Below are 141,752 nucleotides of genomic sequence, written 5' to 3'. Positions count from 1 at the left end.
CGGAGAGAGTGAGAGAAAGAAAGAGAGACAGAGAGAGAAAGTTACATTTATAAAGACAGGTAAGTCTAACACATGAGGACTGAGACCTCTACAACAGGGTTTTTACGCCTGAAAGCGGGTGCATGATTTAACAAGCAGGTTGTCAGTCTAGATTTTACATGCAGAATTTTTGTAATGAGATGAAAAGCAGAAATAATAAGGAGAGAGAGAGGGAGATAGATAGATAGAGATAGATAGAGAGAGAGAAAGAGAGAAAGAGAGAAAGAGAGAGAGAGAGAGAGAGAGAGAGAGAGAGAGAGAGAGAGAGAGAGAGAGAGAGAGAGAGAGAGAGAGAGAGAGACAGAGAGACAGAGAGAGAGACAGAGAGAGAGCAACAAGGTGAGTTAGCACAGCACATCAGCAAGTTCGCCACAATCAAAGCAGTCAAGCCAATCTGAAAATTGTCCAAGTTCGCACGCCCCAGCTACCGAGTTTCTCACGTTTAATAGCCATGCAAAAATACGATAATATTGCAATTAATTATGCAAGCACAGCACAGCATAGCACAGCCTGGCACATCACAGCACAGTACAGCATTATAAAAACGTACGTGGGCGTTCTTCGAACACCTCCGACGTATACGGTATCTGCTCGCCGAACACTGATGGGCAGTCATCGCTAACGTTCATTCCATTGCTAGCCAAAAGCACAAACTGGGTGTGCATGGCTGAATACAGTGTCTGTTGGGTCAGCGGTTGATTGTGCTCGCTGGAATCGGACAGGCATAATTATACAGATATGTGTCGTCATACAGTCAACCTTGCGAATAACAACCCTCGATCGTGCATGAGAAAAAATGTCCTTATTCGCGAGTTGTTGGTATTCACTATTTCGTGTTGTTGGTATTCTCGAGGTAGAAAATATGCAGTCAAGTGGTCACTACTAGGTCTCAAGATCGTGTCGTTATTCGCGAGTTGTTATACCAGAGTTCGTTTTCACGAGGTTGACTACTCAAAAGCCCAAATCCTTTACAACACTTTACGCTGAAAATATAGGTGATATTACACCACACCTAAAATTTGTTTCACAATTCTTAATTTTCATTGTGCGCTTTCTTAGATACACACAAAAGTGACACAACGCGTACCCTATAAGTCATGAGGTGGTATCTATCACACTGTAGCATGAGGCAAGATCATGTGACAATAGCAATAGTACTGTATATTCAAGGATCATGTTGGGAGTCAAACCGCTCCTCTGGCCATGACGGAATGTTCCCCTGGCAAATCTGGCTGGATACGGCCTGGGAAATATTCTGATAGAGGTTATCCGAATGACATCATCATACCCTGTACTTCACTTCGCATCAACAGTAGACTAGGGTTAGGATCTCTTTAGCAACGCACACAACTAGACACATTGCGCGCACATTGCCAATATCAATGCCAATGAGTCTCACTGTGCTCCTCAGCCGCAGAAAATAAAATATCTGGATAGGCGAGGGAACCGGAAACGGATAACCGAAAACGTTGCACGGTACACTGTACGTCAAGGGTTTGTCGCAAATCCGCTCTAACCAATGTTGAATCGGTTGGAGAAGGAACAGAGTAAAAGGGCCAGATGAGCAAGGTCTAATTGCACAGTGATCATGCGCACCAAAGAACATACATGTACGGTTAGTGTAGATTTTATAAATCCATGAATATGTTTACTGAAAATGTAATACTGGATAACGCCCGATAACCCGAATTCTGGACATATCAGCCTTTGCCTCTAAAGTTGTAAAGCATTTCTCACGAAACTCATGACCCAGTATCAGTACTTCCACTTGCAAAGCAGCACTACCCTTCAAGTTAGTTGAAGGCATCAAAACACTAAGTGACGTCAGTCTGATGTTGCTGTCAACAAAAAGCCAACCATACTTTTGCATGGGAAATTAACCATTGCTGCTAATTTAAATAGAACTTTACCTTGCCCTTCCTGGTTGCGTCTTCCTTGAAGTAGATCCTAGTACTTAGTAGATAAATAATGTCTGGTCACCTCCACTCACATATCACCGACAAATTTCTTCCGCCATGACCATGATGACCCGAGCTTAGAGTACAAATTTCAAGACAACCATGACTTATTGTGTTTCAAACAATGTTATTATGGGTGCCAGGAAACATGATAACAAAAACTATTCGCCTCAAAGCCGCTTCGCAACATAGAAATGTTCGAAACAAGTCAAACTAGCAGGCCAGCAAGCAGCAGCATCCCATAGCCTAGCCTACATCATGTAGTCTGACAACCAGGACCTAAACTTGACGGACGTCGAAGCAGCTGCTCAGCTGCACCACAGTCTACAGTACACTACTGCGGTGCTGGGGAAGGGGAGCCATCTGCCAGCTAGCCTCCTTCGAAAAGAGCACACACCACGCGCGCCTGCATGGACCCATGCCATGGACATGTCACATGCCACATGGTGCAGGTGGAAGTCACGTCAGGCAACAGCACCTTGTTTATATATTCATATCTGAGCCAGAAGATTTCGTTGTCGCTGTGATGGCCGAGTGGTTAAGGCGTTGGACTTGAAATCCAATGGGGTCTCCCCGCGCAGGTTCGAACCCTGCTCGCAGCGTATGGGTTTTCTTTTTTCTCCTTTTTCCGAACACACAAACAAGAATTTCCATCATTCAGTGCACTTATGGTATCAAGAGTACAATAAGTCAATAACCCCATGCCCAGGGGGAGCTGGAGGGGTGGGTTATTTGTGTAGGTACTCTTGGTGGTACAGTAGCAAGTAGGGAGTAAAATTGCATTTTACTACGTTCCAAGTTCTTGAGAGTACATAGACAGTATCAGGGAGTTGTACCCAAACCATTTCTTTTATTTTCACCTACATTGTATGAACATCATCATCATGAGTACACGGGTCAAACAGAAGATCACCAGAGGTGTTCAGGTTTATCATGCAGGCAGGCAAACTGGTGCGGCCTTTTTTTAAATACCGTGAGTGGATGACGCAATTCAGCAACTTGAAACCGCGGTCCGACTGACACATTCCATACTGCCGGAGCCTGAGGCCAGTGAGGGACAAAGACAAAAAAATCGGCTACTGTGATGCACGTAACTGTACACATGGACAGCACAGCGCACTGCTGCTGTGCTGTTCGGGTCATACGGCACCCACAAAAGTTCCATTCGGCCACAGACGCTCACCAACTCAAACCGATGACACTAATGCATGTGCCAGGGCCATTTCCGTGACGGAGGGCATTAGCGGCGAGCACCAATCACAAACTTACAATGGTGGCAGCGACAACCGTGACTGTGGTTGCGAAAAACTGTGACAACATAAAAAATATATAATACAGAGTATGAAGCGGCTAAAACTTTAAGACTGAAATGATTGGAAGCCAGGGAGTGTACATGTACTCGAATGAAGTACAAAAAAAAGAGGATAAACTGCGCACTCATATTCTATACACACATCAAGGCCGGCAAAGTAGTTGGGTAGTGATCCAAGAACGTCACAGTTTTCTCGTGATGGTTATCAGTTACAAAAACTTGAAAACGCGGTAGCAGCACACCCCGATTGGACTGTATAATAGAAAGATTCTAGGCACTGTGGCGTGTTATTAATAATGCCTGTGGTTCAAGGTGTTGCTCAAGTTGAAGTACACACGCTGCAGTCGAGTGTAAGCTGGTCAAGCATCAGACAAAGGGCCATGACAGCAAGCCTCCATTAGTCACGGTGTTACTCAGAGTCATGCCGCCATTTCAATGGTCGTAATGCAGCACAAACTCATAGCCACTGCGGCAAGTGAAAACAGAAAAGAAATGAATCGAACTACATGTAGACACAACTGTCAGTCACGGTTGGGTGACTGGTTGGGAACTAGGCTAACACTAGAGCAGCAGGCCAACCTGCCCCGGGTCAGTACCTGAGCTGCAGGCTTCAAGTGTGCCACATCATAGCACAGCACAGCCGCTTTGAAAGCTAGGGGAGCTGGCAGCAACTTGTGTACATGTCAACCGAAAAAAGTGGAATGGTGTGCAACCAACCAACGCAGCCGGCAGTGTTTAGAATTGTTCCAAGTGTCCGGCGGACACCATACTCATGCACAGGATGCGTGAGCACTAGCCGCATGGTGCAGCTCGTCTCAGATTGTACGTGTTGACTCAAGTACTGTCAGTCAAAAAGCACTCTGACATAGCACTCTGAGCAGCAAAGGAAGCATGCTGAACATCCGGGCAACCACATCTAGCGTCTTGAAACTTCAAAAACGATACCCGTGAAATCAACAAATGCCCGGTGGAACCGTCTCGATGTCCCCGAGGCCAGACACAGCACTGACACACGCGCGCAGTATTAAAGTATAAATAGTAAATAGTACTCAGCCAGTACGGGCATAAGTACTGGCATCGAGGGTGCGAATGACTCACAGTCACCGCATTGAGCTAGACTGCCGTACCAGTGAAGCTATCGCACCACCCTACTCTACACTGCCACTTCCTGATGGCTGCACTGCAGGTGTCACACGGAATGATATTTCCAGAATCACAGAAGTTACCAGGAGCTGAAGCAGGAAGCTTACTGCAGTCTCTCAGAGACAGAGGCCAGACTCGTTCACGATCAGCTTGTTGAGCCCACACCATCACACTGAGTTACCAAAACGACGATGGGACAATTTGCCGGCATGGACGACGTCGTGTTAGAGACTGGTTTCTGCTGAGGTCACGGAGCCAGTCCACCAAGTACACACGCTGGCCAATGACCCTACTCAGCCCCGCTGCAGACAGGGAGAACGCAGAGTGACTGGCTACCAGAAGACGGCAACGCTGCATTAGCGCATGATCCAGCATAACACGTCGTTCACCGTCCGCTATGGCCTGTGGCTCGCTGCCACGATACTTGCTCAGCTTGTCGATGTGCAGCACCGGGCCTACACCCTGAGTGTGCACTATGCGGTTAGGCTTCGGTAGGTTCAGATGAGCCTCACTGAGGACTTCATCATCGTCCGATATCAGCAACCACGATCTCACATGAGAATCACACCTAGGCACTGTAACCGTAACCTGCTGTTTTCCACCATTGACGACATTTAGAGACACTTCGTCCTGCAAGTCTGTCTTGACACGGGCAGCACACTTCCAGAACGAGTTCAAGTCAAAATGACGAACAGGATCAATCGAGGCTTTGCCTGTGACACCCATGTTTCCACCATGCCGGACGTGCATACATATTCCAGTGGCAAAGTTCCACTTGTTCTTCGTGACGTATTCTTTCAGTGAGCGAATCAGGTCAGTGGATTCTGTGAAAAGCCAGTGGAAGGCCAGGCCCATCGTATCCGCTGGGACGTGTGCAAATTCGAGCTCCTGTTCAAGCATTCTCACAACGCAGGACTTGGCATGGTTGGTGGTGATGCGGACGATTGCGGGGCTACGCGGGTCCATTATCATCGACACGAGCTTGGTGCATCGCAGCGCATCCTTCTGACGGTGCAAGGTTAATCGGTCCACAGCTTCCATGCGCTGGTGCATGGCATCATTTTGCAGAGTACTCAGTCGCCAGTCCAAGCTGTCCCCACCGTGTCGCGGCACATAAAAATTTTCCAAGTCAGTCGGCTTGGTCCAATTGATGAAAAAGGCACGGTTAGAAATAACTGCAGCGAAGTAGAGGACAAGGACACCTTCAAAACGATCTGCTAGGCCGCCACAGAAACCCCCAAAGCCGCACACATACACAACAGCTCTCAAGTTTTCACCATTGCCATTCCGATAGCCGCGCTGAAGCTGACCGTGGGCACGAATCACCTTTATCAGCTTGGCACGTGCTGCAAAGTTTCTACCGTCTGTACCGGACGATTCCTTCTTGCCACCATCGACTCGAGACACAGAAGCTCTGGGCGCTGAGAACCAGCTCTGTGTTTCTCCATCCGGTAACCATTCTGTCGTGCCATCAGCGGCGGGACAGTCAGATCTAACCGTAGTGGCCGGAGTATGCCAAGCGGTGTCAGGAAATTCGCCAAGGATCACGACTGCAGATAGGAACAACCAAACGGCTAGGGTCTTGCGCCGTTCCCGACAGCAAACAACCGCTCGGCCAGCAGACTGGAAAAGGCCGCGTATGAACATTGATGGGTGCGGGTCAGGTCAGAAAGCATGGTCGCTAGCTTCGCAGTGAGACATTCTAGGCGGAGATCTAAATCCTATGATTGATGAAAATTATGGGTATTTAATAGTTCAAACCAGTGGATGTTTCATACCAGCGATCTCCCGCACTGCAAGGAGCTTTATTTCACATGGCGCATCCATCGTCATCGTATCGACTGTCGGTAGGACTACGAGTCGCCCTGCTACCGGCGCTTATCTGACTTCTGAGTCGTATTGTTGGCTAATGAATGAGCTAGCTAGAGCTGCATGCTGATGGCCCAGACTGCACTGGCCAGAGCCAAGGGGGAGCCAGTAAAAACGACGGCACGTGGCCGTGGATCTACCTGGCCTGGAAGGAGGGGAAGGAAACATTCAAACATTAACAGCAGACTGCTACAGTAGTTCAGTAGTTGGAAAGGCGAATAAACGACGTGTCGCACATGCACATGTACGTGGTGATCAGGCCGGGCTAGCTCACCAGTGCAGTAGACCTACTACCAAGAGTACATAACCCCCCAGAGTGTGCAACGCCGATCCAGCTCTGTGTAGGGTCTTGGTCGAGCGGAATCGGATCTTCTGATGTCATGCGTACACTTCACACCAGCGCAAGGCCGGTCTCGAGGCAGGGCACCATTGTTTTTGATCCAAGAGTACCCGCGACTCCCCGGGTTCCCCTCAGATATGACGCAAAGATCCGATTCCGCTCGACCAAGACCCTGCCTATGCAGAGCTGGATCAGGCGTTGCACACTCTGGGGGGTTATCATGGTTATGTACTCTTGCTACTACTACTACTACTATATATTGTAGTACTACAGTACAGATACTGCCGACTGGCAGTAGATTCTACGCGGCACCGGTGCCGTGGGATACCGCATACCGGTGCACCACGAGTCACGTGACTCACGTCGCGTCGGATCGGACGACCAAAAAAATTATTTATTTCAAAAAGCGTCGATCATCTGTACATTGAAAAAATGGTGACGGCCGGCCGCGGACTGGCGCGGCGCGGAGGCCAGAGACTAGTTTGTGCAGCACAGTCATACTATATTGGAAAGGCTTCCTGTCTGAAGCCTTTCCATACTGGTACTCGATGTTCCAGTTTTGTGACACGAGAATGGCACGAGAATTAGTGTACCGCTGAGTGTACCGCTATACACGTGGTCGACACTTAGTCGACACGTTGTTGATACTTTTTTGACACGTGACCCCGTCAGCGGTCTGCTTTGTACTTTTGTGCCAATGCCACTCGGTAAACGCCGATGTCGCGTACGACAAAGACGACTATCCCGTACGCGAAATAGTTGAGAATTGCATGACGCGACGTGGACCTGATGGCAAGGACAACTGCGAGGAGGCCCCTTTCGGTACCCCTGACGGGAAGGAGAACTGCAGAAGTCGACGAAGTCGAACGAGGAGGCCCCTTTTCCGTACCCCATACTGCAAAGTGCCATTGATGGATACCTGCACCTGGAACGACCCCTTAAGGTGGCAGTCTGGGTTCGCGGCCCGACCGCATGAACACAGCCGTAACTTCCATAATAATTGATGAATTTTGCTCAAATCTTGACCACATACCCAGTGTATTTCACTAAGTCCAATGAAGTATAAATCAAGCTCACACATGGGAATCCGCAGACACAATAGTCAAATCTGCGATTATGCCGTACCACCAATACCTTAGACGCAATATGCAAACGCAGAAAGAAGCTGGGTAGAAACTGAGTGCTCCACAGGATTTCCTTCACATATACCTAGGTGCTAAGTGGAGCGGAATTTTGAAATCATATTCAGAACAAAGTACTCAAGCTGTCAAACAAAAATCATGCAATCGCGCAAAATTTAGGTCCTCGATCAGTAGCACTTTACTCAAAGCTACTAGACAAATATAAAAATCCATGACACTTAGCACCTTGATAAATGCTCACAGTTTCCAAAAATGTATGGTTTATGGGGTCTGTGACTTACAGGTTCTTTGCTACGCTGTCTAAGAGGTACGGGACTCAGTGGAAAATGGAGAAAAAAAGTGCTCTGTGCAAGTACAGATGGAGGTATGTCTGTCCAACTAGAACTTACTAGAACTTAGTCGAAGCCACCAGCTTCATATGTCAAACCTTCTTCCTCTTGCTGCTCATCCTGGATGCCCTTCCTGATCCTCCTTCGCTTCTTTCGTGACCTCTTCCCTTCTTCTGACTTCTTTCTGGCAGCATGTGCCTGTCTCTCACGGTCTAGCAGCTTGATGAGACGTGTCGTATGGTGTCCAGTAGGGAGGCCCATCTCGTCCAGAACGCGTTTCACTGCCACACCTCCATCATTGAACCAGGCCACGGCCAGGTAGACGCACATCTGGACAGTGGGAGCGGATGCAAAGCCTGTCTTTGGACACAACTGCCACACGAGTCCATTGAACGCTTCGTTGCGATTCTGCGTAGCACCCTTCTGGCAGCGCTCGAGCAAACTCCGGTCGGACAACCGAATGTAGACCGGCTTCAGTTCCTTCCATACTGCCTCTGGCAGGATATTGTGGTGGGCGTAGACATCACCACCTGCCTGTTGCTGCTGCCATCTACACCAGCTGTTAATTCCAGGCGGACAATACTGGTGCTGAGGTTTACTGTCGCTGGATGCACGATGCATGAGGGATGCCCATATGGCCCTGGCCATGGCTTGCAAGTCTCCGCTGTTGTTCCGCACAGCCATGCCATAGTAGGCTTGCAGCTTGTCGATCATGGCATCCGTGAGGCGACCACGTCCGCCTATAGTGCGCCCCATCAGCAAGCTTCTTGCCCGCAAGGTTTTTCTTCAGCTTTCTTAGGCTGGTACCGATGCGTTTTTGAAAGTGGCCGACACATTCCTCCTTGACTACAGGCACCTCGGGCCCATACGGACAAGCGTCACGCACAGCCTTAAAACTCTTGGTATCTCCATCACCAATGTAGGTGGTGTACCTCAGCTTGCGGCTCTCAAAGGACCTGGCCCACAGAGTCTTGGCGGCTGCACTCTCCATGGCAGGAGCTGATACAGTGGTGTTGACTGAGCAATCGTGTTCGGCAATCTGTCGATCATAGTCATCTTTGGTTAGCTCTCCCTTCTCTTTTCTAGACGCCAAGTGCGTGCACTTGTGGCAAAACTTTGAAAGCACTTCGCAGTCCACCACTTTGCCGACATCATATGCAATTATAGTGAAGGCTCCGAAGAGCGATGCGAATCCTCGGCGCATCCAGGTACCGTCATAGGAAGCAGCGATATCGCTACCCCCATCTGCTGCGGACACTGCTTTCTCAGCTGCCTCAGTCATGCTACGCTCAGCGACGCTCTTGGACGCGGAATGCAGGCCTTTAGCATGGCTGTAAAATGTTGACCGACTCATAGGTGATGGCATATTCAGTGCACCCGCCAGCTTTACCATTGATTGACGTCCACGGCCAATCAGTCGCATTCCGAATACTGCTCGTCTGTTCACCTCCCAGACCCGATTGAACTTCTTGGACATAAATTCGCTTGCTATGTCGCCGCAGTTAACACAGGAAAGCTCCAGGCATGATGCAAGGCCTCCCCGTTGCGATTCGCTGATCGTGACTGCGCCATTACAGCCACTGCAACAAACTGCAGCTGACAAAAGCTGCTGAAGGCACTCGAGATCAATCAGGCGAAATCCATGCGCCCCTTCCTCACACTCTTCATCCAAGTCACTGTCGGAGGAACTGCTGTCGACTTCACCGCCACTTCCATCACTATCGCTGCTTGAAGACGTGGCTTCAGCTGACACTTCAAGGTCGTCATCAGACAGTGGCAAATCAGGAATTTGTTCTGCAGGCGAAATTTTACCAGAGGGAGCCTTCGGCGCCTGAGACACTCCATAGAACGTTCTTTTCCTTTTCTTAGATCGTCCGGGCTTTCCCTTGGCTCTAGACTTCCCCATAGTAGCCAACGAAGGGGTTAGCTCCAAGAAACAATTACTCCAAAACAATTACTCCAAAAGTTTCAACAGCAGAGCGATCAGCTGAGATCATGAGAGTCGAAATTTTAGGGCTCACAGTTGCGTACATTCAACATCAGCGCCATTTTGTTCCACGAGGTGCTGGCGTGATCAGTGAAAACCGTGTTTCAGCCAATCACCGGGCTTGGAATTTTGAATATTTTTTGAATCTTCTATCGATTCGTTCTAAAGATCGACTGGCCGGAGAGCCATGAAATTTTCAGGGAGGATTCCTTGGCTGAAGGACTACAGGATTACCGAACGATTTTTTCAAATCCGTGCTCTGAGACCCACGAACGGGATTTTGTGGATTTTCGTCCCCCGATGGGACAAACATCTGTGGGAATCGATGACACAAGCTCGGTGAAAACCAAAAATATGGCTCGGTAATCCTCTGGCCAGGTCCCTCAAGAAAATTTTGAGCCATAGATCGTCAAAATCGGAGCAACCATTGTGCAGTTCTTACATTTTGAAGCGCGCAAGGTCAAGAAGAAGACCGTGCGCAAGCTGACATGACAGAAAACGGCAACTCAAGAAAAAAATAATGATGATGCGCAACCTTGTCAAGCATACCACCACAGATTTCCTGTACCCTGCGTGCGGAAAACATCGCTTTGCATTCCAGAAAAGCTCACTTACCTAAAATACGTGTTGGTCACCTCGCAAGGCGATCAGCGCCGTGTTCGAGTGATTTGTTTTGTGCGCTCATTTTGTTCTTCATGGACTCAGCTCTGCAAACGTTCCCGGAAACGACCTTGCAACTACTTTCTGATCGTGGATGGACGGCTTGTTCGTGGCCTGTTTGCCTAGGGTCGTGAGAAGCGCCGCAGATCTTTGCTCAAACTACAAAAATTACGCGACGGCGTGCACAACTCTTGTTCACCTGCCGTTTCGTTCACTGCGCAGTGGAACGAACTCCTTTCCTTAGGGCCTTCCAAATCCATGGTCAGGTGTGGGTAGAGCCGAGTGTGAGCTGGTCATTGTGGAGTATCGTCGTGGCAGACTAGTACTCTTCATCAGTTTCTTCCCGGGCATTAGTCACGGACCCGAAGCGCTTGTAGGCTTGCGATATTTTTGGGTAGTTCGTCCCTCACTTCACCTTAGCCACAGCTCAGTACCAAGGGTAAGTCACGGAGAACTACCATTGTAATGTTCGATGTCCATCTCCCGAACTACAGAAAAGATCAAGGCCTCCCAAGCTTCTCCATATGCCATCTTCTAGCTACTTGTCGGAAATTTTGTTTGCCGACAGAGCAAGAAAACAGCAGCTCCATCATCATGATCATGCTGCAGCCTGCACGTAGATCAGAGACTACACGCCAGCACAGAACTGCATACAGCTCCGCACGCGAAAGGATCACGTGAACTTGAGTGCCCCAAATCAAAATGGCGCTGATGTCCACTGGCTATCAGCATACGTACTGTGAGCCCTAAATTTGAATTTTTTTGAATTTGCGCATGCGCAAAAGTTATCTTGGTTGCCATGGTGACAAACATCGTGCGCGGCTGTCAGTCTGCAGCGCAGAGGAGTACCAGGAGTCTTTAGGGTTTTACGTCGGGCCCTAGACGACGGCTACTTTGGCCAACCGGACAACGAAGAAGTTGTGACCAAAGAGAATGATTTTATTTCTTGCGCATGCGTATGTAGAATGACGTAATACTCAGGGAGTGAGGTCGCTACAGTACTCCCCCGCCAGTGGTGAGGTCGGGAGGAGCGAAGCACGATAAACAAGAAACAAGAAAGAGAAGAGAAAGGAAAGCGCAGCATGTACAAGGCGGAAAGGCAAAAATATAATAATATGATACATATGTACAGGCGAGAGCGCTGCGTGCGTGAAATTTGTTAATCAACGTGGCACAAATGCCGAAACAAAAATCAGAAAAGCAGGAAAGAGAGAGATGCATGACAGAGGCGGGTTAACATGTCAGAGGTGTGTTAACGTGACAGAGGTGGAGAGCATGTCAGAGGCAGAAAGAAAGAAAGAAAAGAGGAAATGTACGCATGACAGAGGAGTGTTATCGTGTCAGAGGCGGCTGCATGTTGCAGGCTTGGCGGGATACCAGCAGGAGCGCTGCACTGGGGCGAGGCGTGCCGACTGAGGCGGGGACAGATGGAGGCGAGCGCAGCTCCATGGGGTCCGGTGCCGGGCGTGGGCCTGCGTGCGTGCACAGTGAGTGAGCTGGTACGACGGGTGGAGGTGGCCAATTTCCAGCTTGAGGCCAGGACGAATACGGACGACTGGACAATGCCGTGGCAGGATAGCGGGGTATCCAGGTGGGCCGGGGAGGGTGGCAGGGGCCACAGCAGCTCCGAGGCGGATCCAGTGACGAGTGGTGGTGAGGCTCAAGTTTTACGTCAACAGCCGGCGATTGACGGGATCCCGAGAGTTGAGGCCAGCAGGAAACTGCGGCGGGCCGAGCTCAGGGATGGCATGCTCAAAACTCCGAAGAGCGCAGCGTCGGGGGTCACCAATTTAGGGTTTTACGTCGGGCCCTAGACGACGGCTACTTTGGCCAACCGGACAACGAAGAAGTTGTGACCAAAGAGAATGATTTTATTTCTTGCGCATGCGTATGTAGAATGACGTAATACTCAGGGAGTGAGGTCGCTACAAGTCGCTCCAGAAAATTTTAATGAAATCGCTCAAAGATTGACGGTAAAAATCGGAATAGTGTGCAAACCTAAATTTTGTAGAAATTTGCTGATATTTCAGTATTTCAAAAACAATTGTGCAGACTTTGCGCGGCTATATCTCCGGAAGGAAGCACCCGATTACGCTCAAATTTTCAGGATAAACCCTTTGGACCATACACAAGACGCTGCCAGTGAAAAAATACAGAAAATCGAAACTTTGTTTTTTGACCCTCTGAACCCAGAATGCCACCTTAAACGCTGTCGCGGTGACTATCCCGTACGCGAAATAGTTGAGAACTGCTGACGTGGACCTTTTGCACCTGGAACGGCCCCGTAAACGCTGTCGTGTCGGCGGAGTGAATGTGCAGGGTACTACAAGTGGGTGAAAAGAATTGCTGCAAAGACGTCCCCTCTACTAGGCTCTAGGCCTTTGCCTTTGGAGACATCGTCGGCGAACTGAATGAGCAGGGCGAAAAGATTTGCTGCAAAGACGTCCGCTCTAGGCCTTTGGAGACATCGTGGGAACTCCTTCCGGTACTATACAAACTGCTGACGTGGCCGTGGGCATGTGCATGGAGAGTCATGGTGGGACTTCATGTACATGGATACATGGTGGGAATTCCTTCCGGCACCCCCGTACCGCAAAGCCAACGGTGGGGAAGGAGAAGTGCAGACGTGCAGGAAGACGAACGAGGAGGAACCAGGACGAGCGAGCAATGGCAGGACTAGCTGGACCGTAAGTAATAGCTGAATTGTGCATGACAACTTGACATCCACGCGGCACTCGCCACTTGCCACTGCATATTTCTTGACCACTAACAATGTCTCTCCTCTGCCCCCTGTGTGTCCACGGCCCTGTTGCTGAATTGGCCCGATGAATCGAATGTCTTCCGCAACTGGAACGGCCCCGTGAACGCTGTCGCGTCGGCGACTGAATGCGCAGGAGGGAAAATATTGCTGCGAAGACGTCTCCTCTAGACGACGGTAAGGCACCCCATTGATATGTTGCCAGTGTGTGCCAGGGTATCGCGCGATGGTGAATGAGGAATGATGAAGGGTACGGTGGGACTGTAGACCTGTTACCTTCTACTAACACGTTATCAGGTGGAGAGTGTCTTGTACTCACGTTATCAGGTCGAGAGCGTATTGTAGTCACTCTCTCTATTCCTGTACTTCATTACGTTTAAGGTGTACGTATAACTTCTCAAATTTTTTTAATGGTCTACAGTCGTGTCGGAAGGGTACGGTGGGACTGTAGACATGTACTCGATGTTCCAGTTTTGTGACACGAGAATGGCACGAGAATTAGTGTACCGCTGAGTGTACCGCTATACACGTGGTCGACACTTAGTCGACACGTTGTTGATACTTTTTTGACACGTGACCCCGTCAGCGGTCTGCTTTGTACTTTTGTGCCAATGCCACTCGGTAAACGCCGATGTCGCGTACGACAAAGACGACTATCCCGTACGCGAAATAGTTGAGAATTGCATGACGCGACGTGGACCTGATGGCAAGGACAACTGCGAGGAGGCCCCTTTCGGTACCCCTGACGGGAAGGAGAACTGCAGAAGTCGACGAAGTCGAACGAGGAGGCCCCTTTTCCGTACCCCATACTGCAAAGTGCCATTGATGGATACCTGCACCTGGAACGACCCCTTAAACGCTGTCGCGGTGACTATCCCGTACGCGAAATAGTTGAGAACTGCTGACGTGGACCTTTTGCACCTGGAACGGCCCCGTAAACGCTGTCGTGTCGGCGGAGTGAATGTGCAGGGTACTACAAGTGGGTGAAAAGAATTGCTGCAAAGACGTCCCCTCTACTAGGCTCTAGGCCTTTGCCTTTGGAGACATCGTCGGCGAACTGAATGAGCAGGGCGAAAAGATTTGCTGCAAAGACGTCCGCTCTAGGCCTTTGGAGACATCGTGGGAACTCCTTCCGGTACTATACAAACTGCTGACGTGGCCGTGGGCATGTGCATGGAGAGTCATGGTGGGACTTCATGTACATGGATACATGGTGGGAATTCCTTCCGGCACCCCCGTACCGCAAAGCCAACGGTGGGGAAGGAGAAGTGCAGACGTGCAGGAAGACGAACGAGGAGGAACCAGGACGAGCGAGCAATGGCAGGACTAGCTGGACCGTAAGTAATAGCTGAATTGTGCATGACAACTTGACATCCACGCGGCACTCGCCACTTGCCACTGCATATTTCTTGACCACTAACAATGTCTCTCCTCTGCCCCCTGTGTGTCCACGGCCCTGTTGCTGAATTGGCCCGATGAATCGAATGTCTTCCGCAACTGGAACGGCCCCGTGAACGCTGTCGCGTCGGCGACTGAATGCGCAGGAGGGAAAATATTGCTGCGAAGACGTCTCCTCTAGACGACGGTAAGGCACCCCATTGATATGTTGCCAGTGTGTGCCAGGGTATCGCGCGATGGTGAATGAGGAATGATGAAGGGTACGGTGGGACTGTAGACCTGTTACCTTCTACTAACACGTTATCAGGTGGAGAGTGTCTTGTACTCACGTTATCAGGTCGAGAGCGTATTGTAGTCACTCTCTCTATTCCTGTACTTCATTACGTTTAAGGTGTACGTATAACTTCTCAAATTTTTTTAATGGTCTACAGTCGTGTCGGAAGGGTACGGTGGGACTGTAGACATGTTACCTTCTAACACGTTATCAGGTGGAGAGTGTCTTGTACTCACGTTATCACTATATCAGGTCGAGAGCGTATTGTAGTCACTCTCTCTATTCCTGTACTTCATTACGTTTCAGGTGTACGTATAACTTTTCCAAAAAATTTAATGGTTCGCGTCTTCAGATAGAGAGCGTATTGCACCCACTGTCTAGTCTCTGTAGTGCATTGAGATTTTGTTGATCGAACATGAAATGGATACACAGACAAAGCCAGGCCAAGTACATGGCGAGATGTCGCCAGAAGAACGTCTTCAGGTAGAGAGCGTATTGCACCCACTGTCTAGTCGATTTTGTGGATTGCACATGAAATGAATACACAGACAAAGCAGGCCAAGTACATGAGAGAGTGGACGATGTGCAGATCGACACGGCCTGCGGGTACTTCATTAAAGTTACCCGTGACATAACTAGGATAAAAGTTGATCACTGCAAAAACATTGCCAAGTATGTGAGCACTTTGGACTTGACAGAAGAGTGCACGGGCGACGTTGACAAAACATACCGCAGTGACTGTCACTATCATGACAGCAGGGCACATCGCACGCAGCATCACAGATCGTGTCGAATTGCGCATCATAATATTGCAAAATTGCTCCTGTGCATGCAAGTGGATTTCATTGCACTTCTCAGTTTGGGAAATGCTCGATTATGACAATTCTCCGTGTGAGTGCACTAGCCCTGAACAGACATGTAGGTGAACCGTTTGTGGTGTCTCATAGCCTACCTCACGACCTTCTGCTTTCTTTCTTCATCACTTGTATCTTGCAGGTATATCATCCCGTGACGACCACATTGAAGTCTGAATTTGAAGTGTGAAGATGCTTCAGCAACCACATCGTACTTTTCTATTGCTTTCATTGTGCTTCTACTGTGCATGTGTGTAACTTGTGGGGTAAACATGTGATGACATTGTATGCTGGCGACACGGTCAGATGTTCATGCGTCTAACGTACACCTGCATGTTATGCATTGAAAAGGGTTTGCCACTTGCGATCCTGGGACGAGTATCAGGTCCGCTTTGTCCTGTGTGGGCTGTATCAGATTGCTGTTCACTTCTCTATCTGTTGGATATGTGACTTTCTGCAAGTTTCTGGTGTATGATGGCCACGTCCTTGCTTGTCACTTTGTATGATATTACATTCTGTATTCGCTGCTTCCATGGCATGGTCTGCAAACTGCAATCCTTGGGCAAATGTCATGTTTGCTATGTTGTGCTTTGGCCGTCAGCTTGTCTACACGCTGTAGTTGAATTATTTTTGTTTCACAACTGACTTCCTCAAGTACGGTGGCCACTGCTTTGCACGGCATTATACATGAAGAATTTCCTGTTTGTGTCGTGTGCATGTGCGTATGTGTGCATGGCCACATGTGTGTGCCGTGTGCACACGCATGTTTGTGTATCTGTACTGTGTGCGGGGTAGCGAGGCGGGGAGGGCTGGTATGTATCAGTGTGTTATTGCAGTCGCATGGCTACATACAGTACATCGCGCGCGTGGTCATCATGTTTACCTTCGGGGTTGGGGTGGGGAGGGAACGGAAAAAGAGCTGAAATTATCCATATAAAAATCGCTCTGTGAGCGGTTCTGAAAAACCTTTACTGGTACTGCCCCGTCGTAAAAGTAAGAAATTAGAACTGGCCCATTGTCCCCCCAAATGCGAACTGATCCACCTAAATCGCGAATGACGGGACCCGAACGCACCAGTAGCACGAGGTTCCTACCTGTGGATGCAGATGGCCTATATGGGGACGTTGGTCCGGACCATAGGCCATGTACTGTACTAGCGGTAGGCTTCAAAATAATAAATTCTACTGCTACTACTGGTGTTACCCTATGATAATTGCCGTGATCCTGTGCCCTCCCGACCTCGTGCTACTGGTGCGTTCGGGTCCCGTCATTCGCGATTTAGGTGGATCAGTTCGCATTTGGGGGGACAATGGGCCAGTTCTAATTTCTTACTTTTACGACGGGGCAGTACCAGTAAAGGTTTTTCAGAACCGCTCACAGAATTATTGTACTATGACCATGATGACTAGCTCATACTCATAAGTCATAGCTAGCTGCTACGCAGTAGATCTACGCACCCGATCTACCCGGTACCCGATCGAGTCCATGCTGATCGATCGCGATGTACAGCTAGCTAGCTAGCGATGTACAGTCGAGTCGAGTCGTAAAATACCGGTACATGTATTTTACGACTCCCTTGCGAAGGGCCAGTGCCGAACCCGCAATCTTGTTGTTTGATGCGTTTTAAGAAACTGTTACCCCAATGCCTTGCTTTTTCACGCTAGTAATTATGACTTTCAGCTATGCAAAATGCGAACATGATCACCTATCCAATACCGGTAGTCTACTATGTTAATTATTCATATCTTTTTGCATCTTTCCCTCGAGTGGGTCTATTGTTATTAGGCAATTGTCTGTTATAGTCACCACTATAAATAAAAATCCAATCCAATCCAATCCAATGCCAGGAAAGACACGCGGAGAAGACGTCCTTTCTCCAACTAGTTACTTCCAAGACATCTTGGTCATTTAATCTGCTGGTGTGTGTAGACCAAGATAATAATGTGCATGAGGTACAGGTGAACTGGAGTCTTGGCATCTACAAGAATTTGCCGCGCCTAGCTAACCAATTATGTTGTCAGAAGAACTCAGCGTTTCCTGATCGCGACTCTGCACACTCTTTTCTGTTTGGGGACTTGCCACTTCAGCGCTACCGTTTCAGCGCGATACATTATAGCGCATGGTTTCACAGCGCCAGCTTCTTCAGCGCCACGACTATCAGCGCGGTAAAGTACATGATTGATTATTAGATTACAGTACAGTGTACACAGCACCAGCAACTCAGCGCGAAAAGTAAGGCGCGGTACTTATTTGCAGCGCGAAGTCGTTCAGCGCAGCGCGACCAAGTACAGCACGATAAAGTGCACCGCGATAAAGTACAGCGCGAAGTCGATAATAATAATCTTATTGTTAGATGGACAGCATGAAACAAGGTGGAGGACACTGTGTTCGGAAACAGTGACCTTACTACAACCTTCCGCGGTTGGCAGAGCCCCGGTCCCTGCGGACCATTTGAACCATATGGGTGTCGCACCCGGTTCTGACCCTCATTATGCTAGGGGAGGGGGGGGGGGGGTAGGAGACTACTCCTGACGTCTGTCTTGTATTCTTCGCTCTTTTCTTTGTGTCGTCCTGGTGGTCATGCGGCCACTGAAACCTCAACTAACACACTGAATACAAGACGGACGTCAGGAGTAGTCTCCTGCCCCCTAGCATAATGAGGGTCAGAACCGGGTGCGACACCCATAATTATGGTTCAAATGGTCCGCAGGGACCGGGGCTCTGCCAACCGCGGAAGGTTGTAGTAAGGTCACTGTTTCCGAACACAGTGTCCTCCACCTTGTTTCATGCTGTCAATCTAACAGTATGCGTGAACTATAAGGGAGCATCTCATCTTAAAGTTCGCATTTATTTTGCAAACGTAACGCATTTCGAATAGACTTTACCCCCCTACCTCCCCCCTCTATTCGAAAGTCTTATCGCATTTCTGTGTTTATCTACTATGGTATGCTTAGGCCGAGTAAAAAAAATTACTAGATGATCGTCCTTTTTTTTGGAAAAATCGGGGAGGGCGGGAGGATTTTATTTTTATTTTTTTACTTTTTACCCTCTCATGCACACAGTGTACACAACAACATCAAGGTTTTTTTTCTCTTTTTTCTTTTTTTTCTTTTTTTCTTTTTCTTTCTTCAGCAGATCGATACTGACGTTGTGATATACTAGTAGTATGTGGTCCATATAGTAAAACTCACGATTTAAAAAATAAAATATTTCTTGGGGCGCTGACAAAAACTGGGGCGGACGGGGACGATCATCTAGCTTTTTTTTTTACTTGGCCTTATGTACATGATTGTACAGTCATGTACATGTACATGGATATGAATGTTTTGCTAGAGCGGTCGTGAATGGCATACAGTAGTACTACATTTACTGAGTACAAGTACAATCAATGACAGGTACACGCACATAAACATAGTTCCTCCACAACAACTGTACTGCTGTAAACCTGTAAACGCTGGCCAGGTACATGGTTTGATCAGGCTGGTGTGACATTTGACACCTCTGAGTAGCCTGCATGCATGCAGTGCAAGGGTTAGCTGATCTGCAAACACAGGTAGATCTCCACCTAAACACACTCATTTGCTGCAGGGATCTAGCACGGTAGTACCGGTACTGGCGGTAGATTGTACAGTTCCAGAAAATGTGCGGACAGTCATTTTTCTATTCGAAAAGGGCGCTACCCCCCTACCCCCGTTTCGAAATGCGTTACGTTTAGAAACAAAATGCGAACTTATGAGATGCTCCCTAACAAGGTTGATCTAATACTAGTTCTGAACTAGTATTGGGTTATATTATACATACCATGTACCAGTGGGTTGGTCAAAGACCATGATTGAGATACGAGAGGTACCTGGTGCAAGTCCTGCCTGGGAGCGGTTTTTCCAGCCGTGCTGCTATCCACAGTCAACTGGGAACTTGTGGCCAGGCACAAGGGGTACATGGATGCAGCTAATGGGGTCGTTCTTGGCACTTGTGCCAGTGGTTGTGAGACTTACCCACTCACCCCCACCGTTAGGCGCTGCATCTGCCGCTAGGGTTTACCGGGTGTTAGCGGCCGTCGTGAGTTCCCTTCGGGAACGGACACGATAATTTACTTTTTTTTTTTTTTTTACCAGTTTAATATAATAATCATGTTATTATTATTATTATTATTATATATTTGAGGATTTCCCAAAGACGTAGTCTAAATCGAAGGGAGTTCCATTATAATGGGAGACTGTAGGGTTGAGATAGCAGACAGTGGAGGGCTAATAATTCGTAATGAAGAGCCTAGCAAGAGAAATACAATTATGCTGAATGTTCCAGAATGGTCCTTTAATCAATGATACCTACACTGTATAGCCTCGGGATATGCCTTGAAATACGAAATGTACCGAAACAGAAACACAAAATGTACAGTCATAGTCATTACCATGGTTACAGGCGCAGTACTGGACGCAACAGCTACCGCCATCCATGACCGACTGCCGCAGCCACACCAGCGAGCAATGATCATTATGTCTTTGGCACGCGAGAAGGGCGGCGGGTCCAGTACCCTGACCGCCGTCCCTATGGCTGAGCACGGTTTCAGCTTTGATGCGAAAGCTGACTTTCACGACCATACCCGGCTCCGGTATTGTTGGCCCCTGGACAACCTGCCAGCATCCTGTCCCTGTGGCTCAAGGTTTTCAGTCGACCACGCCCAAATTTGCAAGCTGTCGGGGTTCATCCACATGGGACACAATGACCCCACCGACTTCATTGCGTCGTGCATGAACGAGCTCCATCATGATGTGGAGGTGGAGCCACCATTGCAGCCCCTAACTGGTGAAACCTTTCATCATCGGTCAGCCAACACTAGGCTGATCCTGATGCCCGTGACGACCTGAGGGGGAAGGGATTCTGGACCGATAGCCGCAACGCATTCTTTGATACAAGGGTGTTTTATCCCCACACGTCAAGCTATCGTGCCAAGTCCCTCTACCGAAGGTCTGAAGGCGAGAAGGAGCGTGTCTACGGTGAATGTGTCCATGAAGTTGAGCATGGCTCCTTCACACCGTTAGTGTTCTCCTCCTGTGGTGGCATGGGCCTAGAAGCAGCCGTGGCAATCCAGAGGTTGGCGCACGGCTTGGCCACCAAACGCAATACTGCCTATAGCCGGGTTGTAGCTCAGTGGCTGCGGTACTCCTTGACATTTTTTCTCGCCAGGTCTGCCATCCGTTGTGTCCGCGGATCACACTCTGTTCGCCACCGTCACTTCAACCTAACGCCTGTCGACCTCGTCCAGGCTGAGGCTCGTCTGGCTCGACATTTGACTGTACAAAAAGTGTATTCACAACTAGGCATATGCGGATAATGCCGGCAGAAAAATTGGCAGAATTTGGTACTTTTTCTGGTAAGTTTCAAGCATGTTTGGTATGTGGATAAAGAAATGGAGCAGAATTCGAGGAATTGCCCGCCATAAGGTTTGTAAGGTTCTGCCAATTCCACTGCTTTTCGAGCAGAATCTGCCACCTTTTCGAGCATTATCCGCACACCCCTATTCACAGCCATTTTCATCTCTTTTCTTCCTGTTGTATACTAGTAATTACTATCCGGCGTGTATTTACCGCCATATTGCCAGGTGCGTGTTTACCACTTCTTTTTTTTCTTTTTTTGCGTGTTTGCCACCATAATTATGAATAAAATACTTTTGTGATTACAGGCGCTAGCGCTGTTCATACTATATATATAGAGGTCTTTCCATTACATCACCTTTTTGGCGCCTTCCCGGTGTCCACCCAAAGATCACCCATAAGACAAGTCCGTGTCCTACGGTAAAATGTGCTTGGGTGGCAAAAAGAGAATCAAATGTGTTGTTCGGGGTACGGTTAAAAATGATGTTGCAGGCCGTCGCAGTGGTGAAGCACTTTTGCTTTTCTTTGATGTGGTGAATAGTTTCGGTAAGTCGCGATGATTACTAGCCGTGGTTACTCTACTGTTTATTCCAGCCTTGAAGAGGCGTTGCCGCGAGAAGATTGACAGAATCCGTGGACCCAGTACATTGATCCATATTTACCTATGGACGAAGACCTTTCAGCCAATCCCCCTGCGTTAGGTATCCAGGCCTCTCTAAATATTTAGTGAATGTCCCCAGCACATATGCAAAGGACTCTCTAAAGTCTTACAATAGCCCTGCTGGATACAAATGCATGTGTCTCATTGCTGGCTGGGTTGGCACATTATCGTGTCTTGCCCAATCGAAGGAAGAAACAACAACTGTCAACAAAATACGTTTGGAAACGTCAGGCACTCGCGGAGTGCTTTTGCCGAACCTGTCCATCCTTGGGTAGCTGCTGAATTACCTGGAATTGTTCTTGGCGCACACTGCACTTGCATGGTGGGCCTGGGAGAATCATGTTCCCATGTTGCTGCAGTGCAGTGTTGTTTTGACTGAATTTACGTTGGAGACTGAAATGTGATGTGTGCTGAATGTCAACACCTACACCACTGGGTCACTCACCAGTGGCTGGCACCGTCAATGAACACTACACGAAAATAGTGTACATGGATTTTACTTCAGCTGGGCAGAAATTGGAGCACCGTGCCCATAACCTACAAGTAGTCTCACTTCTCTTTCGCTGCCTGACTCTCTCTCTCTGTCTCTCTTGCTTTGCATGCCTGTCAGTGTATCGATGTGTGCGTGTGTGTGTGCGTGTGTGTGCGTGCGTGTGTGGGTTTTTCTTCCTTATCAGTACGAGTATGACAATGTTGACATGCTGTGGCTGGTAGCACGAAAGCTGACAAAGTCAAACACGGCCATCATCATCATTGCTCCTATGTAGCCAAAAAGTTGGTGTAGTGGCGAACTTAGTTGTCCTGATCTTAAAACACGCTGATGAATGCACATCCAATACAGCAATTGTTTTTTCCTGGTCGTCCCTCGACCTGGCATTCTCCATAAGCAGTTGCTGATTACCGGTAGAGTGTCCTCCATTACTGCCTTTGCAAGAGTTACACAAGAAGTAAGATCAAGATGATCCTCACCACAAGAAGATCAAGAAGCTGAATACATGTACCTAATTGACCAGAAAGACAGAATATGAGGTATACTAGTATGTGCCGCAGCAGATGAAGAACTGCACAGCGCAGCAACCAAGTGGGAAGCAGAAGAAGATTGCGCAAGTAGGTCGATCAGAGTATTTATCCATGACAAAGGAAATGCACGTTGTGCAGAACATGAGGCATACACACTGGCATGGAAGAGATGATGAGTTGCACCCAGGGCCAGTACTAGAATAGCTAGCACCACCAGTCATGTAGAGGTACGTGCATAGAGCTGGGTACAGTAGTCATTACCATCAGCATCAGCACTATCAATCATCAAACTCTAGCTATACCTTGCACCCCAACAAACTAAGTAAGTTGATAGTGTTCGGAATCATCTTCGTGTTTCCGCCTTTACTGGTGCTGCCACAAATGAGCTGAACAAGTTGGTTAGTTAGTTCGATACGTACTGGGGTGACAGGGGATGATCATGACTTTTCTCTTCGCCAACGAAGCGATGGAACAATATTCGTGTACTTCGAAGTATTTGCACCAGGAGCGAAGTTCTCGAGTCGTGTGTCCGTCATCCACTGGTTCCGTCGTTCTCCATCGTAGGGAAAACGATAACAACTCAAAGACGATCCAGGTGTGGGATCTTGGAGAGAAAGACGGAGAGATGGAGAGAGTCAGAGAGAGAGAGAGGGAGAGAGGGAGAAGAGTTTAATTTTTTGCAGACATCAAATTCAGCTGCTACTTCTGAAGCCAGGAGTCAAACGCTCCCTGTGTAAGTTTCGTTTTGCGCTGGGCTTCAAATTTGTTCATGCAATCAATTGTACCGACTGTCCTTGTTGTGCAGACTTCTCGATTGCTTGAACGCGATCCGTCAGCATCAGGACCTTGTGGTGCTGCATGGTTTATGGATTCCTTGATGCCATCGTCGATTCGTCTGTACGACTGGGGTGACAGAGCCGCTCAGTCTTCGTTTCTCCTCCGAGTAGTAACATCGATCAGAGAGCGCGTCCGATGCGCTCTCCAAGACGTTTCCTATCATGTTTATTCTTCACAGGGCTTGAAACTTTGACAGGTGACCGTGCAGTGCAGTCCACACCGACTGCACAGTCAAAATGACCTGCGTTCATTTGTGTGTGTGTGTGTGTGTGTATGTATGTGTGTGAAGGAAGGTGTGTGTGTGTGTGTGTGTGTGTCTCTCTCTCTCTCTCTTTCTCTCTCTCTCTCTCTCTCTCTCTCTCTCTCTCTCTCTCTCTCTCTCTCTCTCTCTCTCTCTCTCTCTCTCTCTCTCACACTCACTCACTCTCTCTCTCTCTCTCTATCTCTCTATCTATCTATTTCTCTCTCTTTTATATCTCTCTCTCTCTCTCTCTCTGTTCCATGTAAACCATTCCTTCGGCATACCCACTACTACTGTAGTACAGGTATTCCTGAGGGCGCCATTGTAAGCGGTGCAGCAGTGCAGCGTCCCGGAACGCGTCGTGGTCGGATGAGATGTCGATAGCCACCTGCTGTAGTACATGTAGGTGTGGTGATGGCTTACTCTTGATAAATAACGTTACCTGACCATACAAGTGTCAGCTCGGGAGAGAGATAAAGTCTTTTCCAACTGCAAGATTGGCAAGAGATTGAACGACGTGTGTGTCATTCACCATGACTTCTGTTGCTTTCGACGTCGCGCTTGAAGTAAAAGGTCCTTTGCCGGGTTCGCACATCCGTGATACCACCACGGCATACGGTAACGTGCTGAGAAGCACAGCTTAGCCTGGCCAGCTGCTTGAGTTGAGTCCGAATAGGGTACGTACAGCTGCTGTACAGGTCAGTGATGGAAACGGTGCATTGACTGGCACGCTGCCATCACTTCAGTCCAGATAGACGCACACGGCGCACTACATGTAGTACTAGTACTCACACAATGCAATTGTCACTGTCACTGACTATGTAAGATCACACTTCCCACGCGAGGCGACATGTCCGTGTGTGTGATCATGGTGATACCCGTCGACGTCGCGTCGTTTTTGGCAGTTGTCACTCGTCAGTATGACTATGAGCTTGTACGTGTCATGTACATGTGCATGACATTGCACACAGCTGCAATCTGCACTAGCTACTTGTATCTTCTCGATTCGTAGTTCTATTCGGTGTCGACGTGGCTCGTTTGAGACTGCAGACTGCACTCATAATTTCCAATGTCCGGCATTTGTGCCCTACTCAACTGGGCAACCAGTCATGCACTTTGCGGTGAAACTGAAAGAAAAAGAAAGTTTTTTGGTTCTCATTCAGCTACACGGACAAAATGTACATCATACATGTAGCCTTGATGCATGACGAAGGTTACATAGTCAGCGTAGGTGATAATGATACTATACAATGACAGTAAATGACTAGTTTTTATACTGATACATGTACAGTGATAGTAGATACCACTGCAGTGCTGGGCAAAGAGTCAAGGATCTGTCCTCATGCATGTGTCACGGTGTATGTCAATGTCCGTGTCACTGTGGCTGGGAGTCAGTGCGCGTGTGAAACGGTGATGACACGGGACAGCTGTTTGTCAAGTAGAAAGACACTGATACTAGACTGTGCACAATGACATGTACTTGTGTAGTCTGTCTCAGTAGCCGCTTTGTAGCTGTGGAAGCAACATCGCCCCTGGCCCGGCCTGGCCTGGGAAGGCTGGGATCAAGTCATTGTGTCTTGTGGTTTCACGCCTAGGCTACAGTCGACATTGACTAGTACTAGACTGTTCTGTAGTCGGTAGTATCCGGAGGGCTAGTCACGCAGATAAGACGACTTACATGTACATACAGACTCAATGCATTACTTTTTGTCGTCGAGAAATAACAGTTGTGCTTGTGATCAGTCATGGTATGATGGCTGTCGACTGTCGTTTCGGAAGGAACACAATAATTATTACATTGTACATGTACCATGATTACAGGATCTAGATATCCGTACCTCGCGTTGCCCAATCACTGCCTCTAGGCTCTAGCTAGCTCTCTCACCCGATAGAGCTAGAGGCGGTGATGTGGATACATGTATTATTTCAGTGATAGAGCTAGAGGCGGTGATTTCATTTGGATATCAGTGATCTGGTGATGGAGCCGGGGGCGGTGATTTGGCACATCGCGTCGCGATCCAGAAATAAACAAGAGCTGCAACAGCGCTGCCCAGGTCCTGTGACTTGCGACAATGAATGACTGTAGTCGATCAGAGAGCAATGCCTGGCCCTAGGTCCTTAGGCATGCAATGCATGCAGTACTGTCTGTACATGCATTTTAAAATGCATGTACAGAAATTTGTCACCTTTATCAGCATGGTACATGGTACATGATAAGAGAGAGGATCAGGAGGTAGGTATCAAGTGTAGATCTACGAGTCGTACTTCAGTAGATCCGATGCAAGAAGGCTGAAGACTGAAGTCAGTGAAGAGGAACGCACAGGGGTCATGCGGCGCTTTCCGCAGGATACTCGAGCGCGTCGAGCCCAGGCGCTAGGCCGCAGTAGGCGATCAGGCCGGATAAGCATTCACCCCATGACTAGTCGACTGTGGCCCACGAACGCCATGACCTGATCGGATGACCATGATGACCTTCCACAGTCAGTAGATCTACGAGCACACAAGATGTACTACATCACAATGACTATGTAGTCTGTACATGTAGTACAGTGTACAGCTGTACTAGCAAGAGTCCATAATAATAACCTGGGGTTATGGACTCTTGCCTACTGAGTCTGTCGACTGTCTGTATACCATGGTATACATGTAGTAGTCATTCGGACTCATTCCCCGAATCCCCCTTCGCAGGCTTCGGGAACGACGATCTCTGTTTTTTGTAATCATGGTGTAGCAGCCGCGCCGCCCAGGGGGTCGGATTTCAGTTGCCAGCACGCTAGACTGTAGTGTAGTACTAGTAGCAGGGAGTAGTAAAATACTACTCCCTGCTAGTACTCAGTAGTAGTAGTAGTAGTTGCGGAAGGTCCAAAAATGCCGCGTGCCGACTCATCGTCTGGCCTGACTAGGCTGACCTGTACTACTGGAGTGTCAGGGAGTCTCGTGTCGCCTGTCGGTGGCGTGCAACTCCGGCTCTCCCTGACACTGTCTGTAGAGTGTAGTGTTACTGTATGTCGTGTCATGTCAAAGACTTGCCAGGTTGAACTAACTAACCATCGCATGGTACTATATTGGTAGACATCACGTCGAGTCGCATGCGCATATGCACACTCACTTCACAGCTGCGTGTGCATGCATGGCAGCACTAGCGGTCTAGCGCACGTAAAATCTACGCTGTAGCCTAGGTACAGCGCGGACGCGTGGACGTCGCACGATTTCGTCTGCCTGGTCAGCCACTCGCAAAGCCGTTATGACTATGTGCGTGCAAATCAAGTCAGCCGGCTACAAAACGACCAAGCGAGTGAGACAAGAGTTCGTCGTGGAAAAAAAAACTCGACATCGCGTCGTCGTACTGCACGACGCCTAGCTAGTGAGGTTCAGATAGCAAACGTGTTGTTCAGTTGTAGGAGTGGACGGTCTTGTGGTAGAATGTTTGCAAGTGTGACGCGCTCGCATGCTAATGGTTGCGAATCCCAGCGGTGTAGGACGGCGCTGGAAGGAGCGATCCAGGTCTGCTGTTGGGCTGTCAGCTGTAGCTCTCCTTATCCCGACCTTATTCTACTTTTGGTTTTGCGCTGACCGACGTGTAGATCTACAGCCTGCAAAGACGTTTTGGGCTCTGCGCCGTAATGCTGTCATCTGCGGCACATTACCTTCTGGGCACGAGGAGAGCGACGGAGATTGGACAAGTGCCCCGACAGCTCTTGGACTCTACCAACCGCATGGCGAAGGATATGATGATGAACAGCTTCCCGTAGTGCCCCATCAATCTCAAGAGGATGGACGAAGCCACCAGCGACGGCAACAGTGGGAGGCAGAACGGCAGCGACTGGTGAGTCTGATCAAGCGTCATGCAAAACTCCAGCAGGTGCACCGAAGTGGCCACTTTGACGCGGCCTCTTCTACTAGGCTTTTTAATTCCGTCGACGATTGGCATGATAGCGCGGCCGTCGCGCTGGGCTTGCGTTCCGTAGTGTACAGCTGTAAGCATGGCGGGTTCTGCGGCGGGCTAGCGGATAGGCTTCACGGCAGCATTGTCTTGTATTACGTGGCGCTAATGTCCAACCGATCATTCTTCATCGACTGGAAGAAGCCATCTCGTCTGGACACCTACTACACACCCCGTGCTTCTACTAGAGGCCATGGGAGGAACTTGGACTGGAGAATATCCACGTTGACCAAGCAGGAAGTCAGTGAGGAATTGACATCTTCCGAGCGTCGCTACTTCCAGCAGCGGGATGACACACCCGACTGTGACAAGCTAGTTGCAATGGCCCTGGATCCCAGTGGTCCTCAGATACTGCGTGTCACAACAAACCACGCCAAGGCCTGTGTCGCCAGGATCCTTCGGCGAGAATTGAGATTCCAGCACGCGCCACCGGACGCGATGGGCTTGGCGTTCCGTTGGCTGTTTGAGGAGTCTGCTCTTTTATCAGAAACTGTGAGTAGGGTGACCGTTGAGCAGGATTGGGATTCCAAGCACGGAATATGCCTGCACATAAGGCACGGCGGCAAGATGGGCGCCGACACACAGCCGGGTCAAGTGATCGAGGGAATCCGCCATCACGACATGGCCCCGTTCTGGTCGTGTGCCAAAGCAGTATCCAGTGGCGTAGCAAGCAAGCGAGGCGAGACGTCCATTCCTGGCTTCTCGGACAAGTGCCGGCCAGATGTACAGAAGTGGCTTCTAGTTTCCGATGATGACGCTCTCCTGGAGGAAGCAAAACTGAAGCTGCCGCAGCCAGCGTTCCTTTCACACACGCGTTCCCTGGGCCAAGTGCTGCACATCGACAAGCTGGGCCACTACCGCAAGACGCAGTCACTGGAGTCCACGCTGCACGGCGAACTGCGCGTTTTCGTCGACCATGCGCTGCTGCGTCGGTGCCGAGTCCTGTTAGCCAGTCACTCCTCATTCTCGCTGTCTGCAGCCGGCAGTAGCACGGTCCTGGAGCAGCTGTACCTGGTCAACAGGATGCGTCCACAGGCACACACGGGCGACAATGAACCCTGCTCTCAAATTCACCCGTACAAGTTTTGGTAGAACAGAGTTTACAAGGGTCAACCAGCCGCAGCATGGAGCAATCACAGGATGTGACCTGCCGTGACTATTCTAGTATTAGCCACGCTAGCATTGTGCAGCCAGTACATAACTGGTCAGGGCAAGTAGGCTCAGCAGGTGTGTCCGTCCTTATGGTGGACTCTCTTGAAAAGTTTTTTTCGTTCAGCCGCAGAGTGTACCATTTTGAGTTCTTGAGTCTCCTTATCGGCTTGACAGTGGCCTTGATCATTATGCTGTAGGCTATCAGCCACCTGTAATGTAGCAGCAGTCACAGTAACCAGCCTCTTGAACGTAGATCTTCTATTTACAGACACAATATTTTGATTGACAGATATACTTTATACTTGTTAGTTTATAGTCCATGCACCACTCCCGATCACATTCCAGATTCAATTTTTCCCTTCTTACTTGAAGAGAATGCTTCCAGTTTTCTACTCTTCAAGGCTGAAAAATCCAACTGCGTCAATTGTGATTTCCACCAAAATACAAGTGTGTGACAAGATCACTGTGGTACTTTACACCATAGTGACTTTCCTTACAGATATTACCCGAGGCCTTCAAAGCAATGCGAAGTATGTGGAGGAGCTGATAATACGGCGAGCGTTGGTTGTCCGCACTCAGGGCCACCCACACCGGTTCTGTCTCTGTCTTGCAGCCCAACACCATCACTAGTATAATGGTACTTCAACGTATCATAAATTCCATGACATGTTGCTAACTTACTACCCCTTGTAAAACACCTAAAATTAATGTAACCTCTGGCGTGTTTTTTCGCTTGCAAGTGCTTGCAATAACAAAGGAATGTCACCCGCCACGTAAAACATTCCCGGCAAACTAGCTTGAGAATCCATCAGACTGGACCATAAAGTAAGTTGACTCAAGTGACCCTAACTTACACGACTGTAGCAGGTTCTGAACAATAGAGCATGTTACTCGCACAAAACTAAATTACTAATTACCGTTGTGTCATAATCAAGTTACATAGTTGTGAAAGACCACACGTCACCTTGAAGGATATCACCTCCAGTAACCAACGTATCCACTTTCCAACAGTACTTCGTCTCGGGTTTCAGATTAGTCGGTAGGTAGTAGACATTCTCCCATGGTGGAAACGCACCACTCACCCAGAGATACTCACTCGTTGACTTGGGCTCGTGACCAATTTTGTTCTGCCTATTGTCTCCGTCCCGATCACGCTGGTGCGATGAAACATTGCACGAGGTCAGGAATGTAACCTGGCAAGATAGTGTTTGCAGAGCCATCAGCCACATCACAGAGTCGCGATCTGTTTTGACGGTAGTGCTACCGTGTGGTGGTATTGGTGTACTTGCTTTGTAGGCCTTCCGACCTGGAATCCAGTACTGTCTCCAGTGATCCAGACTGGGTGTATACGGCCCTACGCCACCATACTTGAAGAAGGATGAGTTCTTGCGAGGTCGAAAGTCTAGGTTGTCAGCGTCCATCACCTCTGTTCGGACGTCTGTCTGGATGTTGCCATACACTGTCCCGGGCAGTGGTTCCACTTTCTTGACCTTGCTGTGCCCACCACTGCCTGTACCGCCGTTGATAAAGTCGGCTGCATTATTTACAGTAAGCGTGAACTTGTTGATGGGCACTGGGTTGTCTCGGACGTAACCGTCAACGCAAAGGCTGCAGTTTTGCGCTGCAATCATCTCGGGTGTTTCTTTGTGCAGGTCGAATGCTAGATTGTGGCGCACAACGTGGTGATCTCCCTTCACCACCAAGCCACCAGAGTTCCAGGCAACGTTGCCCGACATCGAGCCATTGATGCCAATGCTGGGTGGCTGGCCATCGAAGCGCAGGCCGTACTTGACTGAGTCGTGCACCCAGTTGTTTGACAGGTGTGTGCCTGCTTGGCTTGTGGCCAGCACCTGTGCACAAGAGTGAGTAATCACAAGTTCTTGTGTTGGACACTGATTATAAGGCAGTCCGGGACTACTCTCACATCATGATATACCTGTATCATATCAATGCGCAGTTCAAACAGTGATTCCTTATAAAAATGATTATGCCCTGATCGACATATAAATCTGGCAATTTGCCAACTTCGGTAAAATCTACATTCGGAGCACTCTATTCCGGTTGCTCCGAGACCCATCACAAGCTAACCCATAGATAACCATGAACATGTTGCTGCACATACTCAGACAGGTGAAGATTTTCTGAAGAAACTCATAAATTGATTTATTGGATTTTTTTAATTGATTATTGACTTGCTTGGGTGGTGGTGTTCGTATGGATGTGGAAACTGGGTCTGACTGGGTCTTACGCAAACTGTGACATTATCATTTTAACGACTTGCTTCCAAGAAGTGGCTACTATGATGGGATGGAATGTTTACTAAGTGCGGTGGCAGGAATCCGTGGATTTAGTACCCGGGCGCAAAAGGTTCTAAAGCATTCATTCCACCCACTAGCTACTGCTGAATTTGAAGTGGCAAGTACTCTCTCCTTACCTGAATACCAGCACCATCGTGTTGAATGTCACCCCAGCACTGGCCAACGATGTGATTAAACTCCACAGTGGATTGCGGTGGTGGTCGATAGCCTGAACTTGCACCGTTCATGTAGAGAGTGTTGTGTCCAAAGTACTCGCCGTATCCACGTTGGTTATTTATAGTACCCACGCCACCGTCTGCAGTGATCTCGTCCGCCGCAGACCAATCATTGTAAGCAAAGTGGTTGTTGCTAAGGTTGCAGTGTCTACCCTGCACGGTCAGAGCAGGGCCATCCGTGTACATCCACGTACTGTTGTAAACTGCGTGGAAACCATGATCTCGATCGTCTCCGCCGGCAAACCATTTCTCGAGATCAGTGTCCACGTTTCTCACCATAATATCCGAGGAGTCTGGCTGGTAAAAGCGACTGCTGATCAATGTTGAAAGCGGTGGACTGAGATCCCGCAGCACTCGTTTGCTGGTACTAGGATAGGTGAATGTTACTGACGAGATGGTCAAATGATCAATGAACGTCGGTAGTGGATGCTCTGCAACGCTTGATGCCCATATTGTGGTGGCAAAGAACGTCAAGTTGGCAAGCTGAACGTAGCTACAATTGGTGAAGTTCAGAGCGTATGTCGACACTTTGCCTGTGATCTTGTGAATGCCAGGATAGCTGCCGTCTCCAGAAATGAGGTATGTCAAGTTTTTGACCCTATCATACAGCCACTCCGACGGCTGATCCAGAAAGTCAAAGTTTCCTTCAAGGTAGTACCGATCATCAGACGGATCGTCGTGCCGTTCTCCGGCCCGTTCAGTGATATTGTAGGTGAAAGTAGCGTATAGCTGCTCATGGCTAATAACAGTTGATGTGTATGTTTCAAAGCTGCCTGTGTTGAGCACTACCACGGCCCCAATGATGTCCATAGAATTGAATGGAACTGAGAGTTAACAGAATGCAGACAGACAGACATGCACACACATATACACGTATACACACAGAAGCAAGACACACGCACGCACACGCACACGCACACACACACACACACACACACACACACACACACAAACACGAACACAGGATGATGAGACTGGCGGCCAGGATTGTGTCTAGTCTGCTTTGCACCAGCACTCGTTCCAGCTTGGTGGCTAGCAGCTAGTGAAGACTTTCACTTCCCAGCTTCATACAGTGGTGAGTGAATGAAGTGCAGCAACAGGCACAGACCAGCCCCCCCCCCCCCTGTCTGTGCGGCCTCACATGTACATTGTAGATGATGTAGTACAACAAAACGCTGGGCTGTGCAGTGAACACGACTACCCATCCATTTCCCCATTTTACAGGACCCAAGGTGTCTGTACTGTTAGGTACCTGCGCCCGTACAGTATCCCCTTTTCCCCTAGCTGGCCTGCATGCACCCGTACTACGTCATTCTCACCTTTCGTTCCGTTGGCCTGGGTAGCTACTTGCGCACCCATGTTTGCCATAGCTACCCAGGCCCTTTATATTGCGTTGCCTCTCTCTCTGACTCTCTCTTCAGTCGAGCTCTCTCTCATAATGTAGTTGTTGCGTTGCGTTGCGTCTACCATAATAAAATGTTTCCCCCCACTCGTTCCTGTCGTCCGTTGCGTTGCGTTTGGGAGGATTGAGGCTTCAGAATGTCCAACAGTACCTTAGCATTCACTTGACCCATGTATGAGCAACAACAAGAGGACGATCAGTTTCTAATTCTAGTGCATGTAGTGTGGTTACCATACACGTATCTCCACACCCCTTAGTCAAGGCTTACCACCATAATCATGAGTGCGGTCATCGACCATTATGCCAGCAGTGGCGTTGCTGGTGTTCGTCGAGTGCGCCCAATTACTGGCGTTGAACACGCTCCGATCTCTCCATAGCGCGTCGGGCCATCTTGCCACTGTCTGCATCTCACCGTCCACGAACATTTGCCAGAAGTGAATCTGTGCAGGAGCCATATAGATCTGGCTGTGGAACGTGTACACGTCCCAATCATTATCAGCTGCCACAGAAACAGTACCGTCCAGCAGAACGTCGGCCTCCTCTCCAACGGCTGCTGCGATCACGAAAGGTTTCTCCTCCGTTCCATGCAGACCTCTAACGGGCAGCGGGTCTCCTCGGAATGGATAGCGCCCTGCATGTAGCCTACATTCATCACCTGCAACTTTCAATGAAGAAATACATTCGGAAAAACTCTTTCCTCCCACAGTGCACAGCTTTCCCTGCTTGGCTATGGCTTGTTCTTGGCACGAAGGGTCCGGATAGGCGTGATAAACCGTTGCCATCGATGGACCAATCCCGTAAAGTGCTTGCAAAGCCACTGCCAACACCAGCGGCGCGGCTGAACACCACCCCATTTTCGTCAACATGGCTGACGCTTGAATCAATGAACGGTACCTAAGTTACAGTAAGTAAGTAGTTAGTAGATAGCGTGACCTTGTAGTTGTAGATCAATAATTATTTTTGTGTCTCCGCTTGCATGTGAGGGACCACAATGATTTTTATGTAGTCCCTGCACAGTACACAATGGTAGATCTACATGTCAGCACTAGTAGACTACTGGAATGTGACAAACTGCAACTATTAAACTGCTAGAAACTATTATTTCAACTTTCAAGTGGTGGTGACGGATGATGACAATCCTAGCTTGGGCTTTGACGGCCATAGCCTCGACGGTCTACGGACGTGAACCTTGTTTTACTATACACCTGAAACCCCCTGACACCACTCTTACTTAGCCTTAGGCTTAGGTCCTATCGCTATACCAGTCCATGACCTTGAACCTTCCAAGCTGGAACTACAGATACTGAGATAGTACAGTAGTGGAAGGCCGGCTGTTGATTTCCGCCCTGGAGTTGGAGGTCAGAGCTACAAGTAGCCTCTGACTGCTTAAAAAATAATCCTGTTGCAGTAGTGTACAGCTACGACATAAGCACTGGGGTTGATCTACATCTACTCATTGAGTCATTGGTCACACTCACAGTGATCATGGAGATCGCGGTGTTCTCTACGAATAAAGACCGAAAGACAACGACAGGAATTCCCGAAGTAAATCCCCACACTGGACTCTGGAACCTAGCCGCGCTTTTCCGGTCGTCGCGATCCGGATCGACAGCATACGCAGCAGATATTGTGGACATACATGTATAAATACTAGACAACAAATCCTCAAGCTTTGATGTCCTGATTATCGTGTTTGTCTGCTGTTTTCCCACGCCATGCACCACGAACACACGTGCTACAATCAATGAATCATGCACATGTCAGCCCGTCCTCGTGACAGCGAAGATCTTCTTGCTGTCTCAGTGTCGGCCATGCCTTTTTGCTTTTGCTACAAAGTACAAAATGACATTACCGGTATATGTAGATCTACATGTAGGTTGCAGTCAGAATGAGCCGCATAACAGGTGGCGCTATTATTATGGTAAAGAACCAGAGTCGACTTATCTCGAGAGCTGACATGTCGACAGCTAACACTAACAGTCTGTCCACCCTCAATGGCTTTATGGAGGGCTTGAACCCACTGTCACGATGCAAAGACATGCAGTAGACCTACTCAGTGCATTGTGGTGGACCTACACAGTCACTGAGTCAGTGTAGATCTAGCATGCAGTAAATCAGTGAAGGAACCCGAACTATTACTTGGTCCAAGATAAATCTCCGTCAGACGGGATGGGAATGTCTGGGCCATGAAGAGGATGGCTGGGCAATCGATCGGGGCAGCATTGTCATGCTCCCTCCTTCACCAGTCTCTTCTCCTCCTTCCCTCCCTCCTCTGCGTCATCGTATCCTTGACTGCTACAGCGACGGCAACAGTTTATCACGCTTACCCGGACCCTTCGTGTGAAAAGCCAGCTTTAGTTGACCAGGGAAACCTCTGCACTGTGGGAGGAAAGAGTTTTTCCGAATGTATTTCTTCATTGAAAGTTGCAGGTGATGAATGTAGACTACATGCTGGGCGCTATCCATTCCGAGGAGACCCGCTGCCCGTTAGAGGTCTGCATGGAACGGAGGAGAAACCTTTTGTGATTGCAGCGGCACCTGGAGACGAGTCTGAAGTTCTGCTGGATGGAACAGTCCCAGTGACAGCCAGCATTGATGACTGGAATGTTTATGCACTGCACAGTATGATCTATGCGGCTAAAGCTCAGACGGATTTCTGGCAAATGTTTGTAGATGATGTGATGCAGACGAATGCCAGATGGCCCAATGCACTGTGGAGTGACTTGAGTGTATTCAACGCCAGCTACTGGGCACAATCAGCCAATACCAGTAACTCAACAGCGGGTATTATGGTGGACGATGGCAGGCATGGGGAATGTGAGTCCGGCACAGCCTCATCTAACAGTGACAGTAACAGTAGTTATTGCTTGTAGAGCGTTGAATGGGGAATGTGTGTACACGTGTATGGTCGTGTGTATGGAGAGGGGGGGGGGGGGGAACTACTTCGAAGTAGAACACATGTGCAGTTAGCCGGTGATGCAGTGAAGCATAGTCTTGAGCTATGGTAGTATGGGTGATTTGATGGGGTTTCTGACTATCTTCACGCAAGGGCCGAGGGTTGCTATGGGAATCAGAAGAATGCACACTACATGGCTAGAGATGCATTCCGACGCTGCTAGAGATACACATGTACTGCGGTGCGCTGTTTGGTTTTGCCAGGTGATGCTCTGCTGTGAGTATTTCTCATGACGTACTTCGAAGCAGCTTGACAATGGCATACCTCGAGGGGATCCGGCAGATTCAACGAAATATTTCCGTTGGTGCTTGCATGCACTCACAATACATGACGTACATGCTTACAGTAGTCTAACTGGTGATATCATGTTCTCCTTGTGTTTTTTTCAGTTCCTGTCTATGATATGGACGGCGCAGTAGCAGTGCTCAACACTGGCAGCTGGGACACCTACCCTGCTTTGGTGCTGGGCCATGAGCGTGGGTATGCCTCGTTCACCTACAATGCCACTGGCCAATACCATGACTCACCATCAAAAAACCGATACTTCCTGGAGGGAAAGATGGACTATGTCGATACCCCAGGTGAATGGTACTACAACGTCACGAGCGGCATGGCGTACATGATCCCCGAAGACGGACGCGGTCCCTATCTGCACAAGATCACGGGCAAAGTGTCGACGTACGCTCTGAATATCACCAACTGCAGCTACGTTCAGCTGGCCAACTTGACGTTCTTTGCCACCACAATATGGGCATCAAGCATCCGCGAACAACCCACACCAACTTTCATTGATCACCTGATGATACACTCTGTGAACTTTAGCTACCCTAGCTACAGTAAGCGAATGCTACGTGATGTCAGCCCACCGCAGTGGACCCTAATCAGCAGCCGTTTCTATGATCCGACATCATCGGATTTGATGGTGAGAGATGTCGATGACATGGATTCCGAAAAATGGCATGATGGCAAATGGGACGACCGAGATCATGGTTTCCACACAATATTCAACAGTACGTGGATGTACACGGACGGTCCGGCTCTGAACGTACAAGGCAAGAACTGCAACATCAACAACAACTACTTTGCTTACAATGATTGGTCCGGCGCGGACCAGGATAAGGCGACCGGCGGTACGGGGACGATAAACAATCAACGTGGATCTGGCGACTTGTTTGTACGTAATACACTCTACAAGAACGGAGCAATGACTGGGTACCAGCCACCTGTTGCCTCCACCATTGCATTCAACCGTATTTCAGGACAATGCTGGGGTGACATACAGCATGATGGCGCAGGCATACAGGTAGGAACGATGTGTGTGTGTGTGTGTCACCGCGACAAGTACATGTGCAAACTTGATAGGACGGCATATGTTTCCAGCCTCAATTTCAGGGCTGAGCCACAATAATCATAATTATAAGCAAACCCGACATGCAAGCATGGTGCATAGGTCAAGATCATCATGTCTTTGTAATGCACTACTGTAAAAGCAGAAGTTTTCGGTGGTGTTTTATTTTCGGTAACTTCGGTGCCGACAATTTTTACCGAAAATAAAACGCACCGAAAATTTCAGTACAACCGATACTGTATACAGCACACTTACCTGGAGAACTGGTTTTACCGAAAATTTCCCTCTACCGAACCGCCGATTTTGGGGAATACCGAAAATATGACACCACCGAAATTTTCTGCTTTTACAGTATATAAAGCACCCGTGTGGGCTTCATCATTGAGCAGCGGGTCCCTTGATGAGATCCCAGTCCTGCTCTTCAAGTAGTACGTGTATAGTAGGCATGTACTTGAGCAGTCGGAACATGAAGAGGTAACTGCATACTTTCCAACTTTGAACAACAATCCAGTCCAAGTGCCTGTGGACAGGACAGTATGATAGGTCGTGTAGAAGTATACCAGGTACATGTACACCATTATACATGAACATACAATTATTTTATAAGTGCATTGTACATAGGCCATTTGCAATGAGCCAACAGGTCAGGCAGGTAGTCACAGCCCATGCAGAAAGTACTGGACAGGTTGCTTACGTCATATACTGCCATGCACGTTGAATCAGAACTTCCTACCTATTTGTCTCTGTTCACACTGCAGGTTCAGACTCCATACCAGACGCACACAACCCTATCATACAACTGGGTTCATGACTCGGTGAAGTACGGCATTCGCTTTGATGGACAGCCGCCGCGTGTAGGCACGTCTGCGACCCTGTCGAATAACGTCGCGTGGCACTGCGGGGGCCTGATGGTCAAGGGAGACAATCACACAGTTGAGCATAACATGGCGTTTGATCTGTACAAGGACGTGGAGACCGCGGTGGCGGCACAGAACTGCAGCATATGTGTCCTGGGCTATGTTCGCGACAACCCGGGACCCATGAACAAATTGACCACGACCGATCACAATGTCGCGGATTTCATCAACGGCGGGACCGGTAATGGCGGCCAGAGCAAGGTGAAGAAGGTGGAGCCTCTTCCCGGCTTCGCATCTGCCAACGTTCAGACTGATATTTGGGAAGGCGTGTTGGATGCTGTCAACTACGACTTCCGCCCCCACAAGAACTCATCTTTCTTCAAGTATGGTGGTGTCGGCCCCTACATTCTTGCAGGAGATCGCTGGACACAATACCTGATTCCAGGTCGGCAGTCCTACAAAGCTAGCACCCCAATACCACCAGACGGTAGTACCACCGTCAAAACTGATCGTGACTCTATGATGTGGCTGATTGCACTGAATGCACAGGCCAGTCGGGTGACATTCTTAGCATCCTGTAATGCTTCATTGCACTCACACCCGAAGGAGGACAGACAAGAATGGAATAACATTGGTCATGAGCCCAGACCTACAGAAGATCATCTATGGTCGAGCAGTCCAATTCCATCACCAGAGAATGTCTACTATCTACCGACTAGTTTGAAACCCAGGACAAAGTATTGTTGGAAAGTTGACACATTAATGCCTGGAGGTACTATTGTTCCGGGTGATGTGTGGTCATTCACTACCATGTGACTAAACTATTTACTTACACTAAGTGAGGGCCTCGGTAACCTACAGTCCTCGCCAGAAAAAATTGAAATCCCGAATGAAAAACTAACGCTGGGCGCTACACAGCCCTATAGCACCACCGTGGCACACACTGGCCTGCACACTTGAGTACGGTGCTGCTCTATTCATGAGGTCGTACTTCTGTGGCCAGAACTGTCCATGTATAATAAAAAAAATATTTAGTACAATCACATGTGCATGTTTACCGTTGACAGCGTAACATCAGACCGTTACTAATTGTTAGGGCCAGCATCAAGCCTCCGCTTCTGCTCTGGAACAGGACCTCTCCGGCGTTATTCTATGAATTTATTAGTTGGAATTTTGCGGGCATGTAAAGTGCCAACAATCAAGCACTGCCAATTACTGGGCATGTATGGGCCAGTCCTTGATACGTGTAAGTTTTCAAAATCATCACTAATAGGGGTGCACCAGAGGCTTATCATATTAGAAGTCACCGCCGGCTCGGATATTTCCGGCCAAACTTCTCTGCGTTACACAATTCACATCATCATACCCGATGATCTACAAGCTGATGCTTTTTTCTTGTCATCCATATTAGTTATGAAACAACACTGTCGACCTGTGCCTGCATCATGCAGGAGAAGTCATTTCAAAATTAATAGTTTGTTGTCTGAGGATTGGCGGATAGCCATGAAACCGGCTTCGAGTTACAGCTTAATTCAGCCTAGTTCCATTGCCAACTTGTGTCATTTCAAACAGACATCGTGCTCAGACCCCACTCGAAATCCAAGTCCATGACCGTGTTATGTTACACCGATACTGTGTATGTAGTTTCTATTGCCAGTACCCGGCATAGTCTCGTGTTGTCCCTCTGAATGTTAGAATATCTCCCATTTGTTCAGCACTGCCCTTCACCTACAGTAAGTCCTTGCACAACTGTACCAAGAAGTCAGGAATGACGTAATTGTGCTTGATTGTCAACCACAATTGCGTCATTACTTATCGAATAATCATACTGGTGGATATGCTAGTCATCTATAGCCAGTTTCTATATAGCCTTCAGCTTGTCAGTCTGATCAACTAGCTATTTGAGCCTCATCAAGCCATGAAATAAAAACGGTTTCAAATACAACACAGGAAAAAGGTAGTGCCGGGATGTTAGTGCATACTGGGTATGGTGATACTGTACTTTGGGTATTGGGTTGGTAGTATGTCTTGCACTGAAATTCAATAAGCAGTGTAGAAACATCGTGCGCATCATGTGCATGTGGGACTGTGTTAGTTTCAGGGATAAGTTATAACGCTATTACAGTATTAGTGCAGAGTGTGTCGGTTACTGGTGGCACATTTAGGAGGCTTTCGAGTATCATGGCAAAGTTGCTAGTAGTAGTTAGGTAATCACGGCCATGATGACTGGGGAGGTACTTGGCACAGTCTAACATCGGCACATAGAGATGTCGTGCCGGACATACACAATACCGATCTCAAGGCTACAACATATACATTCGCATTGCCGTAGTAACCCCACCAGGTCATCAACCAATATAGTTGATCCAAGTATCCATTCAGCCACACACGCTCACCTTGGTCATTCGAATAAGGTTGAGAGTCACTATGATTCCAGCTCGATTCAAGAGTGAAGGTCGAAGGAAGGTTGGTACTTTTGATCAGAAGCAGCAGGGGTTATATGATAACAAAAAGGATCGAGTTAGACAAAGGAGTAGCAAAGGCGGGAAAACCCAACCAATCAGACCATAGAGAGCTTGTTGCTATGCAGAATTGACCAATGGGAGAAGACAAGGAGAAATGCGTATTAATTATGAATTAACTAAACAGCCAGCGTATACGATAAGACAGTTAGCAGATACAACATCCCGCGGCCCATGCATTGATAAAAGTGACAAGTAGATACAAAAGACAACTGCCGTACAAACGCGCGCTCATGAGGGGAACACGTTCACCCAACATGTAAACTAGTACCGGCAGAGTAGTTAGTTCGTCGTACAACCCGGGGAAGTTTGTCGTACAGCCCGGGAGAACCCGTCAGCTGCCGAGGCCGATATGACATCTCCCCGGCCTTCTGGGAGATTGCGTCCCGCAATCCTTAGCCGTACTCCAGTCGTTGGGGTGGTCTCCTTCTTCGAACTGGACGGTTGACACCAGCCGGTGCTACTGCAGCGTTAGCGGGAGGCAACGGTACTCCTTGAACTGGACGGTTGACATCAGCCGGTACTACTGCAGCATCAATGGGAAGTAGCTCTACTCCTCCAAACTGCTCGTCACGGCCACCTGCTCTTTCCGCATACAACAAGTCTGTGGTATCAGGCGTGTAGGAGCTCGGTTGTGGTGACGCAGTTCTGATCGGGTTCCTTGTCGGAGATGAATTTGACGCTTCCTCGCGTACAACCGTAGCGAGATGTGTTGGGCGTACACGACACTTCTTCAAGCGATTCACGTGCACAACTTGACATGTAGCCGAGTCTGATCCCATATCACGGACGCGATACACAACATCAGACAACCGGTTCAAAACCTTGAACGGTCCCTTCCATAATTTCGCCAACTTGGTGCTGGTTCCAACCGGAACAGCAGGTACCAAGAGCCATACCAGACTTCCTTCCGCGAATTCCACCGACACAGCCCTATGATCATAGAGATGCGCCTGATGTCGATGCACTGCACCGAGCTTGTGCCTCACAATCGTGTGCACATCCGCCAAACGGGACCGCAATTGACGCACATACGTAGGTTCATCCAACTGTTCAGCTGGCGGTAAACCATACGCAACATCTTGCGGGAGACAGAACTCTCTGCCGAAGAGGAGATACGCCGGCGTGTACCCTGTGCTGGCTTGGGTGGTAGCCCGATACGCCATTAATGCTGCGGGTAATTGGACATCCCAATCACGCTGGTCTCTCTGAACATAGTGTGAGAGCAATCGCTCTAACGTCTGGTTAAACCTCTCTACCAATCCGTCACCCGACGGATGGTAAGCCGTTGTCCGCGTTTTCTTGATACCAAGCAAGCCGCAAACGTTCTTGAACAGTTTCGAATCAAAGTTTGCACCTTGATCCGTATGCAAGCTATCCGGTGCTCCAAATCTGGACACGAATTCGCTCACAAATACCGATGCAACAGTCGCTGCATCCACCCGTTTCAACGGATACGCCTCTACCCACTTCGTGAAGTAGTCCACAACGACCAAAATGTGACGCCATTTCCACCTGAAGTCTCAGGCAGTCCTGGAATCAAATCCATAGCCACACGTTCGAAGGGATACCCCGCCCAGGACACCTGTAAGGGTGCCCCTTGTCCTCGACCAACCGGTCGGGAGCGTCGACAACATGACGTGCACGTGCCGATCCAATCTTCAACGTCACGACTCATTCCATGCCAATAGAACCGAGTGCGAAGCTGGGCAATCGTCCGCTTCATACCCACATGACCAAGGAAATCGTGATACTCCTTCAAGATTTCAGTCCGCAGATCAACTGGGATCAAAATCTGAAAACGGTTGGGCGCTGAAATCTCAGGCTCAACCCATTCCCTTCCAATCACTCCGCCCTTCACAGAAAGATGCTGGCGTCCCCGCCAGTACTTCCTCAAAGTCGGACTGATTCCGGTCAAGTCAGCCGACTCGCCGTCATCCATTAGCCACTCAAAAAGCTGCCTGAGGTCAGGATCAGCTTGCTGGTCCCATATGTCCAGTCCCTTCGCTGAACCAAGGGTCCAGGAACGGTAGGAGCCACTTCTGTAACATTCATCACAGGTTTGGTCTTCTGTCTGGACCAGCCATCTGCGTTCGAATGAGCCTTGCCCTTTCGATATTGCAGATCATACTCGAATTGACTTAGGAACTCCAACCACCTGGCGACAATCGGCGCTGGTTCTTTGAAGTTGTCCAAATGCTGCAATGCTTTGTGATCCGAGCGGACCAAGAAGCGCTTGCCGAGCAGGTAACACCTGAAGTGATTAAACGCCCAAACTACACCCAGCAATTCGCTTTTGGTAGAAGCGTACCTGCGTTCCGATGCAGATGTCAATCGACTAGCAAAGGCAATGGGTCGTTCGACCCCCTTCTCATCTTGCTGTGACAAAACAGCACCCAATCCCGTACCACTGGCGTCAACATCCAGAATGAACCTCGGGGCATCAGGTCCATATTGTGGATATGCCAGGGTTGGTGAAGAAGTCAACCGACTCTTCAACGTAGCAAATGCCTCTTCACACTCCTCGGTCCATACGAACGCATGGCCTTGTTTAGTCAACTGAGTGAGGGGTTTAGCAACATCCGAGAAGTTCGGTACGAACCTTCGATAGTAGCCACAGAACCCCAAAAATGCCCGAATTTCCGCTACATTCGTAGGCTGCTCCCACGTAGCCACGCGGTGAGTCTTTGCCTCATCAGTGCTCACACCCTCTTCCGAGACCACATGGCCCAGAAAATCCACCCTCGTACGCAGCAAGAAGCATTTGGATGGTTTTAGACGCAACCCTGCGTCCAATAGCCGTTCAAACACCGCCTCGAGCCGCTCTAAGTGTTCATCAAAAGTCTTTGCAAACACAATCACGTCATCGAGATACACGAGGCAAATCTGCCACTGTAGCCCACGCAAGACAACACTCATAAGTCTCTGGAACGAGCTTGGACCGTTACACACACCGAACGGCATGACTGTAAACTGGTAGTGCCCATCTGGAGTGGAGAAACCCGTTTTCTCCTTGTCTTCTTCTGCCATAGGCAGCTGATGATAGCCGGAACACAAATCCAAGGTGGAAAAGTACTTCGCGCCACTCAGCGCGTCCAACGTATCATCAATCCGTGGGAGAGGATATGGATCCCGCTCCGTAACGGCATTCAATTTGCGATAATCAACGCAAAATCGAGTTGAGCCATCCTTCTTCTTAACCAGCACTATTGGCGAAGACCAAGGACTAGTAGAATCCTCTACTACCCCTTGTTCCTTCATGCCCTTCACTAGTTCACGGGTGGCTTCCCTTGAATTCCAAGGCAATCGCCTAGGAGCCTGGAAGATAGGACTTCTTCCCTTGGTGTTAATGTTGTGGTGTTGCACAGTCGTGCGACCCAATTCAGCAGAGTTCATCGCGAATACCCTCCGGTAGCGACAGACGAGATCACGCAAGCGTGCCAATTCCTCATTCCCAATTGACCCTTGCCCACCAGGCTGAACACGAGACGTCTCCCGGTTCGCCTCCGCTGTGCCCTCACCAGGTTCATAACCGAGCTGCAGCTCGTCATCCCCCGACACAGACTTCCCACTCACAGGACCTTCTAGTCCAATGTTGAGCGCCGACCATAAGTCTTCGGAACTTCCCGAATCCCCCGTGGATTCCATTCCTATATGATCGCAATCATCCTCGTCTTCGCCCATGACACTCATCACGGCTGAAATAGGTAGCAGCTGTCCCACTCGGGCACCTCTTCCTAAAGATACTGACTCCTCTGAGCAGTTCAATACCCGAACGGGTACACCTTCATCTGTTGGACAAACAACCGCTCGTGCCAACAAAACATCCCCACCATCGATCAGACAGCCGTCTGGTTCGGTGATGCCACATGAAGGAACATCCTCCTAGTTCTCGATAACGGCAGCCACCGTCATCTCACAGTATGGAGGTATAACTACCCTATTCTTCAATCGAAGATTATGGCAGCGTTGTGATGTTCCCACCGTTGAAACTTCAGCCTTATCAGCCTTGAAGTTCAATTTCCCATCATTCGACGTGATCTCGCAAGGTATCTGCGATAGTACATCCCTCCCAATCAGGCAATGATACCGCAACCCTCGAATCACCTTCATCTCATGGACACAAATAGCATCCTGTATTGCCAAACATGCAGCGACCGTGCCACACACATGCAACCTCTGACCATCCGCACCGCAGAAGCCAGTCGACTTCTCTGGTGGTTCCAGGTCGCCCAACATGTAGCCCAACTGCTGCGAGAGGGTCTCAGAAATTAGACTTACTGAGGAACCCGTATCTACCAGTAACTCTACTGGCAGCCCATTAATCCTTCCCTCAATCATCATACCTCCGTGGCTTTCTGCTGCCCTGCTCAAGGCAGCGACCACTTCAGAGTCATTCTCTAGAGCATCCGAGACAATCGCCTCAGTTTCTGGACCCAGCACAGTTTCTTGATCGCAGACGCGGCCCGCCGTCTCGATCAATGCCCGTTTCCCGCCGGTCGGCGAGATTGGTACTCCCTTCCGGGTTTCATCAAGTCTGGACAGTCAGCTCTTCTGTGTCCCATTCGGCCACAGAACCAGCAAGTCAAACCCCTCGATTGTTCAGGCCTATAGTGGTCAACTCTGTCCACTTGGTCCCCTCTCCTGAATTGTTGGTTCGGCCTAGGAGGGTGGGCAATCCTGTCCACCTGATCACTAAGCTTCTCCACCAACTTTGCCAACGACTCCAACGTAGGGAGCTCTGACGGTGCAACCGCAGCCGTCACCAATTGACGTGGTACGCCATACGCATCGTCCATTCGGCCGTGCGTGCCCTCGTTCCCCCACACCCTCTCCAGATGGTTAGCCATCTCGATCGTTTCCTGCACCGTTCGTGGTGCATTTTCCTGTAAGCGCAATCGCAACCTGTCAGGAGTCATGGAATCAATGAGCTGATCCCGCACCAACTCTTCTTGTACGTCTCCACCCATGGTCGGGTAAGCCCTGTGTACAAGACTACGCAAGTCGTCAGCCAATCGACTGACGTCTTCCTCAGGCTTGCGCCTTCGCGTTCTAAATTGCGACTTATATTGGCGGGCTGTCTCTGGTGGTGCAAACCTCCTCGACAAGTCCTCTACGACCTGAGGCCACTCCATTCGGCGGGCTTCAGGTACAGTCGCAACAAATTTTTGTGCAGCCCCTCTTAGCCGTACGGCTAAGTATTGAGCCTTTTGCACGTCATTCCACTCGTTCACACGAGCACATTGGTTGAAGTACTGCAAGTACTCCACCCAATCCCCCACGCCATCATATGCTTCAGGCATCACTGCCGGCCGTACCACCATCGCCCCACCATTGGCACCCCCTACAGCAGCGTTCGCTGCTGCATCCGGAGCCTGATTGTGAGCCATGATAATCAGAAAATCGAGTGCGTTCGCTCTCAACAGGATATCTTTGTCTTTTGCAATCGCAAGACTGTGATACCTTTTCCTTGCCCAGTTGCGCCTTATATTCCCCACTTGCTACTTCGTACGGTAGTCCTCCGACCAATGAGAGCTGTTCAGGTCACAAGTACTGCACAGTACATACGTTCGTATGTACTACAGTCGTCATCGGATCACACCATTCGCGTACGGGTCAGCAAAAATCATGGTCAAACTGGTCTGTAGTACGGTATGGTGTTCAACCGATCACCAGTCCGCGCCAGTTCAACCCTCCTCATATAGCTCATCATCAAACTACAAATCTGTAGTACGGTACGGTGATCAACCGATCACCAGTCCGCGCGCCAGTTCAACCCGCATGCGCGAGAGTGTTGGCAGTTCTGTCAACACTCTCGCCTAGCCACATCCTCTCAAAATAGGCAACTCTGCCTTCAACAAAGAGCAATCGCTCTACATTACGATCATTGTTTGCTGCCCGGCCGTCAAATCATTCGATCTGTTCGGTTTAGACAACAGCCCATCTGACATCAACCAAACATTCCAGCTTGTGGAGGCCTTCCGTAAGCAATCGCCTACAGAAGAACAGAACTTGGATCCTGGTCACAGCACCAAATATGTCGTGCCGGACATACACAATACCGATCTCAAGGCTACAACATATACATTCGCATTGCCGTAGTAACCCCACCAGGTCATCAACCAATATAGTTGATCCAAGTATCCATTCAGCCACACACGCTCACCTTGGTCATTCGAATAAGGTTGAGAGTCACTATGATTCCAGCTCGATTCAAGAGTGAAGGTCGAAGGAAGGTTGGTACTTTTGATCAGAAGCAGCAGGGGTTATATGATAACAAAAAGGATCGAGTTAGACAAAGGAGTAGCAAAGGCGGGAAAACCCAACCAATCAGACCATAGAGAGCTTGTTGCTATGCAGAATTGACCAATGGGAGAAGACAAGGAGAAATGCGTATTAATTATGAATTAACTAAACAGCCAGCGTATACGATAAGACAGTTAGCAGATACAACATCCCGCGGCCCATGCATTGATAAAAGTGACAAGTAGATACAAAAGACAACTGCCGTACAAACGCGCGCTCATGAGGGGAACACGTTCACCCAACATGTAAACTAGTACCGGCAGAGTAGTTAGTTCGTCGTACAACCCGGGGAAGTTTGTCGTACAGCCCGGGAGAACCCGTCAGCTGCCGAGGCCGATATGACAGAGACGAGTTCTGGGAGCTTGTCGAGGTATAAATGTTGATCATAGTGTCTGGACCATGAGGAAGGTTTCATTGGTGTAGAGGGCGCAACGCTCCCTGATGTTGTGGTAGGCTTGGGCACGATCTTTCACTCTCCACTGAACCTCACATTAGACATTGGATTGTCTGAGCTCATGAGATTCCAGGTAAGTATGTACTTCAATGGTGACTTTTCGCGTCTAGTTGCTATGTGATGTGGCATATCGCGGCACCGACATAACAGTGCAGTATTCTTTTGTTGTTGAGCCTGCCGTTGTGGATACAGCTGCAGGGGGTTTCCGGTTCAAACTGTCTTTAAAGGTGGGTTGACTATTGCTTTGTTGTGACCGGCTCTGCAATGGTGTGCGCCATGTGTAGCATGCAGCTATAGCTCATCTTGATGGTACTTTGGTGAATATGTTTGACCTTTCAGATAGACCCCGCATCGGTCCGCCTTGCTGCTTCACCAAGTCAATTTCGTATCGCAATCCTAGATTGGCTAGGGTACCCCGTAAGGAGACCATAGGTCTGTGGGGACTGCCCTAGAGAAATATGAATAAATACTACTACTACCCTTCAAAACTCGACCAATAAAACCTCACAAGTTTGATTGATCGGAAAAACAAATACTTCGAAGTACATGTATCACCAGTGAATCATCTTGGCAAAGCAAAATTTGGGAATGAATCCTACAGAAACTTCCGTGGAATCATTCCAGCCTAACAAACTACTGTAAACACCGGAAAGTTTAACGACCAAAGAGTTCAATGTTTTTGTAATTTCGGCACGATAACGTGCAGAAGTATAACGATGGCTACCTGGCCACCCATCCGTATGCGCATCTTTACACAGACATCTCAAACCGGGTTCGAGAATAACGTTTCTTCAAATAACGAAAAAAAAATTGGTCGTTAAAACGTTAGACTTTCCAGGTTATAGTAGTCGAGGAGTCTCCAACCATTAGACTTGGAATGCTTCACCACGATGTCAAGCCGAGAGCCTCAAATGAATATTATTCCAGAGAAATAAATATCAACAAAGCTCAGTAACTATTGCAGGCTACGTTACATAGTCTGTTCTCTCATACCACCTAACCAGTGTCACTTGGTAGTGAATGACCACACATCACCGGGAACAATAGTACCTTCAGGCATTATTGTGTCAACTTTCCAGCAATACTTTGTCCTGGGTTTCAAACTTGTCGGTAGATAGTAGACATTCTCCGGTAATGGAATTGGACTGCTCGACCATAGATGATCTTCTGTAGGTCTGGGCTCATGACCAATGTTATTCCATTCTTGTCTGTCTTCCTTCGGGTGTGAGTGCAATGAAGCATTACAGGATGCTAAGAATGTCACCCGACTGGCCTGTGCATTCAGTGCAATCAGCCACATCACAGAGTCACGATCAGTTTTGACGGTAGCACTACCGTCTGGTGGTATTGGGGTGCTAGCTTTGTAGGACTGCCGACCTGGAATCCAGTACTGTGTCCAGCGATCTCCTGTAGGAACATAGGGACCGACACCGCCATACTTGAGAAAGGTTGAGTTCTTGCGAGGACGGAAATCGAGATTTTCGACATCCATTACCTCTTCTCGAACATTTGTTTGGACATTATCAGATGGAAGGCCGGGCAGAGGCTCAACCTTTGTCACTTTACTGTGTCCACCATTTCCCGTACCACCGTTGATAAAATCTGCAACATTGTGGACTGTTGTTGTGTGCGAGTTCACAGGAACGGGATTTGTTCCGACATACTCCAACACACAGATACTGCAGTTCTGTCTCTCGACTGCACTGTGGCTTTCCTTGCGCAGGTCAAATGCTAGGTTGTAGTTGACCGTATGGTAGTCTCCCTTGACCATTAGTCCGCCACTGTTCCACGCCACATTTCCAGTCATTCTGGCATGAGAGCCTGTGTGCGGTGGCTGACCATCCAAGCGCAGCCCGTACTTCAACGAGTCATGAGCCCAGTTGTTTGCCAATGTTGTGTTAGCCTGGCATTCGGGATGCAACTGGATATGCACAATAGAAGAGCAGCACATCAATATGAATAATTATTATGGTATTTACTACAGTCAAACCTCGCTTATCCGGTCCTCTTTTATCCGGATCCCTCGCCATCCGGAAGAAAATAGCTGGTTACATATTTACAGCATACTTGATGCATCCAACATAAACGGTGTTCGGCTATCCGGTTCCCTCGCCTTTCCGGATATTTTTGTGGAAAACAGATGCGTGCGGTTATGCGAAGTCTGACCGTACTCCCTGGTTAAAGTCATGAATTGTCCGGTTGCTGAATGTCAGGCAATACAGTACATGTACATGACAGTGATGTACATGACTAGAGTGTGTGGAGATCCACACACATCAGCCCAATACCCACATGTCCTGTAACGGTTCTGACACATTATTTTTTTCGGTGTAACTTTAATTTCGGTAGAGAAACCAGGCACCTAAATTTATATTACACCTGAAAGGCGCCGAAGTATGGACTGCATGTGAAAGGAATGCTGGTCACCTATGTCAGGTAAAGTAAAGTAAAAGTAAATTATCGTATCCGTTCCCGAAGGAACTCACGACGGCCGCTAACACCCGATAAACCCTAGCGGCAGATGCAGCGCCTAACAGTGGGGGTGAGTGGGCAAGTCTCACAACCACTGGCACAAGTGCCGAAAACGACCCCATTATTGTGCCTGGCCACAAGTTCCCAGTTGACTGTGGGTAGCAGCACGGCTGGAAAAACCGCTCCCAGGCAGGACTTGAACCAGGTACCTCTCGCATCTCAATCATGGTCTTTGACCAACCCACTGTGCCTGCCTGGTCCTAGACACCTACTTTGAAGTAGTATAATTACATGATCCAAAAAAGGGACAGTTTTAGCTGTGAGTTTCACATCGATAAGCATAAGCAATCAGAAAGGCTGCATACACAGGGGTGAGCTAGTTCTGCTCTACTGCCTGCTGGATATGAGTCACAATGTGACAGGCCCGGCAGAACCGGTCCGGTAGGTCAGGCCATGGCCGGATCAACGTTTTGGCCACCAGTGTGTGTTTACTGCTGAGAGGTCATGTGTATCGTGTACTCTCTAAATCATACACAAACTGTATGAAGGCTCAGTAGGGTATGGCCGGACCAATCAAAAACTGCTTCCACTGGTCCTGTCAGGGAGATAACGCTCAGTCTTACCTGCACACCTGCACCGTCGTGTTCAATATCACCCCAGCACTGGCCCGTGATCAGGTTGTACTCTACCGTCGAGCCGACCGGTGCCTGGTAGCCAGTCATGGCGCCGTTCCTGTACAGCGTGTTCCTTGCAAAGTAATCACTGTGTCCGTTCTCATTGCTGATGGTGGCAACGCCGCCATTGCGCACAACCGAGTCGGCGCCCGACCAGTCGTTGTAGGCAAAGTAGTTATTAGTAATGTTGCACTGATTGGCCTGCACTATCAGTGCTGGACCATCCGTGTACATCCAGGTGCAATTGAAGATTGAGTGTCTGCCATGGCGACCAGGGTGCTCTCCCTCCACCGTCCACTTATCAAGCTGATTCTTGTCCACATCTCTCACCATCAGATCTGAGGACGTCGGATCGTAGAAATGACTGCTGATCAGAGTGCACTGCGGCGGGCTGACATCCTGTAGCATTCTCCGGCTGTAGCTGGGATAGGAGAAGTTTACCGATGACACGGTCAAGCGATCGATGTACGTCGGTATTGGCTGCTCAGCAATACTTGACGCCCATATTGTGGTGGCGAAGAATGTCAAATTGGCGAGCACCAAGTGCTTACAGTCAGTGATGTTCAGTGCATACGCCGACACTTTACCCGTTACTGTGTGCCGGTACGGTCCATGTCTGTCTCCGGGTATGAAGTATGCCATGCCGGTGGTCTTGTTGTACAGCCACTCTGTCGGCTGGTCAATGAACTCCATCTTTCCCTCGATGAAGTATCGGTTTTGACCGGGGCCATCGTGCACTTGGTGTGAAGCATTGTAAGTGAAAGAGTGTGATCCCGGTGCATGGCTGAGTACCATTGCGGGGTACGTGTTCCAACTGCCCGTGTTCAGGATTGCAACCGCCCCCGTCAAGTCGTTCGGAACTGAGCATGGAGAGCACACGCGTACAACACGGAACTATTGAAACATCATCTTGGTATAAGGGGCATCGTACATGGAAAGGAGTGCATGCATCATTCGTGTGTGTATGGGGGGGGGGGGGAGGGGGTATACATTCCGGGTGCATTTATATTATTATCAAGAGTACAACGCCCCCGGTGCATAACCCCCCCCCCCCCCCCCCGTATGTAGTCTTGATATTATTGGTCTCCCTAGTCCATCATCTTACAATACCCTCTCCATGGATACTGGTATTGAGAAATATCACATGCGCATCCAAACATAAGACATGTTGCCACCGTTGCCGCAGCCCTGTTTTATCAAAGGTGTAACACATCATCTTCGAGTGGCAACCCTTGGGCGGGAGGGGGGGGGGGGACAGAAGAGACAGGAGGAAAAGGAAGAGGCAAGACTTCAGCTCCACTCTCCTAGGTAATATCGCATTTCGAAAACCTGCTTACATTCTCCATGACTACCATCGTCCACCATAATACCCGCTGTGGAGTTGCTGGTATTGGCTGAGTGTGCCCAGTAGCTGGCGTTGAATACACTCAAGTCACTCCACAGTGCATTGGGCCATCTGGCATTTGTCTGCATCACATCATCCACAAACATTTGCCAGAAATCCGTCTGAGCTTTAGCCGCATAGATGTTACTATGCGGTGCATAAACATTCCGGTCATCGATGCTGACTGTCACTGGGACTGTTCCATCCAACAGAACTTCAGACTCGTCTCCCGGGGCCGCTGCAATCACGAAAGGTTTCTCCTCCGTTCCATGCAGACCTCTAACGGGCAGCGGGTCTCCTCGGAATGGATAGCGACCAGCATGAAGTCTACATTCATCACCTGCAACTTTCAATGAAGAAATACATTCAGAAAAACTCTTTCCTCCCACAGTGCAGAGGTTTCCCTGGTCAGCTAAAGCTGGCTCTTGACACGAAGGGTCCGGGTAAGCGTGATAAACTGTTGCCGTCGCTGAACCAGTCAAGGACACAATAACGCAGAGGAGGGAGGGAATGAGGAGGAAGGTGGGTGTTTGAAGCCAAGAGTAAGACCACATTTCTGCCATCGCCACGGACATGGTGTTGAAGGCCGCGAAGTGTTTCAATGGATGTGAAACACTGGATGCGGCGTATTGCCGGCGGAAAGATGACGTGAACAGTGCCAACAACACCATGCAGTGTCGTGTCAACCATAGTCTACAACATGCATGTCATGTCATTGTGCTTTGCGTACTCTATACTAGTCTGGATACTATTAATTTTGTTTCAATGAAGTAGTTTGGAGGCAAACTGTCCTGACGGCCCGAGACCATCTACACGTATGGGAAACAAATCCTTGGTGTGGAATAAAGACACGATTTCTAGCGGGGCGTCTAACTTTTTTCGGAAGCAAAATAGCACGCGGAGCCTGGCATAAACCATGTAAACTGGCTCTACAGCTTTTGGACCCAATTTGGTGCTGGGATTGACTGGCTGCCTACAGACAGTCAAGGTGGCGGAAAGCCTCGGAGTAGATCTGCGAGCGAGAAATCTTTCACCCGATACCAGTCATTATCAGGCTGTTCATTAATTCGTTAGTAGTTTGTATTTCACTGAAGATCAACGACGACATGATGTGGTCTCACTCTCCGCTGGGAACAGCCACCTTCCTCCTCCTTCCCTCCCTCCTATGCGTTATCGTGTCCTTGCCTGGTTCAGCGACGGCAACAGTTTATCATGCTTTCCCGGACCCTTCGTGTCAAGAGCCAGCGATAGCTGATCAGGGAAACCTCTGCACTGTGGGAGGGAAGAGTTTTTCTGAGTGTATTTCTTCATTGAAAGTTGCAGGTGATGAATGCAGACTTCATGCTGGTCGCTATCCATTCCGAGGAGAACCGCTGCCTGTTAGAGGTCTGCATGGAACGGAGGAGAAACCATTCGTGATTGCAGCGGCCCCTGGAGACGAATCTAAAGTTCTGCTAGATGGGACGGTCCCAGTGACAGCCAGCATTGATGACTGGAATGTTTATGCACTGCACAGTATGATCTACGCGGCTAAAGCTCAGACGGATTTCTGGCAAATGTTTGTGGATGATGTGATGCAGACGAATGCCAGATGGCCCAATGCACTGTGGAGTGACTTGAGTGTATTCAACGCCAGCTACTGGGCACATTCAGCCAATACCAGTAACTCAACAGCGGGTATTATGGTGAATGACGACAGCCGGTTTTACTGTAAGCCCTCATTCTTGTACCTACAGAAGCGTTTATATGCTTGCAGGGACAGATTTGTGGATCCCAATAGCCCCGGCTGGATATGTTAAAGGGGAAGTTAAGGCAAAAATTAAAATATTAATTTCACCAGTTGTAGTCTTCGGGGTGCTGAGTCGAATGGTCTTGGTCCGAGAAAGCTGAGACGCTCCCTTCCTACTTGAATCCCAATCGAACTCGCACACTTCCACCGAAACTGGGTGACTGCGCCCTACTAGATGGGGATTTGTATGCAAAATGTCACTAAAAGCGCCATTTCGTTCTTATAAAAGCACGGATGACCGCGATTGGCCCACATGTTGTAGTCTTTTGGACGCTGAGTCGACTGGTTTTGGTCCGAAAAGGCTGCGATGCAGCGTTCCTCCTTTATTCCCAATCGAACATGGTTGAACAAGTGGTCACGTGCTCCTGGGTGCCCAAATCACCTGGTCACCACGTCAGCAGGCGACAACTTTCACACCAAGGTTCAACTCGAGTTCAACTCGAGTGACAGGACTGCACCCAAAAAAGGTCAAACAGGCTAGTAAGTTGTACCCTGCAGGCACGGTGACCAGGTGACTGGTGTACGCAGGAGCACGTGACCGCTTGTTCAACCATGTTCGATTGGGAATAAAGGAGGAACGCTGCATCGCAGCCTTTTCGGACCAAAACCAGTCGACTCAGCGTCCAAAAGACTACAACATATGGGCCAATCGCGGTCATCCGTGCTTTTATAAGAATGAAATGGCGCTTTTAGTGACATTTTGCATACAAATCCCCATCTAGTAGGGCGCAGTCACCCAGTTTCGGTGGAAGTGCGCGAGTTCGATTGGGATTCAAGTAGGAAGGGAGCGTCTCAGCTTTCTCGGACCAAGACCATTCGACTCAGCACCCCGAAGACTACAACTGGTGAAATTTTAATTTGTGCCTTAACTTCCCCTTTAACATGCACGCTGTGGCCTTACCAAAGCCCATATGAAAATGAAAATGTGTGTGTGTGTGTGTGTGTGTGTGTGTGTGTGTGTGTGTGTGTGTGTGTGTGTGTGTGTGTGTGTGTGTGTGCGTGTGTGCGTGTATATATATGTGTGTGTGTATGTGTGTATTTGTGCATGTGTGCATGCACAGTTCCATCAACAGCGGACATAACTGGAGCGGTGGCAATCCTTAACACCGGTAGCTGGGACACTTACCCGGCAATAGTGCTGAGCCATGAGAACGGTTACAACTCATTCACGTACAACGCCACCGGGCAGTATCACGATGAACCGTTTCTCAACCGATACTACCTTGAGGGTAAGCTGTATTTCCTCGACACGCCAACAGAGTGGCTCTATAACAAGACTGAAGGGATGGCGTACTTCATCCCTGGAGACGGACGAGGTCCTTATGAGCACAAGATCACGGGCAAAGTGTCGACGTATGCTCTGAACTTCACCAACTGTAGCTACGTTCAGCTTGCCAACTTGACATTCTTTGCCACCACAATATGGGCATCAAGCGTTGCAGAGCATCCACTACCGACGTTCATTGACCATTTGACCATCTCGTCAGTAACATTCACATATCCAAGCTACAGCAAACGTATGTTGCAGGATGTTAGTCCACCGCAGAATACTCTGATCAGCAGTCGCTTTTACCAGCCAGCCTCCTCTGATATGATGGTGAAAAATGTCGACACAGGTCTCGAGAAATGGTACGCTGGTGGAGATGATCGAGATCATGGTTTCCACACAGTTTACAACAGTACGTGGATGTACACGGATGGCCCTGCGCTAAGTGTACAGGGCAGGTCATGCCGCATTGTTAACAACTACTTCGCGTACAATGACTGGTCAGCAGCTGATATGAGTGCGGCCGTTGGTGCGATCAGTACTGTGGATGATTCCCGCGGGTTTGGTGACCTGTTTGCCCATAATACCCTCTACAATAACGGGGCCAGCACCGGTTACAAACCGCCCGCAGACTCCACTGTACAGTACAACCATATCGTTGGTCAGTGCTGGGGAGATATTCAACATGATGGCGCCGGTATACAGGTAAGCAACCGGTTGGGCCAATGCATTGGCTGACTCTAAGTTACAAGTGTCTTTCTGCCAGCATGTCACTGCAGTAATAGCTGTTCTACTGTAGTGGACATGGAAATCCAGTCGATTGACCGGGGCCGGCACCCTCAGCGCGTACAGAACAGTGCACAGTCATGTTGATCCGATGCGACCAGCGCGCTGCAGCGCATAATGTCATGCTTGTGTGTACTGCTTACCCACGGCTGCATAGCCAGCGCCCTGGGGCCGCTAGATGTGGGACCGGATTTCCATGTCCACGACAGGAGCATTACATGTGCTTCTACACGGCGCGCCGCTGTTCTTGTGTGGAGCTCATGGTTGCCACTCGGAAGTGAAACCACTGAAATGAGTAGATTAAAATACAGACTGCATGACCGGTGTAGTCTGTGTACAATGTACATGTAAACACCGTATCGCCTACAGTCAAGACTCATTCATCCCTGCCGCTCCAAACGCGGCCACAAGAGGTCCAGTCTGTGAGGTGTTCTAACTGCATCAGATATCAGTCATATCACCCACTCAGTCATATCACCCACTCAGTCATTGCATGCTGTAGACAACAACCTACACTGTATATGTCTGGCATCCACGGTTCCAAGTTGAATACCTGATCACGGTTAGCTGAACGGGTCACGGTTAAAACATCCACACCTTTAGATAACCTAACAGCCCAACAGGCCCATGTAAGACTTGGCTGCTACAGCAGAGACCACAGCAGAGACCAACACAGCCCACATGCTACTGCTCGTGGACACCATTCACAAATGAGTAACTTACTTCATTACACTGTTCTTGTTCCTTTTTTGTACTCACACGAACACACACATGCATACACACACACACACGCACGCACGCGCACACACACACACACGGACGCACACACACACACACACACACACACACACACACACACACACAGGTACAGGCACCGGGCCAGATGAACACAACCGTAGAGTACAACTGGGTGCACGATTCTGTCAAGTACGGAGTGCGTTTCGATGGTCAGCCACCGCGCACTGGTTCACACGGGAAGCTGTTTTCTAACGTTGCATGGCACAGTGGAGGCCTCCTTGTGAAGGGAGATTACCACCAGGTACGCCACAATCTTGCGTTCGACTTGCACAAGGAAACAGAGAAGTTGGAGGATGGCCAAAACTGCAGCATGTGCGTGTATGGGTATGTGCGAGAAAACCCAGTCGCAATTAACAAACACACGAAGACTGATCACAATGCCGCGGACAGCATCAACGGTGGCACAGGTAACGGAGGCCACAGCAAAGTGAAGAAAGTAGAGCCTCTGCCTGGCGTAGCATCGGACAACGTCCAAACAAACATCCGAGAAGCGGTGATAGACGTGGACAACCATGACTTCCGACCTCGCAAGAATTCAACCTTCTTGCAGTATGGTGGCGTTGGGCCTTACCTTTCCCCGTCAACCCACCGCTGGACACAATACTGGATTCCAGGTCGGCAGTCCTACAAAGCTAGCACCCCAATACCACCAGACGGTAGTACTACCGTCAAAACTGATCGTGACTCTGTGATGTGGCTGATTGCACTAAATGCACAGGCCAGTCGGGTGACATTCTTAGCATCCTGTAATGCTTCATTGCGCTCACACCCGAAGGAACACAGCCGAGAATGGAATAACATTGGTCATGAGCCCAGACCTACAGAAGATCATCTATGGTCGAGCAGTCCAATTCCATCACCAGAGAATGTCTACTATCTACCGACAAGTTTGAAACCCAGGACAAAGTATTGCTGGAAAGTTGACACGCTAATGCCTGGAGGAACGATTTCTCCAGGTGATGTCTGGTCATTCATAACTGTCTAACAATAGATCAATGCTGGAGCTTATTCATTTTGAATAGTACATGTGCGTGAAAAGTTGTTTTCAAATCCAAACAAAAAGACCACTAGAATCAGCATGCTCAAAGCTTCTTGCATAAAGCATTCATCATTTGGCTGGCGTTTTCGGATGTGAAAGTATTTTTCAATTTTCAGGGTTAAAAACCAGCTCTTCTCGTCTTTATCGCACAGCTCCCAATTGCACAAAGGAACAAGGTAGTTATCAACATCCTTTTCCTGTGCCTTTACTTGACATGTTGAACAGTTCATACCAGACCAGATCATGGACCTTTTCTCTTGTCATATACAGTGAAACATGTCATTATAAGGCGACCGCTCAAGGGACCTTCAAGATGTGGTCTCTGTTACCAGGTGGTCTCCTTATCCAGGGTCATTTGACTAGCATCCCTAGCTTGATCCTGGTTTCAGTGGTTGCCTTGACAGGGTTTACTGTAGTGTAGAACAAGTAGTATACATAATACACCATGTAAAATTCGGTGCTTTCAGATTCACAGATTCTCCCCTGTATTCCGCACCAGCTTAGCCAGTCTTGTTCAACGGTTAGATGTGCTTACCACATGCTTTTGCAGACTCCCGTTCGATCTAGGAGATTCCTTGAACAGGCATCAATATCAACTTCAGTCCGTTGGCGAATCTCGATAGCAGCTAACGATTCCACCTCCAGTTCTCTCCACTCCACTGTCCTTTCTCTTTCTATTCCTGATGCTATTGTAGCTGCACCCGTGATTGCCAACATTTGGTTAGTTTATCTTGAGATGCTCCCAGCACATCGCCCCAACTTCGATCCCTTTGATTCATGTCTCCTCAGAAATCTATTGTCCACTGCCCTGGCTATGCACGTGTGTTTGGTAGTACTTGTACATGTAAACTGGATTGAACACTTACCGAATGGAAGTACACCCATCAATATCTGTCTCAGCCTCTCTTCCTCCCTCCCTAGCGTGACTTGCGCTGTGTGTGTGTGCGTGTGTGTACGTGCGTGCGCGCATGCGTGTGTCTATAAGAGTGCCTGTCTCTCACTCGCCTGCAAGTGCTGAATTTGGAAACTGTCCCAATATAACAGGATTCCCTTGATCTACAGCACTTTGCTGCATGAAAATGTGTCCGGTCAATACAGGTTTCCGCTTGGTACAGGGTCCGGCAACACACAGGTTTTACTGTAGTGCCAAGCTGGTGCCAAGTTGATAGTGGTTGATACGATACATGTCCAGTGCAGCACTGATGAAAGAGTGTGTCACATACCCCGGTAAATTTTTACGGAAAAAAGTTTTGCGCTTTTTCTGCAGAGATTGACTTGAGCAACACGGCACGGAAGTACCGATGAACGAAGCGGTTGCTATGAAGTCTCGGCTATAGGCAGATGGTAACCAGTATCTTGTGAAACAAAAACCAATTTTCTTTATTGAGCACTAACAAGAATCAAATATGCGGAACCTAACGCTGTTTTTATTTATTAAAGAATACTGTGTACAAGAATCTGGGAATGTTCGACAAGGAGAGCTTGACATAAGCCAGGGCAACACAGAAATCAACAAAATTTATGGTAGGTGGGAACATATCGGGACTAAATTTACTGGTGAAAAGCGAGTGGGAACGGCACCCAGGCCATGCTCAGGACACACACACGCGCACGTGCGTGCGCGCGACGAGTTGGACGTCTGGAAAACCTAGAGCTGGCAGCGGAACAAGCAAGCAAGGCAACTGTCGCTGGCAAGGCATCAGGTACCTGGTGGACAGCAGCAGGCCCTGTGCTGGGCTGGGCTCCGTACACAGTGTCTCAGCAGCGCGTTGCATGTACCGGCTCAGCAATGTGTGCAACAGCGTATATACACGTGGCCGATGCTGCTACTGTGGGCAAATGGTAGTTGGTCCAGGCGGGATGGAGACACAACAGAGCAATCATTCCAAGTAATGGCAACAGGAAGTATCACACTATCAGCATGTGAAACACAGCACCTTTTTCAAGGAACCTTGCGGCGTTCTGTCACCCAGTTTTTGAATGCAATTCTGTACAGAGACAAGACAGAGTCAACATGTAAATTCTGAATGGGATGGTCCAGGACTCAAGCTCGGATCATATCATGCGGGCGGTGTGAATCTAGGAGCTGCCACACACAGCACAGGCTGAATTATCCACAGATATACCATGTGATACATCTACACTATCGCCCTTGGAGTAAGTCTGTTCTTCATGGCCTGCCACAACAAACTCTTTACGCACAAAGAGGTCAAACTTCACAGACGGATAGAAGATGCCACATTTCTTAAAATTAATACCTAGCCGCCAGGGCTTTCCCCCCGAAAGTTCTGACATCGTTAGCATTAAATGCCTGGGCTTAGCATGGCCACTTACTGGCAGTGTGTCACGGAGCACTTGTCACTACAGTAGAGATTGCCTCGATGTCCTGCAGCTTGCGGTAGGCTCATACACTCCTCATTCAGGCACTGCAGCGACAATAGAGAATAGCAGTATATAATTATTATGAAAAATTGAAAAAGATCCAAATGATACCAAATAGCAAAAAAATTCAATAGTGATCACAGCAATACACCAAGAAGTACTACAGTTGCGCTCACTGAAATCGGGACCCAACGTGCAAAGCTGGCGCCCTCAACTTCCACGGCCCTTGACGCCCTCGAAATGGAATGAATGCGGCTGGGCGTACACATGTACACATACAATGATGTAATCGGAACTGGTCCAGGGCGTCAGCTTTGCACTTCGGGTCGGATTTCAGTGAGCGCAACTGTAGTTTGCAGAAAGAACACAATGATCTACACAAGAGAGCATGCATTTGGTACGAAAAAGTTACAGAAGTCTAAAAGCAGATTCACTTACTAGCACCAAGAGCACGTAAGAGTGTGCACCTCTGGACACCCTTTCTATGGAGTCCGCCGGTGAAACTCAAATCATGTGATGCGGGGTGCACGTTGTACGTTCTCAGCCTGCTTTTAGCAGGCAACGGAGTAGCAAAAGATAGCACTCCCTGGCAGGAATCCACTGAGCTTCTGCACGCCATCACCATGACCCTGGCGGATATCCAAATTGCGCAGGCTGGCCTTCTTTGTACGTAGTACAAAACGTGCTTGTGAATGTTCGCCGCCGGAGACCCCATATGCAGAGTTGGACGCTCTTGGGAGCTTATTGACGCTTACTTGTACCCAAAAGCAGGCTATGCTACGCAACTTTTCCATTCATTCAATGCCCCCTCTTGATATTTGCTTGGTAAAGCAAACTGTCGACATGCATCTTCATGAAGGGGGTTGGCATCTACACGTACGAAATTCTTTGTGTGCAATTTCGGAAAACACTATAGGCTCTCACCTTATTTGGTGCAATCTTCCTGTTGCGACCACGTGGCTTACCACCTGGAGTTGTCTATGGTTAGTCGATGTACATAAAGAGCCATACACACAAGTACACACACGCACACACAAGTACACACAAGTACACACACAAGTACACACACGTACACACATACACACATACACACACACACACACGCACGCACACACACGCACACAAGCACGCACACACACACGCACACACACACACACAAAGAAAGCATTGGTAAGCACAACGAACACGATCAACACGAACACACACACACGTTCTAGGCAGACACCTGACATACTGCTAAACGAACTGGAAGGTTAATTCATGCCGACAAGAGCTTGGAAGAATGCAATATAACTGAAAACACAAGAAGTGTCACAGTACAATCAGCACACGTAGTGCAGCTTCAGCACAGCTCCCTCCCTCCCCCCTCCCCCCTCCACCCCCGTGGCATACCTCCGGTTCCGCTATTGCGTAGAAGCCTGCGGTACTTGCACCATTCGTGTTAGTCGGTGACGTGCCCTGAAAAACACAAAACATCATTACACAAAGCGACGCACGCCATCACCATCGGAGCACTCCACAACTCCTCCAGGCTACACAGTCATGGTCACAGTATCCCTAAAGAGCTCCTACAGCCACACACAAATTCCGGCTATTGCTGTTGCTGCTACCGTTGGTGCAGTGGGGGTGGTGTAAGCTAGGAAAACTAATTTCAGAAAATTTCGGTATGCAGTGAAAAATGCATTTTCGGTGTAGGCGGTTCCGGCGTGAAAAGCACTTTACACACGCAAAGATCAATGCGCACTTCCGGTGCATACGTGTGTGAAATGTTGCTGCCATGTCCGCGTGCACTGAACTAAAGTCTGTCAGTGTCAGTGCAGGGCGCAGTGCAGCACAGCTTTTATCAATTTTGTTATCACCGTAGGGACGGGCAAGTGTAAGCACCGTCGCCGCAGTATGTAATATTGTGACTGTTCCGTATGCATGGCTGCTTGCATGACCCTTCCTCTTATCTATGAATAGAGGGGTTTCACATGACCATACGGCACAGCCATGTTGGTTCCAACTCCACTCAACCCCTGCATCTATAGGTCACATGATGTCGGCCATGTTGGTTCCACTGCCCACATGCCATGATCACTTTCTGCACAAACGTAGTCACATGACAAAGATGTGAAACCATTCAATAAAGAAACTCCAACAGGTTCTGAAATTAGAGTATACCGGTAGTGAATACGGCATAATGTAGTAGACAGTGTTAGATGCAGGGAATACCACTTCTAGGTGGTGGTGGATCACCAATGAAAGATTCATACTGTGCTTTGAAAACTGGTACTAGTACTGCACACTAATAGTCAAGACAAGACAGGATCATAGCCACGTTTATCAACTGGTGCTCCGAGCAGTCCGAGCACAGCCTGCATTCATATCAGCCGGTGACTCACTTGAATAGCCTTGACTGCCTGCTCGTACTCATTCGTTGATTGACGTGCCTGTGCATTGTACACCTACACACGGTGTCACAGCAAAGACAACAGAGGCAGCCAGCATTATCAGCACGTGAAGACTGTTAGGAAGTACCCCAGTGACAAATTGTGCACATCGTGCTACGGTGAAACGATATGCAGTGGTTTCCAGGTATTGTCAAGAGGGAAACTTTGATGAGAAATAAAGTTTCGTCAGTTTTGCTAAACTTCCAGAGCGCCCCACCACTTCAACCCCTCCTGTGGTTGTGTGATGGTAAGGTTGGGCGGATAAGACGCCTGTCCACAGTGTTGCGTCATGCAAATCCAGTCACTTCGTACTCACACGGGGTGCAAGTAAATACTGTGTTTGCACCATAGGAATTGATTCTCAACACTGACACGAATGGTCAAAGGGTGCCAAATACAATACAATGTATACTTGCCAGGAGTTCCTGCCAGGCAGTTTGGCAATCAACTGCTAAACCAATACAAGCTCCTTGGAAAGGCGCACCCCACCCCCACGCACACAAACACACACGCGCACACACCTACACCCACACCTACACCCACACACAGTATCCTCAAAGAAACTCACCTCTTGACTGCTCTCAGGCATACTCTCCCACATTGAATTCACCATCATCGACAGTTCAGCGAACGATGCCTAATCAGGCAAACAGACAAAAGGAACATACCGTATTTTCTCCAATAAGAGCCCGGGATTCTTATTTTTTCAGTGACAGCTCTACCCGTGCTACTATTAGAGACTGGGCTATTATTGGAGACTGGGCTCTTATTTTTTCAATTGTCACCTACCAAGCCAACTCCAGTCTATACAGGCATAAACTGACCATATCAAACTGATTTTTCAACCCTAAACTCAGGAATATTGTCTAAACAGATGTTTCACGCCAGGAAGGAAGCAGTAGACCGAAAACCTCCTTACAAATATGTTCTTGGCATGTTGTACTGCTGTTTTATATGCAGTCAATATACTTGTTGCATACTCCAATTGTGACCCGCGCTACTATTAGAGACTGTGCTCTTATTATTTCAAACCACCCTCACCCTGGATCATTATTGGAGGCCTGGGCTTTTATTAGAGAAAATGCGGTAATCAATATCACATTCATGATGGAGTGCCATCGTCAATTGCAAATAATCGCTTTACAGTGAATCTGGACATTTTAGCAACAGGGAAATCTTAGGGATTTTAGCGAATGGACCAAATTCGCCAAGGTTCATGAATTCCTAATGTTCTGTGTCATGTACATGTATCTAGAATTCTTTAATCGCCAATAAGAAACTGCTCATCGGCCATCAGAATGAAATCGCTAAATACATTTGTTGCTAAACTTTTCCGGCTTACAACAGTACATAGAATAAGTATTCCCCAATTTAACCCAGCAATAAACGAGAGAGAGAGAGAGAGAGAGAGAGAGAGAGAGATTGCGAAGGCACTGCCAGGCACACACTCCCAGGACACTCTCCACTTCAGTACCAGCGTAATCTAAATGCTATCACAAACCCCTCTGAAACCCAAGAAGGGACTAAAGTCAAAATCTCATTCTAGCAAGCCAACCAAAGTTACCCTTCCCACACAATGGACAGGGACAGACAGGTATACAGTTACTGGTCTCACCATCTCTCTCTAGGCCAGATATACATAACCCATAAGAGTCAACAAAGAGATGACAACATCAAGAAGAGGTTATGGTTAAAGCAGTTCAGTCAGTTGATCCTGACCAATACCACCCATTTGCCATCGGCTGGCCATCCTCTGAGTGCCATGCATTCTGCGTCTAGCAGTTGCGAATCTGTACACACAGCACACAACCTACCTTGGGGTTTTGTCGTCGTACTTCAGATTGAATCTCTCGAAAGAAACACTGATATGGCGAGAGAGGCCTGGGAGAGAGAGAGAGAGAGAGACACACACACACACAGACACACACACACACACACACACACACACACACACACACACACACACACACACACACACACACACACACAAATACACACAGACACAGCCATACAATGAAGGTTGTGTAATTAGGGTTTTGTAATAAGCAACACTATCTAGGGTATAAATGTAGCCAATAGTCAATTCTGACCAAAGGGGCGGGAGATTCTAGAGACATCCTATTTCAATGAGCTTGACATAGTGAGAGCGGTGCTCATCTCCTCCCACATCTCCTTTGCCTTTCCAACCGAAGCCAGGTACCCGTTCCCGTGCGGGTCTCCTGGGGGCGGAAATAACCTTCGCTCAAACTGGAAATCAAACCAGAACCATGTTTTTGGAAGAAAAATGCTCTAACCACTTTGCAAACCATGCACATCGCCTAATTATTTATTTAAAAAATTATAAGAGGACGAAATAAGCGTTTTTACTCCGAGTTTCACGCACTAAGCAGAAAACAGCAATGAGTAAATCTGGATCAGTACTGGTTTATATACCCACAAAGCAAAGTGTAAATGACTGCATCATGGCGCAAATCTAAAAGGTGCGAATGACCGCAGTGCAAAGCGCAAATGACTGCAGCATGGCGCAAATCAAAAAAGGTGTAAATGACAGCAGTGCAAAGCGCAAATGACTGCATCATGGCGCAAATCTAAAAGGTGCGACTGACAGCAGTGCAAAGTGTAAATGACTGCACCATGGCGCAAATCTAAAAGGTGTGAATGACAGCAGTGCAAAGCGCAAATAACTGCATTATGGCACATATCTAAAAGGTGCTAAAGACAGTAGTGGAGAAAGGTATCACTTTAAGTGACAAGCACCGGAGCTGGTTGTCTCCTACTTGATTAGGTGATGGCTGTGGATGGTTTGAAGTTCCCAAGGCAGTACCTATTCTCGTGGCGACACTTTGACACAAGTTCACTCCTCTTGTTGAGAGAGAGAGAGAGAGAGAGAGAGAGAGAGAGAGAGAGAGAGAGAGAGAGAGAGAGAGAGAGAGAGAGGTGCTTGGGTGCTGGGGCGATTGCTAATTGTTCTGCCAGGCACAGGTTGCACTTTTCGCCTTTTGTTTTCAATTATTTATTTATTATTATAAGCTTGTTCGCGCTGGCATCACCAAGCAAGCTTGGCTAGCCTTCACATAAGCCAAATGGACAAAAGAAATGAGGAACAAGCGAGGTCTAACGCAACATATACTGTACTTTGTTGATCCTATCTTCATTAGGTCCATCATTCATAGTAGTGGTAGGTTTTTCTTGTGACCAGACGATGCTTGCAGGCACCAGCCCGAACAGTTCACAAGCCGCACTCCACGACAGCTAGAAGTTGCTGCTGACAAGCCTTGTTTCGTTCCATAATAATTATGATGACGAGAATTCGTCAGAGGAGAAGCAGGTACTGAATTAAAGTAAAAGTAAAAAGTAATTTATCGTGTCCGTTCCCGAAGGGAACTCACGGCAGCCGCTAACACTTGGCAAACCCTAGGGTTTACTGAATGAAAGGGGTTGAACTAAATGATACTGTTTTACAGAAGATACTGGCGCAATGTGCGTACACTCAAGAGACACAACTAACACATGTGACAAATCAACACGAACAGAATGGTGTAGAGCGGAGGTGTTATGAACCCTGCCTACACAACTATCACTTGTGCTAAGTCAATCACAAGGAGGAAGAGAGGCACACAGAATAGGTTGCGCTAAAACTGACACGTCACAAAGTACAGGTCGTCCCCCGTTAATACGAGTCCGGTTAGTACATAAACCCCGTTAGTACATAAGAAATCTCAAGTCCCGGACGAAACGTGGTCACTTCCATACAAATTTTGTCGGTTAGTACATAATCCGTTAGTACATAACATTTCTCCGTACCCGCATGTCACCTACCTCAATAGTACATAATTTACTGATCTTTTGGCCTTCCAGTGGAGGCACATCGTGTTCTAGTTTCTACTTGTGGACGCAATAGGCATAGAAATCAGAGCGCACATCACAAACCGACAAAGCTCTGTTTTTTTGCTGAGTGACTGTACAGGTGCGGCTGGGCATGTACCATGTCAACTGTAGAATCTTCGCTAAATGTGACCGTTATAACATAATTTTTATGTTATATCGAGGGAATCAAGAATATCTCGCTGCCTAGTCATGGTAGCAAGAAACACTCAGAAAAGTTGAAAAAAGTGAAAAATTCTGGTATACAAGCAAGTTATGTACACTTTCGTTTAGTACATAAACCCCGTTAATACATAACATTTGTCAAGTCCCAGAGATTATGTATTAACGAGGGACGACCTGTATACTGAAGTGGTGACAAAGATGGGTACAAAGTAGAAGCCAAGTAACAGCCAACAAAATCGTTTTGGATGTCTTTGCGTTACATCTGAAAGTTGCCAACTGCACAAGACAAATACTTCACGAACCTTTAAAAAATTAGCTGAAGGTGGGTAGAAAGGAGTGTGGGATACAATGGCGGACTATGAGATGCCAACCCTGCAATCAAGACGGACGGACACGTCGCTTTAGCATCTCACAGTTCGCAATTGTATCACACACTCCATTCTACCCACCGTCGGCTAATTTTTCGAGGTTTGTGAAGTATTTGTCTTGTGCAGTTTGCAACTTTCAGATGTAACGCAAAGACATCCAAAACGATTTTGTTGGCTGTCACCTGGCTTCTACTTTGCTTCCATCTTTGTCACCACTTCAGTATACTTTTTGACGTGTAGGTTTTAGCGCTAACTATTCCATGTGCCTCTCTTTCTCCTTGTGATTGACTTAGCACTAGTGATAGTTGTGTAGGCAGGGTTCATAAGACCTCCGTTCTACACTATTCCATTCGTGTTGATTTGTCACATGTGTTAGTTGAGTCAATTGAGTGTACACACACTGCGCCAGTATCTTCTGAAAAACAATATCATTAATTTTAGTTCTTCCCGTCATCATAATATGGCACGAAACAAGGCTTGTCAGCAGCAGCCTCTAGCTGTCGTGGAGTGTGGCTGATGAACTGTTCGTGCTGATATGTCTGCAGACATCGTGTGCTCTCGTCTGGTCACAAGAAAAATCCATCACTACTATAATCATTCTACAACGCAACACAATCCTGACAGCTATATAATTATGGAGAGGGTTGCTAATTTATATATAGGGTGAGCTTCTCTAATCCCAGTCTTTGGCTACACCACAAGTCGGTCTATCAGAGCTAAGACGAATGCATGAGGCTATAGTGCTCAGCTTTTTGGACTGTGTAGAGTGGAGCCATGAACTGTGTGTGAGAGTCGACCACGGAGAACTCCAGTCATGATGATGCTAGAATTGAGCCACATAATTTTAAAAGAGAGACGCGCAATGGGACCATTGTTACTAGATGCTATACACGACGGGAGCAAAGACAGCGTTTATATAGACAAAAGTTGAATTGTTACGGACGTGGCCAGAAGTTGGCTATGCCGAAACTTTGGATATTAATGGTAGAGAAGGTGCGCGGCATAGGACGCTGTTGGTGTTAATAGTCGTTACTAGTATTTCTGAATGCATTGCAGTGCGCTGAACTTGGGCATCTGGCCTACATTGGTATCGGTTGCCAGTGACTCTAGACCTACCACAAGACGCTAGAAGCCAGAGACACACATTAATTTATTTACTGTCACATTCAAGCAGACACTGGCGCAACAGGAGAAAAGAACGAACGCGTCCGGTAGATTTAAACAGTACGATCGCCCCTGCTGCGTGGTTCTGCTGCTTGGGTGCATGTGTGAATGAATGCTGTCAAATAGGATTTCCGTAATACATCTGCATACAACAAGGATCAGACAAAAACTGTATACATGTACAGGGGGCCTTACTTCGGCAAAGCATCAATCGCCGCCTTCTTCTTTTTCTTTCGAGCAGGCTCCGAGAGGCTATCGATAGACAGTTTTCTTCCCATAGAAGCCTGCGGTGCAACTGCTGCTGCTGCTGCAGTGGCCTGAGCTGCGGCGGCCACTGCTGTGTGAGATGGTAGAGCTAAGTTATCGGGTAACGAGCTGGAAAGCAGAGGCGATGTGGAGACCGTGAGTGTGCCTGCTGTTGCTGCTGCTGCTGTCGACTGGGGCGCGAGGACTGCCGATGAAATACCTATATTAGACACAGACCCTGCTGATGCACTTACTCCAGTCGAACCAGCAGGGGTGAAGATATTAGAACTCGGGGGTAATGCCGCTGCCGACGACGCTGGTGTACTGATAACAGGCGGCCTCTCCGCGTTCACAGATGTCATAGTCGTTGTGACACTACTCGCTGCAGTACTACTGCCTGTGCTGGACACCGCTGGCTGCTGCTGGGCACCAGCGAGAGCAGCCGCCATGGGAATGGCAAATACCGTGTCAGGTTTGGCCGACGCCAGCAGCTCTTGCATGTGCTTCTGCTGCTGCTCCATCTGTGCAGCTAGGGCTGAGTTCCCGCCCCTGGATATCTCCACAGCACGCTCCAGCTGCTGGCGTTGCCAAATCTGCGCCTGGGAAATTGTCATCAGCATTGCAGGCTGATCACGACCGTTGATTTTCATCACCTGATTTCACGTACAAATGCAAACACACACATACCACACACACACGCGCGCATGTGCATGCACAGAGGTGCACAGAGAAAGTCGTATGTATTTTTCAGAATACTGCACTGCATGAAACCGGATAGGGAGAAAGAAAGCTATCAATCAATTACTAGTACACTACAGGTGATCGTACTTCACCACACAACTCAGTAGAGATGTGTCATAGGTTATGGGCAAGGATACTGCTTTGTGGCACACTGGGGGGGAATAATAAAGCAAGCAGCCAGTACTAACAGAGAGACCAGACAGACAGACAGACAGAGAGAGAGAGAGAGAGAGAGAGAGAGAGAGAGAGAGAGAGAGAGAGAGAGAGATCGGAGAGAGATCGGAGAGATCGGAGAGAGAGAGAGAGAGAGAGAGAGAGAGAGAGAGAGAGAGAGAGAGAGAGAGAGAGAGAGAGAGAGAGAGAGAGAGAGAGAGAGGCTCACAGGCACCGAATCTTACCTGGATCGGCATATGCTGGGGCAGCAGAGGATTTGCTGAGGAAGTAGCAGGTGACAACTGGGGTGATGAAACGGCTGTTTGTGATGAGGACTGCGCACTCGTGACATGAGATGATGCAGTGGCAGTTACGGATTGATGAAGGGGCACGGTTGTTTGACTACTTGTCGATACTTGACTTGTAGCAGGTACCTGCACTCCTGCCGGTTGAGACTGCGACATGGCAGGACCCTGAAAGGCTGACGGCGCTGTTGTAAGAGACGAATTTGCGGACGTTTGTATAGCCGTGGCCGGTGAATGTGCTGGCAGAGCGGACGTGCCCAGGAGTGATGTAAGTACTGACGTGCCCTGACCCGCTGACTGGGACAACCTGAAATGCCAAGTCAGACGCCACAATACACAAAGTGCACACAGACACACATCTCTCAACCTACTTATTGCACTAGAAAAAAACACGTTGAGAAAGTCTTACCACATGCACGTATGTATATGAGTCACTCCAAGGTAGAGACGCTTACACAACCAAACACATATGTAGACTGAGTCACTCCAAGGTAGACGCTTACACAACCAAACACATACGTATATGAGTCACTCCAAGGTAGAGACGCTTACACAACCAAACACATATGTAGACGGAGTCACTCCAAAGTAGACGCTTACACAACCAAACACATATGTAGACTGAGTCACTCCAAAGTAGACGCTTACAAAACCAAACAAATTAAAGGCCGACAGGACAGATATGACAAAGGAACACAAATTGAGTGCTTGTATTACAACATGTCACAGTACTGCTTATCACACCTATCTCTGTAACAGTCGTGCCCACTATTAGTAGTACAACACTGCGCTGATCATTCAGGCGCCACTTTCCTGCCAAGCTGCCAAGGGACACCGCATTCTTTGTCGGATATAGGCCACAGTATACGCATAGTCTTCTGATGACTGCATCATAGCAAGAAATTCTGAGTGGACACAGACTACTACAGTCAAATCTGCCGTTAGCGACCTCTGCTGTAGGCGACCATCTACCGTTAGCGACCGATTTTCCGTGCACCGACGGTTTCACATACAAACTGATCTGTCCAGAGCGACCATCTGCTGTGCGCGACCAGCGACCGCGATTTCATGCACGGTGGCTGCATTCAAATCTGCTGCAAGCGACCGCGACCCAGGTTCAGGTGCGAAACTGTACTTGCCAGTGCGCTGTCAACTGCAAAGTGTGAAAGTGCGTTGTCTTGCAAGTGCGATCGACTGGCGCCTGGCCTGTACTGGCTGTAGGCTGTACTGAGGCTGTTCTGTAGCTCTCAAGTCCAGGCGCTAGGCAGTGTCGATCTACTGCCGTGTCGCATACGCGTAATACGGGTATGGTCGTCGTTGAATATCCAATAAAATGATATTAAAAATCACATTATTCTCGTCGATTTGAGTACATGGAAGCATATACCTGGTATGCCGGATTTACCATACATCTGCCGTAAGAGACCATCTGCCGTAAGCGACCGCTTTTTCTTGCACCAAGGGGCGGTCGCTTACGACAGATTTGACTGTAGTAATATTTGCACCTGGCCCGGTGTGTGATAACAACAAGTGATTGTTACTTACATCTATCACCTACTGTAAACAGGGAAAAGTTTGCACCGATTTTAGTTGCGATTTGAGAGCACCGACAAATTTGTACCTGGAGATATTTGCGATTGGAGTCAATTTCCTCGGTTTCTTTACTACTGTTCTACGTTTCGCGCCGGCTTACTTTTGCGATGCCACACCCATCGCGAAAACCGCGAAGGATTGCAGCTCGCAAAGGTTTCCCAGTTTACAGTGCACCTCACACTCCAAAGACACGCTGACACCTGCATTCTTGTCTTCACACCATGTGTTATCTGTTGTCATCTCAGATCTGCAAAGTCCTACAATACCTTCTTCTTCTTTTGGCCACTTAGTCATGCCGGAGTTACTAAGTCATGCCAGCAGACTGCACCGTGAAATCAAACACATTTCCCAGGCCTTTTGAAAACTTTTTCCAGACAAGTTTTAACAAGTTTCCGATTACACGAAGGAGCAAATTCAATGTAAATGTTTTAGCAAAATTACCCTGCAACTCAGGTAACATTTCTTATGAAAATCAACATTGGTACAACCAATCTTGAGCAGATACAGCAAACAAAGTTACCCATATCCACTCCCCAGCAACTAGCCAAAAGCTGGAAGCACCGGTCCAAACACAAAGCACACAATATAAAAATCTTTGCACGACGGAGCAGTTGTGTGAATGTTAATGTGTGTGTGTTTGTACGTGATTCGTCTCCATGAAGTTGCTGATTCACCGGGATGGTCTTTGTGCGCATGATGTGCAGTCGCGCATTTCTAAGGCGTCTCGAGTGTTTGGTTGCTTGCAGGCATCTGTCTTTGGGAACAGCTACTAGTCTCTCCGATGTCGACGTCGTGTCTACGTGGCTCTCGTTCCTACGACCCTGTTGTATGGAGCAGAGACCTGGACGACCAACGCTCCTGATCTGCGCCGTCTTAACGCATTCCACCATCAGTGCGTGCGGGCTATTGTCGGCATCTCGAGACACCAGCAATGGGATGATCGAGTCACTTCTTCAACATTGGCGAAGACCCTCGGAATTGATTCGGACATCGGCAACATCATCCACGAGCGTCGGCTACGATGGCTCGGCCATATTGGCCACATGGACGATGACCGTCTGCCCAAGTGTACCCTGTTTGGGGAGCTCTCTGTAACTCGACCTCAGCACGGCCCACGCAAGCGTTGGCGGGATGTGGTTGTGGACGATTTCAACCGCATTCATTCACCTGTCCCGGAGGAATGGCTCGACACTGCCCAGAACCGCTGGGAGTGGAGGGAGGTCATCCACCGTCGTCCTCAGCCTCGTGATGTCTCCGCCGAGCCAGAGTATCGTTGTGCTTGCGGGAAGACGTGTCGCCGCCCCGGCGACCTCAAGCGCCACGAACCTTTCTGCCGGTCGCCGCCGAATTAGTCCTTTCGCTATCATTGCCTACGGCAATGGGCAAGTTCAAGGTTCAAGGTGTGTGTGTGTGTGCGCACAACAACAAAAATTCACAACAATGTGTATACCCTATTTTCCGGAGTATAAGCCGCACTGGAGTACAAGCCACACCCAGATATTTTGGCCCGGCTTTTCGGGTGTCAATTACTAGTGTTTAAAGTGCGGCCTTCACAATTCTCTCGCTGATTAATGCCTCTACGATCACCTTGTGATTATGAGTTATACATACATACATACATACATACAAAGTGCGGCCTTATACTCTGGAAAATACGGCACTTGCAGCACTCACTCAGCCGCCAGTGAACTGATGAGATCTGACTGCGGTAGGACTCCACCACCGAGCACATCTGGCACGCCGCTATTCGTCTCTTGAGATAACGAGTCGTTCAAGGCATTCACCATAGCCTCCAATGGGTCTGCCGCATCCATCTAAGTGAATGAAAGGAGCACACGATCACAAGAGAATGAGTATGAGCATGAGCATGAGCAGCTGCCGATAACACAAACATCTAGTGCGACAACAAGCATCACTTTACTTGTACGTTGTTTGCACCATCTAGTAGACATGAATTGCTTGCGAAGAGTGCAGTGTATTGCAAACACATGAACCGTATTTTCAGCAAATACTAAGTAAAGCACGGGTCTCCAACAGGACCGTTTCAAATAAAAGGAGCATAGTCTCTAAAACTTTATTATGAGCGGGTATTTAATGCCTATCACTGTTCGCAGCTGCTGCCTGTGGAACGAGTCCAATTTCCGCTCCTGTGTCCCCGTGAGACTCCATGTGCCACAGTTATAAAGCAGGATTGGTAGAATGAAGCTATTATAGAGGCGCACTCGTAGAGACTCTCTGATGTGTTGCCCTCTCAGCCATATCACCCACATCCGGTGAAGTGCGCTTGTAGCCAACCGCTTTCGTCTGCCTATGTCCTCATCCACTCCAAGCATCGAGCCCAGCTTTATTGTGTGTCGCCACTGTTCCTCTATTCGATCCTTTTGTCTGCTTATCATGGTGTGTTCCGTCTTCCCCTCATTCATCTTCAAGTTCCACTCTGCTAACGAAGAGGATATTGTAGGAAGGCAATTTTTTAGATACTTTTGGTCGGTACTGATGAAGTCCACATCATCTGCATATTCCGACTCTCCGGGCAGAAGCAGCTGGACGTCTCGGTCTGGTCGCGGCGGTAGACGGTTTCGTACCTCTCTTGACGCAGAATCTCGCCCCGTGAGCCAAATCATCAGAGATGCTAGATGGAGGCTGTTTGGTCATGTGCTGCGTTTGGAAGAGGCAGCCCCAGCCAGACGTGCCATGGGAGCTTACTTCTTAGGGGGTAACGGCCCCAGCTTTAGGGGACGCCCAAGAACAACGCTCCCGCGAACGCTCAATAATGATCTCAAAAAGCTGAAAAATAATACCGCCCTAGAGACTGGCGATGACTTGAACATGCTGCAGCAGCTTGCCCAAGACTGTCGACAGTGGCGGGAACTGGTGAAGGCTGTATGTAGCTGCTAATGAAACAATGGACATAATTTATACCTTTATATATAGATAATGGAGATGACTGCAACAGGCTGCAGCAGCTCGCCCAGGATCGCCCTCAGTGGCAGGACCTGGTGAAGGTTGTATGTAGCCGCTAATGCAACAATGGACATAACTTTGCGTTTCCATCTTGTCTTTTTTGCGATTGTGATGCTTGATGTGCACTGTGCTTCCTCGCATTCACTTGCTCCTTCTTGCAGCTTGTCTCTTTTTTCTGTTTTTTTTTTGTTCTGTTTTGACTCAACTTTTGACGCTCTGTGTGCATTGCGCTTCCTCGCGCTCACTTGCTCCTTCTTGCGGCTTAAGCGAAGGCTATATGTGAGCTTTATAAGCTCACTGATGCTAACGCGAATAGAGCATAATAATAATAATAATAATAATAATAATAATAATAAGACTGCCAAGGAATTCTCCTCGTCGATGCGTCTAACGCATTTAATGCACTCAACCGGCAAGTGATGCTCCACAACATCCGCATCATATGCCCTGCTGCCTCAGTCGCTGTTACCAACTTCTACCGCAGAGCAGCTAAGTTGTTTGTGCATGGTGAGGTGGTCTTGTCTCTGGAGGGCACTACACAGGGGGATCCTCTGGCTATGCCAATCTATGCCGTCGCTCTCGTTCCGCTGTTGGCTGCTCTGGATGCCTCTACCAGTCGTGTTCACCAGATATGGTATGCTGACGATTCTGCAGCAGGTGGTAAATTGCGTGCTGTGCGCCACTGGTGGGACTTACTCACAGATCTTGGCCCCCACTTTGGGTATCACCCGAATGCTGCCAAGACATGGCTAGTGGTGAAGCCATCCAGCTTGCCAGAGGCCCAGGAGATCTTTTCCGGCACAGGCATTAAGATCACTGCAGAGGGTCGGCCATACCTCGGCGCTGCCATCGGCACAGAGGAGTTCCAGCGACGGCATTTCTCAGCTAGACTGGAGGAATGGTGCAGCCAGCTTACAGTGCTCACAGAGTTCGCAAAGACTGATCCCCAGTCTGCCCTCGCCGCGTTTGCACACGGTCTGCGTCATAGGTGGACGTATGCTATGCGAACCACACCTGATGACATTGCTGACTTTGAAGCTCTGGAGTGTGTCATCGCCCAGGAGTTCATCCCAGCTGTTACAGGCGTTGCTCCTCCATCTCCCCCACTGCGCCAGCTGCTGTCGCTGCCCCCTCGCCTTGGAGGTCTTGGTTTGCTGTCCCCCCTGTCTATCGCTCCACTCCAGCACGCCACATCAGTAGCAGTCACCAGTGAGCTCCAGGCCAACATCATGCGCCAGTCCCTACTGCTGGCCACTGATGAGGACACCGTGCGCAATGCTAAGCTCCAGGGCCGTGCCAAACTCCGTACCCTGTGGTCCGACACTACTGCCACCATCAGTGCAGACCTCAGCGACCATGAGCAGCGCTCCTTGGAGGCTAGTTGCGACCGCGGTGCCAGCTCGTGGCTATCGTGCCTGCCCATCGCTGCACACGGCTTCAGCCTCGACAGGAGGTCATTCCAGGATGCTCTTGCTGCACGCTACGGGTGGCCTGTTCTTGGTATCCCTGACACCTGCTTATGTGGTGTGCCTTTCACCACCGACCATGCCATGATATGCAGACGTGGCGGCTTCCCCATCATCCGCCACAACCATGTCCGGGACTACATTGCCGGCCTTCTTGGCAGAGTGTGCAATGCCGTGGAGACGGAGCCTGTTCTTCAACCCCTTGCTGGTGAAGCTCTTCCAAGGGCCGCCAACACTGACCCTCAGGCCAGACTGGACGTCAAGGGGAGGGGCCTCTGGTCCATGCAAGAGGATGCATTTTTTGACATAAGGGTTTTCTATCCCTGCGCGTCCTCTTACATGACTAAGTCCCTCTCTGCGACCTACAGATGGCATGAGGAGCAGAAGAAAGCGGCTTATGGTGAGCGGATCCGGCGGGTGGAGAGGGGCAGCTTCTCTCCATTGGTGTTCTCCTCTGTCGGGGGAGCTGGCGGTGAGGCCCGGAATATGTTGAAACGTCTCGCCATTCGCCTGGCAGCGGCAACCGGAGACTCGTACAGCATCCTCATGGGACGGATCCGCTGTGAGCTTGGCTTCACTCTAGTCCGTGACTCCGTCATGATGTTGCGTGGTAGTCGGAGGAAGGTGAATTTCAGCCATCACCCCAGCGATGTCCTGCAGCATGAGTCGCTCATGCCAGTTTGACTCGGCTCGATTTGTCTTTTGTGTCTGTGCATGATGATGTCACAGGTTTGTTTGCCAGTTTTGGTTCTGTTGCCGTTTATCCTCCGTCTTTGCTTTTTGTTTTGCTGTTTCCTTTCTCTTCTTCCTCTTTGCTCACGTTGATGCCATTTTGTTGTGAGTCCGCATGCTTTGACTCGAACTCGCAAGGTTGATTATTATCTCTTGCACCTTTTACTGGTTTAGGACTTGTGCCCAGTCCTGAAGTTATTGCTCATTGTTTGTGTTTTTGTTTTTAATTGTTTTGCATTTACATTTACATGTATTTAGAACACATGTGCAAGGTTGATTGCTATCCCTTGCACGTATCAGGGCCTGTGCCCTTTCCTGTTTTATTTCATCTCACATAATAGTACATAATAAACCAGTTTGTCCCCCCCCAAAAAACAAAAAAAAAAAAAAAAAAAAAAAAAAAAAAAAATAATAATAATAATAATAATAATAATAATAATAATAGTCTCTAATATTAAGGCCGGTTGCATTTGGACCATGGAACAGTACATTGCAGGTTAAAAAAACAGTGCAGTATGTTAAGCATGCGTTTGTATGGAGGCTTATCTACATGTAGTACTTATTTTCTGGTATCTATGTCTATGATTTCGATGCTGGAATTGGCTTGATATTGCATCATCACAAGAATAAAGCACTGCCTCCATAGTAGCGTGGGTAGAGCTCTCACTCACATACCGGTGATAAGAGCCCCTGGCTCTTATAGGAGAAGACACGGTAAGAATACGGTACATGCAATACTGTGTGTGTGTGTGTGTATGATGCCCTATTCTCGACACGAGTGCTGGCCTGGACTATTCAGTGGTGGGATAGTGTAGAGTTCAGTGAAAACTAGTCGCACAAGCGAATTTGTTCTCAGCACCACGCTGTATTCAACATACGGCGCATATGCTCGGATGTACATGTACACTTTACTGTGGATATAATTATCACTCCAAACAAAAAATTACAAAAATATTTCAGAGCAAAATGTGGACTTTACCTCGGGAAGAATGGAGTCAGCCATCTCGATATTGACATAAATACTATACCTAGGATTCCCTGGTCTTAGGTGAGTGTGTCGGAAACCTTTTCACTGCGTGCAGTACGAATTGGGCTCGCACAGCCTGCTCACAGAATTTCCAATAGCCAAATTCCGATACATTTATGAAAAGAGAGAGAGATAGAATAAGGGGGCGAAGAAGCCCGGACGAGCAAGAGTGTGTGTTTGCGTGTCAACACACTAATGCATTGCAAGGAGGGTATGAAGAGACATCCACTGTTGCCTTCTATTGAATGGATAACGGCAGTGGTTACTTGATAAGGAAAAGTCAACCAACACTCCCAAAAAAAAGAAACAGCAGAATTCAAGCAGAAAGCTGTTATTTTCTTCTTCTTTTTTTCAGTGGAAGACGTCACGAGTGAAATAATTTTCTGTGCATTTTCTACATTTTTCGCGTACCAGTACCACGTGAAGACGGGAAATGAAGAAGTGCAGTCAGTACAGTTATGAACTCTTGCAGTCTTGACGTCTTGTATTGGTCCATACAGTCGGATCAGTGGTAACCGAAAGTAAAACCTGCACGACTTCGACGGAGTAGTTGATTGGTGTAAGTGGTCGTGTGCGTGGGAGTCATCGTAGGAGTTCTTGCATTGTGGTGAACGTCTGCGCGAAACTCTGAAAAGGTTACCAATAACTAAGCATCACGATTCGAATTTCGTCAAAGGTTTTCCTACTGAAATATTCATCAATATGTCGGAATCATCAGTGAGCATTGGCTCAGCAAATCATGCCACCGACGGCAATGGTAGCAGTGACAGCAGCACTCGAAACACGATGAAGGAATTCTGGGACGGGCACTGTACGACGGCATCTCTGCAAGACGTCATGCTCGATTCGAAAGCCGAGACGCTGGACGAATCCGAGAAGCCGGAGATCATGGACATGTTGCCCAGTCTGAAAGGACTGCGAGTACTGGAGCTGGGTGCTGGCATAGGGTAAGTTACCTGTATACAGTCTATGGTTGTGTGTGACCAGTGGTGACGGGGTAACACTACAAAATTTAAATTGTATGTACGATCATACTCCAAACAGTGGGTACAATGCAAATACATGTACAGTGGTCCCTCTATAATCCGGCACCATTTGTGCCACGAAAATCTGCTGGATTAGGGAGGGTGCTGGATTAACAAATCTGATCTACTGCTGCAATGTGCATGAAGAGGACATTTGGCTACTGAAAATTGTGCCGGTTTATCGAGGGTGCTGGATTATAAAGTGCCGGATTAGAGAGGGACGACTGTACCCGGTATCGGCAACAATAGAGAGATTCTGAAAACGAAAGTTCTCACAAACATGACAACTAAACAGCTGCAAAGTAACTACTTGTACTGCTTCTGAAGCAGTAACTTCTCCGGATGAAGTTGTTTTGCAGACATTCACGAAAATGCGGAGCAGTTGATTTAATTACCATAATATTATAGCCATCTCTGGAGGTGAGTACACGAGCAGCATGCGAAAGCTCAATTCGTGTGCCAAGCCATTATTTCACGTTCAGAGCTGTGAAAATTGCGTAGTGTGAACTTTCGTTTTTGAGAACCTCCCTAGTCAGTGGCAGAGGTGCGAGAGGCCCGTTCGCGCAAACCCCTTGCACCGGAAGATATGGCGCCTCAGCCCTGAGAGTGAGGAAGATTGTGGCCAGTCAGTCATGTCTACTGTCTGCCAATGAAGTTCTGCACATACTGTAAAGGCTGAAGTGCTAAATCTAACGAGTTAACGAGGAGAAATCTACGTTATACAGGAATCGATACTTGTAGCGTAAAGTACCGCCAGAGCGCCCCACCGTCTCGTCATTTCGTGGTCGTCTTCTGGAGGTGGTTTCCTGTCTGTAGGTCATACGACAGGGACCTTGTACACACATTGCACGTTGTGCAGTCAATCCGTACCCAGTTTACCTTCGAGTGGATACGAGCTCCACATAAAAACATGCCTGTTGTGACCTTAGTACACTAAGGTTCTCACACTGTACAAACTTATGGGGCGCTCTCGCGAGACGGGGCGCTCTCGCGGTACTTTACGGTACTGTTGGCAGTAAGCGTTGAGAATGAGTGAGAATCATTACCTTTGGTACACTCAAACCGGTCAATTTTAGGAAATCGTTATATTTGCGGCTCGTTGGAATAATGACTTTTACAGTAGTCAGTGACTGTATTCTATTTAAAGCCGGTCACCGTATAAATGTTTTGTTATTTCAAACCCACTGTACTTCCACTTGCTGGAGACTTGTCTGTTGCCAAATGAACAGTGTCGATGGTGACCTGTATACTGTGTATAGGACCCCAGAATACCAGTACAGGTCCTATTAGGTTCTCTAGTGTTTGTCGCTGCTTGGTGACAAGTAGTGCCGTTGCAGTGTCCCTGATGCCTGTAATGGTGAGCACTCTGTCCGCAACTGTGTAACTGTGTACATGTACTGAGATCCTACTTTTCCGATGCTACGCAAACTCCTGTGCTTTCCAGGCGCTACACGGGGAATCTTGCTGAAACGGCCCAACATGTCACCTCAGTAGACTTTGTGGAGCAGTTTGTGGAGAAGAACCGCCAGATCAATGGCGAGCGACATTCCAACATCGCGTTTGTGAGCGGCGATGCGATGAAGCTGGACTATGAGGAGAACTCGTTCGACGTCGTCTTCTCTAACTGGTTGTTAATGTACCTGAGCGACGCTGAGCTGGATCAATTAGCCGAGAGGATGCTCAGGTAATGCGGGACTTGTGACAGGTGACAACTGAGCTTTGTTATGCATGTGCATGTACTGCTTGTTAGTTCGAGTTAGATTTGTAGTTAGCATGTGGCCTTTACTTATGCTAGGTTTGCAACCCTTGCGGAAAGGCAATTGCTGAGCATAACGGAGTTTCAGTGAGTGATAGTTGGAAACCAAATCAAAATCCATGTCTGCCATACCAACTCTCTCTCTCTCTCTCTCTTTATCTATCCATCCATCTCTCTCTCGCTCGCTCTCTCTCTCTCTATCTCTCTCGCTCTCTCTCTCTCTCTCTCTCTCTCTCTCTCTCTCTCTCTCTCTCTCTCTCTCTCTCTCTCTCTCTCTCTCTCGGCTCGCACAGTTGGGGAAAGCCTGCACAAAACAATGAGCACTTGATGTGCAGAATACTAGTATGCGCATGAAACTGAGTATGGCGGTGCACTGCATGTAGTGTAGTGTTGACAATACAAAGCCAGATGCATCTCACTCTCTGACAACTCGTAGTCTTTCATGCACTAAATACCATACTCGCCACAGATCACAGCATACTCGCGCTTACACTAGACCATAATAATTATAATTATGACATCAGACATCAGACATACAGGATGATCACCATATACGACAACTAGGGTGCGTAAATAGTAAGCGAGTCATCCCCAGAGGCTGTCACGAGGGAGTCATGAAATACCTTTTTCTTTACGACTCCCATCCTATAACGATGCACTAATTTTGAGCTTATAAAATTACCTGGAAATGGCCATGTGACCACCATTTCGGACAGGCTTCACAGAAAGAAAACCTTTCCAAACGCAAACCCACATAGCTGGGCACAGGCCTGTGCAATCCGAAACTGGCACAGATTTCCTTGTAGTTCACGGTGCCTGCTTGGGGTTGACGGCTTCTTTTCTGAATTTTTGCTTTCTCCACGCTAGATGGGTGAAGGTTGGAGGCCACGTCTTCTTCCGTGAGTCCTGTTTCCGTCAGTCCGGTGATCGGCCACGAGATGCATCTAATCCAACCAAGTACAGAGATCCCAAGGTAGGCAGTGTCCATCACTGTGTACCAGGCATGTTGATTGGTAATTTTACTACTCCCTGCTGTGTACCAAACGTGTGGACTAGTAATTTTACAGGCTGTCCAACGCCGTCACCTTGCCATAGTGGGGTACCCACAGACAATCAGATGCACATGTATGCCAAGAAAATGTCTTCCATATACTTCACGCAACATGACAACTGTATTTGTGCAAATGTCTTCGTTCGATACGATGCTACCTCTACTTGCCACCCTTCCTATTGAGCTTCTATGCTGCTCGGGTGATAGTCGAGTTCTCTAAACTTTGAAACACCGTTTAACTAGCCTCAGAACAGTCAGGAGGCCTTCTCACAATGTCTGAATGTACGCCTGCACACAAATCCAATGGGATTGCTTGTTGTTGTGCATGTATACAGATTGAATGTACATGTGGCAGTACAACAAAAGATGTGTATGATTGTATTGTGCAGTTTGTACTTGTTTCTGGCATCTGTTATTTGCATGTCAGCATGCTCCAGTGCTTGTACATCAGTTCCACATTTTGACACTCCAATTGTGTACAATACTCTTTGCACGTGGTTTGCTGTCACTTGCTCCTTCTCTCCATAGCACTACCACCGTGTGTTTGAGACGGTACAGTACAAACAGGACGACAAGACAGCCTACTGCCTGGACCTGAACTTCTCGCGCTGCGTACGCTCCTATCTGCAGTTGAAGAACAACCCGCATCAAATGTGTTGGAGCTGGACAAAGGTACGTTACGTGTTAGGACTGTTCCTTTCTTTTTCTTTTTGTTGAAGATAGAAGTACACTGTACACTGTACACCGCTCATCACTCTTATCCGGACCTCGAAAGTTACGGGTACTTCCCGGCACCCTGTGGATGGGTTTTAGTGGAAATATTACTACCTTTGTCCGTTTTAGTGGATATAGTCATGATGTCATATTCTGGATCTCTGGCCCTTCCCCATTGAAATGTACGTGACTCAGAGTTACACAAGGCAGAACAACAGAGACCAAAAGCTTTCTCGTTACTCCGAGTTTCGTGTTCGAAAACTCTCATCAGACGATAAAACATAATGTGCTATTCGCGAAGTTATCGGCAGTGCCCGGTCCCGGACCACCCAGATAAGCGAGATATAAATGTACATTTACGTGGGATTTGTTGCTCCCCTATTAAATGATATTCATGACCACTGCATCCTTTAATTATACGCTCACATACGATCAATCATGTTCTGGATGTCTTCACGTTGTTTTCCAGGTGACAACGGTCCCCGTTGCAGACAGTGCTGACTATTTTGGCTACCAGTCGATGCGAGAATTCCTCGATCAGCAGCAGTACTCTGAGACTGGCATTCTGCGCTACGAGAAGATGTTTGGCAAGAACTACGTCAGCACCGGAGGTCCAGAAACAACAGCAGTAAGTACTCACTTTGAGATGAGGAGCGAGGCAGGCAATGAGTCAGACTTGGGAGTCACAGATAGTCTTATCATAATGTATGCAGTGCCGGTGAACACAGTGAAGGTAGACACATGGGTCTGGATGTGTGCTCTGTACAGTATTGTCAGTCGCCGAAGAACTGGGGGGGGGGGGGGGGGGCAGCCTCCTGGCCAAGACCATTCTTATTTTCATGTATTACTGTCAATGCACCGTTGGGTCGCCGTGTATACATTGGTATGCTCTGCTTGGTGAAATCCTAGCCTGCTCGTTCTTCGGTACCCAACAGTACTGTAATGGACCATATGGTCATTGCGATAGCCGTCGACACAGATTTTATAGTGCAATCGGACTACTGCAGTCCATTTCAAAACTATAGACGCGTCAACTCATACGTACGAGCCGTACGTACTGTAGCGCACGATAGCCGTGAGTTTTGCATGAGTGTTTTCTGGTTTTCAGATGTGTTTTTCAGGTTTTTCTTCGTCGCCGCGGGAAATACAAAAGATGCAAAACACGCAAAGTCGCAAATGAAAAGGTGTGAGGAAAGTCTCAAAAGAAATGAAAGCCTCAAATGAATCTTCTTGCTTGCATTTTCTGAGTGCGTGACTGTAATGGCTTCCAAGGTCCGTAAGAATCTCAGTGATGCCGAGAAAGATATGATTAGTCGTGTTCATTGTTTCTTTGAACAAGAGCTGGATTTTGATTGACGCTGGAGTATCCGAAATCCTCGTCGTCGAACTCACCTTGCAACTGGCGTGAGTGAAACCACTGTCACTCGTTGTATCAGGCAAAGGGAACAGGGAGGCTCAAATCAAATCAAAAAGAGAAAATATAATTATCATCTCTACAGCATTTCACCCAACAAGATCCAAAACATGCAGAAAAGAAGAGAAAAAAGGCAGGAGGTATGATGGGATTCGAATGCCCCGGCCCACACTTGTACTGGAAATCACGGATCGAAACCACGAGGCTACCAGGACCCGTACAAAAATGCACCCGCGATGGTCTGGGCGCAGCACTGTCTCAGCAGGAGCAAAAATCCGAAACAAACTGGTCAAACCCTTCAAAACAGAAATTACATGTAAAACGAGAGAGCCTGGCCTAAAAATAAACTTCAATTGTAGCGAAAACAAAGTATATAGCCAGAATTGTGAAGCGATGCAGAGACGGAATCTGGAGAAAAAACTAAAAATATTTAAATAAATCCCATCGAATTTTGCAAAACACTACGCGTCTATAGTTTTGAAATGGACTGTAACTCTACCGAAGCTCCAGGATTCTAGCACTGCAACAATCAAGCCGTTAGGTCACATTCCATGAAATCGCAGTCGATGTGGAGTGGATGTACATGTCCATCTACTCCCCAGGCCAGTGTAGGCGTCTGACATAAACTCCATGACTCAATCATGAACTTCACATGTTAAACTCCATGACTCTACTTCAAGTGCAGGCTAGTCTGTGTTTGGCAACCGCTCCATGGTGCACAGAAACCTGTCCTATCTATAGACAGGTATAGTCTTCATACATTTACAGAAATTCGAATGTTTGTTGAAACCTGGTCTGGTCCCTGCGGTAAGCATCCTCTAAAGATAGCTGGTTGCTTATGGTGGACTCTCTTGTATGGAGAAAGCTGCAGCTCAACAGGAAAAAGCTACATTTTAGTAGTAATCAAGAGAACTATACAATACGGGTTTGATTGCAATCAAGTGGTGTCTGCTATTTTCTTCTTTTCAGGAGTTTGTCCCCATGCTGAAGCTGCAGAAGAGCGAGAAGATCCTGGATGTCGGATCAGGTCTGGGTGGCGGTGCGCTGTACATGGCGGAGAACCATGGTGTGGATGTGCTGGGTCTGGATCTCTCTACCAACATGGTACACATTGCTCTGGCTCGGGCAGTCAGCTGCTCAGCAGGATCGGTAGGTTGCTGTCTCTGAGCCATGGTGGTGCATTTGCGTGCCTACCCCGAGATAAACTAACTTGGATTCTCCTGATTGTGCAGATCATGATAAAGTCACTTACGTAACATCACCTGCATTGGTTGCAAGTCCCCTGATGTAGAACCGGGCTTGCTTGTCTTTATGCAGGTGCTGTACGAAGTGTCGGACTGCACCAAGCGCCAGTTTCCTGATGAGTCATTCGATGTCATCTACAGCAGGGACACATTGCTCCACATTCCGAACAAGGGAGAAGTGTTCAAGACATTCTTTGTAAGTTTTCTATGATAAGTTTCATCGTCACTAGAATCGTCATCTGTTACTTGAACTAAGTTACTTACTTCATGAACTATGCCCTTCTGAAACTCTTACAGTACATGCCAAGTGCTGTATTTTCCGGCGTATAAGCCGCACTTTGAACACTCAAAATTCACGCAACAAAAGGGGTGTGCGGCTTATACTCCAATGATCAAATTAACAGTGATAATAGGATAGATGTCTGTATTTTGTGGCAAAAAATGGGGATTCGGCTTATTCCAGTGCGGCTTGTACTCCGGAATACGGTATTAAAGTATAGTTTGATGTACATGTACAGTAGCTGAAGGCATAACTAGTTACTATACTGGGACATGGATATACTTGAGAAGCAAATCATCTTCTCTTCGGTTATAGCTCCTTATGCTTCAACATGGAATTATCGCAGTGGCATTGTGTTTGAAAGCTCTTTTGTTGCAGCTGAGTGTGCTCCGCGTCCTGCCCGTGTGTTTGTGTGTGTTTTAGCGCTGGCTGAAGCCTGGTGGCCGCATCCTGATCTCCGATTACTGCTGCGGTGAGGCAGAGTGGAGCGAGAGCTTCAAGGCGTACGTAGCCCAGCGGCACTACACACTGCACAGTGTCAAGCACTATGGACAGGTAGGTCTGACAGCACCCACAGTAAACTGGTACTTTGAGTACATGTATAACCAGTAGTTTTTCCTCGACTGAAGCTGCAGATGTTCTAGAACTTATGCCTTCGCTCTTCCTTTCAGTGGCAATAGGTCTTGAAATCAGGGCTGAATTCATGCTGCATTCATACGTTTCAGCATGATGATGTTCCATAACTTTGTGATCATTGATTGGCAGACTATTCCATAACAACGCACGGACAACACTTTAGAAGGGTTGAAAATAACTCTGAACACCATCTGTACGGTTGACATGTGCACGTCTGCAGCTCTTGCGTGATGCTGGATTCGTGGACGTTCAGGCAGAGGATCGCAGTCGTCAGTTCTGTGACATCTTGCAGCGTGAAATCAGCAGAGCGTCGGACGAGCGGACAGAACTGGTCAAGGTAGGGACCCCATGCTTTGTCTCTTAGTCTCCTGTTTCTACCATGTATAGTTGTACTCAATCTGTGAACAGCGTGCTGTTTCGTCCCTTGTGAACTCATCAGCGGAGCACAGAGAAAACGAGGCATGTACAATGTTTCGTATCGAATTTCACAGCATACTAGTAGGTATGAAAGAGTTCATTGCAACCAGATTGCAATGTAGTTCAACATTCCTGAAGTATGCTGTTCTAGCTTGCTTGCTGGTTGTTAAACTAAAGAGTCGCTCGTCTGCTATATGGGTTGATCGGTCTGCACTTTGCCAGGTACTAGTATTCAGTGTTCCCGTCATACCGGGAACAGCTCTATGTATCGCCACCTTAAAGGGGAAGTTAAGGCAAAAATTAAAATTTCACCAGTTGTAGTCTTCGGGGTGCTGAGTCGAATGGTCTTGGTCCGAGAAAGCTGAGACGCTCCCTTCCTACTTGAATCCCAATCGAACTCGCGAACTTCCACCGAAACTGGGTGACTGCGCCCTACTAGATGGGGATTTGTATGCAAAATGTCACTAAAAGCGCCATTTCGTTCTTATAAAAGCACGGATGACCGCGATTGGCCCATATGTTGTACTCTTTTGGACGCTGAGTCGACTGGTTTTGGTCCGAAAAGGCTGCGATGCAGCGTTCCTCCTTTATTCCCAATCGAACATGGTTGAAGAAGCGGTCACGTGCTCCTGGGTGCCCAAATCACCTGGTCACCACGCCAGCAGGCGACAACTTTCACACCAAGGTTCAACTCGAGTGACAGGACTGCACCCAAAAAAGGTCAAACAGGCTAGTAAGTTGTACCCTGCAGGCACGGTGACCAGGTGACTGGCGTACGCAGCAGCACGTGACCGCTTGTTCAACCATGTTCGATTGGGAATAAAGGAGGAACGCTGCATCGCAGCCTTTTCGGACCAAAACCAGTCGACTCAGCGTCCAAACGACTACAACATATGGGCCAATCGCGGTCATCCGTGCTTTTATAAGAATGAAATGGCGCTTTTAGTGACATTTTGCATACAAATCCCCATCTAGTAGGGCGCAGTCACCCAGTTTCGGTGGAAGTTCGCGAGTTCGATTGGGATTCAAGTAGGAAGGGGGCGTCTCAGCTTCCTCGGACCACGACCATTCGACTCAGCACCCCGAAGACTACAAGTGGTGAAATTTTAATTTTTGCCTTAACTTCCCCTTTAAAAACCAACACAGCTTTCACTAGTTTCACACAGTTATACACCAGTACTCGAAATTTATTCCTGAAGATGGGCCTGGCCCGAAAATTTGGATATTTATTATTTTTGTAAGAATTTGTAGCCGAGAGACCGTTTTCGAGTACTGGTGTATAACTGTGTGAAACATGAAGTGGCTACAGTGGAGTCTGCACACCCTTAGGAAGCTTTCACTAGTAGCAAGAGTACTACATCATGTAGTACATAAGCTGGTCTTTTTGTTGTCCTGACGGTTACTGAGAAAGCATACTGCCGTCTTCTCTTTGCTGTGTGGCAGGAGTTTTCTGAGAAAGACTATGATGACCTTGTCGCTGGTTGGAAGGCCAAGGTCGAGAGAGTCAACGCCGCTGATCAATGCTGGGGCCTCTTCTTTGGCCGAAAAACCGCCTAGGCTGCCATCACGGTAAATGCTGAAGGGGCTTCTCTTTGCTGCCTTGCAGCTCCTTGCGTTTGGCAAGAGGACCGTTGCAAGCTCTCAGTCTGCATGCCCATGGGATATAGCCTGTGCATGCCAGCAATGTTAATGCCCATTCTTTGCCCGTGACTGAGAACCGCGTGGTACGCATGATACACATGGTACTGTGCAATGCACTCTACATGTCCACTGCTTGGCCCCAGCATTCCGATCGTCAGCGTCGTCAATCCAACAGCCTGGTAAGTTTACGCAGACAGCTCTTTCTCTCTCTCTCCCCCCCCCCCCCCTCCTCGACGCACCCATGACGAAAACTTTGAAATATTTTTTGTAGGATTATACTTTAAAATTCATATTCCAATACGAACCATCGGCCATTTCTTTCGGAATCACCGCCTGTATTTATACTATGGATTTTCAATACTCATTACCTAAGAATGGACAAGGTTCAGACAAGACTCGTCAGTAATCAGTTTCTGCCACATGAAAAATAGGCCATCACTCAAGAAACCAAACCCTTTTTCATGGCATTGTAATAATTTATTCTGTGATCGAGTTTTTTTGTACTATTGAAACAGTCCCTAGATTATTACTGTAAACTTGCAGATGCCAGTCATGTAACAAATGTTTGAGTCAAACGAAGCTACCCTAGTGTTTGGGATGAAAACTAACCGGATGTCGATCATGTTCCTTTCTATTCAGCTCAGTGCTATTTATTTTTGACTTTTTGTACAAAGTCCTATGGCAGGCGTTTGATATCCATTTTCAGTGCAAGATTTATGTAAGATGTTCGTGGACATACACAACCATTTTCAGTGTGAGATTTATGTAAGATGTTCGTGGACATACACAACTGAACTACAAGTAATTACTGTCTTTCTCTTGGTATTTATTTATTTATTTTGATTTATTTATTTAGTTGTCTGTGTAGCCCGTCTTTCTTTTCCTTTGCCAGTTACAGTGGTGCTTTTCGATCTGAGGAAAGACTGCACCTGCTTCCGTGACTCCCCGGTGACTACTGTGGGACATATTATTAAAACGAGTTGCAAATTTAACGATTGTCCAAAACTCATAGGTGTTAAACTGTATGTGTGTGGAGATGCAGAGCGGCAAGTGTTACGAACTTGCCGTGGCCATATGGTGGCTTTGGTGCTAGGCATTTCCCAAATGGGGCCGTTTTCTGTTTGTTTTTCTCGCCTCATCGGCTAAGAGAATGTCCTAATTTGGCCACATAATGGATCCCACAGTTATCGTGCACCCGAGCTGTCATGCCTGGTTGTGCACTGACAAGTTCCAGAGAATAGGTGCAGCAGACAAGACACGAAGTTGAAATTCCACAAGGGTGGACAAAGCAGTACAGCATGGTAGAACCTCTCTTATCCGGGAGCCGAGGGACTGAGGAGTGACCGCATCTAAATCTCAGAAGCGTCCGTAACTCAGAAATGCACTACAGCCACAACGGATATGTCATCATTTTCTTCAGTTTGGCTCAACTGTCCCAAGTTGATACCATGTGACACCCATCCCTTGGTTATCCGGACACAGCGGGCACTTTGACTTCGGTCTACGCTGACCAAGCAGTCAAGCACCCTTCGGGCGAGTTTCAGTGGAAATATCACTACTCCTTTACCAATTTTAGTGAAAATAGTGGTGCTATAACACCATATCTATGTCCCTTCCCCATCAAAACGTACGTGATCGGGAGTTATGGGCAGTGCCCGGTCCCGGACTGCCCGGATAAACGAGGTATGAGTGTACTAGTAACACGATCTGGGAGCAAGACTTGATTGATTCTGACAAAAAAACAAACAAACATTAGGGTGAACAAAGCTTTTGCTGACTACAAAAAATTACCTACAGCTTGATGTCATATCCATGTTGAGGGAGTTGAAAAGGGACAAAGTCTGAAGAAAAAGCTGACTGTCACGGACTCAAACCAGGGGCCAGTGCCAGTGATGCTCTAGCCAATGCAGTATGGTGTTATGCCAGCAGCGGTCGTTCAACATTTTCTTTAGACTTTGAAACTCATGCTTCCTGCGACACTACACAGGCTGGCGGGACGCAGCCCTCACTGTACCCACACACTTCACGCACAAACTCGTACATGGCATACAGGGAGCCCCAACGCATCAACACAATATTCATCAGTTCAGAGAATTCTGGGGACATATTACAGTTGGGCACCTGGTTATTCTTCATTTCAGTATGTCATGACAGCAGCATTGCTCAGCAGGAATGTTCATGTGTCAAGTTTCCGAGAGTCAGAGACCAGAAATGAAACAGGTGGGAGGTAGAAATGCCGTTTACACGGATACACAGCGTTTGCACAGGCACAAAGCATGGGCATTGCACGTCGGGACATGTACAGCACCAGCTGATCACCAGCCAGCAGTCAGGACTGACAGGAGTCACCGCAAACGGATATACGTGTAGTGTTCTATGCAACAGTCATGGGTGAGAGTATCAGTTCAGACCAGAGAGCAGCGCACTACCATTTCGAATAGGCCGGCACTCGAACCATGCCAGCTTTCGGGAAAATATAACGTATATAGAAAGAATGCCCGAACATTAGGAGGCACATGGTGAGTGAAAGGTACTAAGTTAGACGAGTAAAAAATGGAAATATAGTATTTTGATCGGTCTGGATGACCCACGCACGCACGCCAACACAACACAAGAACAAGAGCAAGAACAAGAACAACAGCAACAAGAACAACAACAAGAACAACAACGAGAATTCAAATCAAAAAACAACAACAACACATATACATATATACAGCAGAACCCAACTACCAGCCACACACACACCACCATGATCAGTCCAATCTGGGGAGAGAGACAGCAAGGCCAATCTGGGGAGAGAGACAGCAAGGCCAAGGGTGGTGGAGGTACTTAGATGGGATCGCGGGCATGTGCAAAACAAGACAGCAAGCAAGCAGCGAAACGGCACGCAATTACAACCAGCGGGTTGGGTGACAATTACGAAAGTATTAAAAATGATGCAATCTGCCGTTTATGTTCAGACTATCATACGTCATAACATTGGGCGAGTTAAAAATAGCAAAAACAAACAAACAAAACAGCACGCAAATTCTGAACTTATATAAGATTAGAATAACCGAAGGGTGACCTTGATGACAGACTAGACCCCGAAACTAGACTATCGCTGCACACGTGGATGATGAAAAGACCGCTCGCGTTAAGTATGTAACAGTACAACACCAGCATCAGCCACAAGACGCCGATGGCACAACATCTGAAATCACACGGATGACACTAAACTGGTGGGCAGGATGCGAGGTGATGAAAAAACTACAGCTACGATAACTAGACACAGATACTTTGGCGGTGGCTCAATCACACCGAGTGACCGGAATGAATGTGCACATAAATAAGTTGTACTGGGAATAAACCGAGTGACATCACGCGGGAAGCTTAGACCGTCTCACCATCACCACCACCCAACGTACTAAAGTACACCAGACACTCGCAGCCTTGCAATTGTGTACAGACACTTACAGCCTTGCACTGGTGTCGCTACGCTGCTCATCGTAGCACTGTGTACACCAATGCATATAGTCGTAGTGCAGTAGCTGGCAGTGTTCAGCTTCACCTACCAGGCACTAGTGCAGTACTGGTGACGACAGGGCGATGTGTTTACCCTGCACACGCACAGGCACTATCACATGCACAGCTCGCATGAAGGAGCTACAGACGTACAAGCGTTCATGTGTATTCACACGCATTAGACCATACCGAATCCCTTGGCGTGCGAGATGGCAATAAGCAGGCGTGTCCTCAGCGTGTCCCGGTCCTTGTAATGGGGCAGGAGAAGGGTATTGAAGCAAGTATGTGCCGAGGGCAGTCTGCAAGCACAACACAAGACGAAACATGGTTCAGGCGGGCACCATTTTAGAAGGATGGCACTGGATAATCATGTGGAAAGTCAACATAGAACCATAAAAACTCTTCACAGTAAGAAACACCAATACGTCAATAACTGAAGAGCATGCAACAAAAGCAACGAGCTCTCAGTCTGCGCTCGGTGTCACGGAGCAAAAGCCAGGGAAAGGTGACAGGCCCAAAGGAATAGCTTGTCAAGAATTTGGAACAGATGACTGCACGATCAACCTCACACTTCAGCTTGGGAGCAGTCAGTCGTGTCAAAACATAAACATAGAGAGTATGTACTCACCTGTCTGAGTCAGGGCCACTCCGCACAATGGTGAAGTTGAGTGCCTTGAGACCGCCAATCGGCACTCGATCACTGCCTGTACAAAAGGATAGGAGCCTGCGCTTGTTCTCCTCGTTGAATGAGTTTACTATCTCCCAGAAATGCCTGTCAGAGGGCAAGCAACAAGAAAAGAAAAAAAGGAATTATCCGAAAAGCTAAACAATTCCACTGCACACCAGAAACAGCTGTTACGATGCAAGAGCATGCATGACATGTGTGTACACGGTGGAGGACTTGCACTCCCTCCAGCATTTACAGTGCAGGCACGCACTTACTTTGAAGTACACACATACGTGCATGCACATACACACACACACATGTTCACACATGCACGTACAGTGAAACTTGTCTAAGACGACCGCTCACGGGACCTTTAAAAGGTGGTCCCTGTTACCAGGTGGTCTCCTTATCCAGGGTCATTTGACTGGAAATAGCATCCATTGGTCCTGGTTTGAGTGGTCTTCTAGGACAGGTGGTCGCCTTATCCGAGTGGTCGCCTTGACAGGTTTTACTGTACATACATGCATGTACACGCACGGACACCCACCCACCCACGGGAACACATGCAGTACAGGCATATTGATACTCACCTGATAATTTCCGTGTCTTTGTCGTAACCATCATACGCCGCGTTTGCCTCAAAGCCATCAAAATCCAAAGTCTGCAGAGGACAGAAGAGTTTAAAAGAAATACAATTTGAGATGGGGTACAAAGATGACGCCAATTGTTTGTACACTACTGTTTTCCCAAGAAATGGACAACAGGAGCGTCATAACATGCTACAAAGGAAAGTAAAAAAGCGTTTGAAAGAAGCCTGTGTTTGCACTGCTTCCAAAACAAATTTACAGATGGTGTAAATTTGGTAATTAGAATTCAGTATGTGGCCCTCCTAAACCTTTTAAAACAAGGGAAAGGAAAGTCATCCTCAAAAGGGGACAAGGTGTGCATCGGGCACTGGGAGCGTGTCCACTTTGACGGTCGGGTAAGGGTTAAAGTATTGCACACACTCGGCAACAGGTTGGCCTGTTCAGTTGCTAACTACTCACTCACCTTTCGGCCACAGATGAGCAGTTCCAGCTCATCCGGCAAGAACCACTCAATGATATTGGACTTGTGTGTTACCACGGTGAAGCCCTTCTTGAACGCGTCAAACTGAGTGCACAGAGGTCATAAGGGAGGAAAAAAGAAGAAAAGAGTGCTGTTGTGATAGCCAGATACTGAGATAGCCTAGACCCACCGCAGGTACTGTAAGTCAACAAGACTTAGTGCTGCCAAGAAATCTGCACGAGTACCAGCCAACAAGACTTAGTGCTGACAAGAAATCTGCACGAGCACCAACAAACCGCAGCTACGCTGGAAAACCAGCACCGCATCATTGTGAATAACATAAATCGACTCAATTGGGCAAGCAACAAACATCGGCAACGTAAAGGTTCATTTCTCGTTGGCTGAACACAGTGAATTTTTGTTCTTTTGTAGAGTTTTGCAACGGTTGCTGGGTGCAAGGGCACAGCTGCTGCTGGAATCTTGTGCTGGCGCAGAATGTTGGTCATTGTATTTTTTCTTCTTGCCAAGTGGAAAGTTGCCCAAATATTAATTGGTACAGTATCTTAGCTATCACACATTCCTGTTGCTTATTACTAGTTATTAGCACATAAAGATGCTGCTGCTGTCCCCGTTAGTTGTGGGTTCAGTTTATCTGATACTCTTTTTTACTTTGGCAAACTGCAACTCGACTCGACCTCATGCACGGCAGCTGTATGCCGGCCTCCCTTGTGAGAATAATGAAATTAAATCGCCTACGAAAATAGATTCTGACGATGGGTGACTGGCCCGAAACGTCATAATTTGACATCACAATAAAGAAATTTTTCATCCAGCGCAAATGACTGTGAATAGCAACTGAATAGAGCGGCTGTCAGTTGACAACCCCCTTTTCTGTATGATGCAGTTGCGTGATGTCCACCACTTTCTTAGTGAAAACTAGCTATTGACAGTAGTATGAGTAGTCACGTGATCACACAGTCAATAAGCACTCTACACACCTGTTCAGCTACCATCTTGTTGAGCAGGAAGTCAGTATAAAGAGTGACATATTCCTGAGGGAGCGAAAGAGAGCAAGATAAAGAGATCAGAGGAGAGGAAAACAAAAACCTTGGTGTGCCCATAAAGTAAGCAATCCTATCATGCACCAGACAAATAACAGCTGTCTTTTCTGCTATTAACTAGACACTTGCAGCCCCCCCCCCCCCCTCCCCCAGCCCTCGCACACCCACATGCATACTGATAACAATGCATCGCTTTAGATTGTGCAGCAGCAGCAGCAGCAGCAGCAGCAGCAGCAGCAGCAGCAGCAGCAGCAGCAGCAGCAGCAGCAGCAGTGAGTACATACTACATACCTTGACATTGCTCGCAGTGACCATCACCTCGCTGCCATTTGGTACAAGGTCGTGCGCTAGGGATTCACCAAACACATCTTGATAGCCAATGTTGAAAGTGCAGTCGAATATCTCCACAAAGTCCTCACCCCTGTAGTCAAGCATCTGCTGGAGACCAGAGGCAATTCCCTGTACAGTAAAGAACAACATAAACAAATACGCACACGCACACACACCTCAGACCTGCCCATCGCGGAAGCGATGATAGCGAACAGCCATGTTAGACATAGCAACTAACTTGGGCTGGGATTACACCATTCAACAGCCTGCAAGGCTGATGAATTGACCGCCACTAATTTTAGCCTGGTATCCATCACACAGCTGATTGAAGTGGTTTTTTTCTGGTCAGTGAATCCCTGTTTTTCATTTTTTCATTTGTTTTACACACACACACCACATACTCCGGTGTACACTGGCTGTTGGTAACCACCCAGGAGAATGTAAGAAGAGCTAGGAGAATGAGAAAGAGAAGAAAGACGTGTGTGACCATAATCGTCGGGAATTGAACCCGCAACCTCTCGATTGGAAATCTACTGCACATACCACTGCACCATATGGCACACACACACACACACGCACGCACGCACACACACGCCATCAGTGTCGGTGAATAAAGTGCCTGGAGTTGGAAAAAACCCAAACGAGTAACATCCATAACGACGCATGCACATCTTGTCCAAGTTCAGTACTTGTACATGTTGTGCTTACCGGGTGAGAATCTTTGAGATCGTCGAAGCTGCCCGAAATTCCCATCAGCTTGCGGTAGACAACTGACGGTAGGTGGATATCCAGAATGACATTGTTGTACAGGGCCAGGCCGAGCAGCATGCCGATCAGGGTGAAGTGAGACTTGTTCTCAAAAGACACCGGGTTGAACCAGAACAGGCGCGTTGTCTCCTCGTAGGTGAACATTCCTGCACGCACACACAGTCGGATGGAGTGTGCCCGCACAGTGGAATTAGACAAACCGAGAGCTGCACACTATGCCACGTTTCGGCTCAAAGATCTGGTGCTGCATAGCATCCAGCTGCAGTAAGTTGACTCCTGAGATGGGATTTCATTGAGCAGGACTGTGCAATCTAACACGTTGCTTAGAAAACACCATTTGTGGTAAAGGTATTTGTATTCAACTGTACAGCTCAGGTGCATTTCAGCTGCTGCTGGCGGCACGAAGTGACAACTGTTCAAAAACAAACCCGGAAACGTGTGCGCCCGTTTTAGTTCGCGATTTGTGAGCACAGACAAGTTTGCACCTGGAGATGTTCGCGATTGGAGTCAATTTCCTCAGTTTCTTTACTACAGTTCTATATTTCGCACGGGCTTACTTTTGCGATTTCACACCCATCGCGAAAGATTACGTCTTGGTTTACGGAATATATGATAGAGACCAGGTTTTGCTGAGCAAAAACCGCCACAGCATGGATGTACATGTAGAGTGCATGTGGTGACCAGTAATATTCAACCTAACGAATACAGCAGAGCCGTGTTTTATTGAGATGCCCAGGGTCGGAGTACTTCAGCAGGGGTAGGTTCATTTTTTAAATGTATTTCCTACTGTGCTGGCATGTCAAACCCCCAGGCAACACGTGCAGGCACATAAACACGTGCACACACATAAACACACACACACACAAACACACACACAAACACACGTACACAAGCACAGTGAATGCAGCATCAAGTCCTCACCGAAGTCTGCATTGAAGAGCTGCTCTATTAGGATCTGGAAGAACTCTTTCTGCACGCCACCTTCATCAACACCCTGTTCACCTTCAAACTCCACGTACAGCTGCTTCTTGAGACTCTCTGCATCATCACTGGCCGCAATCTCAAGCTGTAAACGACATACATGCGTACAGCACGGTGGAAACGATGAAATATACAAACACACATTGGCCAGAAAAAAGGCACCCGCGTGAACCCATACAAACATGTGAAGACATACCCATACTGACAGGAAGTACAGCACTACACGTGTGCACGAGCACGCAATCGAATGCATGGACAAGCTCGTGGGCACACATGCAAATATGCATAAGGTATGCACATGCAAAAGTCAGAACAACTACATGTACATGTACATGGCAAGGGCTATGTGCTTCATAGATCATACAGTACTTCATAGCCAGGCGAGCAGTGCATAATCAAACGGCCCTCAATGACAAACAGTACAGTCTGCTAGATCAAACAGCGCAAGGCTGGCCAAGAGCACTGCCAAACACACATCAGCATTAGCAGGGAGCACAAACACCAAACCGAAATAGTGGTGGGAGACAGTAGATGAGCTCACCTGCACAAGAGCATCTTGCATGATGTGCTCACGTCGTACTTGAAGCTTTAGGTACGGCGTGATGTACAGCATGTTGCCTAGCTGAAAGATGCCACGCTCCAGGCGCTGGCGTAGCCGGCAGTCCACCTTCAGGATGGAGGCCTTGTACTCGAGTGACAGCAGGAATGGGTAGCGCATGACAGAGAAGCGAAAGGTGTGGTGCCTGAAGTGGATGTAGTCCATATGCTGGTCCAAGACACTGTTCAGTGGCTCACTCACAAAGGAGGAAAATGGCACTAACGGCTTCTTACAGTCATGCTGCTCTGTGACCAGTCTCGCCATGAGGCTCCTTTCCCTTGCATTGCCACTCTGTGCTTTCTCCTCGGCCGATACGAATGTCAGGTAACTACCGAGGTTCGCTGGCCAATCATGCCCGAGACTGGATGGCGCTGCATCCGCCGTCGCCGCCGCTGCTGCTTCAGCCCTTTCCGCACCACGCTGTCGCTGTTCCCCGCCAAGGACAGCTGCAGCATACAACACCTCCAGGGTGATGATTGCGTGTTTTATCGGATGGTCGGGCACAAACTCATCCTCGGTGACGTCAAGCATGGCAATGTGGAAGGCCACAAACTGCTGAATGGCTGACACGATGGTCTCAAGTTGCTCCTCGCTGTAACAAGACATGTGCCGGGCTAGTTCCATCCTGAACACAGTTGGCAGGTCGGAGCAAAACTGGACAATCTTCGGCAAGGTTTCCTCTAGGAAACAGGGCTCCATTAGCCATGGCAGTTCTAACAAGATGACTGTGAGATCAAGAAGCGATGTTGGGTCTACATCAACTAGACGCTCTAAGAAGTCGTACTGGCACTTCACCCGGAAATCTGCAAACAAGTTATCGAGAGAGGTGGCAATAACACCACTGACGTCCGAGTGTTCATCCAGACCATTCAGTATGCTGAACGCTGAGCGGACGGAACTCATCGACACTGACACCTTGGATGAGCCTGCCACAAGGTGATCTGCAGACAGAAACAACAGGAAGAGACAAGGGAAAGTATGAGAGAAAGGGCAGGGATCATCATACAACAAATGTACCGAGGTCCAGTGTACAATAACATGATGAAGACTACTCACCCAGGGTAGCCTGTGCTCAGACAAGAGTCTGTGACAACTAACTGTGTCAAACTACCTACTCGTACTTGCACAGAGCTGCTCAATGAAATCCAATTGCGTGAGTCAAGTGTGCGCCTCCGGCCGCTGCGCAACCCTAGACCTGCGAACACTCGGCTGCAAACTGGTGCAGGGTGCAAACTAGACTGACACGATCGGCATTTCACTGAGCAGCGCTGTACTACAAACTAGTAACCACTGCGGTCATGCAGAGGATGAGGTTGAGCCACTGCCTGAGTGATGGGCATAGCATCATGGACAACAGCATGGCTAGAGGCCCGTAAACAGCTAATAGCAACGCGTGTAGTGCGGGTCTGGTCAAGAAACATGAACAAATCATGCACCTTCTCCAAGTTTTTTTCCAGATCAGAAAACAGCTGGGTCGGAAGCGACTGGAAATGATGCATCCTCCTTCAGACCCGACTTGTAGAGCATAGAAGCCATGCATCGATCCAAGCAAGGCAACAGCGATGATGAACCCAATCCAAGCATGCAAGGCAACAGTGATCATGAGCACACTCACCTTGTGGCCGACGCTCATCCATCTCCATAGGTTGATCACTGCTCTCACCCTGGGTCATAGGTGACTGCTCTGGCTGTACCAGATGTTGCCCCGTGGCTGGCTTGCGGAAGCTAGTACATAGGATTTGCCAGGACGAGAAGGCCTCAAACAGCCGGCCATGCAGATGCTTAGCATCGCCGGACTCGCGATAAGCAGCTGCCAGGCTCTGCACTTCATCAGTCTCCAGAGCTCGGGGTGAAATCCGCGAAGCTTGCGGTTGTTCTGATGAAGACTCCGCATCTGCAGCGGCTGTGTGTGGTAAACAAACCATACACAAGCAATAGATAGAAGACAAGGATCAAACGTGTAATGCAGCCAGGCCATGGAACTGAGTGTCACGTGCACCATTCCAGGCATACCAGCAATACATCATCGTCCTTCATTGTAAAACTGAGTGACCGTGTATAAGACAGTACACACTCCACACATGTAGGCATCATTCTGATACAAAGTTGGTAGTGAATGCTTTGATTTGATACATAGAAAATCAAGAATGCATACAGTAAGCCACCACAAAGCACGTACCCGTACAGGGTTCTAGCCAAGGGGGGGGGGGGGGGCACTGCTCATTTTCCGATTTTTGTTTTTAAGGCCATATTACGCAAATGCATGCAGTCACTGATCGATGGTTCCGAGTTCCTGATACGGGTGCACACTGTGCTGCTTGTTGCTTACATTTGGCGTGGCAAGGCAATTTTGGAAAATGGAAAAAAATGGGTTACCGGTAACTGTTTTCCCGGCCCCCCCCCCCCCCCCCCTACTATTTGTACCTGGCTAGAACCCTGAGGTAGCTCCTCATTTACAATCATAAAGTGGAATTTTGGATACGCCAGAGGAAGAAGACGGGGCAGCAGGTTCGTAAAGTGGCATCTGGTAAGTACAGTAAAATCTCTCAAGTCGACCACTCGGATAAGGCGACCAGTCGCCGACCACCCGTGTTGGAAGACCACTTCAATCAGGACCAAGGGATGCTATTTCCAGTCACATGACCCTGGATAAGGAGACCACCTGGCAACAGAGACCACGTTTTGAAGGTCCCTTGAGCGGTCGTCCTAGACAGGTTTACTGTAGTGCTTGGTTATGGGTTGCACGAACATGTCTGTTCTCACCAGGGAGTCGTAAAATACCACTCCCTGGTTCTCACTGTCCAGGAGCAACACTGGCTCATACTGCTATCTGGTGTACACGAAGTGTGTGTGCGTCGTGCTGGAAACGGAGTGTCTCTGTAAGTTTGCATCCCTGGTGATGGTCTAGCCTGGAGAGCACTATATAAGTGGTGCTCTTCACACACTCTTCCTCAGCCTACTCAAGCTCAGCTGATGAGGGATGAACTCCCCGAAACATTGTGTATTGAGCAGGGAGTGGTGCTTTTTTTTGCAGGTTTGCAGAGCTGAAGTTTCGGTGAACTTCTCGTATGCTGTGGATAGCAGTCGTGAGTCAGTCAACTGTCAAGTCAAGTCGGCGGAAAAGTGCAAGCTGCGGTATGGGGAGCAACCAACTTTCCTATAAAATCATCGCTGAAGTCGCTACCACTATCTCGTAATGTATTATCAGATCATGAATATACCAAATTGACAAGACACAGTTAATTTTACAATACATGCATTTGGTTTTAGACTTGGAGAACAACATGAGCACCATAATTATTTAGACTGTCTGAGCACTGTCTGAGCACAGCCACTGTTTGGAGAAAATCTGACTTACCGGGAGATTCATCCTCCTGCTGTTCCCCCTGCCGAGCGAGACTTCCATCTACGACTACACAGGCATGATCTGAACTTTCGTCATCATCGGGAAAGCCCACGTCCATAGGTTCGGGCACATCATCCTTCGAGGCAGCACTGGCGACAGGTTGATCACATGTTTCAGACACAGAGTCGCTCGTAGTGCTACAGTAAGTACTGGTACTACTACTACTACTAGCACCGCTGAGCTGGGAACACAAATGAGCTTTTCTCCTGGCTAATTCCACTGCTAATTTCGGTAGTTCAGAACTGGAAACTGAACGAAAGTGTGGTGATGACCGACAATTCTCATTCTCGCAATCTACCGAGCCACAACCTACTGCCAAACGATGATGATAAGCCTGAACAAGACGCTCTGCCCGTTCCCTGGCTTCTTTCCTACAATTTCAATGCGGAAAAACACATTACCGGTACATTCAATGAGTGAGAAATTTCAGTTGTTGATTACATGCATCATTACTCATAGGAGGAAATTGAAAACAAAAATTATCAATTTAGGTGCACTTGTACTTACCGCCTGTTGTCCGCTGTAGACATTTCTGGAAACCTTATTACATCTATCCGACAATACTGTTGAAATGCTCCAATTGGGTGGCAAGATCCACAGACTATGTTGTGCGCTTTGAATACAGCATGGAGCAACAACTGCTTTGTAAAAAAAAATAGTGAAGCTCGAGTGCGTGGACAGTGACTGTGTGATGTCGATTGTTCAAAAAATAACATAATCATTACGACATCACCAGGGACTAGTTTGGGTACGACTCCCTGGCATTCAGGTGCATTTGATTGGTCCTTCCCACGGGCACGGGATAGTTCAGACCCGGGAGTTGCCCCAACTCCCTGGTTCACACCCAGGGGTGTTTCCAAACTGCGCCAGGGAGTTGAATGACCCACCGAAATACCGTACCTACACACACAAGTGAAATGTGTATAATTGGCAGTACACCGTACAGCTTTGCACCGTACCGAAAATGAGCCACATGGCAAATGCCTTGATTGGGCCGGCCATAGCCAAAATACAAAATCGATTTTGTGTACTTTGAACTCCCTGAACAATTTTTTTAACATAAAAAGGCTCTCAAGAAGTAGATCTACTCACACTGGCCTGGTCAGGGAGTTGGGAAGTATCATCAAGAGTACATTTTTTTTAATTGACTCTTGGTATCATAGTTCATACCAGGGAGTAGTAAAATGTATTTTACTACTCCCTGGTTCATACTATGTGCCGGCCGGGTGCTGCTCACAAGAGTCAAAGTACGCACTGGGCGCTGGCACATGCAGATCAGCGAACACTGGGCTGTGCTCCGGTGTTGATTCGACTCACATGTTCGGATATTGGATTGCAATGCACACACAACGACACACACTCGCTTGCTCACAAGGCGTCACCACTGGTTAAATGTCACTCGGTATACTAGCAGCAGTGGTCAGTCAGTAATCAGTTAGTTCGTGATCACAGAAAAGATCCATTTGCGACAAAGGCGACCGAAACACCAAAAAAAGTGGAGAAGCCACTTGCACTACGACAATAAAACAATATCTCAAGGAGAGCTCAAAACCACAGACGCTGCACATAATGTCCTTCGATGATAAGAAATGAGCAGAAGATAAAGAACCAGACAAAGCAGGTGTAAAAAAAAAAGGCAACACAATCCTAACAATTCGAACTACTATTATTATTCTAAAAGGACACACACAGCCAGCTGCCTGTCAAAAAGAAAAAAAGGGAAGCCAAATTATAATAAAGGCTAATGAAGGTGAATGTGTGTGTGTGGGGGGGGGGGGGGCAAGAGAGATAGACAATGGAGCACAATACCTCTGTAAATGGAGTACAAACGAAGGAGGACGGGAATAGCATCAGGGACCCAAAGGCAATGGGAAGCAGCAAAGTAGTTGAAATATAGAATCGGACACAGACAACAAAACACTACAGCAGACCAGAAGCAGGCACATGTTGAACGCGGCTACGGGTACGCATCCATTTCAGCAGAGCCACTCGCAGGTGACGACATAGAGAGTGATGGTTGATAAGTCTGAGTGAATGCTGACGAGGGAGATGAATATCCAGGCGGATAGGAGGGTGAGGTGAACGGCGACTTCAGCACTGGTTGGTCAGTGACACCAGGAGAATGCATCTTGGTAGGGGACCACATTAGTCCACCTTCTTCTTGATAGATTCCACTAGGTAAGAGCTGGCCGGATGAAGTGAGATCGCGTCGATCAGAGGAATGAATACTACTAGAACTTCGTGAGGATGAAATGATACCGTTCGGCGGAGGTACCATTCTTGATGCGGGATCTAGCGATTCCTCATTAGATGCATAGCTGGAATCTGACTCAGAGCCAGAGTCTGAATCTGAGCCAGAATCGGAATTCGAACCAGAGCTATCAGAGTAGCTGCCTGATGAAGATTCAGACATGGTCTCTTCTGGAGCCATCTGGTGGACAGGAACCGAGCTCCGAGATGCAGAAGCAGGCATCGGACGAGAAGTTGCAGAAGTAGGAGCAGCGGCACCAGCAGCAGGTGCTTTCAGAGTGAGAACGATCTTCTGCTTACCACCAGTACTGGGCATCAGTGGAGGTGGTGCAGGAATAGGAGCAGAAACTTGAGCAGCTGCGGCCACTGCCTTTTTCCTGCCGCCTGGCCCAGCCCCCTTCGTTCCACTGCCGGGAGGACGACCGACGGGTCCTTTGCCCCTTCCAGATGGCTGGCCAGAAGCTGTCAATCGTGACGCTGCCGCACTCCCTCTGCCAGCGCCACGGCCTCTTCCTCTTCCACCTCCTCTGCCACGGCCGGGTCGACGAGGTTCCTCGGCTAGACGCTGATGCTCATCAGCTTCAGTTGGTGTTCGACTTCGCTCCTATGCAAAACAACGCATACAAGTAAAATAAACCCACAGAGAAAATGCAGAGCTGAAACTTCGTTCCAAAGGCAGACATGCGGTGTCTGCTAGCTTAATGTCCAACATGAGGAATGAAGCATGGACTTGTAATTGTGAACCCCAGAGCTGTTGTTGCTCAGATGACTGGCTACTCATGGAAGACACAGTGCGTAGTACAGTGGAGATTGGATATAACGACACTCCATCAGGACCGGCGGAAGCAGTCTTGGATTGGTCCGGCCATACCCTAGCCTTTCATACAGTTTGTGTATGATATAGAGGGTACACTATGGTGTACACATGACCTCCTCAGCAGCAAACACACGTTGGTAGCTAAAAAGTTGGTCCGGCCACGGCCTGACCAACCGGACCGGTTCCGCCGGGCCTGCTCCTTCGGGAGAGAACAAAATGTCACTATATTCGATCTGTCACTAAACCCGATCTTCACAAAGGGCTTAACTAAACGACTTGGGCAACAGAATTGTGTCGCTAAACTCAATCTGTCGTTATATCCGATCTCCACTGTACTAGTAGTCACAGTAAGAGACGGGATGCACTAACCTGCTTCACAGCTGACAGCCTTGCTGGCATCTTAGTCACTGCCCTGGCAGGGGTCTTAGCAGCAGCCTTGGTTGAAGGGCTCCTGCCAAGCGGCTCAGGCGGATTGGCCAAAGGCAGAGTTTCACTCCACGACACGCTATTCCAGTCCACGTGGTTGTTGAAGAGGACTTGTCGAGCATCATGTGATGCATCTACGAATACACAAAAAAACAACAACAAAAATCTGTACATGTTACGCACAAGGAACTATGACAAGAAAAGTCAATCCAGCAAGAGAAGCCAAGAATACAGGAAAACCCCGACTTGGCTATCACATCTTGAAGTATACGAAACTGTATGCGAATTGTATGCATTTACATGGGCAAGTTTACCACCCGAGACTGATAAGTACCAAACACTTCTAAGTTCATGTGTATAAAAACATTAGAAGCCACAAAATAAAACCTATGTAAACGGGCCAGCAACAAAGTACAGAATTGCAGGTAAAGATGGCCTGGAGACAGCCATTGGACAACGTACGGGACGAACAGAAACGTGAGAATGGCAGACGGTCGAAGCCGCAGTAGATATTGTTCGGTTGGATGTAGGCGCAGTGTTTCAACGGTTTGGTACGGTTGGATTTTCTGCAGTTTCAAAAGGAAACAAACCACAAATATCACCAAACATCAAGATGCAGATTACCCCGGCACCATGATCATCTGGACAAGAAACACGTTCAAGTTGAAAGAATATTATGTATTTCTATGACCATCAGTAGCAAGCTACTCTTGTTAGTATCCACATTGACACAGCGCAATAAGGGAAACGCACTATGTTCATGACCTATGAGACCAAGAGTACATGTATATGAAACCAAGAGTGCGCAGCTTCTGACTTTCTGCATGGGTGTCTGCCACAGCGAAATAATAATTCCGGGGTTACATCAGATTTGGTGCAGATCTGCGGCGGGAAGTGGCGGAGCGCGTACAACTGAGCTGCAACAGCGCAGAAAGAGACGCACTACATCAATAAAACGATGTAATCCCGGAAATTCGCCGTGACAGCAACCCATCAGAGCTGCGCACTCTGAGTTTCACGTACCCTTGACGAGACACATAACTTACCGTGAAAGCTTGCGACAGGTCTGCAGCCGATGCCTGAGAAGCAAAATACTCGCCGCATAAGTATTCTTACGCGAAGCTGCAATCAAACCACGAGTGACTGACTTATCGATGGCTTCGTTCCGATGGCAATGGCGATACACCCGGGAAGACTGGACTCCATCCTGGCGCAGCTGCCTCAGGCGCTCTTGGCATCTCTCGGCATAGTCCTGATGTAGTGTGGCCACATCTTCAACATGCCCTGCAGCAAACGTATCGCTGGTGACATTGCCCTCACTGCTGCACCTGCACACACAATGAATACAATCCACAGCCAGCTCTCAGCTACTAAAATTAGATGTTGATGGTACATAACATGACGTATTCGGGGTACGGTTCGTACTACCCCGAACAGTATGGGTTGACAGTGTACCGGAGCATGTGATCCAGACTGATTCCGTACTTACAATTAGCTAACACTGTAAAAGGCACAGATCATGCTAACACACTTACCCTTCAGTGGCAATGGTCAAAGAAGGCGGCTGAGATGTCCTCGGAAGATCTGACCGCATGACCAGATCAGCCGTCCGCCGATATCCACAACCAGCGGCCTCTTCCTCGTCATCACTCAAGCAAGAGACTGCAGAAGGGCACAGGCATGGCAGACGGTAGAATAAACAATTCAATCCGCATTTACAGCCCAGATACATAAGTTATACACCGCCAATGCAGAAACACAGACAATAGACAATAGAAAGAGCCCGTACACCGCAGTGTAAAACTCCTCTCTGAGATGGGCAAGCGGCATATGTTGTTAATTACGTCGACTTCAATGAGTCATAGAATCCACACGCTACCGGTATGGTCATTACTCTGGTGCAACAGGGTACTAAAATAATAGTATGGTTTCGTATAATAGTCCCGAAGGCAGTCATCTGGCGTTGCATCACACTGGGTGCAGCAAAAGCTCATACCACAGGTCATACGAGTGCAGTACTACTAGTACCAGTGTGCGGATCTGGATTCAGGACATGAAACTCCTACGATATCCATGGTCTATGTAGGGCACAATCTGATCAAAGGTTCGACCTGCCTACTCCCAACGCGGCCTAGACCAAGAAGGACCATACGGGATAAGTACCAACAAGAGTAAATAGCCCCCAAGAGTGTGCTACTCCACAAAGATCTCTGTCACAGAATTACGTCTTTTCATGCTGTAATCCGCATGACTGCACACAAACCGCATCACACATTGTTGATCTCACATCCCATGTGCATACATAGACGCTGAAAATATGCACATGGGATGTGAGATCAACAGAGTGGATTTTGCACACTCTTGGGAGCAGTGCCCTCTTGGCATAAACTTTCGTTCGGAATAAAATTATCGCAGTTTCGAAAGTTATCAACAACAAAAAATTGTACTTCTATAGTACAATGCCTGCATGCACCCGTATATCGGTATTGTCACAAGAGCGACCGGAATGACAAGCTCGGGGGAACAAGACCGGCATTGTTTTGCATCCAACCCGCCTGTGCTGCCACCTGCCCCTGCTGCACACGTTTGTCTACATAGTCTCGGCAATAGCAATCGGTCGGTAGCAGTGAATAAAGGATTTGAAATTACTGTCCACCAAACATTAACTAGAAAGGAGAGAATTTTAACATGCAAATTATAAAATGGGGACTTACCAAGAGGGAGAAGATCTTTTTCACCAGTTGCCTCACGCTCCTCGTGCAGCCTGGTTTGCAAATCATTCATACATGCGTGCGACAATAGCTGATTGAGGTCATTGTTGACAATCTCGGCTGACAACAATTTGCTTCTCTTCGTTCCCACAGATTTCGGAGCAAGTGCTGCCTGGAATGAAGATTCTGCTTGATGGTTTATAGCTGGTACTAACAGCTTCTTCATTTTGAACGACCCAGGAGTAGACGGTGACATCTCTGGTTCTCCATGCTTTCTTTTGCGTGTCTTGGGCAGTATTCCCAGAACTTGAAGGTGACTATTACAATACCTATAAACATCAAGTAAAAACAAATACAAATTATGACTTCGACACCACAGAATATACTAATACACACATACATACTAGTACACAACGACGAAGATCTGATTCTATCAATTCTACAAACCAAAACAAGCCTCATTATGAAGAGTACGATGAAACTAAAGAAGAAAGATTATTTTCCTTACACCCGGTCTTCCTTGGTCGGAATAGGATTGGTGCATCGATTTCCATTGTATTTCGCGACGTATGCACATTGCTTGAAGTCACAGTGAGGATCCTCCAAAACATGGCGAATACAAAATGCAAAGCCATTCAGCCTTCTTTGCTTGCACAGCTTCTGCGAGTAGCTGCATAATGGCTTGCCATCGATGGGAGAGAAGTGAACATTCGAGCCAACGTACATATCCCGCCGGCCATTCTGCGACTGGGGAATCTCTTCTCCGCTCATATTCGCACAAACTCACACGGTCAAGATAGCAAGGGAAAAGCACGCATCAACGAAGAAAAACTACACGCCAAGAAACCCGGCACTGTTTGACCATCACTGGCATCAGAAGCTAGCACCAGTCATTACAAGGACCTCGGTTTGGCATAGCATTAGCAGGGGAGCACACAGGCTTCAGCCATCCTTCAATGATGACCTCGAGCCCACGTAACCCCGACAACAACACCAGCAGTCGCCAGTATCTATCTTGCTCTCCTTCCTTTGTTCCACGAGGCCACCCAGCCTACACACACTTGCCCAGCTCGACAGGATCTCATCGCACAAGCATACTACAGTCAGTACAGCCACAAACGGACAAGTGGCGATGAAGTAAAGCCGCTCCGCACGCACAAAAGCCTACAAAAAGTACAAAAGCCAGGCCAACCAACGACGCGACCGTCCTTGCTTTTTGCGTGCCTTGTTTGCATGCATGCCCATGCCATGGTTTGTGCTGTGGACGTGGACGCTGATCGGCCATGACCAGGCCAGGTGCCATGGCGCATATATGGGTGTGTGTGTGTGTGTGTGTGTTTTGCGAGATACGGTAGCTCTACGACTACGGGTACATCATGTATACGGTGCAAGCTGAGCTCATGATGACATGAGTACATGAGTAGATCTACTACCGTACTAGAGACGATGAGACAGAGTTGAACTACTTCTTTAGTTCGAGTACGGGCGACATGCACGCCGTGCATGTTCGAATGTTCCCTGTTCCTAGATCCTCTGGGCCGCCCTCGTCCCGCTGCATGCACGCGTCCGCGTGCTGGATCATGGATCGCCGACCGCTCAGTAAGCTTTTCCGGATTATGCGTTTTTTCTTGGTTTAAAATGGAAATGGAAAGTGTTTTGAAAAACCCCTATAAATCAAATTTTTTTCTAAAGAAAATGCAAATATTTACCCAAAAAGCACAAAAAATGTCACCGTTGCTATGGTAACAAAATGGCGACAGCTAGTCGCGTGACATTTGGCACCATGGTGATCATTCATGGTGATCGTGAAGTACCTATCGCTTGCAGGGAGTCGTAAAATACCGGTATTTTACGACTCCCTGGCCCAAAGTGCTAGTGCAGTGGGTCAAAATGGACAAAATGCATTTTGACCCCCAAAATGCAAAAATATGCAAACACATAATCCGGAAAGGCCTACCGCTCAGCTGGTACATGGTCACGTCGTTGGTGCCATGAATTCCATGAACGCCAGAGAACGAGAGAAGGCAGAACAACACACAATGACTTTTACGTCACAACTACTCGTACAAGCGCAACATTTTGCCAACAAGCATAGCAGCGAGCGAAGCTAAGACGCGTGCCGTGGCATAGCTGCACATGCATGCATGGACGTACACTCGCTCGATCGACTCGAGTTGTCAGTTGTACGGTCGGTCCCGGGCCCGGGATCTTGAGTTGCCAGCAGCTAGCAGGGAGTTGCCCGGGAGATTTGAAAAAGCTTTCACTTCCAAAAAAGTTACAATTATTATAGATCGACATGTAACATTGAAGCAAGAGAACAAAATTGTATGTACTCTTGATGACTTGAAGACATCGTTTGCATTTGTGGTCCTCTGTCCAGCTCCACCCTCCACACCGTGCCGGGATTCAAGATATTCCAAACACAAGACACTGCTAGCATGCTAGCACCAGTCTAGTACTATTTTTTTTGTAGAACATTGTGTTATAGTAACTGGTTGTGCAAACGGTTTAGGTTATTTAGCGCAATAGAAGCACTTACGATTTGTAGTTCGGTGTTCGATCGTGGACATGGAGGCTGCAGTGGATACCCTGGAGGCTCAGGTGAGAAATTGACTTGTTTTCAGCTCACATTTCCCACAGACCAGCATCATTTACTATGTATATGTAATGGTATGTATCAAGAGTCCATGGGCCCTTGCCAAGTACCACACTGTATTATTATCAATTGAAAAGACTTTTTAAGACGGCTCATCGGGTGTGCAAGAATGGACTCGGGGATCGGATGGAGAGCCAAGGATAAATTTATAGAAAAGAAAAAGGACCAAGGAACTACAAGTTATGCTATAATGTCCACTAACACCACCAGTTACTAAGCAATCAGCTCATGCGATAACATTGCACGACACTTATTTGTAGAACGTCAGTACCGTCGGTCAGTGTCATGCAATGTTATCGCATGAGCTGATTGTTTAGTAACTGGTGGTGTTAGTGGATAGTATAGCGTAACTTGTAGTTCCTTGGTCCTTTTTCTTTTCTATAAGTTAACCCTTTATGTACTGATTTCCAGCACAGAATGAAGCAGAATTTGAATTTTCAGCACAATTTTCACCTTCAGCAGGCTATAACTTTGGCCTCCTTCGCTCCATTTCCACAATCTTGGGCTCTTTGGAAATAAAAGCTCCTGGCGAGAGCAACGCCAGGATACCAGGCTCCATCAACTAGCTGCCACAAATCAGGCGCAGGAACACAACAAAGTCGTCTCCAAGCCCAATATGCGAGCAAATTTCCCCATCAACGCCATTCCACTCTTCTCTATCGCAGAACGCTCAAATCTTTTCGAGGTGATTCAAACTTCAGCCAACTACGTCATTATCATGTGCTGAGTTGGTCAAAGAGCACACGAAAAGGGATTTTCCCCCAAAATGGCGAAGTGATCGATAAAATTTTGAATTTGCCGAGACAAGAATACGGCGTGCGATATCTCTGGATTCGTACATCGTAGCTCTTCGGCGATTGTTGCATTGGAAAGCTTAGAGTTTCCGCTACCGAATAGACCCTTCGATTGTTGAATTCGGACAAGAAATGAGTTACGAAGGTTTTACAGATCGATCATGAATACACACCGTACATAAAGGGTTAAAAAAAGGAAATGAAAATAAACTTCATAAAATGAACACACTCATACCATAACACCCGAGGAACAATATGTACGGCTTTTAACATTTTCATGTGACTATCATCAGCAATTATCATCACACTAGGAGTCATGACTGTCATGACCCGACCTCGAGGGTACCACTATCATACCTGCCAACCTGTGCAAACCTGATATCGGAACAATGGCGTACATGTACCTAGGTATGACACATTGAAAATGTATACAAATGTAGCTGTGAGGCGTGCGACAAATGCACTTTTGGGTGCCTATTACCACCCTCGATATCGGGACGGTCCCGGCCAAATCGGTATGGTGGGCAGGTATGGACTATCCATTTTCGAGAATTTTTCCGCAAATTCCCACAGGGACAGCCTACGGGGCTTGTCACAGCCTCCATTCCCCACCATAAACTCGATTAGAGCGCCATAGATTTGACCGAAATCCGTTTTTGTTGAGTTCAATTACTCTAATTTCAGAAATTTTCGGTGCTCAATATTTTCGGTATGAGGGCAACAGGCTAGGTTAGGTGAACAGAAGTTTTCGGTACAGAGAAGCAGTTCCCTGTTGTATTATGCGTGTTAGTGTTTGTTCGGTGTATCGAAATTTTAGGTGTGAAATAGACGCACCGAAAGTACCGAAAATAAAAGTACACCAAAAATTTGTGAAATTACAGTATATGGGTGAACATCAATACAATCATGTACAAAGTTAGTCCAAAATTCTGAACAGCACTTCACGCAGCTTCATTGTAAGAGAAATGGTTTGAAGGCAAACACTGGCCAACGCCCAACTACACTACAGTCTAACAACATAAATAGGTCTCATGTTCTCAACGCTTCAGTTATTGTGACTGTGACGAAGTGGACAAGGAAACAGGGCACCTTTTAAAGTGAATGCTTTGTTTATAAATTAATATGGCTGTGGAGTGCAGTCGTCACGAATAATACCGGTAACTAAACAGCAACAACGGCTACACAAGTACTGTACGTGTAGTACTAGCGGATGACAAATGCTCACACATGCTTTCACCCTGGGCCACTACATGCACTGTACATGTATATACACCTGCGTGACAAGGTACGAGTACTACACGTACGGTACATGTGCGTTCCTTGATGAATTCTAATTTTTCTGGAGTATACCCATGAGATGATCACCTGAGTGGGTGGCTCACTATTTTGTAAATGTGATATGTGAGAAGCTCAGACGAGTGGCATCAGACGCGTGCCAAAATCAATGGGCATATCAGAAATGCAGATATAGCTTCTCCAATTTGTTGATCACACTGTTGCACATGATTCCTTAGAATTGTCAGTCTTACTCGCCGCAGCAGTAGAACTTAGTGCAGGAAGATAGGCTACCATTCACCTTGATCTCCAGTGGGAGCATTCGCCAATTAGTTGACCCAATGTCTTCTGACACGGTCACCTTTACCTTGAAGGAAAGTTTAGGGTTCCCCTCGCGTACATGTACATGACTGATTTACTGTACAACGCTACTTACATTGCTTACATTAATGCTTTGTTTGGTTATTTACATCTTTTCTCTTTGTTGACTTCCTTCAATTTTAGTTCTGTAAAGCCAGCGCTGACCTAGGTCATGTGTCCAGGAGACTGGAGCTGTCCTTCTCAGAGAGCTTGCGTGCTGTCAGCAGAGAAGAGGTATGCCGGTTGAGATATCATAAGCCTTCAAGTCTTTGCATTTCGAGTGAACTTGTAGGGTTGTGGCGACATGTACTGGTAGGTAGCTGGCTTCTTCTTGCTCATGATCCATCAAGTCCACCTGGCGCTGGTCAGCAGGTGATCCCGTCACTTGTACTATACTAGTACTTACTTGCATCTGTGCTTCTCCCTTGACCTGTGTCGGCATTCAAATGTAAGTGGCCACGTCCCGCTTTGCTGTGTGCGTGTTCTCCTGCCGTTGCCATTGTCATCATTCCTTTTTCGCCCCTGCTGTAGCTCAATCCACTCTCACTGTTGACCAGACTTGATGCGGTGCGCAATCGGATGACGGATATTGCTGCTGAACGTCTTGCTCTGGATCAGGAGCTGCAGGTCAGTTGGCAATACTGCCCATGGGCGTCGTGCATGTCCCGTTTGCTAGATGTTTAAAAACATACCTTGTGTTAAACAGCACCTGGCGCAATCGCATGACGGTACAACACTCGGAGACGATTGACTCTACATCTGTATCCAAAATGCCTTACTTGTTCAACTCAGGTCAACCGTCTCCGAGTGTTGCAGCAGTTGTCCTCGCACAAAGCGCTGATACTCATCATCGTCATCATCCTCTCTTGCCCGTTTTAGGGATGCGGCGCGATTGTTGAAATAGGAAACCGTATTTGTGCCATCGTCGTTGACATCCAGCGTCTCGATTTTGACTGTCACGGCAACACTCCGCGTCGCTCGTATTCTGAGCCGAACTGGTGGGCTTGATATATGCTTAGTCTCGCCGCGCCTTACGACGTCTTGGTTGTTAATCAGTCGCACCAGTTGCAGGTAGTCCCTGGCTGACATTTTTCAACCGTTGTTAACAAACACTTCGGTGAGCTCCTTGGATACATCTCTCTTGAGGAATGAGAACAGTTCCGTTTGGCCTTCAACTATGTGTATGACCATACCGCTGTCTACTGCGGTCAGCTCCTCGAAGTCGGTACATGGCTGCCCCGCCACGTCAATTGTGGGGCAAATGTCCAACATAAATCGACCCTGGGAGAGTCTGCGGAAATAGCATGCGGCTTCAAGGGGATTCCGCCCATATCCGACTGAGATAGGGATGGCTTGATGTAGACCGCAGCTACAGTCTTTCCCTGGTGTACAGTGGGGAAGATGTTAGTTCGGATCTTGTCAACGTGCGGCGACTTCACAGCACGCCTGAGCGCAGCAGAGGTCTTCAGGAGGAAACGAATGATGTCGTCCACTGGAGCTTGGATAGAGAGCTTAACTTGGTTGAATAGTCCATCACTTGCAGCACCAGTAACACACTTGCCTGACAAATCACCACGAGTATAGTAGAAGCGTGTCCCCGGAACAACACGATAGTCGTGCCCAGTCTGGCAGTACTGGGCGTGAACACCCTGTTCTTCTCCACCCGCAATAATGGTGGTTTTGAACATCGTTGTAGGCGCGGGAGATGGTAGCTTGAGCTTGGAAAGAGGTTACAGGTCTGGGTTACGAGAAGCACGTCGTTTGGATAGTCCAGACTTCATCCTGGGTGTCTTAAAAGGGTCAATACCTAAGCAGTCAACAACATCTTCACCACCACCACCAGTAGCAGTAACTGTAGCATCACCGTCCATCTTGATATAGCGATAATCACTCACCATTCGCTGAGAGAGAGAGAGAGAGAGAGAGAGAGAGAGAGAGAGAGAGAGAGAGAGAGAGAGAGAGAGAGAGAGAGAGAGAGAGAGAGAGAGTTGATTGATACTGAAACACTCGAGTCGATTGTGAGGTGAATGATCGTAGGTATTTATACCCTCTGACAGGATGAGTTGAAAACAAATTCATTGTAGGTGACGACCTTGGAGAACACGGTGAATTTGTTAAAGATTCAACCAATCAGTACAGAGAATGAGAAAATGAGGAGATTTGACCAATCACAGAACGAGTTGGGATTCAAAGGTCACCGGGCATGTCTGAACTTGTCTGGACACGTCGCCAGTGGCTGGATACACAATGAATAGATGCTAATGTGGATGACGTAGAGCAGCCTTGGTAAATTCATAGAGTATATGAGCAAGATCTGTGGGTAGAGATGACACATGTCCTATCAAATACTCCAGACTGTAGTCATGCCAACAATAAGCATCTACCAGAAGATGCATCGTGTGCATGTCAGTAGATAATAGCAATGGTAGATTGGTTTGAAGAGTGTTCAGCTGCATAGGAGTGAGCGGAGCATCTTTGATGCCTTCCATGAGATGTAAGACGAACAAAAGTGGGAAGCATGATGGGAGAGCTTGCCGCATAATGCGACTGCTCCACAACCGCGACACGGTACTGCACGGTAAATACGGACGTAGCAAGCAAACTGCATCCAAGTTATCATGAAGTATACATGACAAGACTATGGCATAATTCATACTTTTGTACTTGCTGGTCTTCTTCATTGCTTGTAATGACTCTTGAACAGGGTGCTGCTGTGCATGTGGAAATGTTAGCTTTACCTTGTCGAGAAAATGTAACAGGTGCCGATTCACACCTTGAATGCGATTGGAGTAGGTTCAGGTGGGGAGGGCCGAGGGGCGGATGGGCGAGTCCTATAATTATATGCTTTGCCATGTGTGTTTTGTTCTGTTGAATGGAGTTCAGGCTTCGTCGTCAGCTCTGGCAAGCCTGGTGTCACAGAACTGTCAGCTAGTGCATGCGCTTCAGGCCACTGTTGGGCACGAGGTAAATCTTTGAGTTGGCAATGATTGTAACCTTGTTAAAACTGCACTTGGCATGAAAAGGTATCTTTGATTGGACTAGTAATATGACTAGTACCTTCCTCAAATTAATTCCAGTCGATCGCCTCCTTGAAATTCTGGAGCTACATGAGAAAGATACGAAAATAACAGGTTTCATGGCTCACCTCATAGCCAGTTGCACCGATTTTCCCCGCATCCGTAAAAACACCCCAGCTCCCGGAGTTGATGATGTCAGATGCAGATCCGACTGCATTGCTAGGTGTCAGGTTCACATGGAGTGGTCAACGACCAAAAATCCCGTTTGTTGCATTCAACAGTCTCTGGTAAAAGAATATACATGTATCCGATGAAAGCACAATACATGCAAACGTGGAGAGAGAGAGAGAGAGAGAGAGAGAGAGAGAGAGAGTTAGGAGAGAGAGAGAGAGAGAGAGAGAGAGAGAGAGAGAGAGAGAGAGAGAGAGAGAGAGAGAGAGAGAGAGAGAGAGAGAGAGAGAGAGAGAGAGAGAGAGAGAGAGAGAGAGAGAGAGAGAGAGAGAGAGAGAGAGAGAGAGAGAGAGAGAGAGAGAGAGAGCAAACAATCTCGAATAAAGGCACACCTGTCTCTTTGTTTCAAAATGACTTCCCTTTTTTTCCCCAGTAGGATATTGTAGCAGACGTGTACAAAACATTCAAAAAAGAGCACTGTGATTCGGGAAAATGGGCTTGAAATTATGTAAGACCACTGATTGGAAGAGGTTGAAGCAACAACAGGCCCGTGCTCGTAGGAGAGAAAATGTGGTTTACTTGCTTATTTATAGATGTGTGTGTGTGTGTGTGCGCACGCAATCTGCGAACTGAACTGTTTCGTCCTTTGTGGACTCATCAGCACAGCACCATGCTAGAGTGCTCAAACTGACAAGTCAGTTGTATGTGTGCATATAGTGGCACGTTCAACGTGATAAAGTCGTCTGCACTTGTCGTGTGCTTTCGTAATGCAGCCCATGACCGTTGACGGAGACATGTCGCTGGTATGTGGAATGGCTGGGGTGACCCTTTCCCCTCGATCACCAGTCGCCAGTAGCGATTTTGCATCTCCGTCGGAATCCGTTACCAGCTTGTCCCGCGATGAGTCCGTCAGCAGCTATGATGGTGAGTCTTGGGCATGCATGGTTTGTGTGGCTTCCACCGGAGGGTGGCGGTGCTGTATAGTCCTGTGTGTGTTGAGACTAGGTACCCCCCCCCCCCCCCCCCCGCGATGAGTCCATCAGTAGTTAGGACTGTGATTCTTGTAGGCATGCACGCTGTGTGTTTGTGTGACTTCCACCAGAGGGTGGTGGCTCTGTATAGTCCTGTATGTGTTGAGTGTAGGCTCGAATCTGTTTATCTTAACATATCATTCTGTTTGTTTTGTTTGTGTTTCTCGTGTACCGTTTCCATGACTTGACAGACATGACCAGTGGTAGTGAGGTCTCAAGTCACATGACCAGTGGCAGTGAGGTGTCAGGTCACCACTCTCAGGTATTGGACATTGCACTTACCCCAATTGGGCCGGTTCATTTTACGAAAACGTGCAGTGTTCTCTCTCTCTTGCTCTCTATTCTATCAATATTTCTATCAATATCTCTCTCACGCGCTCGCACGCACGCACACACACACACACACACACACACACACACACACACACACACACACTCCCTGCTGTTGCTATGACTGTGGTGTAGCCATGTGCACTTTGAAGTGCTTTACGCGTGTATTGTGAATTGTGATTGTGTTCTGGTTACTAGTATCTTGCATCATGGGTAGGTGTCAGGGATAGTGTGTCAAATGAGCCTTATACACCTGAGACACACTCCTTTTCAACAGTCGTTGTCCTACTCAAGGTAGATGTGATACACTGGTTGAAGCACACTGCACCAATGCATGTTTCCCTTAAATCATTAATGCGTTGCATACTAGTATTATGTTTGAATTTCTTCGTCTTCAATTTGCAGGTGACTACGGAAACGGGTGGTAATCAGGTTCATTTCGCATCGGGTGAGCTATGGAGGGCTTGCTATCCTGCTACATCACATTGTGCTATTCTATAAATCAGTTACTTCGTTCTGCCTTAACACTGGGCTTTCTTCAACTTGATCAAAGCTGAACACAGGAAGAAACCATTTTGGAATGGTCAACTTTACCTCGAGTATATCTGAACTATTTTCTCTCGTTGCCGATCCTGTAGATCCAATAGCGTCACACAACCAGCGCTACTCTAAAGCATCTACCCCAGCATCCCGTCGGAAGGGCCAGCCGAGCACGTTCATGCCGTTAACCGAGGAAGAATTCATGACCGTCAGCACTCTAGTGAGACGGAGAGCGAAGCTGAATGATGTGAATCATGTGAGTAGCATAAACTAGCTTGCTTCGTTGTGGCATGCCATTCAAAAGATTGATCATATTATGTGAATTTTCAGTGTACAAATTAGAATTATTCTCTCATACATGTGCTTTTGGAAACAGACGACGACAAGGTTTGCGATCTGGCTTATTCTTTTCTCTCTCTCTCTCTCTCTCTCTCTCTCTCTCTCTCTCTCTCTCTCTCTCTCTCTCTCTCTCTCTCTCTCTCTCTCTCTCTCCTCTCTCTCTCTCTCTCTCTCTCTCTCTCCTCTCTCTCTCTCCCTTCTCTCCTTTCTCTCCTCTCTCTCTCTCTTTCTCTCTCTCTCCCTCTCTCTCTCTCTCTCTCTCTCTCTCTCTCTCTCTCTCTCTCTCTCTCTCTCTCTCTCTCTCTCTCTCTCTCTCTCTCTCTCTCTCTCTCTCTCTCTCTCTCTCTCTTTCTCCCTCCCTCTCTCCCTCCCTGTCGTTCTTGTTCTCTTCGCACGGTTTGGTAGAGTTGAAGATATTGCTTTTAGCTAAAATTATCTTTTAGAAGCATTCTGCTGCAGTGTTGGGCGTAGGCTAAGAGCAACCACGGCCCTGGTAGTACATTTGAAATCAAGACAGCAACTCACTGTGTGGTGTCGCTGTCTTCCTGACCAGGTTTATGAAATCCTCTTCAAGCATTTCAAGGTCGAGAACAACAAAGGTCCGCTGAGCACGCAGAAACTGACTGCAATGGGGCTAGCAATCACTGGTTCAACAGGGCAAGCTAAGCTCAAGGTTAGTGGGAAATCGTGTTAGTTGAATGCAATTTCTATATCCTTGCTTTGTCACGTGCTGCTATTCAGCAAAAGTCTGATTATAACTTTGCGTGAAATCATGATCTTGCAGTTTGGAGTTGATGTACTCTCTATATGAGTGGTGTGTGTGTGTTTGCTGCCCAGTGAACTGGGACTGCGTGTGCAAAACGGTGTGTGGTCGAGATTGTGCTCTATGGAGTAGTATAGTTCACTGATACATGTATGGATCACTCATACATGTGTGAATCACTGATGCATGTACAATGCAACTATGCTTTTCATTGATCATTGCCCGCTGTACTTTTATGTGGCATAATCTTGCCTAGGCTTAGTAAACAGCCCGATGCATGGCAGAAGTGAGAACATCACTGGACGTGCATTTAGCTTGTACTTGTCGTGTACATGCAGCTAGCTCATTAGCTCATGCCCTGGCACATCCTCTGCTGCATAGGGCAATGTTACTCTTCTTCCGTCTCACGAATCTGTTTCCCGGCTGTTTCACTGCTTCCATGTGCACAGAGCCTTGCCGCCCTGAAGTTGCTTCACATATCAAAGGACAACGCTGTCCGAATGCCGTGAGAGCGAGAGTGGATGCCCGCTCAGGCCGGTAGAATACTTCATGTACTATTTTCATAGCACAAAGGCATTTTCACCCTTGTATCTGTGCCTTGTGATTAGATGTCGGCAAGCCTGATTCGTTGCTGAAGACTGACCGTTTTCTTTTCTTCTCTTTTTGAAGTCTTGTTTCCTTTTTTTTAAGTAGTAGCCATCACCATGAAACATTCCTCATTACAAATTAACAAACATTGCTTAGAGAAGAATTTGTTTGCTAAGTTTTGGTACCACAAAGTCTCATTCTGTCTTGAACTCATGAAATACACACTGCTCAACGTTGATTTATCATAGAAGACTACAGTTTTATTAGGATCTTGCCTTTTTTTCAGCACAATCATGTAGACGACACTTGCTTAGAAGCCCTATTGACTGGTGTCCAACAGTTTAAAGCAGGGAGTCGTAAAATACGTATATAATGTACTTGCATGTGGTCTTCTGTGTCACCGAAAGTCTTTCTCAATGTCGTTTGTCCTTCATTCATCGTAACCTACTTGACTATCTTATCCACCCTGTCGGGGTTTCTGCCCCCTTTTCAGAGTTATATATCTCCTTTTCTTTTACTCAGCCTGGTTTACCCAGCTAGCAATGACCCCGAGACCTATGGCTATGGCCGGACGAGCTGGTCAGATCTTCCCACCACTGCCCCTAGTTGTGCTACCTTCACTTTTAAGTATTTGTGTACATCTATAATCATCTCTGGGACGTTTTGGTTTTTGAGAAGAAGAAAACTTAGGAAACTGCTCCCTGATTTCGAGCATGGCTCTTTGCCTTCTTGCGCTGCACATTGTGTAGTTCTCACTGTGGCTAGCATAACCTCCGTTTCCAATGTCATACCGTAATTATAATAGTGGAAATCAATACTGAATGCAATCCATGTACGTTTTTACAATGTATGTATCATGGTAATTGTCGAGGGCAAATGGGAGTCCGGGAGAACGAATGCGATGAGCTCTATTCTTGGTGCTGGGCTTTGATGTGCACAGTGCAGCTAGTACTGGTTATGTTTAGTTATGTATGGCATGTACATCTGACAGATCACTTCGCTATTTTCAAGGTGCACCATTTACTATCTCTTAATTTGCTGACCGAAAATCCTATATATAGGATTTGAAAATGTGTGCCTTTTATGCCGTTGTTATTGGTCATCACGACCAATAATAACGACATAATGGTTTTCATGGAAGTTGTTAATATGTTTGAGGCATGAATGTTTACATTTTAGATTCATAGGGCGATAATATTTCTGATGAATATCCATTTTCAGCAATAATTGGAAATTTGAGCATAATTGTTCAGCTGCTGTCATGGAAAGGACTGAAGCAGTGAATGTACAGAAGAACATTGCAGGTGTGGCACGGGGTGGTTTCATGACGACATATCGCACATGCCGTCATGAAACTACCAGTTTTAAGGATAAAACAAGGTCCAATAAAATCTCAAATCCTATATATAGGATTCGAAAAATAGGGCACAGGCCTTAGTAATATTGGGCAAGGAGATGAGCCTGAGATGGTAGTGTTTGAAAAAATTATCTTATTCAACTCTCGATATCTACTAAGACCTAGCAAGGAAGAATTGGTCACATACTTTTTGCTATTCTCATGCCACACCCATTTTGAGTTGAAAAATATGACCAAAATCCTATATATAGGATTTAGCAAATTAAGAGATAATTATTAGTTTAGGCCATAACCCGGCCGATGCAGTGTGGAAATGAACTTGTGCACCATACAACCAATAATTTGGATCCATATTCCACCCTACAATTTGTATAGGTTAAACTCTCTTTTGTCCACCAACTCTTTAAACTCTCTTGGTTGCACCGCAGTGCATTTATTGTAGAATCTTGGTGAAATATTATTTACAAGCACATGTACATGTTCATGGAAGGACATAATTATAACTGATATTAATTTGTCGAAGGAGGAGCAGTGGTATGATGCTGGCAAAGCAGCCACGGCATGCAGAGCTGGCACTGGCAGAGTACAAAGCATGCTGCTACTGCTATTTCAACTATTCTCTCTCCCCCACACACTCGCACATACACACACACCACACACACACACACACACACACACACACACACACACACACACACACACACACACACACACACACACACACACACACACACACACACACACACACACACACACACACACACACACACACACACACACACACACACACACACACACACACACACACACACACACACACACACACACACACACACACACACACACACACACACACACACACACACACACACACACACACACACACACACACACACACACACACACACACACACACACACACACACACACACACACACACACACACACACACACACACACACACACACACACACACACACACACACACACACACACACACACACACACACACACACACACACACACACACACACACACACACACACACACACACACACACACACACACACACACACACACACACACACACACACACACACACACACACACACACACACACACACACACACACACACACACACACACACACACACACACACACACACACACACACACACACACACACACACACACACACACACACACACACACACACACACACACACACACACACACACACACACACACACACACACACACACACACACACACACACACACACACACACACACACACACACACACACACACACACACACACACACACACACACACACACACACACACACACACACACACACACACACACACACACACACACACACACACACACACACACACACACACACACACACACACACACACACACACACACACACACACACACACACACACACACACACACACACACACACACACACACACACACACACACACACACACACACACACACACACACACACACACACACACACACACACACACACACACACACACACACACACACACACACACACACACACACACACACACACACACACACACACACACACACACACACACACACACACACACACACACACACACACACACACACACACACACACACACACACACACACACACACACACACACACACACACACACACACACACACACACACACACACACACACACACACACACACACACACACACACACACACACACACACACACACACACACACACACACACACACACACACACACACACACACACACACACACACACACACACACACACACACACACACACACACACACACACACACACACACACACACACACACACACACACACACACACACACACACACACACACACACACACACACACACACACACACACACACACACACACACACACACACACACACACACACACACACACACACACACACACACACACACACACACACACACACACACACACACACACACACACACACACACACACACACACACACACACACACACACACACACACACACACACACACACACACACACACACACACACACACACACACACACACACACACACACACACACACACACACACACACACACACACACACACACACACACACACACACACACACACACACACACACACACACACACACACACACACACACACACACACACACACACACACACACACACACACACACACACACACACACACACACACACACACACACACACACACACACACACACACACACACACACACACACACACACACACACACACACACACACACACACACACACACACACACACACACACACACACACACACACACACACACACACACACACACACACACACACACACACACACACACACACACACTTGTACTCACACACACACACACAAACACACGCGCGCGCGCACACACACACACACACACACACACACACACACACACACACACACACACACACACACACACACACACACACACACACACACACACACACACACACACACACACACACACACACACACACACACACACACACACACACACACACACACACACACACACACACACACACACACACACACACACACACACACACACACACACACACACACACACACACACACACACACACACACACACACACACACACACACACACACACACACACACACACACACACACACACACACACACACACACACACACACACACACACACACACACACACACACACACACACACACACACACACACACACACACACACACACACACACACACACACACACACACACACACACACACACACACACACACACACACACACACACACACACACACACACACACACACACACACACACACACACACACACACACACACACACACACACACACACACACACACACACACACACACACACACACACACACACACACACACACACACACACACACACACACACACACACACACACACACACACACACACACACACACACACACACACACACACACACACACACACACACACACACACACACACACACACACACACACACACACACACACACACACACACACACACACACACACACACACACACACACACACACACACACACACACACACACACACACACACACACACACACACACACACACACACACACACACACACACACACACACACACACACACACACACACACACACACACACACACACACACACACACACACACACACACACACACACACACACACACACACACACACACACACACACACACACACACACACACACACACACACACACACACACACACACACACACACACACACACACACACACACACACACACACACACACACACACACACACACACACACACACACACACACACACACACACACACACACACACACACACACACACACACACACACACACACACACACACACACACACACACACACACACACACACACACACACACACACACACACACACACACACACACACACACACACACACACACACACACACACACACACACACTTGTACTCACACACACACACACAAACACACGCGCGCGCGCACACACACACACACACTCACGGAATGATCATCAGGCGTCACGTAACTACAGTAGACTACGCCATGTGGAGTCTGCACGCCATAGGCTATGTCTTTTGTACGTGACGAGTGTCTCGCGGAGTCGTTATTATACGACTCACCTCACACCGCCCAGCCTAGCGCCTGTTGCCAGGTGATGGGAAATTCAACACACCGCCCAGCCTAGCGCCTGTTGCCAGGTGATGGGAAATTCAAAAGTAAGTTGTTTTGATTCATTCGCCAGATCAGACGAAGGCGTCAGAGGTGCAAAAGTAGGAAAGAGATTGAATGTAAAGCAAGGAGTTTAGTCCTTTCGTCTTTAGTCTTTCCTTCATGTTGTCTTCGTTTCGTTGTGAATTTTCGAGCTTAGTCAGGCAGGGCTCGGAAAAATATCATCAGGCAAAATGAAGTCGTGAAAGTGCCTTAGACAAGACAACCCAGTTACCAATTGACTCTGAGACACCCTGAATCTGAAATGGAGAATGAACATAGAGGTCACGTTCGAGCGGAGGCCCATGCATCGCCGCTGCAACCATCACAGAGGATGGCTTTGGGCTCTCTCTCCGGAAGACCAGTGGCTCAGCGCTTGGACTTCGGAAATGTGAGTGCCAATCCCAGTACTTATGCACTGTACGTTAAATTGTACGGAGGAGTCCTATCACACGATTGTATGTAATTATGAAAAGGGGCGGCCGGTGCAAACCTCTAGCTAGCTATTATACAGTCATTCTCACTGACTAAGGCTGCGTTTACACGACAACGCTGGGGGTGAAAACGCAACAAAATCCTTTTGGATGCATGGTTCATTTACACGGTACGAAGAGCAAAACGTAAAAGTTGTACACCAAAACGGAAGAAAACCAAAACGCTGGCCAAGGTGGAAGAATTTGAAAACGGAAATGTTCCGCCGGATAAATTTGAGTGTGTGAACAGTCGAAACGGTATGCTGGCCTCGTTTTCCGTCACGTTTGTTTCGTTTTCGGCCGTTTACACGGATCCGGCAATCCAAAAAATTGTTTTTACAATTTTCGTCATGTGACGAGTGTTTTTTTGTGGCCTGTTTTCAACTATTGCTTGAGTGTGATTGGTGCTTCCGCGACAACACTTGGCATGTGACGCACTTTTGCGGATCCTTTGCTCCCGTGTAGACGCGCGAAAACGATACAAACGGAGACCACCTCGGATCAGCTTTGATCATATAAACGCACGAAAACGAAAGAAGAAATGCGGGACTGAAAACGGAAAACTGGCCGTGCGTTGTCGTGTAAACGCAGCCTAAGTGTATGTGAAACTAATAAGGCCAAACTAAAAAAAGGTGTGTGGTTCGACTAACATGGACATTTTTTTACGGGCGGGCGGGCAGATTAAAAAAAAAAAAATATTTTTTAGTACATGTAAATACATTGTACTGCCTTTAGACACCCAGTACATCGGCATTATTACGCAGTGTTATGCCATACATGTTGTATAAAGGGATCACTGGCTAATACTTTGTGTCGGCGTGCACGAATACATGGGCTTTTTTCATCGACGCTTCCTGTGCTTGCACACATGGAGCAGCAACTTACCGGTACAGGTGAAATATCGTTCCCAATACACGAGGAAAGTCAGGGCTGGTATTTGGGATCACAAAACGGGAAACACGTCAGAGGCCATCTTGAATCACGCTACGTCATCAGATACCCGCACGTGATGCGGGGCCGCGAGATCGCGACTGCGCTAAAGTGTACTTGCCAGTACAGTCTTTGACCTAGCTGCAAGAGCAAGTGCTAGTTTTTATTTTATTTTTTGGTGGTGCTTGAACTAGTTCGAACTGCTTCCCTTCGACTTTCTTTGACAGAGCGGGTGCTGTTAGGGTTTCCTGTTGTCAGTTTGTATCCACCACCGGTCTTGTATGTCAGTGCTTGTACAAGGAGGTGTTCAGTAGTTATTTTCAGTCCGCACCATGGATCGCATCCAGGGTAGGAAATCGCACTCTGACCGGCTTTCCCGAGTCCAGAAAGAAGCGAACTAGTGGCCAGTTCGGCTCAGTATCATGGCCAGCTGGACGTAGATCAGATCGCCCCGAGGTCGAAAAAACCGACAGTAGTCCTGAAATCCTTACCTAGCAGAACATTGACAATGTGGAGCGTGGTGTTCAAGAACAAGGAACCATGGTAATAATTGGATTCGCTCCAGAAAAATTATTCTCGTGGTTCCCGGTTCCTTTCCCAATATTTCCTATGGTCTGGATACAAGGGCGTCGGAACCGCACCGGCCGGGGCGGCCATGGCCGCCCCACTTTTTCGGCCGTTTTTTTTTTTTTTTAGCACACTGCAACAAAGCGCGATGATCTCAGCGCAAACGTGGCAAATCCTTGTCCCCGATCGTGGTTTGTTGCAGAATCAAAAGTCCATATCCATGTACACTGAAATGGCACCAAATGCCTGGGAATGCTTGCAATTGGCTTCAATTTTTGAATTTTTTTCCCAGGGGAGGGTAATGTTTGTCCCCGATCGTAGCATCTTTTTGTTTTTTGCAGAATCAAAAAGTCTTTCATTGTAGTTACCGTACACTGAAATGGCACCAAATGCCCGGAAATGCTTGCAATAGGCTTTAATTTTTTCCGAGGGAGGACCCCCGGACCCCCCTTCCATGGCCGCCCCACTTCCAAAGTCGTTCCGACGCGCCTGGGATACGTGCATCACGCTGAAGCCTAGATGAATCTGTAAGTCAGTCTTCTCCGTCTAGCTCAAGATTTTGTGAACATGTTATCAGTGAACAATAAAAGCAAAGGACACAGTGCAACAAATGGAAAATGCACGTCTCCTTCTTTTCCTTGCCGTGCGCACTGCACTGTCACAGTCTGCAGTTCTGACTGGAAGGTGTCTTGCGTTTGTGAAAGAACCAGCGCAAGTCGCGCGTGGCGCGGCGTCCTTCAAAACGACACAAGTGAGCTCCACATGAGCCGATTTTGACAATCGATGGCTCAAAATTTTCAGTAGGAGATGCTCCATACTTTCACCGAAGCGAATTTTGCCAAAACGATCCTAGAGGTGGGACACGTTTACGGAGTTTGAGGGTGTTATTTGAGGTCTAAATTGCGAAAATCAAAAAATCCTTCGGTGAATCCCTTTGCCCACATCTGAACTCGGTGCCTGCAAAATCTCAGCCTGCTAGAGAGAACTGTGGCTCACTTGCGTGGATTTCAACAGGCCAGAGTCGACGCGAAGTACGGCAAGATTCCCTGTACACAGCATGGTGTGACACATGTCACGTGAACCAAGATGGCGCCCACGTGTTTCTGTACAAGTACTAGCCCTGAAAGTGCAATCTCGTCTGTCCTTCATCCCGAAACAGAAGGCCGTCCTTAATCTGGAACGAGGCAATCACTCTCAACCGGACGGTCACTTCAAAATAAGTCTCGCCAGTCTGCCGCTGGTCGTATCGAGTAGACTCTACTACCAGCACAAGGCAGCAGTCGTACCACTCACTGCACTGCACTGCAGTACAACTACAAGTCAAGTCCAAAAGGAGCCGCCTGCGTCCGCAGACTCACGCTGCACAGCACGTAGACGTGGACGTGTTCAGTCCACGTACGTCAGTCACACGACAGCCCGCCGAAAAAAAAGTTACGGTCGGGCTGAAAAATGTACGGTCGGTCGGGTGAGTCGAACCACAGACTTTTTTCAGTGTGGCCTAAATGAAAAATACTAGGAAATGTGTCGCGAAAGAAGCTAGGCGTACAAGCGTTTGTTTCGGACGAGCACCAATTATTCAGTTATGGTGTAGGAGTCGCAGTAGGACCCAATGTACCTTTTTTAATCTTTACCTCCTGCGGCTCTTTGGATAATGGCCTAGTCAGGCTGGGGGCAAAAACGAAATCATCCTGGCCGACCTGGGATTATCACCCAAATCCCCATAATACAATCATGTAACCTGACGCCATAGCGGTGATATCAAGATTGGACGTTGCTACGGAAGATCAAGAATTGACCTCGCCATTCAGCTCCATACAGGAGCTAAGCTTGATGGGCCACTGACACTTAGTAGCTTGTCATGTCGAAAGCAAAGTGCTCATTCTCAGACCTCAATTCACCCGGAGCTGACGGGTCGATCGAAGTCGTGAGGTTTGTTCCGGCGGAAGTAGGAATCAATGGTTGGAAAACTAGTACTAGACTCTCGTTTCGAAATTTGAAGTTGCGTGCAGTGTGATAACAATTTCAACCCTGAACGACTTTCTTTGCACATCAGTTACCCCAACTATTACTTGTCACACGACGGTTCGTGCTCACGATTTCACGATACCATGGTTCTACGATCCACGGCAAGACACTTCACACTACGACTAGCTCTGCCGACACGGCGCACGCGAGTCGGTCACAATTTGACTGTTGCCTAGGTAATTGTAATGGAGGCACGTGTTTTTGATGGAAATAAATCAAAATATTTTTTTATTTTCATGCCTCCCGGGAAAATTCAAACTCTCTTTGCCTGATGTTGGAGTAGAACAAGACTGAAAAGACGACTTTGTTGCTTTTGCGTTCTTGACTGGATTTCTGGGACCAAGGATTTGACAAATCCGCGTAGCTTTGCTCTATTTTTGCTGGTTGTTTTCCGTGGCCTTGGGCAACTGGGTCCGGACAGGGCAATCGGCTCACAACCTACAGGGTTTGGAGTGCCTCGTTCGATTTCCCAAATCCTTTTGGCTGTTCAGCCGTTTTGTTGCTTTGTCTTGTTTCGCTGCTCGCGTCATCATCATTTTATCAGTCGATTCAAGTAGGGAGCAGTAGATTTCGATAAGCATCCTTTCGGATTCTGGGCTGAATGTCCGGGTGGCCATTGTTCAGAAAGTCAGACCTGTGCTGCTGTTCAGGAAACGCTCAGTGAGAAGACGCGATCGCGAACACAAGCCAAACCAGTACAGGAAACACGAAATCGAAAACGAAAACGCACAGCCAGGGGGTCAGGGTGTCGCGGGCAGACCGTCGGGTCTACGGATTCAGATTTCCCGCCATTTGATGATCGCCTTGGTGATCCGCCCGCGAGCCCGAACAGACGTGACTTTGTCCCGTCGTGTGAAAGGCCTATAACTTGTCACATAGTTTGACCGGGTCAATAATAGCCTTTTTGGTGGCAGGCGGGTGCCATATTAGGGAGGCAGACTCTGCTTGTTGGCCGCTTTTGCTCCTAATTTGGGTGTAGATGCGGACATCAGGTCCGAACACAGAAGAATTTGTTTCATATGAACAAAATTTGTGGATCGATTCTGAGCCCTCATGATGCTTCACCCGCCATCACCTTGAGCCAGAAAGGCCCAGAATCCAAAACTTTGGCAAAAGGACTTTGCTCCCCATTGAGTGGAGCCTGCGTGCTAGAGTGTGTATCCTGCTAATACCGCGCTGATCGTTTGGGCAGTGCCTATGCACAGAACCATACGGTATAAGAAAGAAGGAAAATATGGACGCATCAAAATAAGCAGGGTGATGTTTGCGAGCAATGGTGAACAATAAAGGATTGGGGTGCCAGGAACTGGGTTCTTCATTGCACACAGCCAGTGTATATGCACTGCCCTATGGAAGTCATCAAAAGGGCATTGTAGCAGACAAACATGCCCTGATATACAGGCTCCACTCGACGGAGACCAAAATCCTTTTTGCATTATGGCTCGGAGAGATGTTGGCCATTGATTAACCTCCACCCAAGTTTGGGGTGGATTGTCCGTAGTAGAGTATGTTTGAAGAAGAGATGTGTCATCCGAACGACTGACGAGTGCTGTTTCTATTTGCTGGATGCATGTCCGGAGCGCCTTGGAGTTTGGACTGTTGGTGAGTGTGTAGAGCGCACTGAATGTACACGTACATGTAGATGACTTATGTGCTGCATACGGGTTGTTTGAACGCAGTCGACCCGGAATGTCCCTCGCGATGACTGTGCAGCACGGGCCAAGAGTGTTGTTGGCTCTTACATTAGTGCATGGTCATGAGCCTTCTAATCAATGATGCTAATGGTCAATTCTGCCTTCATTCGTATGACTGCGTGCAGGCACCGCAAACACCACAGGCATCGGGAGGCGCGACGCCACGCCGTCCATCACCTCACAGCCGTGTCGTGCAACGCACTGCTGGTGATCGGTAAGTGATCTGTGAGGCGAGGACTTGGAAAGCCGACATGGCGAGTAGCATTGTGAACTTCTTTCTCCAGATCGCTACTTTCATGCAAGTCTTTCTACAGGAGAGAAATGTCCTGCTTTCATGTTGCTCTTTTTAATGTGCTGGTATGTCTCTGCATGAGCATTGTCAATTGGCATGTGACAGAGTGGCCTGGCACTGGCAGTCACTTTGTGCATCTATTGCTTACACAGCTGTGCAATGCCGTTTCTTTTCATATTATTTCTCTCTCTCTCTCTCTCTCTCTCTCTCTCTCTCTCTTTCTCATCTCTCTCTCTCTCTCTCTCTCTCTCTCTCTCTCTCTCTCTCTCTCTCTCTCTCTCTCTCTCTCTCTCTCTCTCTCTCTCTCTCTCTCTCTCTTTTTAACGATTTTTCTTATGATTTTTTATTGGCAACGCAGATGATGATGATGGCCATGACAATGATGATGAATGTGCTCGTGAATTTCAAGTTTGCTTCTTGTTTTTTTGTGCTATGTGTCAACGAACGCCAAACAGGTTCATTCCCGACAGGACATCGGCCGAGAACTGGGAGACCCGGTTCAGCATGACCCCATCAAAGCACGAATCGGAGAAGTGAGTTTGCAGTGATAGCGTGTACTTTCTGTATGCCACTGTTTTGTCAGAGAGCAGTAGTAGTGTACTGGACTGGTACATGTATTAGGAATTGTAAAATATGGGTCTTTTTACTATTCGCTATACTCTGGTTCCTATGCTGGCATCAGTGCTGTGTACATTCACATTCTATTTTCTAGTTCTTTCGACGTGGATGGACTGCTTGGTCCTTCTCTGGGTACAGCCAGACCTCGCTTATCCGGTCCTCCTTTGTCCGGATCCCTCGCCATCCAGAAGAAAATACTTCGAAGTAGCTGGTTACTGATGTACAACATACGTGATGCATCCAACAGAACCGGTGTTCGATTATCCCGTTCCCTCGCCTATCCGAATATTTTTGTGGGAAACAGATGTGTACGGCTCAGTGAAGTCTGACTGTATTTGGTGTGTACAATGTGTCTTGACTGTACCTGTGTGTCTCTTCCAACGTGCATTAACCCCTTGTGTCTTGTGTCCTTTCTTTATGTTTTATGGATTCAGGGACGTCAATAATGGTACGTCAGCAGGTTTTTTGAGTCTCCTGGTTACAGTGTCTGTGCTGCTCTGGCTGATTTGCGTGGCACGGATCTGCTTTGAAGTTTCGTTTCGGCCATGTTTTGGTGTTAGATCTTGATAATTGTTGCACTTTCGATGTCATGTCTACCCGTATGTGGCTTTTCTGGTCTCTCTCTCTCTCTCTCTCTCTCTCTCTCTCTCTCTCTCTCTCTCTCTCTCTCTCTCTCTCTCTCTCTCTCTCTCTCTCTCTCGGCTTCCTTCATTTTTCTGGGTTTTTGTCTTGTGTTCACAGACAACGCCAAGCTGTATTGTCAGATTCTTCGCAACGAGCTCCTCACCAGCTCTGTGAAATCCTCTCCATTGGTGAGTGACATGTGCACTTTTCTCCACTATAGCGTGCATTCTTCTTATTACTCTGAACAACACAGCTGCAGTGCCTGTCCTAATGTGCTGTGCTCTACCAGTGTTGCAGTTTTGCGCGTATTCAAACTTCAATGCATGATCCTAACCGAAACATCCGGATATTCCGTGTACCATGTACTATTAGGCCGCCTCTGCATCGCGCACAGCACCCCAAGCACCCGTCTACACGGTAAGTAACGATGGCAAATTCGCACGTGTGCACTGAATTGCTAAGCAGTGTATCACGATCACTTGCCACAATGCCAATCCATTCTAATCCTATGTGCCCCCCCCCCCCCCCCGAATGGCGGCGCTGTTTGAACATTTGCCGTGATGAAAGCTGATCTTCGAAACAAGTACATGTCTTGGTTTTCTGCTTGCTCTCTCATCTGGATCCAAAACTTGTCCGAGCAAAGTCCCGAAGAAAATTTTCAAAGCAAGTACTGTAAGTCAACGCATATTTATTTTTCGGCTATTTTTGGCCTGGTCATGTCTGGCCGAAAGTGTGTTGCGGCCGAAATTTTGTTTTGCAAGGTTCAGTGTGACAGTGTATGCAGGCGGCAGCAGTACAGACCGAAAATTTGATGCGGCCGAAATCGGGTTTAGCCCTGGGAGGCCGAAATTTGAATGGGCTGAACATTTGTAGACTTGCAGTACATGCCCCACTATTCTCTGATGAATCACCTACGAGGTTTTTCTCTTGGCTCTCCTCGCTCCTAAACAATAAGTATTCCTCCTCCTCCCCCCCCCCCACCACCTTGAGAAAATGCCTGTCGTAGTTCTACTTGAAATGTCGTATACAAGACACTCATGTATTGTAATACCCATGCATTGTGTATTCATGGTCCTTCGAATGTGTGTGTGAGTGTTTCATTGTTGCTTCTTTTTTTCCCTGGTTTACCTATGTGAACGTAGTTCTCCGGTTCAGTGACTCCGAAAAGGAAATCTCCGCACCGAAGGCGGCACGTGGAGGCATCGTACTCACACAGCCGCTCACCTCTCTCTAAAGCAAGGTAAGGGATCGTCGCAAAAGTTTTTTTGTCGTCCCTGAAACCAACATCATTCGTTTGGGGGGGGGGGGGGGGGGGGTGCGAGCCAAAATCCTGTTCGTTTTTCTCTCGGCAACATCAACCTGTAGCATACAACGGAATTGTAATACTTCTGTGTGCCCAGTACGGTAGTAAATTTCCAGGTAAAATAGCTGACGAGGCTTGGTAAGTTCCGACAGCATAATTGCGTTTTAAACTTGTACGTTGCTTGGTGTACATGTAGTCAGGATAACTCATTTCGCTGGATATTGGCTGTTCTCCAGTAAAGCAGGCTTGTTGATTATGTTTCTGTTTGTACTGCTTGTGTTTGTTTTCTGTATCTGCGTGCACAGTCAAGATCTTCTGCTGTCACCTCGCAAGGTGAGGTCCCTTGTTCACCGGCCATGTTGTTAGCCGGTGCAGGCTAAATTCTATTTTTCAAGGAAACCCTTCCGAAAAGGTATCGAATCAGCATGGCATTTTCATTCGTCCTGCCAAGCTTCGGCTGATTTGGAGCCATGACAAGGACGCTTTGGCGATTTGAAGATCGAAAAACCTCAGGTTTGTCACGAAGAAAGGCCATGATGGCACACAAATGGTACAGCCCGTGTGGCACAATGAAGTCCTCCACAGACCCCTTGCTCCCCGCACGCACGCATGCACACAAGTGAACGCAGATAAAAGTTTATTTTTTATTTTTTCACTTTTGGTACATTTTTAGATAGCATGATTTCCGAGATCATCAAGGCAAATCTGAAGCCATAGTACACTGACACGTTTACGGTTAGGGCTAAAAGAAAGAGTAGAGGGAAAAGTCTGAAAAATCTGAAACAAATCCCTCCAAACAAGAACGAAAGCAATATTCGTTGAAAGTGGCTTTTTCGTCCAGATCAGACGAACTTCCGTAAGATCTTCGTAACCTCGTTTCCGAACTACGAAAATGGTGTACGAAAATCGTTAGCGAAAGGTCTCTAATAAGTCGCACTCGATTGTAAATCGCACCCCCATTTTCAGGTTTGAGTATTACTGAATCGATAATATTGACTTAAGTAGTAAGTCACGCTCGATTGTAAGTCGCACCCCCCTTTTTACCCTTGAATTTTAGTGTAAAAAGGTGCGACTTATATTCTGGGAAATACGGTAATCAAGTTAATGCATGCAGTACAAGGCGTGAAACAATACGAGATGGAAAGAGAGCCAAGATTGGAGAAGGTTATCTTCTCAATATTCATTGGTTTGAGGGAAAGATGCAAACGGGAAAAGTCTGAAGAAACAATTGACTGCCACCACCAGAACTCGAACCAGGGACCCTCGCTTATGGCCAGCGATGCTCTAACCACTGATCTATGGTGTAGTCGTCATGCAAGCAGCGACCGTTTTCTCAATATTATTCACTCGTTGAGGGAATGGAAAGTCTGAAGAAAATTTGACTGTCACCACCAGGACTCGAACTGGGGACCTTTGCTTGAGGGGGTGATGCTCGAGCCACTGAGCTATGGTGTAGCTGTCACACAACGCTCTCTAAGCTGCAAATTCCTGGCAGAGAGTGCTCCTTCTCTTACCACCATCATCTGTTCATGCATGGCGCCTAGTCGATTCATGGCTGGTGACATCAACATAGCTGGCTGTTACATCAGTTAGCGCATAAGCGATGACACAGCGTCAAAGTGCAGCGTGTTGTCTGACCCTGCAAAATGGCCAATGTGCAGTAGACCGACTGCTCGGCCTTCTAGCAACATTGTCCTAACCGATGTCGCACTAGGTGTACTTGATGGCGTTTTACCGGCCAGAGACGGGACCTCCTCAATGACTGGCCCGGCGTGACGTATGCCGTCCTTGTGAGTGAGTAAGTTGATACAACTTGTTCTCACTCCGTCTGTGTAGCGTCCGTTGTGCATCGTCTTCAGCACTGCCGGGTCATCTTCATTGTTGTCTTTTATGTTGTCAGTAGTATGTGTCGGGCAGGTTTCCGAGTAGGCACATGCCCCAGCCCATTTTTGGGGTAAAAAACCGGGCGCCCAGTTTTTACGTAAAAAATGATTTTTTGGGTATTGGAGGGGGTACGGGTATGCCCTAATTGATTCTGGAGTATGATGGATTATTGAAAAACACTGAATGAAACTCATAGATTTGCGTGATTTTGAACTCTATATTCAAATTTTCGGCTCACTTTTTTCGTGACCTCTTCCGCGATACGCAGTATGATGATGAGTTATCAGAGGCTCTGAGATGTACCAACGGTTCAACCCAGTCAGTCATCGTGTTGTCATTCGATGTCCTCCTTCAAACCTCCATCATATCACAGGTTGATTCAGGTAATTTTGATATGAACCCATCTTCGCTGATGTCAATGGTGCCGACTTGCACACGAATCCGCGTGACTCTTGTGGCCACGGCACGGAGTTTAACAGCCTTGGTGCTATGACGTACACTCGCGTCATCGGCTCTGTACACTTCTTTGCGATTCACATCATCGATCAATTTCATGATATCACTTGCATCCGAATATGTGGCATCTGTGAAGATATCAACCATATCCTGTGAACATTCATCGTCGCGCAATTCGTTGAGCTTATAGAAAGAGTGCCTTCCATCAACCCATCTTCGGACTATCACACCATCATCTGCGTTGCTTACAGTGCCGAAGTCCTCGACACCACTGATGATGATCTTCGGAAGGTGCTGTTTCTCATCTTTCACCTTCAACACCAGTCCGGTGACTCTCACAAATATACTCGGCTGCAGCGAGTGGCGTCATGTCGAACCTTCTGGGGTGCCGTATCATACCCCATTTGGGCTGGGGCATGTGTCTACTCGGAAACCCGCCCCCGACACATACTACTGTTGTCATCATTGTCTGCCAGTCCTTCCTCTAGCTGGGTTACCTCTTGCAAAAGCTTTGCTGCTTCTTGCTGTGCCGTCTCTAACTCGTTTTCGGTTGTTACAGATGATTGTACTGGTACCGCTGCTTTTTTCTTCCAGTAGTTGCTCATTCTCTTGGCATTGCGCAGATGCTGAGCGAGCTCGGTCTGTTTCTCCTTCAACCTCATTAAATCTTTACTTGTGTCATCCAACTTTGCTATCAAAGCTTGCGCTTCTTGCTTTCTGTCTTCCTGCTGCTCTTGATGAATGCGTACTTGTTGGGCTGCGTCTTCCAATGCGTGCTCCCGCCGACATTAACGCTTTGTGATGTTGCGCGTTCTGTTGTAACTTGGCAATATGCGTTGCTGCAGGTCGTCCCATTGCTTGCTGTCTCCGACATGGTTTATTGTGAAGCTCTTGTGTGGCACCTTGCGTGATGGGTGCGAGTTGTTCAACTTGTTGCGAATCTTGCTCTTGTTCTCTTCCTCGAGGCAGAATACAGCTGCATGCGATGCTCCTGCATGTTCTCCTTTCGGGACTAAACGTTTTGGCAGCCAGACTCTCAGCTAGACTGGAGAAGACTCAGGAGACTATGCTTGCTATACATATGGTCCATATGCAAAATCAATGAAATTTGGTAATTATCGTCCCTTTTGCTAAAAATCGCTGGGGAGTATTGGGGCTAAAACTTCGTAGCAGCCATCCCTACTATGACAGACATTGACTGGTATATGTTCCATTCTGTTCCCTTCCACGGCGGGTCGTCTGCGAAGCTTTCTTCTTTGCCACTTGCCAGACAGATCGTACGTCTTCGCAATGTATCTCCAGTCTCCCTCAACGGATCAAAACACGGCTTTCGCCAGGGAGCAGACGAAATCCCTGACTTCGCGGTGGCAACATCTTTGAGTAGGGAAACCCAGCAACTAACCAGGAATCACCAATAAACACGTTTAACACACAGTGTGATTTGCGACGACTCTCATTGTGCCGTCGCACCATGCATAGACCATGCACGGGGAAGGAAGACGGTCGAGTCATGTTATTACGACAGCCTGCACCTGGCTAATGTTGTCTCTTGTTTTTCTACTCTTGCCGCTATGGTATTGTTCGCCTTGAGAAACGCAGTGTTAAAAGTGCTACCTTTTCGTTGTTGACTCCCGTGTTTTGGGCATGTGCTATTTTGGTGTGCTTTGTTCTTAGTCCCATCGTTGTATTCCCGAAGCGCCGCACAAAGTCCTGGATGCACCCGAGTTGCAGGTGGGTAGTTGATGGTGTGTTGGGCAATGCACCTGTTACAACATGGATTAGCAAGTACACTGTAGTCTCATATGTACAGTGCGGTTGTTGAGCCAATAGTAATATGTAAAGAGAAAAGGACCTATAACTTACTGTTAGGACTAACAGTCCTCCAAAGTAGCGAGATAATATACGGTCAGATAGTGCGACAACAAGGCACAACGCTGACAAGGATATTGAGACATTCCCTTCCCCTCATTGGATCCTTCTGCACCAGAGCCTTCCAAGTTGGAAGGTTGTTGGTTTGCGCTTCGTAGATGTGTTGGAACTAGGTGTCAGGTCGTCGAATGTCTCAGTATCTTTGTCAGGTTTTGTGCCTTGTTGTCGCACTATCTGACTGTAGATTATCTCGTCACCTTGGTTACCTTGGTTACCTTGGTTACCTTGGTGAACTGTTAGTTATACCTAATAACTTATAGATCCTTTTCTCTTTACAAGTCTCATATGCTATCACCATTGACCTCGTGCGTGGTTCTGAACTTCCTTGGTATGGTACAGTGCAGTCATGCTTAATGAAATCCAGGTAATGAACCATTTAGCACCTTGCAGCAGTCTCAGCCCAGTGCCTGCAGGTCTGGGGCCGCGCAGTGCTCGGCGCTAGATGTCTCACACGATCGGATTTCATTGAGCAGCGCTCTATGTATTCTCACCTGTGGATAATGTAAAGAATCTTGTCAGTGCCTGTATGTGCGTGCATGCGTGCCTGTGTGTGATCAAAACCTGCAACACTGTAGCAGATTAATCTATCCACTACTAGTACATGTATGATGGATGTGTGTTGTGTCAGGGCGAGATTCTTGCCACTGCCTGACATTGTTCTGTTGTTTGCTAGCTATCCACTATGGTGTGAAGTTAGCATCTCGGGTGTGAAGTGTGTTGGCTCAACCTGTGCATTTAGGTAGCTGCCTGGCGATGTAGCTCTTTCCTATCTCTGCTTTGTTTGTGGCAGGATGACTTCTACCTCAATCTTCTCGACTGGTCCAAGACCAACCTTCTATCGGTGGCATTGGGTCCATCTATCTATCTGTGGAATGGCCTTACCGGACAGGTACTGGAGTGTGTGTGTGTATAGAGTCAGGTACTGACCTATCGTGTCTGCATACACCTCACGTGCAGTTTGTTGTGCCTTTGTCCTTCTGTACTTGGCCTGTTTGATCCTCTGCATGCATGCCCAGTCAAAAGTTAGTTTTGATACGGTTCCCTTTCATTGGTCTTCTTCTGGCTGTGTTCTGTGTGCTGGCAGGTATCGAAGTTATTAGAGTTGGCTCGACACCGTGCAGACAATCTGGTAACAGCTGTTTCTTTCAATGAAGAGGTAAGTTCGTGCTGGGAAATTTCACAATACATGTATCATGTACAAGTAATTGGTAATTATCTACACATGATTGGGTTCCGTACTGTATGATGCACTTCTGAGTGATCTGCTGCACTGGTCTTGCTCCCGGATTTGCTGCCTTTCTTTCGGCGGACTCACTGATTTTTTTCTCTTTTTTAAACTCCGTGCGAATATTTCGTTGAACCATCCTGGCCCTGTATGTGGGTGTGTATGTGGGTGGGTGGGTGTGAGTGTGTGCACATCTGTGCACGTGTGTGTGTATATGCATACGTGGCCATATGTGTACAGTGTATGTGTACACATATATATTCAGACATAATACATTGTATGTCCCGTTTGCAACTCCCTCAAACTAATGAATACATTATGTATATGTGTTTGCATTGGCTCTAGGGTGATACGTTGGCTGTGGGTAACTCGAGTGGCGCAATAGAGTTGTGGGATGTGAACCAGACTAAGCTGCTGAGGAAAATCTCGAAGCATTCATCAAGAGTCCGTACGTCTGAACATCAGAGCTGTTGTGTTGCCTGTGATGCTCTCTCTCTTCTCTCTCTCTCTCTCTCTCTCTCTCTCTCTCTCTCTCTCTCTCTCTCTCTCTCTCTCTCTCTCTCTCTCTCTCTCCTGATAAACACATCTTCTCCGGTTGTCTTCCCCGGACACGTAATTATTTTCCTTTCACCGAATGCAGTATTGTGTAGTGAGTCCTGATTTTCTGTGTGACACCTCGTAATGTACATGTACTGTCATAGTAATTACTCCGTAACTCGCCGCTTGTATCTTCTGCTCCGTGTCATATCTATCCGTAGCTTCACTTGCGTGGAACAAGTCCGTCCTGGCATCAGGAAGCCGCGATGGTACGCTCACAGTTAACGACATTCGGTAAGGACTTCCCTTGAGCAAGTACTGCATGTGCATGTGTGCGTTAGCAGCACCTACAGCTTCAACGACTTGACGATGTTTTTTGTGATCATACTGTGCCAGCTCTTGCCTGGCAAGAAGGCATCATTGCCTGTTGAATACCATACTGGTGATGGTTGATGGTGTTCATGTGCACACTTCACTATTGCAGGCAACCAGGGTGCTGTACAACGCGCTACTATAACGGGCACAACCAGGAGGTGTGCGGACTGAAGTGGTCACCAGACGGCAACTACCTGGCATCAGGGGGCAACGACAATACGGTAGGTGAACAGGTTTTGGAAATACTGTAGCCACAATTGTGCTGCCTGCTGCGTGTATTTAAGTGAAGATTGATCATACTGCACTGTCGGAAAGTCCTATGCACTGTATAATATACCAGTGCATAGAATTTCCGACAGTGCAGTATGATCAATCTTGCCAGTACCCGCTTCACAAACACGTTTGGTGGGCATGTTCAGCCGCAGTTGTGCTTGTTCCGTCATCGAATGGTCTCTCGTATCATCTGTGCTGCTGGTGCTGCTGTTGACAAAGTTTCTTGTTGAATACTGGTAGTATGTTTGCGTTGCTCTGTACAGTGCAATATCTGGACGCTGCACTCCGAGAAGCCCACATTTACGTACAAATCGCATGTAGCAGCCGTGAAGGCGGTGGCATGGTCACCCTATCAGGTTTGTCCCTGCCTAGGCCTATTTGAGAGTGATTGCTGGGGGTTTGCGTGGGCGTGTGTGTGTGGTGTGTGTATGTACATGTACGTTTGTCTGTTGTCTGTGTGGTGTGTGTCAATACTCCTGGAGTCTAGTTTTCCTGGTTATGCCTGTTCCTGTTTAGCTGCTGTGCAGCATGGATCAAAGTGTTTGGCATATTGGCATATTGGTCATTAGTCTTGATTGTGATGTATGTGCTGTTGGAATACGCTGTGTGGATGCCTTTAGCAGTCTACTTTCTCCTTGATTCTGTAGGTACTGTGGCCTGATGTCGTCTCCTATTGCTCTTTTGCATTGTACATGTGTGTCTACGTGTTGTGTGTGTCTACGTGTTGTGTGTGTGTGTGTGTGTGTGTGTGTGTGTGTGTGTGTGTGTGTGTGTGTGTGTGTGTGTGTGTGTGTGTGTGCATGTTGCGGACGTTCTATATTGTGTACATGTTGTGTGTGTATCCATGGTGTGCGTGTGCATGTGCTGGTGTACTTTGTTAGCACGGAGTCATTGCGACCGGAGGCGGGACAGCGGACCAGTGCATTCGTTTCTGGAACGCGCTGACTGGCGCAGAGCTGAGCTGTGTGAAAACGGGTTCTCAGGTTAGCTAGCAGCAGCTCTCCCTTTTTACTTGCATCCATGTACTTATTTGAAGTAGAATCTACACTTGTTGGTCTTGCCCTACACAATTGGTGTTGTAGTCTATCCGTCATTAGCAATGTATGGGATTACCTAACAGTTAGCAGTTTGGGGGGGGGGGGTCTAGGGAGAAGTGGTCTTGACTCTTGAGAGAGGTGGTCTTGGGGATCCTGGTAGGGAGATGCTCTGGGCTTGTGCTGGGATGTTATCTTTGTTGCTGAACATGGTTTTTGGATGGCTTAGTAAGGGGTCGTCCGTATTTTTCGAAAAATTAAAAAATCCGTCCTCAGGCAGAAAGGGGGTGGGTGGTCAAGAGCGCTGGCGGAATTTAATTTTTTGATTTTTCATACCTTTTTTTTTTTTTTCTTTCTTTCTTCAGTGATTTTGGTACACTTGTTGCACTGACATGTAGTGTCTGTAGACGTAGTGTAGGATCGCAAACACCAGTATGATATTCCGGTACATGACTCTTCATGTACATGTAGATGTAGTTGTAGGACGTGCATGGCCGTCGGTAGACCTCCTACTCACTCACTCACGCTACTAGTACTTTTGACATTTTAGCTACTACAATGTACATGAACTTGACATACATGTACATGTACATGTACAAGATGCAATCAGTGAACATGGGGTCAGGAGTTCTTATTTTCGAGCTGGTAAAAATCAAAAAATTAATGGGAAAAAATGGGGGGTGGGTGGGTGTTTCAGAGACAATTTTGCACGAGGACGGATTTTTTAATTTTTCGATAATTACGGACGACCCCTAATTGGCTTTCTTTCTGGCCATAGAAGGATCTGTTCACATGTGCTGCTACTATAACATACTAATGATTAACATTGCTTTTTCTCTATGCTGGTGTGCTCTCCCCACCCAAAGGTGTGCAATATTTTGTTCTCAACAACAAGCAATGAACTGGTAAGAAGACGTTCCGGGCCCCAACACTGTATTGTAGTAACTTGTGTAGCAAGGAAGCGCAACCTACAACGTTAGGAGCAGCCACCTCCTTCAACTATTAGTGCTAACGCCCTAGTCATGCAGCGTGTAGCTTCAAAACTATTTACCCCTATGTGCTGTGTGCTCTTTAAAGATTTAATGTAAATCGTTTGCAGTTGGTAGTGATGTTCGTATGGAGTACTTTGTTCAATAAAACATACTTCTGCTGTTTGTTTTGTTTTCTTGTTCAGGTCAGCAGCCATGGCTACTCGCAGAATTTCATTCGTGTGTGGACATTTCCACACATGCAAGAGCTGGCTCGCCTGTCTGGACACACGTATCGTGTGTTATACATGGTGAGTGCACCAGTCAGTCCGGTCTGTGTGTGTGCGTGTGTGCGTGCATGCGTGCGTTTGTGTGTGTGTGTGTGTGTGTGTGTGTGTGTGTGTGTGTGTGTGTGTGTGTGTGCGTGCGTGTGTGCGTGCGTGCATGCGTGCGTGCATGGTCCATGCAAGAGGTGGAGGGACATCGTTGTGGATGACTTCGCGTCAGTTGAGCCGTCGGTACCATTATGTTGATGATACGATGCGGCCCAGAACCATCCGGAGTGGCGTACCATTGCCCATCGACCACCCAGGGCACCCTCTGCTGCCAGCTACAGTTGCACCTGTGGCCGCATGTTCCCTCAAAGCGGCGACCTGAAATGCCATCAGTCATTCTACCATGGACTGGAGAAACGACAGTACACTATCATTGCTACGCAATGGGCAAGGTTAAGGTCAAGGTCAATGTGTGTATTGTTTGTCTGTGTGTCTCTGTGCATGTGTGTGTGTTTGTGTGTGTGTGTGTGTGTGTGTGTGCATTTGCATATGTGTGTGTATGTGTGTGTGTGTGTGTGTGTGTGTGTGTGTGTGTGTGTGTGTGTGTGTGTGTGTGTGTGTGTGTCTGTTCCTGTGCCTGTATGTGCGTATAGGCATTGTCACCGGACGCCGAGTCTATTGTCACGGGTGCTGGAGATGAAACGCTACGCTTCTGGAAAGTCTTTGAGCCTCGGAAGACCATCAAGGTAAGACGCACAACAGCTCATGGCATTTCGCTGACTATTCTACTGACCAATAAAGCACAGAATCACCCTCACATTCAGCGGCGCAGTGTTTTGGGCAACTGGCAAGCGCAATAAACTAGGCTGAAATGTGCCAGGCGCTCAGTGAC

At 47.8% G+C, this 141,752-nt stretch overlaps 11 protein-coding genes and 1 non-coding gene across 14 annotated transcripts in view; 6 read left to right on the top strand and 6 right to left on the bottom strand.

Moving 5' to 3' along the window:
• The window catches only part of LOC135815477 (transmembrane protein 184A-like), an 8,640-nt gene extending 6,359 nt beyond the window's left edge, over positions 1-2,281 (bottom strand). The window contains exons 1-2 of the mRNA XM_065328782.1: positions 1,950-2,281; positions 590-747 (exon numbers count right to left, since the gene is read on the bottom strand). Of these exons, the coding sequence (XP_065184854.1) occupies positions 590-704 (115 nt within the window). The 5' untranslated portion in view covers positions 705-747; positions 1,950-2,281. The remainder of the gene's footprint in view (positions 1-589; positions 748-1,949) is intronic.
• A 236-nt stretch (positions 2,282-2,517) lies between these two features.
• Trnas-uga (transfer RNA serine (anticodon UGA)) lies at positions 2,518-2,599 on the top strand. Its single transcript has one exon. It is a non-coding gene; the product is annotated as a tRNA-Ser (tRNA).
• A 27,325-nt stretch (positions 2,600-29,924) lies between these two features.
• Positions 29,925-34,212, bottom strand: LOC135815466 (uncharacterized). The gene is made up of 3 exons (XM_065328767.1): positions 33,496-34,212; positions 31,727-32,649; positions 29,925-31,142 (listed from the first exon to the last, which is right to left on the bottom strand). The coding sequence occupies exons 1-3, from the start codon at positions 34,091-34,093 to the stop codon at positions 30,228-30,230; spliced, it is 2,436 nt and encodes an 811-aa protein (XP_065184839.1). The 5' UTR covers positions 34,094-34,212; the 3' UTR covers positions 29,925-30,227.
• A 1,011-nt stretch (positions 34,213-35,223) lies between these two features.
• LOC135815462 (uncharacterized) lies at positions 35,224-39,991 on the top strand. The gene is made up of 3 exons (XM_065328761.1): positions 35,224-36,044; positions 36,573-37,486; positions 38,290-39,991. Exons 1-3 carry the CDS (start codon positions 35,414-35,416, stop codon positions 39,202-39,204), a joined length of 2,460 nt encoding a protein of 819 aa, XP_065184833.1. The 5' UTR covers positions 35,224-35,413; the 3' UTR covers positions 39,205-39,991.
• An 8,176-nt stretch (positions 39,992-48,167) lies between these two features.
• On the bottom strand, positions 48,168-52,989 carry LOC135815463 (uncharacterized). Its single transcript, XM_065328763.1, has 3 exons — positions 52,154-52,989; positions 50,766-51,676; positions 48,168-49,591 (listed from the first exon to the last, which is right to left on the bottom strand). The coding sequence occupies exons 1-3, from the start codon at positions 52,869-52,871 to the stop codon at positions 48,677-48,679; spliced, it is 2,544 nt and encodes an 847-aa protein (XP_065184835.1). The 5' UTR covers positions 52,872-52,989; the 3' UTR covers positions 48,168-48,676.
• A 43-nt stretch (positions 52,990-53,032) lies between these two features.
• Positions 53,033-58,767, top strand: LOC135815464 (uncharacterized). The gene is made up of 3 exons (XM_065328764.1): positions 53,033-53,910; positions 55,051-55,961; positions 56,908-58,767. The coding sequence occupies exons 1-3, from the start codon at positions 53,307-53,309 to the stop codon at positions 57,823-57,825; spliced, it is 2,433 nt and encodes an 810-aa protein (XP_065184836.1). The 5' UTR covers positions 53,033-53,306; the 3' UTR covers positions 57,826-58,767.
• A 466-nt stretch (positions 58,768-59,233) lies between these two features.
• On the bottom strand, positions 59,234-77,816 carry LOC135815465 (TOX high mobility group box family member 4-like). Of its 2 annotated transcripts, XM_065328766.1 has the most exons (12): positions 77,455-77,816; positions 72,988-73,127; positions 69,661-70,027; positions 69,124-69,174; positions 68,471-69,009; positions 64,508-64,574; positions 63,262-63,330; positions 62,646-62,708; positions 61,654-61,719; positions 61,186-61,239; positions 60,214-60,305; positions 59,234-59,867 (listed from the first exon to the last, which is right to left on the bottom strand). In XM_065328766.1, exons 1-12 carry the CDS (start codon positions 77,476-77,478, stop codon positions 59,822-59,824), a joined length of 1,578 nt encoding a protein of 525 aa, XP_065184838.1. In that variant the 5' UTR covers positions 77,479-77,816; the 3' UTR covers positions 59,234-59,821. The 2 variants fall into 2 exon arrangements, with proteins under 2 accessions (XP_065184838.1, XP_065184837.1); XM_065328765.1 differs by having other exon boundaries at positions 68,471-69,174; positions 77,455-77,815.
• Positions 77,817-77,952: 136 nt separating this feature from the next.
• Positions 77,953-88,801, top strand: LOC135813683 (uncharacterized). Its single transcript, XM_065326725.1, has 10 exons — positions 77,953-78,449; positions 79,972-80,211; positions 81,151-81,256; positions 81,863-82,006; positions 82,518-82,676; positions 84,432-84,611; positions 84,780-84,902; positions 85,410-85,541; positions 85,843-85,959; positions 87,483-88,801. Exons 1-10 carry the CDS (start codon positions 78,205-78,207, stop codon positions 87,594-87,596), a joined length of 1,560 nt encoding a protein of 519 aa, XP_065182797.1. The 5' UTR covers positions 77,953-78,204; the 3' UTR covers positions 87,597-88,801.
• A 986-nt stretch (positions 88,802-89,787) lies between these two features.
• LOC135815461 (ubiquitin-protein ligase E3A-like) lies at positions 89,788-100,730 on the bottom strand. Its single transcript, XM_065328760.1, has 12 exons — positions 100,550-100,730; positions 99,995-100,413; positions 98,252-98,539; positions 96,580-97,577; positions 95,979-96,123; positions 94,998-95,203; positions 94,251-94,418; positions 93,897-93,950; positions 92,902-93,003; positions 92,442-92,512; positions 91,813-91,956; positions 89,788-91,483 (listed from the first exon to the last, which is right to left on the bottom strand). Exons 1-12 carry the CDS (start codon positions 100,570-100,572, stop codon positions 91,363-91,365), a joined length of 2,739 nt encoding a protein of 912 aa, XP_065184832.1. The 5' UTR covers positions 100,573-100,730; the 3' UTR covers positions 89,788-91,362.
• A 700-nt stretch (positions 100,731-101,430) lies between these two features.
• Positions 101,431-107,358, bottom strand: LOC135815460 (uncharacterized). The gene is made up of 7 exons (XM_065328759.1): positions 106,755-107,358; positions 106,250-106,575; positions 105,071-105,197; positions 104,582-104,863; positions 103,998-104,101; positions 103,479-103,669; positions 101,431-102,896 (listed from the first exon to the last, which is right to left on the bottom strand). The coding sequence occupies exons 1-7, from the start codon at positions 107,015-107,017 to the stop codon at positions 102,000-102,002; spliced, it is 2,190 nt and encodes a 729-aa protein (XP_065184831.1). The 5' UTR covers positions 107,018-107,358; the 3' UTR covers positions 101,431-101,999.
• Positions 107,359-108,478: 1,120 nt separating this feature from the next.
• LOC135815459 (spindle and kinetochore-associated protein 2-like) lies at positions 108,479-118,484 on the top strand. Of its 2 annotated transcripts, XM_065328757.1 has the most exons (10): positions 108,479-108,847; positions 111,476-111,565; positions 111,863-111,958; positions 114,215-114,295; positions 115,293-115,443; positions 115,742-115,812; positions 116,286-116,328; positions 116,519-116,676; positions 117,313-117,432; positions 117,972-118,484. In XM_065328757.1, the coding sequence occupies exons 1-10, from the start codon at positions 108,815-108,817 to the stop codon at positions 118,029-118,031; spliced, it is 903 nt and encodes a 300-aa protein (XP_065184829.1). In that variant the 5' UTR covers positions 108,479-108,814; the 3' UTR covers positions 118,032-118,484. The 2 variants fall into 2 exon arrangements, with proteins under 2 accessions (XP_065184829.1, XP_065184830.1); XM_065328758.1 differs by lacking the exons at positions 108,479-108,847; positions 111,476-111,565 and adding an exon at positions 111,588-111,779.
• A 4,955-nt stretch (positions 118,485-123,439) lies between these two features.
• LOC135815458 (fizzy-related protein homolog) overlaps positions 123,440-141,752 on the top strand; it is a 19,435-nt gene continuing 1,122 nt past the window's right edge. Inside the window, exons 1-19 of the mRNA XM_065328756.1 lie at positions 123,440-123,769; positions 129,193-129,281; positions 129,815-129,892; positions 130,412-130,425; positions 130,719-130,789; positions 130,974-131,018; positions 131,744-131,841; positions 132,210-132,237; positions 135,919-135,975; positions 136,964-137,062; positions 137,258-137,329; positions 137,744-137,846; positions 138,157-138,229; positions 138,420-138,531; positions 138,847-138,939; positions 139,465-139,566; positions 140,484-140,522; positions 140,792-140,896; positions 141,514-141,606. Coding sequence (XP_065184828.1) covers positions 123,644-123,769; positions 129,193-129,281; positions 129,815-129,892; positions 130,412-130,425; positions 130,719-130,789; positions 130,974-131,018; positions 131,744-131,841; positions 132,210-132,237; positions 135,919-135,975; positions 136,964-137,062; positions 137,258-137,329; positions 137,744-137,846; positions 138,157-138,229; positions 138,420-138,531; positions 138,847-138,939; positions 139,465-139,566; positions 140,484-140,522; positions 140,792-140,896; positions 141,514-141,606 — 1,497 coding nt within the window. The 5' untranslated portion in view covers positions 123,440-123,643. The remainder of the gene's footprint in view (positions 123,770-129,192; positions 129,282-129,814; positions 129,893-130,411; positions 130,426-130,718; positions 130,790-130,973; positions 131,019-131,743; positions 131,842-132,209; positions 132,238-135,918; positions 135,976-136,963; positions 137,063-137,257; positions 137,330-137,743; positions 137,847-138,156; positions 138,230-138,419; positions 138,532-138,846; positions 138,940-139,464; positions 139,567-140,483; positions 140,523-140,791; positions 140,897-141,513; positions 141,607-141,752) is intronic.

The sequence above is a fragment of the Sycon ciliatum genome, chromosome 4 (assembly GCF_964019385.1).
Source record: "Sycon ciliatum chromosome 4, ocSycCili1.1, whole genome shotgun sequence".
NCBI classification, from domain to species: domain Eukaryota; kingdom Metazoa; phylum Porifera; class Calcarea; order Leucosolenida; family Sycettidae; genus Sycon; species Sycon ciliatum.
This window is presented reverse-complemented; position numbering and strand designations above follow the sequence as displayed.

Excerpts from the sequence above, each read along its gene's own strand:
- LOC135815464 (XM_065328764.1), top strand. The coding sequence starts at position 53,307 with ATGATGTGGTCTCACTCTCCGCTGGGAACAGCCACCTTCCTCCTCCTT. Across the intron at positions 53,911-55,050 it reads TGACGACAGCCGGTTTTACT|TTCCATCAACAGCGGACATA; the intron begins GTAAGCCCTCAT and ends GTGCATGCACAG. Across the intron at positions 55,962-56,907 it reads ATGATGGCGCCGGTATACAG|GTACAGGCACCGGGCCAGAT; the intron begins GTAAGCAACCGG and ends ACACACACACAG.
- LOC135815461 (XM_065328760.1), bottom strand. The coding sequence starts at position 100,572 with ATGTCTACAGCGGACAACAGGCG. Across the intron at positions 93,004-93,896 it reads ACAAGATGGTAGCTGAACAG|TTTGACGCGTTCAAGAAGGG; the intron begins GTGTGTAGAGTG and ends CTGTGCACTCAG. Across the intron at positions 91,957-92,441 it reads AAAGACACGGAAATTATCAG|GCATTTCTGGGAGATAGTAA; the intron begins GTGAGTATCAAT and ends GCCCTCTGACAG.
- LOC135815462 (XM_065328761.1), top strand. The coding sequence starts at position 35,414 with ATGAAGAGGATGGCTGGGCAATCGATCGGGGCAGCATTGTCATGCTCC. Across the intron at positions 36,045-36,572 it reads CGATGGCAGGCATGGGGAAT|TTCCTGTCTATGATATGGAC; the intron begins GTGAGTCCGGCA and ends TGTTTTTTTCAG. Across the intron at positions 37,487-38,289 it reads ATGATGGCGCAGGCATACAG|GTTCAGACTCCATACCAGAC; the intron begins GTAGGAACGATG and ends TTCACACTGCAG.
- LOC135813683 (XM_065326725.1), top strand. The coding sequence starts at position 78,205 with ATGTCGGAATCATCAGTGAGCATTGGCTCAGCAAATCATGCCACCGAC. Across the intron at positions 82,677-84,431 it reads GAGGTCCAGAAACAACAGCA|GAGTTTGTCCCCATGCTGAA; the intron begins GTAAGTACTCAC and ends TCTTCTTTTCAG. Across the intron at positions 85,960-87,482 it reads AGCGGACAGAACTGGTCAAG|GAGTTTTCTGAGAAAGACTA; the intron begins GTAGGGACCCCA and ends GCTGTGTGGCAG.
- LOC135815459 (XM_065328757.1), top strand. The coding sequence starts at position 108,815 with ATGGAGGCTGCAGTGGATACCCTGGAGGCTCAG. Across the intron at positions 111,566-111,862 it reads GTGCTGTCAGCAGAGAAGAG|CTCAATCCACTCTCACTGTT; the intron begins GTATGCCGGTTG and ends CCCCTGCTGTAG. Across the intron at positions 117,433-117,971 it reads CAGGGCAAGCTAAGCTCAAG|AGCCTTGCCGCCCTGAAGTT; the intron begins GTTAGTGGGAAA and ends CCATGTGCACAG.
- LOC135815460 (XM_065328759.1), bottom strand. The coding sequence starts at position 107,017 with ATGAGCGGAGAAGAGATTCCCCAGTCGCAGAATGGCCGGCGGGATATG. Across the intron at positions 103,670-103,997 it reads CTCACGTTTCTGTTCGTCCC|ATGCATCACATGATGCTCGA; the intron begins GTACGTTGTCCA and ends GTGTATTCGTAG. Across the intron at positions 102,897-103,478 it reads GGCTGTCAGCTGTGAAGCAG|GAGCGAAGTCGAACACCAAC; the intron begins GTTAGTGCATCC and ends TGTTTTGCATAG.
- LOC135815465 (XM_065328765.1), bottom strand. The coding sequence starts at position 77,478 with ATGGCTGACTCCATTCTTCCCGAG. Across the intron at positions 62,709-63,261 it reads TGCCTGAGAGCAGTCAAGAG|GTGTACAATGCACAGGCACG; the intron begins GTGAGTTTCTTT and ends CACCGTGTGTAG. Across the intron at positions 61,240-61,653 it reads ACGCAATAGCGGAACCGGAG|ACAACTCCAGGTGGTAAGCC; the intron begins GTATGCCACGGG and ends GACTAACCATAG.
- LOC135815466 (XM_065328767.1), bottom strand. The coding sequence starts at position 34,093 with ATGTTGACGAAAATGGGGTGGTGTTCAGCCGCGCCGCTGGTGTTGGCA. Across the intron at positions 32,650-33,495 it reads CCGCACTCATGATTATGGTG|TTCCATTCAATTCTATGGAC; the intron begins GTAAGCCTTGAC and ends GTTAACTCTCAG. Across the intron at positions 31,143-31,726 it reads ACGATGGTGCTGGTATTCAG|GTGCTGGCCACAAGCCAAGC; the intron begins GTAAGGAGAGAG and ends TCTTGTGCACAG.
- LOC135815463 (XM_065328763.1), bottom strand. The coding sequence starts at position 52,871 with ATGGTGTTGTTGGCACTGTTCACGTCATCTTTCCGCCGGCAATACGCC. Across the intron at positions 51,677-52,153 it reads CGATGGTAGTCATGGAGAAT|TTCCGAACGACTTGACGGGG; the intron begins GTAAGCAGGTTT and ends CTCCATGCTCAG. Across the intron at positions 49,592-50,765 it reads ACGACGGTGCAGGTGTGCAG|TTGCATCCCGAATGCCAGGC; the intron begins GTAAGACTGAGC and ends GTGCATATCCAG.